We start from the raw sequence: 138,554 nt of genomic DNA, 5'->3' as shown, positions 1-138,554 counted from the left end.
AACAGACGGGGTTTGGAGCCTTGGCTCTTGCTGTCCATGTGAAGAGTGAGCCCCACGGGACAGCTCACTAACTTCCAGCACTCCGTTGCCTGCAGTAAGGACTGATCTCCGACTTCATTTTCTCCTCCCTGCAGATGGAAAACCTAGGGGTGACCCCTACAGTGCAGCCCACTCAGGGCACCATGCCCACCTTCACCTCTGCCTTCCAGCGCCGGGCGGGAGGTGTCCTCATCACTTCCCACCTGCAGAGATTCCTGGAGACAGCTCACTGTGCTCTGAACCACCTGGTCCAGCCCTGAGCCAAGTCCTTTCCAGCTATTTTATTTATCTCTATTTAATATTTATGCTTATTTAAACCTACTATTTAAAGATGGAGAAGAGAAAATGGAGCGCCAAGCTTCTAGGCCCTTCTCTCTACTCCTGAGTTTTGTTCTCCTGCTTGTAATAGAAAGGGGAAGCTCTTGAGTCCTCCTGCCCCCAGGGCTGGAGGGAGATAGGTAAATACCAAGTATTGATTCCTGAGGCTGCTCCAGGCACCCAGTTCTGTGGCTGTACAAAAGAGCCACAGTGAGCACCACCACCCTGAGGCACCTATCTCTGGGATTCTGGCAGCATCAGGTCTCCCTTTTGGGAGACAAGACAACCCTGTTTAATATTTAAACAGAAGTGTTCCCAAACTGGGTTTTTGTATCGCTTGCTCTGCTCAACCACACATGCTTGCATGTTTCCCTGTCCCCAAAGCGGCAGAGGCACCCAGGTACAGCCCTGGAATTTACTGGATTCTTTGTTAGGGCCTTCCTGGGCTGGGAGGGGGAGAGGGGGTGAGAGACCGCGGGGAGGGTATGGCATGGAGGGAAGCCTACCTGTCTAAACTCCCTCTAGGCCCCACTTGCTCACTGTAACCAAGCTTGAGGAATAAAGTGTCTGTATCCAGTAAAAGTCCTTCTTCCTTCTTGGGTTTGGCTGATGCCTGTCCAGAGGCTGGTGGATGGCAGGAGAGGATGGGGCTGGGAGGAAGGACGCATTGGCTCACCCTGACCGGTCTGGGTGCCACCCTGTACGTCCTAAGTGACAGGGACACAATAGTGAAAATGCACACTTGCCTTGAAAGTCACAGCTTCTTGAGGAAGATGGATCATAAGTCAGCAGGAGAGAGGGGGCACGGTGATGAGGGCAGATGGGCTGCAGCTTGGGCACACTGAACACGTGCACACAATGTCCCTTCACCGCTATGAAGAGCGCTCCACAAAGCATCCGCCCGCGAGAATGACACCATGCCTTTTACAGGCAGAAAGCTGGGTCAGAACTCCAGTTCTGCGCTGGCTTTCTCTCAGTGAGCTCTGTCCCCTTGCTATCACCCCTTGGAGCACTTCCCTACTTGGCTCAGCTCCTGAGCTGAAGAGGTCTGGAAGGGTGGGGTGTCTGGAAGAGCAAACTGGAGGCACACTTGCAGTTGAAGGCCAGCTGCAGACTCCCCTGTGCGTGGGGCTCCCCAGCCAGGCCGACCCAGGCACCTTCCTCTGCAGCCCTCCAGAGCCCTCCACACCACTGGCTTCTCAAAGTCCCAGCACCGTCCCCTCACACAGCCTCACAGGTCCATGTCCCTGGACTCGCATCCCTCCACCAATCTTCTGGAAGGAACACGTGGTGAACTCTGGGCCAGAGGGTGGAGTGTGTCTGTGGAGGAGACATCCTGCCCAGCACAGCACAGCACAGCGCAGGGCCCTTCAGCACAACTTCCCGCTTTCAGTGGGGAAGGCTGCGGACCCCTCATCATTCCAGTGGGGCCTGTGGACAATGCCTGGCCTTCCATGCCTTCTCCCTCCCACCACAGGACTGTGCCCCTCCCTGGCCACAGCACAGGAGACTGCAGAGAAAAGGACTGTCCCCACCCAGACAGTAAACCTGCCAATAGCACTCAATAGTCACAGCAGCCACAAGGATCTTTATTTACAAATGAACCAAGAGGGACTCCCCCTCATGAGTTATAAAAATAAATTTATATACACACTGTGGCCCTACAAAGTCCCTCCTTGGAGTTCAGCTACTGCTAGGATTGGTGCAACCGGCTGAGTGGTGGTGGCGGACGCCTTTAATCCCAGCACTCAGGAGGGAGGCAGGCGGATCTTTGTGAGTTCAAGGCCAGCCTGGTCTACAGAGGGAGTTCCAGCATAGAGAACCCCTGTCTCAAAAAAACAAAAAACAAAAACAAAAAACAAAACCAGGACTGCTCACAGTCTTTGAGCACTGGTCGAAAGGACAGAAAACTATGGAAGGAACTGGGAGATGTGGTAGGACACGGTGAGTAGAGGACAGGAATGGGGGAGGGTCCCAGACTGAGAAAGCATCCTTGCATCACTGGATGGGGCAGCCTGGGCTCATCCTCACTCTCCCTGCTGGGTTGCTGGGGCTGGGACCCCTCCAGGCCACTCCAAGCTCCTCAGAGTGCAGCAATGGCTTTGGCAGCCACTTGCCGACCCAGGGGCAGGCTGAGGTCTGTGATGGCCAGCACTACCTTGGGGCTGGACATGGCAGACACCTTTACCAGTTCTGATACCTGCCACAAAAGATGAACAGAGGTAGCTCCTGGGTGTGGCCTCCCTCCCCCCAGGCTCCCCCCCCTCTGCACAGGACACTCACAGTAGTGAAGGGCATGAACTGCAGAATGCTGCCCCTGCTGTCCTGTTCCAGGCAGTCCACACACTCCTCCATGAACCACTGCACAAACTGGGTGTGGGGGCCAGCCGTGCGTGAGCCCAGGATGGAGGAAATGAGCAGGAAGAGGTTGGCTGTGCAGAGGGAAACAAGATAGCTGAGTTCTAGAACAAGTCAGATAAGGAAGAAGGGGACCAAGGGGGGGGGGCGGGGAAGGAGCAGTAAGAGCTCACACAGGAAGGCCAAGGGCAGCAGGCACAGGGGAAGATGGAGCAAAGGGGGCAGTCAGCAGTGAGGGAGCAGGAGGCATGTGGAAATGGAGCAGGATATCAGGGGCCCAGAGGAACCCTCTGGTAGGCCTCCCTGCCTCTGACGAGAGGGTTCCTTTTAGCTCAGTCTGCAGATGGGTGCAGCTGGCAGGACTTACCCAGGACTCGGTTTAGAGGGTCCCTCATGTTGACTGTGTGGAGTTGGGAAGCCGAGAGGGAGCTGTTCATGGAGCGGTCAGCTGTGGAGTGGCAGAGAGGATGCTGCGTAAGGTCTGGCTCTAGGGGAGCCTTTCCTGTCCCCTACCATCAGGGAGTCTGGCACATGCGGGGCACAGAAGAGCCTGAATCTGGAGAATAGATGAAGGACTAGCCCTGCTGAGCACCATCAGAGGCCAATCCTGGTACTCTGTGTGGCTGAAGCTGCCCATCCCACTCAAAGTTCATTTTATAGATACACGATGTTTGCTAAGGGCCTGGTTAAGGTTGGAGGTAAACAATCAACATCTTTCCTTTGCACAAGCATGTGCCTGTCTCCCTGGTCCCTAAAATGCTACAGAGAAACTTCTAGGTTCAGGAGAAACTCTGAAAACAGGAAAACTTGGATTCCATACAAAGATCTGGCAGAAGGAAATCTGCCAGCAAGGAAAGGATGACATGGGCTGCCCTCTCGGTAGGAAGGTGGGGGGTGGCGTCGGGGAGGGGGGCAGCCCCAGATCACAGCCTGGCGGGGCCTGTTCTCAGCCGCAGGGCATGTCTCTGGGTGAGAAGGAAGGCAGAGTGAGTGAGTCAGTGGTACACTGTGCCAAGGTAGTGAACTCACTGTGTCTTGTCATCCTTTAGCTGGTGACAAGCGAGGGATAACTGTGGGACTGGGAGGGGCCTTGGAGGAGAGCTTCAGGTCCTATGGAGAGCGCAACCCTGTCCCCACCAGCAGGCACCAGAGCATCCACTTGGCGACAGAGGTGCTAGCTCCTGCCACGCCACACTGTCTGATAGCCAAACACTGCCGCCAGCTGGGAACCAAGGCAGGTCCCAAGGGATGAGTGGGTCCTAGCAAGCCCGTGACCTCCCAAGTGCTCACTGGGACTCGACAGAATATTGGCGTCATCCTCATTGGAGCTCAGGAGTCGCATAAGCTTCGAAGGTTGCATGTCTTCCACGGGGAAGAGGCTGATGTAGTCCTGGGGGTGGGGAATTACTATCACACACCCAACCTCCCAAGTCTCCAAGGACTGGAGAGGGCTGGAAGTCAGATCTGAGTGGAGAGGAGTGAGCTTCCTAGTCCTTGACTAGCAACCCCAGCGGTGACCATTCCTACACCCCAATCTCTGCCCTAGTGTGCAGAAAGGACCCTCATCAAGGATACTCAGAGGCCCACTCGAGCCACTCCCCCAGATCCTGACCAATCACATGACCAAACATGCTGACCTCAGCCCCACCCTCTGCCTGGGAAGGCAGCTCTCGGCTAGAAATAATCAGAAAATGTCTGCTGAATAAACACATGACCGAGGCAGCAGGCCTACCTCAATGTCTTCCCTGTGCCTCTTCTTCTGGCGGGAGGACGCCTGTCCCTTGTGGGTGGAGTAAGAACTCAGGGCACACCACACAGCTAGTCTGGTGAAGGGGTCCAGAAAAAAGGCATCATTAAAAGGGTCCTGAAAGAAGCTGTGTGTACTCATGCTGAACAACTCTTCCCACCACCACCACTAGGCAGGCCCCCAACCACAGCCTAGCTTCCTGAGGTGGCATCAGGGCTGGGGTGCCTAGATGCCTGGGTTTCAAGGGGGCACACCAGGAAGGCTCTGGAGAATCCTACTTGGCTAGTGCAGTGCCAGGAGGGTCCATAAGGCTGTGCCACTTGGAGGAGTCAGTAAGCAGGCCAGGCAGGATGTGGCCCAGCAGGACCAGGGTCACTTGTTGCATGTCCAGGCAGAAGATGGAGTACAGAAGCTGCACTGCCCTCAGTGTGTGCTCCTTGCGCGTCTCCTTCAGCAGCTCCTGGGCAGTGGGCAAGCAGTGGCTGAGGCACTGCACACCTGAACCCTAGGTTCCTCATACTCCGGCCATCTCTACAGCCAAAGGTGTTATCAACCCCAACTTGAAGGTGCTTCTCTGAGATGAGGTCCCTACCTCTGTCTCCCCAAGGGACCACCCAGCTTCCAGCAACCTCTCCAAGAAGCCTGGTCTCTCCCAGCCGCAGACACCCACGGCCCCAGTCTACACAGCTGTCCACATCCAAGTACCTTGATGAGGTTGTTGCAGAACCAGTAGACGCCGCCCATGTGCAGCAGGGTGTCGAGGATGTGGATGGAGCGGCTGTCCACCCAGCCCCTCTCCAATACCTTGGCAAAGATGTCCGTCAGTACCTCTTTGATAGGGCGCTTGGGAGGAAGCAGGTTCCAGTAGGGCATCGTGTCCACACCCGTGGATGGAAACTTGATCTGTGTGGCTGTCTGCTGAAGCACGTCCGCACACATGTGTTCCAAGATTGAGTTCATAATCACCACCCTGGGGGGCAAGGAGGATTCATGCAGGCATTACCCCCAGAATTAGGTTACGGAAACATGGCTGAGGAATTAGACCCACTAACACTAGGGGAAGACATGACAATATAACCTACTACTGACAGGGAGCTTACCTGCTGGGCATGAAGCCCAGAAGAGGCAAAGGGCAGGGATTTTCTTCTCTTACAGGTTCCATCCATCTATTCAGATTTTCTGTTCCTCCCTCTCCCCTTCCAACTTCTCCCAACCCCCAGGCCTGAGCTCTGCCAAATCAGAGTCATAAATAAATACAATCACTTCCCCCTGAGCTGAGTACTTGGGGGCAGGGGTCCCGCCCAGCCTTGGCCTCCTCCCAAAGTAAACTGTAACTTCCAGGAGGAGCCCTTGGGCTGTCCCCAGAACTCTTCCCGGCCCTGGGTAGTGGGGCAAAGTGTTCATAGCCAGGAAAACGCTGAGGAACATCTGGGGCTATGAGGGCAGCGGGGGTCTGGACTGTCTGGAGCACAGGGACACTGCTGCTACTAGAGCCCTCTGCCACCTGCACAAGGGAGCCTGGATTCCACTGCACGCACACGTGTGTGTGTGTGTCTGTGTGTGTGTGTGTGTATGTGTACACATGCATACGCACATACACGCTTGAGATGGATGATGTCAAAGCCAATGTTCCACAGGCAAGGGGAGATGTGACCTTACAGGCCCTCCCCCAACCTTGTTTCAGCTGTGTTTCCTCCCACGTGTTGCTCAGAAGCCATCCTAGCGGCTACCTGTGAGCGGTCTCAGCACCCACACTCAGAGCGGTGCTCCCTGATGCCCCTGAAGTGAGGAGGATGGCCAGGAGAGACACACATCCAATCTCACTCAGCCTCAGATCTCTGAGTTTAGGGTCAGCCTGGTCTACAGAGCAAGCTCCAGGACAGCCAGAGCTACATAGAGAAACCCTGTCTCAAAAAATTCGTCCCCACCCACCACCACCACCCCGCCAAAAAAGGGGAGGCAGAAAATCCTGCCCCATGGTAGAATATGAATGATTTTGAGGAAAGTACGCTGAGTAAAGTCATGAGAAGGCAGGTATCATGTAATTCTAGTATGATGAAGTATCTAGCATAGCCAAACTCAGAGAGACTGAGAGAAGGGGGCTGGACAGTGCTTACTGGGTAAAAGGCCCAGATATACAAAATGAAAAACGTCTGGAGGTCTATTTCACAATTTCAACAGATCCCATACACTGAACGACACACATAAACACAGCTGAAATGGTAAATTTTCTATTACGTGCTTCTTGCCACATTTAAAAACCAACAGCCAAACAACTTAACAGTGGAGTGAATGATCCAACTGAATTCGGAGAGGCGGAAGTCCCTCAAGAGCCAGTACTTGACATGGTCACCAGGACAGCTGGGGATGGGGGAGGGCAGCTATAAAAACTGCAGATGGCTCAGAGTTCCTCGACAGTGACACAGCCACCCAAGCCCTTTGCTCTTCCACCTCAGCTTAGTTTCCTGGAACTTGGGAGTCTCTGAGAACAGACGTCAAGCTGCCTGGGGTCTGTATTTCCCACACAGGGAGGTACAGGATTAAAACACTCCCGAAACAGAGACACACACCAAAAATCTGCTGAGCCAGGCCACGTGGGTAAGAATGGGAGGAAGTGGCAGGGAAAGGGAAAAGTGAGTGGCAGTCCAACTACCCTGAATGTGCACCAGCTCAGCTGCTAAGAAGGTGGGCTGGGCGGACGCAGACGGAAGTGGCTTGGTGAGCAGCTACCTTGGGAAGGAAAAAGGCTGACAGCACTGGAGTGGGACGCCCGACCCCGACCCTGGAGGCGCTGACTCCTCACCGCACACCTGCAGGGGCCGGGAAGGGTGGGGCAGGTACTGACCTCTCGTTGTAGAACTGCAGGGTGTTCTCACTGTACAGTGGCCCTGCCAACTGGCGGATCATCTGGAGCGACTTCTCACGCTCATCCAGCCCCAGCATCCGGACGTGGGCTACAAGCCAAGCCACAGCACACACCGCAAGACTGCATACCTTTCCCTTGATATTATCGGTGATTTTCTGTGGGGAGCAGGAGGATGACTGAGGGACGCTCTGCCTCCCCCTGGCCATCACTCCCATGGCCTCTAGGGGTGGCTGGGAATCACATGTAAAATCTCAAGGTACATTCCATACCTCTGCAACACAAATTTGATTTTCTAAAAGATAACTGGGAAGAAGGAAGTGGCTAAGACAAGGATTCTAAGACTAATACCAAAACACGATCTCCGGCTTGAGGATTGATTTGCATGCAAAATAACAAACTCTCAGTGACTGGCCCTGTGTCTCAGACAAGAAAGGCTCAAGTAAGGGTGAAGCTACCTGGATGGACTCGAAGGCCAGAACCCCATTCTCCCAGGCATTGAGGATCTCTAAAATGGCTGCGGAAATGCTCAGGCAGGCTTCATGCCACTTCATCTGTCTACAGAGAAGGTGGGGTAGGACGAACATCACTACAAGGGAGCTGGAGACAGGATAGGGGGAGAGGGTCTTGGAATGCCCCCCTACTACCCCGAGGTCAGCCCTAGGTCACTAACACTAGCTTCATCTCTGAGGAGTTGTTGAGCAAGGCCACCAAGGACTCTACTTTGGTGGAGTCCGGTCGGAAGCAAGGGTGATCAGGGTTCAAAATCTTGCCCTCCTCAGGCATGCAAGTCTGCATCCAGGTCTCAAAGAAGGGGACTTCTTCTCCTGAGCTGGCCTCGGAGAGAATCACCTGGATAAGACAGAGAGGCTTTAGCTGAGAGAGGAGGGCGTGGCTCCTGCCAGAGTTGAGCCCAGGGACTGGGCCTCAGTACCCTCCCCCATAGCCTTTCCCTTTCCAAGGACAAATCTGTCCAGGGAAGGCAAACAGGGAGTTGTGCTGCCACCTAGTGATCAGTATGAATGTGTCACTAGAGGGCTTGGGAAGCTGGGTACCCACTGATATAGGAGACCAACAGGACCTGCTGGCTTGGGAGATCATTGGAGGCAAGGGTAAGGTAAGGGAGTTACTGACCATTTCTCTCCTCTTTGTCCCACTCAGGTGGTGACTCTTAATGGCACCAGCTCTCATCTCACTCACCTCTGAGCCGTAGGTCTGAGCCACGTGGCATAGCATGAGGAAGGAGATGTCAAAGAGCAAGGCACGAACAGAAGCTGTTTTTGCTGTGGGAAAGGCAAGAATACCAACCTCTCAGCCCGGGGCAGGTGCCCCAAACCCTGTCCAGATGAGGAGGTGCTGGGGACAGAAGGCCTCGTGCATAGTAGGCAGGCATGGAGGCTACACCCCAGCTCAGGATTTCGCGGAGGAAGGTCAGAGACCAAGTGGGTCCTTCAAAGCTCTGAGGCTCAGAATCCTTTTCTTGGGTCTTACTTAGAACATCATCCCTTCCTTAGAGTTCCAGAACCCAAACCCATCTGAGATGGTACAGGTGGAGAAAGCTGGGGTGGCTTTGGCAGTGTTACCCCTCTCTCTGGAGAGTAGACCTTGCCTCCCCAGATGAGCAAAGGTGGCCCCTCCCTTCCTCCCCGCCTCAGTGCAGTGGGATCTGCAGATGCACGCAAACTTACTGCTCTCTCCACTGCCATGGGTAGTGAACTCATTCAGACTGCGGGAGAAACAGAAACAGGTGGCGTCACCCAGGACAAGAGCTGAGTGACAGGAATGGAAGTGAGGGATGCTACACACTCACAAGGGTGGTCACCAGAGTCTGAACTATAGGCTAAATACAAAAAGTGCTATAATTACAGAAAAATATGGTGACTCACATCTACGCTCCCAGCACAGAAGGGGCTAAAACACGGAGCGCTTGAGGGCAGTCTGGGCTACACAATGAGACCCCGCTGCAAAAGATTTGTAAGACTCCCAGAATGAAACCATGTTCCATATGTCAAACTCTAGGTAACCCCCTTCAAAGCAACAGAATTTAAGAACTCTGTATTAGCTGGGTAGTGGTAGCACACGCCTTTAATCCCAGCACTTGGGAGTCAGAGCAGGGGAGAGCTCTGTGAGTTCCAGGCCAGCCTGGTCTACAGAGTAAGTTCCAGGCAGCCAGGGCTACACAGAGAAACCCTGTCTTGGAAACAAAACAAAACAAAAAAGGATCCTGCTGAGGCTAAAAGAGGGTGTTGGATCCCAAAACTAGATTCAACAGGCAGTTGTGAACTGTCATGTGGGTTTTGAGAACTGAACTCAGGTCCCAGCCAGTGCTCTTAACCACTGAGCCATCTCTTCAATCCGATGCCTCATTATCTTATCAACCATCTTTATTTCATCTCCGGCTGAAGAGCTCTCTGAGTCAAATGGACCTTCTCTCATGGTTTCTAGTTAGGATGCTCTGCCCTGGCCTGTACACCCCAAGGGAGCCGGACCCCCAGGCACCCCTCCCTTCAAACCCCTGCCACTCCACAACAGGGCACAGCTCTCCTCACTTGATGAATTTTCGGGCAAAGGATTTAAGCTTCCCAGTGGCGGCAGCAGCAGCCAGCAGCAAGTCCAGGCTCTTCCCGGACAGCATGTGTCCCAGCACTCCCAGCAGCCCCTCTGGGGACTTGGAGTGGTCCGCATCCATTGTCTGGGGACAGGATAGAAAGTCAGTGAAGGACGCTGAAGACCCCCAGATACAGCCTAGCCACACTTTCTCTCTGTATGTGCCCCTGACAGGCACACTGCATCTTTAAACGTAACCTGTCACTTCCTGGCTCCAACAGGACAATCGCTCCAGAAATCTCTGCTTGCTGTGAGCTCTGTGCTCGGCTACACTGGGGTGGGGGAGGATCTGGCTGGGAGCTTCCCTTCTGTGTCTTCATGGGGTCTGTAGTCACCAACCCTAGCACTTAAGACACAGCGGAAGGGCAACTAACGCCAGCTTTCAGTGGCCTCCTCCTTTTTCCCAAAAGAGCCCAGCATAAAAGCCAGACAGCAGAGCGGTCTGTGGCCCAGTTTATTACCTGGAAGTAGAGAAAAGCTGAAAGAAGAGAGGGAGTCCACGGGCAGGTGCGCATACCTTGAGGATGTTCGTGACGGTGGGCTCTGCCCGGAGGATCAGCCCAGGGTTGGGCTGGATGTTGGCATTTTCTGACGATTTTAGCTGGGGGTCCCGATCTGCAGTGCTATGGCCACAACCAGAGAAGAAAACAGAAACAAAGTGGAGACAGATCTCACACTGTAGCCCAAGGTGACCTTGAACTCAAGGTAATCCTCCTGCTTCAGCCTCTCAAGAATAATCATAGGTGAGGGCTACCATACATGGCTAAGAAAAATATCTTGACAGTCTCTAATCCACGAGGTGTGATGACCTGCACCTTTAATTTCAAGCCACTCAAGTGGTTGAATCGGGTGGACCTCTGCATTTGAAGCCAGCCAGAGCTACATAATGAGACTCTGCCTTTTAAGAAAGAAATTCTCTCATCCAACTCCAGAAACGAAAGCAGAGGGGAGATGGAAGCACAGGAAACCTGGGGCTGGAGGTGTAACTCAGCCCCCCAGCATCTGCCTAACATGCACAATGCTCTGGGCTTAACCCTTAGCAAAAAAAACAAAGACTCTTTTGAGTTGGGATGAAGTTTATGACTGAAAGCGTACCCAATATCACGATCATTTCGATCTGTCGTTATCATTACACCATCCTTTAAGATGAAAGGGAGACTAAGGCTTTTTCTTTGTCTTTTGCTCATAAACGAGGGTGAGTCAGAGGGCAGCAGCTCCGAGTATGAAACTCTGCTCCATGGTCCTGCTCCCTGGCCCCAGGACGGTCTCAGTCACTGCTACTCAGACTTCAAAGAGGAAGGGAAAGGAACCAGAAACCAGTCTGGCAAGAGAGAGCGTGATCAAGGGGCCCCAGGCAGCCCCAGGGGCTCACACGTACCGCTTGCCCACAAGGACAGCATAGTTGACTTCGGACAGAAGCCCCTGCTTGCTACACTCCTGGAGCAGGAAGTTCGTGCAGTCACAGCTGTGAGGGAGGCCAGAGGAAGAAATGAACAGAGCAAAGACAAGGGGTACAAGGTCTGCAGTCTCCTTCCTCCTTCATGATGAGGAAAACTCAAACACCCAAAGGTAGAAAGGCTCTTGGTGTTAGCACCTAAGAGCTGCTGCCTCCCACCCCTGCCAAAAGGGTCCAGCAGGAAGACAGAGCTTCCTGCAGCTCATCTGACACAAAGAGCAGGGTAGGACCTGAAACACCTTCCAGCAAAGCGGGTGAACAGGGGCTCATACTTGCAGCGCTGGTCAGCTTTGTCCAACAAGGGCGTGAGCTTCAGCAGGAACTCAAAAGCAGAGTTGACATCCTCAGTGAAGTCCTACAATGATTCAGAAACTCCCTCCTGGGTTCTATGTCCTCCAGCACCCACCCCCAGCCCAGCCCGAGTGCAGGCTCACATCAACACCTTGCTCAGCAAGTGAGGAAGCAGGCTGAGACCCCCACCAGCCCCCAGGAACCTGGTGGAGAGAGGTTACCCTGGCCAAATCACTGCAGGTGATCTTGCCTGCTGGGGTGGAAGGCATGCAGCCTCGGCCACCACAGGGGTCTAGGGCATGTGCAAGGAAGAACACTGATGCTCACAAGAACACACAGCTTTCCTCTGGGCACAATACACTACCACTCAGCGGCAGCCTAAAAGACCCACCCTTAGCTGGGTGGTGGTGGCACACGCCTTTAATCCCAGAACAGAGACCCACCCACACATGTCCATCCTTATCTGCTCTTGTACCCTCATCTTATTCTCTCTTTTTTTAAAATATTTATTTATTATGGATACAATATTCTGTTTACATGTATGCCTGCAGGCTAGAAGAGGACACCAGACCTCATTACAGATGGTTGTGAGTCACCATGTGGTTGTTGGAAATCGAACTCGGGACCTTTGGAAGAGCAGGCAATGCTCTTAACCGCTGAGCCATCTCTCTACCCCCCCCCATCTTATTCTCTAACTCACCTTTTCCCCATGAAGATATTTCTTCACTTTCACCAAAACCTGTGGAATCTAGGACATGAAGGAGGAAAGAAGGAAGATCAATGTCCTTTCTCTGCCTGGCACCACAGGACACGCCCCATCCCCGCTGTGGGCACTGGAGCAGCAGTGCTACAGTTGACAGTGCCCATGGGTACTCAAGCACTTGCTGCCACCTGGCCTAGAGGACATGGGGTCTCCCATTTCTGTCACCTCAACAAGGGAAGAACCGTGGTTCGGAGGGGGTCAGGGCCGCTTCCCTGGCTCTCCTAGCTGCCCTGAACTAATCTGATAAGGATGAGCTGGACAAACAGCAGAGCCCCTGGGAGCTAAACCAGCCGAGACACAGAGAAACTGGTCAGGTGGGGCCTGCGCTAGAGACTCAGCAGGCTGGACTAAATGCCAGGAGGGGCCACGTGGGGCAAAGGTCCAGCATGCTGCTGTTTCTCTTTGCTGCTCCCATGTCACCCAGTACCTTGAGATAGGTGAAAGCTGTCCACTTCAGCTCCTGCGTACCCTCGGGGGACTCAATGAGTCCCACAAAGCAGGCTTTCCAGATTTCCAGGACAAAAAGAGGGGTGGGGATATGCTGTGGAGAGACCACGAAGGAGCTGAGGGTTGCCCAGACCCCGGCTCCCTTCCACAGGCGCTAGGGACTGGCTGGGTCTCTGACTACACAGCAGAGTCCCAGCGCCAGTGCTCAGAGCCGGGATCCTGAGGTCAGATGACAAAAATGCGTGACTAGCAGCTGTTCCACTCCTCTCAAGTACCAGGCTCCTCCCTCCGGCCCTACTGGCCACACCCACCTGCATGCGCTTCACCATCATCAGCTGCTCCACCAGGGGCTGCATCTCCCCGGTCAGGTTCATTGTGCCCTCAAGCAAGATCAGTGCGTGGATGGTGGGGAAGCCAGTCTTGTGCAGCTGCTCTGAGTGCACGGACAGCATGGTGGGGATACTGAGGAGACGGACACACAGGGGAGCTTAGGGACTGAAGAGACCACGTACCCTACCTTCCCATCTCCCCCAGAAACCTAACCTCCTGATAAGAGTGCCACATTGCTCAGCCTGGCTCCGGAGCTGGGGGTTGCTGAGATTGGCCAAGATCTCCCCGAGCTTCAAAAGGCAATGCTCAATGGCAGTCCAGGAGGCTGCAGGGAAGGAGCAAGGCAGAAAACATGATGGGAAGGGAGCAGGGCATGGCCCCAAACTCCTCGACCCTGGGCCCATGAAACCACACAGCAAGGCTTTCTCTGAGGAGGATGTGGAGGCAGGGTCCTGAGGGCAGCATGCACTGTTTCTACAAGGGGAACAGGCAACATGGGACAGAGCATCCTAGAAACCATAGCAAGGGCCTGACTTCCAGGGACTATCCACACTGACTGGAGACACACGGCAATGGGATGGGGTAAGAGTCCAGTGGCCAGGCAGGGACAGAGGCCACCCTGGAAGGCCAGTCTCACAGCAGCAATCAGGTCCACTCTAGGGAAGGTAGCTTGCCAACAGAGCTTGGGTATCTGCTCTCTTAATAGCGTGCCCAACGGGTCTAGCCCACTGGCTTCGCTCCTAAATGCCCACACTCATGGCCACAGCACACTCGGCGTTTAATTGCTAGTCACTTATCCTAGTTACAGCTCCAAAGGTCAGATGATGAATGATGGCACCAGCTAGCCAATTAACCTCCATGCAGCACAGAGGTAAGAAAAAGACAACCAAGACCTGAAGTCCATTAAGTATTCATCTACTTTTCTACCAATAAACATTTATCAAGTGCTCAAGAAGGCAAGGCACTGCCAACACTAACAAGAAACAGACGAAGAAAAAGTGTCAGTGCAGCCATTCTGACAGTGATCACTCTTCTGTGGACTTTTCCCAGGGGAAGAGATTGAGAGGTAAATAGAGACTAATCCCCTAAAACAAGCTCTCCAACTGAGCCCCGAAGACATGGGTGTCACCCACTGTAGCATCCATGTCAATGGAAAACAGGAGGCCCTTAGGTGGCCTTAGCCACTGGGGCTCAAGCAAGACTGTGGCCTCAGGCCTCAGTTGCTGAAATCCTTCCCTCGATCTGCCTGTTCTCAGGCTCTGGAACTAGAGTTAAGAGGTAACAGTCCTGACAGACAGGCACTGAGTTTACCCTGAGTTCCAGGTCACACCTGCATCATCTGCTTCTAGACGAGAAACATGGAGATAGATAAGAGCAGACAACATGCCTGTCTTGTCCTTGAATGTCCTCCAGGTGCATGGCATTCGAGTCTTACTCCCCACCAGTGTGTAAGCTTGCTGAGGGCAGGGACCCTGCCACATGCTCCTTTGGTAGCCCTCCCTCCCCCACCTCCAGCATCTGGCACAGTGCTGGGCACACAAGAATGCTCAGTAAATACCTGTTGGTTGATTGGCTCGGGTGCCACCCTGCCCAAGTCCCTGGGATGTATGCAATGCTTATGGGGAGAGAAAAAAGGAAGTGGGATGATTTCGGATCCTTCTAGAAAGAAGTGGGATGGCATCCTGCCTCTCCCCTCTCAATCAAAGGACCAGCCATAGAAGCAGCAGCAGGCACGGTGCAGGGGGGTCAGGGGACGTACAGGCCTCCTCTAGTCTGGCGATGTGTAGCAGAGCTCGGTTCTTGGTGCTGCTGAGGGTCTTTTCCAGGCACTGCAGGCACAAGGCTAGCTGCTTTTCCCCAGTGGCTGGAGTGGCAGCCTCCAGTCCTTCCTGGAGCCGCTCTGCAGAAGCGGCTGTACAACGCAGCAGCCAGTGGAGGGCGCTAAGAAGCGCTCGGCACAACCCGATGCATTCCTCTGCTTTGCCGTGGCAACTACCCAGAAAAGGATGAAAATTTGTATCTATTCCAAAAGCTGAAATCCAACCCACACCAATGTTCCCCCAGAGTCTCTGGCACTCCCCTACAAGGGGACAGAGTTGGAAAGTTGGCAGGATCATGCGTAAGCCACCTAGTCCAGCTAGCTTCCACTAGACAAGATTTTAAACCTGCTCTTCCTAAAAGAGAAGGGAGGAACGCATAGAGAAGCTGGGGTGGGCAGGTGGAGAGAAGAAACATGGGGACCCACAGCTGGTCTCAACCTGTCTCCTAGACTATGGGCTTTTCCCCAGTACTGAGCTTCCTCAGTTCTAAAGTTTCCCCAGTTCTAAGCTTCAGTTCTGAGCTTTCCCCAGTTCTAAGCTTCCTCACCCATCTCTTACCTGAGTCGGTCACAAAACATGTCCATGATATCCAGCAAAGCCTGGACACACAAGTCCCGGGAAAAGTCATCAAACTGAGGAAAGAACAAGGGAGAGGCTACAACATTGCCTAGTCAACCCCAAGTCTCACAAGCAACAGCTGTGTGCACAGGCCTACTTCTCCTCCCTCCAGCCACGGGCAGCAGACTAGCATCCTCTCCATGTGGAAGTGAGTTCCCAATCCCAGGACCTCCTCTCTCTAGGCAGAGGCATCAGGGGGACACATGAGCAGGTGGTGGGCCTTGTCTGTGGCTACAGGACCTCTGTTCCCTCCCGCACGACTCCTCAGTGGCCACGGTCATTACCTTACTGATAGCTGTGAGGACAGACGAGTAGGAGACCATCTGGAGGGAGAGACACGGCAGTCAGACAGGCGTCCACTGGAGGGGCCGACACTCATGCGTAAATGAAATGCCACAGCTCTGAATCGCCAGTCCCTTCTAGAGGCTTCCTCAGCTCATAGAGACATACAATCATGCTATCTGTTGTCTTTGCTCCTGTTTCTATCAAACTCACTGAAAATGGCATCCACAGAAGAGGACTTTCAAGGACTGAAAGGTACTCTGTTTTGCCTTCTGATGTTGTTTCTTGCCAAAAAGAAGCAAGGTTTAGTTAGCCACTAGTGGGCAGAAGAGCCACCGAGAGTGAAGGCAATGTTGTTTATTTCTATAACCTTTTTGTGTAGGGGGAGGGGCCCAAACTCAGCTTCACACCAGCTAGGCAGGGCTGACAAGTGAGAATCTGCCGAACTGAAGATGCACTTGGTGGCCAGTGCCGGCCTAGCGTGTGCCCTAAATTCAGTCAGAAGCACAGAGGTGGTGTGTGCACACGTGTACTAGTCCTGAGCCTCTGCACTTAATTACTACTTCTGTCAAGAAGACAGAGGTTGCAGCTGAGCAAGAAAGTGCCTGGAGTACTTGCCTAGGTGAGCGAGACCCAGGTTTCAAGCTCCTGCACCAGTGACCTTGAAGGACACAGTGATAGCCCCATAGTCCCAGTTACGTGGGAGGCTAAGACCAGAGAAGCACCGAGCCTCTAAACTTGAGGTCAGTCTGAACATCATAGCAAAACCCTGAGCCAACCTTAAAGGGGTATGTGTGATCTTATTTGGGCAAGGAGGAGTGGCAAACATGTCCTACACAGCCTTCACTCGATCAGGGGATCCTTTTATTCAACGACTGCCATAATCCTGATGTTTACAGAATGAATAAATCAAAACACACCCCTAAATTAGCCACTTCCTGAAGCTGCTGCCAAAGCTATACTAGCAAAAGGTAATTAAAATGGCAGACACCCGCAAAGCCAGCACTCAGGACTGCTGTAAAGGTCAAAGCCAGCCTGGGCTACATAGTAAATACTAAGTCAGCCTGGACTACATAGTAAGACCCAGGCTTAAAACCCAAAACCAAAATAATTTAAAATGCTGGTTCCTGGTGCTGGGTGCGTAGGTAAATGATGGAGTACTTGCCTAACATGTTCAAGGGCTTGGTTTCATCACAATACTGCAGAATAAACAATTTATTTTTTTAAACTTATTTTTAAATTTGTTTTGTATTTGATGTGTAAGGGTGTTTAGCCTGCATGTTCATTTGTGCCACACCCATGCACTGCCCTGTAAATCAAAAGGAGGATGGGATCCCCTAGAACTGGAAGAAGTGGCCAGCTTTCTTTCTTTTCTTTTTTTTTTTCTTTCTTTTTTTTTAAGACAGGGTTTTCTCTGTAGCCTTGGCTGTCCTAAAATTCACGATGTAGACCAGACCAGGCTAGTCTCAAACTCACAGAGATCTGCCTCTGCCTCCCAAGTACTGGGATTAAAAGAATGCATTGCCATGCCTGGCCTGTGGCCAGTGTTTTTTAACCTCTGAGCCGTCTTTCTGGCCCACTAATGAATTTCAACTCCTCAGGCATACTATTCTCAATTCAAGAACTGGTGGCCACAGCATCATTCAGCACAGAAAGAGCACTTTCTTTACTGGGGAAATCATATTGGGCCAGGTTGCTCCAAAGCTTCTGCTAGACACGAAGAAGCATCACAGAGTTTGGTGCTGCGCTCAGTGGTGAGAGCATGGACTCAGACTGAAGCTGAAGGTCCTAGCTGCCACCCCAGCACTGAAAAACACAAAAATAAATAAAAAGGCAGGGAATGATTTTTCACATGTACGCACACAGAGCTTACGTATGATATAAAATTTAGAAACCTGAATTAAAAACATATGGCTGAGGGGCTGGAGAGATGGCTCAGAGGTTAAGAGCATTGCCTGCTCTTCCAAAGGTCCTGAGTTCAATTCCCAGCAACCACATGGTGGCTCACAACCACCTGTAATGGGGTCTGGTGCCCTCTTCTAGCCTGCAGGCACACACACAGACAGAATATTGTATACATAATAAATAACTATTTAAAAACAACAACAACAACAACATATGGCTGGGTGTGGTAGTGCACACCTTTAGTCCCAGCACTTGGGAGGCAGAGGGAGGCAGAACTCTGTGAGTTCGAGGTCAGCCTGGTCTACAAGAGTGAGTTCCAGGACAGGCAGGGTTACACAGAGAAACCCTGTCTCAAGAAACAAACAAAATGCATAAATACATACATCCTCATTGTGAGACTTCTCAAAACCATAATGTATTTATAAACAATGAGAGACGACTCAGTGGGTAAAGACTCTTGCTGCCAAACTTAATGACTTGAGTTCAACCCCCAGGACCCAAAAGCTGGAAGAACTGATTCCTGCTGGTTTGTCCTCTGCCCTCCACACATGCATATGTATGCCCCTTCCCCGAAGTGCACAAGCAACAGCCTTCAAAGTTATTTCATCATGAGACTCATTTAACTGGTACTTCCAAGATACATTTTTATAAATTCTGCCTAGACAGTAAATTCGCTGCGGATAGATATAATATTAAATTCCTCTGTTTCCCTAGCAGCAGGCCTAGGGCCTTGTCCTCAGGAAGTTTTCACTGCTTCAGGTAACTGAATGATATCAAGGAGATGCAGTCTGAAAATTTTTTACCTTGCAACATATTTGTTAGTAAAATATATTCATCACCATAGACAATCAGTTTGAAAGAAATAATTTGTTCTGAGTGAATTTAAACTCTTAGCTCAGCAGGATGAGTTGTATGTAGCTCTGTGGTTGAGTGCTAGCCCAGAAAGCACAAGGCCCTGGGTTCAGTCCTCAGCAATGCAAGTAACAACAACCATGCGCTTGCAGAGTGCGGGTAAGTCACCTGGGCAGACTGGGTCAGACATTTTAAACCAGAACTCGTGGATGAACAGGAGCAAAATACAGACAATTAGCATTCTGAGCCATCAACAGCAGGACACACTGTGACGCTGAAGCCAGTGCCTGACGGTGATCAGACCGTTGGGAGCCTGCCTGGGCAGAATGACCGTGCCCTTCCAGGCTGGTGTTTGTTTATTTATAACCATGTCCCCATAGAGAAAGCTTGGAGAAGAACTGAGTCTTGCTGGATGCCAACCTGTAGGGGGAGCTGGATGGTGCAACTTAAAAATCTGGACCCCACACCAAGGAGAGAAACTCCCAACTGTGTATGTGTGCTCTTAGCAAGGCCCTTAGTCAAAATGAATTAATGGCCTTCAGATGGTGAATCCTGTGTATTTCTTTGAAGTATATCAGTGTAGGGCCGCTCTGGACACACCTGAAAGCACTTACCACATGGTGACCTGCTTCTCCCGGAGCACGTTCCAGACTTAACAATTCTACCAACTAGATGCTCGAAGCTGACACAAGACCTCGAGACTAGAGGCTGGCATCTGCACGTGTGGTTAGCCCAGGGTGACCTTGCAGCTATCTAATCCTCTTGCTCTTCTTTATATTCAGCACCCCCAACCACTCCTAAGTGGCCTCTCCCGGCTCAGCACAGGACCAAAGAGCCTCTTAACTCCGAAGGAAGAATACATTACTAATTTTGCACAGCACTTGACAGGCCACATACATTCTCTGCAGTCTTTCTCCTGCTTGCCATTCTCGTCAGTTATACGTTATTATGTTATTATATGTCCTAAGAGTCTTCTATTTTAGAGAGCTTCCCACAGACCCCACATTCCCATTTAGCCATCTTCTCTGTCCTCTCCAGACACAGAGTTGGCTACTGTCTCTACCTCCGCACCCTCCGCTTGCCCTTCACACGGTAATCACTTCTGTCCTGACCCCTGCACGAATCTTTGCATACACTGTCCTGACCCCTGCACGAATCTTTGCATACAGCCGTCAACAAACTCTTGCTGTTAAACCACGGGTTCACTCTTTTTTTTTTTTTTTTTTTTTTTTTTTTTTGGTTTTTCGAGACAGGGTTTCTCTGTAGCTTTGGAGCCTGTCCTGGAACTAGCTCTTGTAGACCAGGCTGGTCTCAAACTCACAGAGATCCGCCTGCCTCTGCCTCCCGAGTGCTGGGATTAAAGGCGTGCGCCACCGCCGCCCGGCACGGGTTCACTCTTGATGGAGCCCAGCTTCCTGGCAGCAGGTGACACCATCGAACACACACCTGACTTTCAACCTTTCCTAGCACATTAAATGTTCTTGATGGTTTCTTCTCTACTCTCTTCGGATTGTTTCTTACATGTGCTCTTGACATAGGATTAGGTGCTCAGGAATTTGTCATGGACCACTTCTCTTGCCCACATTCCCTGAGCAATGCCATCATGACCCATGACCGCATCCTCCATTACTATCCGAGTCTGACCACTGGCTAGGATTTGTCCCTAGAGATGACTATGCTGACGGGCTGGCTCCCAGCTAGCAGATTAATCGATACGTGGACTCGTAAACTAACGGCACGACTAGAAGGGAGTGGAAACTTCCAGAGGTGGAGCCTAGCTGGGGGAAGAGAGGCATATCTCTGAGAGGCTGTACTTGTCCCCAGCCTCCTCCTAGCTACCAAGATGTGAGCAATCCCTGGGCACCCTTCTAGCTGCTATTCGGCCTCATCACTGCCTAGAAATGACAAAGCTGGCCAGTCGTAGCCCCCCCAAAAAACCCTTCTTTCCTTTGGTGGCTTATCTCCAGAATCTGTCACAACAGAAAGTGACCACACATTTCTTTTTTTTTTTTTTTTTTTTTTTTTTTTTTTTTGTTTGTTTGTTTTTCGAGACAGGGTTTCCCTGTAGTTTCTAGAGCCTGTCCTGGAACTAGCTCTTGTAGATCAGGCTGGCCTCGAACTCAGAGATCCGCCTGCCTCTGCCTCCCGAGTGCTGGGATTAAAGGCGTGCGCCACCACCGCCCGGCTTGACCACACATTTCTAAACCAACAGCTCACATCTAGGCTCCTAAGTTCCAGGCATAAATCTACCTCCTTCTGAAGGTCTCCTCAGACAGTCCGCACAGGCTCCGTGAACGTAACAAGGCTGGAATCATCCGCTGCCCTCACTCACATCCCAACCCTAACAACCACACCACTCTGGTTCTTTCTCCTCATGAGGCTATAAGCTATCAAGCGTCCCTCACTCCCCTCAAGTCACCAGGTTTGGCAGCAGAAACTGAGCAAAGAGGCTCACGCCTGAAATCCTGGCACTTAGGTCAGGGATGACACGGTAGGTTCAAGGCCTGGGCAACATTAAACCAGTCTAAAAAAAAAAAAAAGAAGAGGGGAAAAAAAAGAACAACAAAACAAAAACAGAAAAAAGCTGGACAGTGGTGGCACACACCTTTAATCCCAGCACTCAGGAGGCACAGGCAGAGAGGTCTCTGTGAGTTTGAGACCAGTCTGGTCTATAGAATGAGTTCCAGGAAAGCCACAACTACACAGAGAAACCTTATCTAAAAAAAAAATTTTTTTAAAATTAAAAAAATCAAAAACCAAACAAACAAACAAAAAACAAAACCAACCAAACAAACAAAAGACAGCAGAACAAACCACAGTAATCACAACAGCAGGGTCAGGGACAGAGCCCTTTGCTAACGTGTACAAGGGTTTGATCCCTGGCACAACAAACAATGAACAGTAAAGGACTTGTGCAAGAAAGGACAAATATATCAGGCTTTGTGTATAAGTGAAGCCATGACAAAGGCTGCCCTATTCAATAAGGTGAATGAACACCTGCTCGTCTACTTGAGAAAATAAATAAACCTAAATGATTTATAAAAAGAAATACCGAAAATAAAGTCAAGTGTTGGCAGAAATGAGCTGGGTGTGGTGGTGGATGCTTTAACCCCAGGACTTGGGAGGCTAAAGAAGGCCCAGCTCCCTGAAAGTGTCCCCAAAAACAAAACCAAATAAACAAACACAAAAATAAATACTAAGCAAACAATGCAGAAGTCAGGTGTAGTAGCTCACACCTATAGTAACAATGCAGAAGTCAGGTGTAGTAGCTCACACCTATAGTAACAATGCAGAAGTCAGGTGTAGTAGCTCATACCTATAGTAACAATGCAGAAGTCAGGTGTATAGCTCACACCTATAGTAACAATGCAGAAGTCAGGTGTATAGCTCACACCTATAGTAACAATGCAGAAGTCAGGTGTAGTAGCTCACACCTATAGTAACAATGCAGAAGTCAGGTGTAGTAGCTCATACCTATAGTAACAATGCAGAAGTCAGGTGTATAGCTCACACCTATAATCCCAGCACTTGGAGGACAAGGCAAGAAGACCACTGCAAGTTCCAGGCAGCCTGGGTCACCACGTTGTGAGACCCTGCCCCCCAAAATAAAAACAATGCAAGTTCTAGAAAAATTTTCAATTTTCTGGGCAGCGGTGGTATACACCTTTAATCTCAGCACTTGGGAGGTAGAGGCAGGACCATCTCAATTGAGTTTGAGGTCACCTGGTCTGAAAAGCGAGTTCCAGGACAGCCAAAGTTGCTACAAAGAGAAGCCCTGTCTCAAAAATCAAAACAAAAGAAAAAATTAATGTATATAATAGAGAAGGCAAGACTGGGGCTGGAGAAAGGGCTCACCGGTTAAGAGCCCTAGCTGCTCCTCCAGACCATCTAGGTTTGACGCTCCTTACCCACATGACAGCTCACAGCTCTAGCTCCAACGGATTTAATGCCCTCTTCTGTCTCAATAGGCACCCACATATTGGTATATACATGCACAAATACACACCACACACACAAATATGCACACACACACAAATAAAAATAACCTCAGATCTGGCGATGGTTACTCATGCTTTTAATCTCAGAGTTCCATAACAGACAGCCAAGGCTTACACAGAAAAAAATCTGCCTCGAAAGACCAAAAAATAAAAGATTGTATCCAGCATTGGCGAAGGGCTAGGGGAACACTACCAGATATAATAATGGAGAGGGGTGGAGAAATAGCTTACTGGCAGAGTGCGTGCCTAATACGTGCAAGGTGAGGGTTCAATTCCCAGCCATGAACAACAACAAACACACTATGGGGGTAGGGTGTAAAGTGATAGAATCTTTTTTTTGTTTGTGGTTTTTTTTTTTTTTTTTTTTTTTTTTGGTTTTTCGAGACAGAGTTTCTCTGTAGCTTTGGAGCCTGTCCTGGAACTAGCTCTTGTAGACCAGGCTGGTCTCGAACTCACAGAGATCCGCCTGCTTCTGCCTCCCGAGTGCTGGGATTAAAGGCGTGTGCCACACCGCCCGGCCTGTTTGTGGTATTTTTGAGACAGGGTTTCTCTGTATAATAATATTAGCTGTCCTAGAACTCACCTTGTAAACTAGGCTGGCTTCAAACTCAAAGATACCCATCTCTATCTCCTGAGTGCCGGGATTAAAAGTACATGCCAACACTACCAAGCCAGAAATTACATTTTTAAGTATTTATCCTAGAGATATTTTCCCAGATATGCAGGTAAATGTGTAAAAGGGTGTTTCATGGTCCAACGATTACCGTGGTAAAAACAAATTATAAGCCGGGCGGTGGTGGCGCACGCCTTTAATCCCAGCACTCGGGAGGCAGAGGCAGGCGGATCTCTGAGTTCGAGGCCAACCTGGTCTACAAGAGCTAGTTCCAGGACAGGCTCTAGAAACTACAGGGAAACCCTGTCTCGAAAAACCAAAAAAAAAAAAAAAAAAAAAAAAAAAAAAAAAAAAAAAAAAAAAAACAAAACAAACAAATTATAAGCAACTTAAATTATAGTAATCAGGGAACATTATACAACACACATACAAAATTGTTTTCCTCGTGTGTGCATGGTGTGTGTGCATATGCATGTGTGTGTTCCTATGTGTGCTGCTGTCCATGCATGTATGTGTACATGCATGTGGAGGCCTGAGGCTAAGGTCCAGTGACAGCTCACCACCTGACTCATTGATGCAGGGTCTTCCAACTGAACCCGTACTCACTGATAAGGTTCAGCTAGCTGGCCTATTATTAGCTCAGGACATGGCAGTTCTGCCCTCCAAGCGCTGGGGTTACAGGCAGGCTGCCAGGCTCACCCAGCATTTCCCTGGGTTCTGGGGATCTGAACTCCAGCTCTCGTACTTCTTTATCCACTGGGCACTCTCTGCCAATAAAAACCTTACAACCCTAGTTCTCGTTCTAAAACTCCCTCAGTGATGACTCGCCACTGTGGGATAAAGTCCACACTCCTCACATGGTCATGGGGTCCGTATTATCTGACCTCTACTTCTCAAAATCACTTCCCTACAGGAGTCACGGTGATTTACAAATGTAATCCCCACATTTGAGAGGCTAAAGCAGAAGGATTGCCATGAGTATAATGCCAGGCTGAACTAAAGAGCGAGATCCTGTCTCAAAACAAACAAATTGAAATACACCACTTTCCTTGAAGTCCTAGCCAGCAGATCTCAAGGTATGATTCAAGGAACCCTTAGAGTTCCCAACACCATTTTAGAGGGACTGGAAGCCCCAGCTACGGTTAAAACAAGCCGAACAGATGATTCAGCAGATAAAGGCACCTGCTGCTGCCAAGCCTGACACTCGAGTTTGATACCTAAGACCACATGGTTGAAGGAGATAATCAACTCCCAAAAGCTGTCCTCTGACTTCCATGTGTATGTGATGGTGCAGGCGCACACGTGCGTGCACACACACACACACACACACAAAATAAAAGTAGAAGAATTTTTGGTTTTGTTTGTTTGTTTTTTTCTTTTTTCCAAGGCAGGGTTTCTCTGTGTATCTCTGGCTGTCTCGGAACTCACTCTGTAGACTAGGCTGGCCTTGAACTCTTAGAGATCCGGCCTGCCTCTGCCTCCTGAGAGCTGAGATTAAAGATTTACAACACCACCACTCGGCTGTCAAAGAAAAATATTCTAAGGTATAATTTACGTCCTCACTCACATTTTCTCATAGCTATGCAGAGGAGTGTCCCGGAGAGTTGACATGCATAATGATATAGTATAGTTAAATGTGGCAAGAACTAGATTATCTGTGTAACTCAGCTACAGTTCCAAAAGGACCATTTCATGATGCTGTGAACATTGTGTGCAATGCTCCAAAGCTGCAGCATAGCTGTAATCTAGCATCCGGAGGGCTGAGGCCAACTTGGACTACACAGGGAGAGTGTCTCAAAACAAACAATTATGCATTGGTAAAAAAATCCACTCAAAGTACAAGAGGGCCATTGAGGTGTATCCACATGGTAGAGCACTCACCTAGTACATCTGAGTTCCTAGACTGGATCCCCAGCACAAGGAATAAAAGTGTAAGAGAGAACAAAAGATTGAATGTAACTGTACAAAGTCATCAATAATGGTGCTCATAGTACCTGTTAAGTTTAGTATAGTAACAAAGAACAAACTAGGCGTGATGGTGCTCGCCTTTAGTCCCAGCACTTGGAAAGCAGAGATAGGTAGTTCTCTGATTTGAGGCCAGCCTGGTCTACAGAGTGAGTTTCAGGACAGCCAGAGCTTGACGGAGAGACCTTGTCTCAAGAAAAAAAAGTAACAAAGAACATCCACCTCTGAAAGCTTACTAAAATACCTCTTCTGCATGCTGGCAGAATGGTTTAGAGATTGTGTGTGTTTGTGGCACATGTATGATAACCCAACCTGAGCTCCATCCCCAGAATTCACAATGCAAGGGGGAAAAAGGTCAACCCGTGACTTCTGACTGCAACAGAGGCACGAAGGCGTGCACGCCCCCGTGCACACATCTACACACAAGCAAGGCATGCACGCCCCCATGCACACATCTACACACAAGCAAGGCGTGCAAAGAAAAGTTAAATCTATTTTTAAAATAATTCTTCCTTGCAGGGCATTGGTAGCACACGCCTTTAATCCCAGCACTCAAGAGTCAGAGGTAGAAGCTGGCAGATTTCTGAGTTCAAGGCCAGCCTGGTCAACAGAGTGAGTTCCTGCACAGCCAGGGTAAAATAGAGAAACCCTGTCTTGAAAAACCATTAAAAAATTTTTTATTCCTTTTCAAATTAAATGTTTGGTACATGAAATCAATTTTTTTTTGTTTTTTTTTTTTGTTTTTTTTTTTTGAGACAGGGTTTCTCTGTGGCTTTGGAGCCTGTCCTGGTACTAGCTCTTGTAGACCAGGCTGGTCTCGAACATGAAATCAAATTTTTGCTGTATGTCAAGACAGCCTTATTGCAGGCACTGAATGAAGAAGCTCGTGGGAGAATTTTGCAGTATTAAGTAAGACATTACACAGATTGGCAAAACTAAAATGATGTCAATTTCCTCACTAATACATTTAGTTTGGAAAATAAAGGGGTTTTTTTTTGTTTTGTTTTGTTTGTTTGTTTGTTTGTTTTTTCCGAGACAGGGTTTCTCTGCAGCTTTAGAGCCTGTCCTGGAGCTAGCTCTTGTAGACCAGGCTGGTCTCGAACTCACAGAGATCCACCTGCCTCTGTCTCCCGAGTGCTGGGATTAAAGGCGTGCGCCACCACCACCCGGCAGTTATTTTCATTGTTACTATTTTTTCATTTTGTTTTTGCTTTGAGGTTTTTTGTTTGTTGTTTGAGACAATTTCTCCATGTAGTCTTGGCTGTTCTAGAACTTACTATGTAGAGTAGGCTGGCCTCAGACTCACAGAGTTCACCTTTTCTGCTTCCTGGGTGCTGGGATTGAAAGTGTGTCTGGCCTTTTACTGTTACTTTAAATTTACACCTCTCAGCTGGGCGATGGTGGCGCACACCTTTAACCCTAACACTCAGGAGGCAGAGGCTGGCGGATCTCTGTGAATTCGAGGCCAGCCTGGTCTACAAAGTAAGTGCCAGGACAGGCTCCAAAGCCACAGAGAAACCCTGTCTCAAAAAACACAAAACGAATAAAAAATTTATACCTCTCTCTGAGGATGACCTCAAACTCATTAGGTATCCACAGATAATCTTGAATTTCTGACCTTCTTCCTGCTGGGATTACAGACACACTGTGCCAGGACCTTGGTTCCAACCTTTAATCTCAGAATTTGAGGCAGAGGCAGTTTCTATGCATTCAAGGTCAGCCTTGTTTACACAGCAAGTTTGAGGCCAGCCAGGGCGACGTGGAGAGACCCTGTCTCAAAAAACAAAACACCCAAGACCTTGTCCGTGCTGGCAAGCAGTCTTCTAACTCGGGTACATCCATCCTCTGGACAATACGCCCTACATTTCTGTTTCAATCCCTATGATACCAAGTATGTGTATGATACACCTAAACAGAACATCTGTGCCGAGCCCAGCTCTGGTGCAGCAAATGCCACATCATCTTCAGTTCTGTGGCACCGGGGAGAAAACCCAGGGCCTTGTACATGCTAGGCAAATGCTTTACCGGGGAACTCTATTTCCAGCCTTACTTTCAGTAACAAATGTCTTGTGATTTCTCTCTCCCAGCCTGTGTCTACTTCTCCCCTCTGCTTTTCAGCCTCACTAATATGTGTGGCTAACTCCAACTCACTACCAAGACCTCTGTTTAAACATCACTTCCTAGGGGCTGGAGGGACGGCTCAGAGGTTAAGAGCACTTGACTGCTCTCCCAGAGGACCTGGGTTTGATTCCCAGCACCTACATGGCGGCTCACAACTGTCTGTAACTCCAGTCCAAGGGACCCCAACACCCTTCTCTGCCTTTCACAGGCCACAGGCACTGCCTGAAGATGGTTACATGACATACTTGTAGGCATGAAATAATAAAATAATCTTTTTAAAAAAAAATGAATAATCTTTTTTTAAAAAAAAAAGTTTCCTCTAGGACACCTTCCCTGGTTGCTCAGACAGGAGCAGGGGTCGTGTCCAAGCCCTCCTTCCATCATTTCCATATTCTGTCCTAACCACACCACAAACCCATCCTATCAATGATTAGCGAGCCTGCATCACTTTCTACATTCCTTGTGTGCTAGGACCAAATCCCCAGGACCTGCTATTATCTGAAATACTGGGGTAGGGCTACAGCTCAAATATGGAACGCTTGCCTAGCACATTCAGATCCCAGGTTGGTTTATCAGCAACCACCCACTCCCAAACTATGGGAAGCAGTAGCAGAAAAATCAGGAATTATGTAGTCCAACCTGGGCTACATAAGATACTGTCTCAAAAATAGAAACAAGGGGCTGGTAAGAAGGTTCGGTGGGTAAAGGTGCTTGGCATACAACCCTGCTGACATGAGTTCAAATCCCCAGAGAATCTACATGAGGGTGGGAAGAACAGACTCGACGCCACAAAATTGTCTTCTTACTTCCACGTGCCCCTCCCCATAATTATATAAATTTGAAAAGTTTTAACTGTAAATGTATATGATAAGAGCAAAAGAATGCAATGTTCATCACAAAATGAAGGGTTAACTTTCTAAGAAAAGAAGCCTAAACTGAAAACTGTTCTCGCGGTGTTTTACCTCCAAAAGCCAGGGGATGGGAAGGTTTACCTGGGAACTGATGGCGTACTTCAGGTAGGACAGGATGAGAGGATTTGGAGAAGGTCCAATCATGGCCTGCTCCAGGAGCGCGTCTGCACGGGAAATTAAAGAAAGACTGAGTGGTAACATCTTTCCTGGGTCTACCCCTCCCACCCGTCCTTCCCCGTTGCACTGGAGACCTGCTAGGTTGAGAATGTCCCAGGTGGCTCCTCTCGGAAAGAATTTCTTCATGTTGATTGCCCATTGGTAGTCGCTCCATCGCTCTTTCCAGGCTTGCAAAATGGCTTGCTTCAGGTTCACCACCTTCATGATTTCACTCCAAGGAGGCGAGACCGGTGGCGAGGCGGGAGTTTAAAAATGGAGCCAGAAGCGAGATGGAGCTCTGAGGAAAAGAATAAGGGAGAGATAAACAGAAGGGAAATTCGGGAAGACTTAAGCAAGACAGAAAAACTAAGAGTAGAAATGGAGGTGGACAGGTGGAGATTCTGTCACCCTCTCCCCTTCGGAACAATCTTTCCTTGAACTGGGACAGAGGTGTGTCAAAGGGGCTCAAAGCCCTGAAGCGAGCTGGAAGGGGTTAAGCCCTCACCGGTTGCCTAACTATGCCCTTCGCCCTAGCTGTGTCCCCCACCACTACCACCCCAACTCCCATATGTACCCATTCCCCAATGACTCCACCTTCCTCAGCCCTGAAGCTGTAATTCTCCCTCTTCTTTCATTCACCATTTCCCCAAATTTAAGCCTACCGGAAAACCGAGTTCTACGTCGTAGGCAGCGCCATTTTGGCACCTTTTAAAGAACTCATTTACTATTGGCCCGGGGTAACAGGTACCGACCAATAGAAACGTAGTAAGAGGCAAGTTCTTCTGGGAATTGTAGTTCCTTAAGATTTATCTACACCCCACCCCACCCCCTCACCCCTATCCCCACCCTCGGCCAAGCAAGCAAAAGGATTAATTGGTTCTGTTGGTTTTTCTCTGAGATTATCAAAAAAGCTAAGGAGTTAGTACTAGGAGACTCAGTGCCTAGGGAAGAAACCCTCTGTCTCACGATGTTGTAGCCATCTATACCTTTAATTATTCTGATACTCTAGTTATTCCCCAGTAAGTAGGCCCATGGGTGTTATGTGTTCTAACCTAGCTTCTGTTTGGTTTTTGTTCTATTTATTTATTTATTGTGTATACAATATTCTGTTTGTGTGTATGTCTGCAGGCCAGAAGAAGGCACCAGACCCCATTGCAGATGGTTGTGAGCCACCATGTGGTTGCTGGGAATTGAACCCAGGACCTTTGGAAGAGCAGGCAATGCTCTTAACCTCTGAGCCATCTCTCCAGCCCAGTTTTTGTTCTCCAAAGCCCCTGTTGCCACCATAGTTCTCATTTCACATTTCGGTTCCAAAAGGGACGCTGAGGTGTGACAAGGTGCACACCTACCACCATTTCACCCCTAAATCTGACAGTGCCCCCAGAATCCCCTGATCCTGAATGTTGTTAATATATGAAGAAAAGTAAGGAAAAAAAACTGAAGCTAGGCAGTGGTGGCCCACACCTTTAATTCTAGCACTTGGGAGGCAGAGGCAGGCGGATCTCTTGAGTCTGAGGCCAGCCTGGTCTACAGAGTGAGTTCCAGGACAGCCAGGGCAACACAGAGAAACTCTGTCTCAGAGGGGAGAAAAAAAGGAAGGACAGAAAAGAGGTTAACATGATTGTATGACTCAAAAACTGTATGAAAGGCCTAGGAAAACAAAATGTGATGTGGTACTGTGGGTGAACCCAGTCTGTAAAGCATACTCGGAGGCCCCAGGCCAGTGTTATCACCCTCTTTTTCTTGGCTCCTAATTTCTGTTCCTGGGGAGACTGATATCTCAACTTGTTTCTTCAAATTCAATTTATAGTCCCCGACAATTCTCTTTAGTCCCACCCCTCCTTTTGGTCCAGCTATGCAAGCTCTCTACCACTGAACTACATTCCCTAGCCCAAGCTACCTTTTGAATGAAAATCAGAATAAATCTCGAGAAAGCGGCCCATGAAGGTTCTAGAATGGCCTTGTGGACCTTTAGAAGGAGACTGATAGGCGCCTGGGTACCTGGACCATGCTATAAACAGGGAGAGGATGGTTGGAGGAGTAGGGCCAGATCACATCCTTCTAAGACAGGTACTGCCTATGGCTTTCCTCCCTCTCTGCACCCCCCCGCCAGCCATTCTTATTCTGTTTCTTGTGCCTTCCCAAGGGATACTACTGGAGACTAGTATTTATACAAAATAGCTGCCAAGTATGTGTAGCCAAAGCTTCCAAAGCAGGAAGGAGGGAGAACTCAGACTCCTGATTCATAACCCTCAGGCTCCCCTTCCAAAGAGACCTGCACTCTTCGCTGCCACAGGCCTCCTTCTCTTCAGTCTCTCATCTACCTGCCGTCCCTCACTCCACGTTTGCCCGTTGTGACTCCTACTCTTTTCTGTTACACAGCCCGATGCCCTGCCACCACTGCTATAAATTGTTTCCAGATACTGCTGCTCTTTTCCTACCCTTCATAGCCCAAACTGCCCCTCTTGGAGAGAGGCTGTCAACTCTGGGAGTGTGCCTTATTGAATTAGTGGGTGTTGGGTTCAGCCCATATGGGAGGGGGTGGGGATACTCAGGCCTGATGATGGTTAGATTCTGAGCTCAAATCCTTCCCTCTGGCGCAAAGCCTGGCAGATTTCTGAGAGGGAGGTTGTTCCTCCTCCACACTTCATAATGATGAGAGGCAGCTTTTGGTATTGAGCCATCTGCCTTCCCTGGCCCCCTGCTCCTCACCAGCAGCCCATTCTTTAGGCTTGGCAGGGTTTCCCCAAGGACTCAACAGTGTGTACAAGGGCTTCCTCAGCTCTGGGCAAGGGACATCGACTTCTCCTTGTTTTCCCAATCCCACCGCCTTCCTCCTGGGAGCTCTCTTAAGCGCTCAGAATTACCTGCTACACAGGGACGACTCCATGATAATGCTCCCAAGAATGAGAGAAAAGATAATGCCTTCTCTTTGGTGTGTATGTCCCCAGCTCCTCTCAAGCTCCCTCACCCCCCCCTTTACTCACTTCACTGGGCTCCCACTTCCTAGCTCTGAGCCCCAGTATCTTTACCATTTAGTGATTTTTCTTCTTTGTGTGTGGTGTGTGTGCATGCACATGTGTATGTGTGTGTGCATACACATGTGTGTGTAGGTGCATATGTACATGTGGAAGCGAGAGGTTGACTTCAGTGTCATCCCTAATCATTTTCTTCACCCAATTTGTTTGAGACAGAGTCTGCCACTAAACCTGGCGCTCACTCCATTCCTTCAGCTAGAGAACTGGTCAGTGAGCTCCAGGGATCCGCCTATCTCCACTACCACCGCTCCCCCAGCGCTGGGATTCTAGACATGGTACCAAACCTAAGTCCTTATGTTTACAGGCCAAGCATGGGAAGACTGAGCCATCTTCCCATCCCTTTTTAATTTTTTTTTTTTTTGTGTTTTGAAACACTGTATGTCTCAGGCTAGCCTGAAACTCACAATGTAGCCAGGTTAGCTTCAACTCATGCTCTTGCTTCAACTTCCTGAATGCTAGAAGTATAAGCTTGAACTACGGCACTTAGCAACATTTCCACCACATTGGCCAGTCTGGCTGAGGGAGAGGTCTAGCTGGAGAATAGGGGTGGGTGGAACCAACAGGCTGAATGATGCAGAGACATCGGGAGCCCATGAAAAAGCATCATGGCCTTGGAGTAAGAGGTGGCAAGAAACAGAATTTGATGTGTTGCTTTCCTAGAGGATCTAAATTCAGTTCCCAGCAACCATACAATGGCTCACAGCCTGCTCCAGGGGCTATGATCCCTCTCTGACCTCCATAGGCAGCAGACACACATACATACATACATTAGGTAACACATGCATTTTTAAAAGAGAAGCCGGGCGGTGGTGGCACACGCCTTTAATCCCAGCACTCGGGAGGCAGAGGCAGGCGGATCTCTGTGAGTTCAAGGCCAGCCTGGTCTACAAGAGTTAGGTCCAAAAAAAAAAAATAAAAAATAAAAAAAAAAGAGTTAGGTCCAGGACAGGCCCCAAAGCTAGAGAAATCCTGTCTCAAAAAAAAAAAAAAAAAAACCAAGCAAACAAAAAAAAATTATTTAAGCAAGGCATGGTGGTACATACCTTTAATCTTAGCGCTGGGGAGCAGAGGCAGGTGGATCTCTGAATTCAAGGCCAACCTGCTCTACATAGTGAGTTCCAGGATAGCCAGGGATACATGGAGAAACTCTGTCAAACAACAACAACAAAAAGAAACCACCTGCTTTCTATTTATGTAGGGGAAGAGATAATGCAAAGAAGGCTATAGGTGATTACACTTCCCAGACAGTCTTGGGTCCCCAATACTCTGTCTCTATCTTCCTGCTAACCCTGAAGTGAAAAGCAGAATTTGCTTGGGTTTTTTTTTAAGGATTTATTTATTTTTACTTTACGTGTATTGTGTCATGCTTGTATGTATGTATGTCTGTTCTCTACATGTGTGCAGAGCCCATGGAGGCCAGAAGAGGGAGCCAGAGCCCTTGGAACTGGAGTTATAGACAGTTTTAAGATACCATGTGGGTGCTGGGACCTGAACCTGGGTCCTCTGAAAGAACAGCTAGAGCTCTTAACTACAAAACCATATCTTTACCCCTGGGTTTTGTTGTTTTTGAGATAGAAACTTGCTGTATGTCCCAGGCTGGGTTGGAATTTGTTAAGATATCTGACCTGGACTGGTCTTCAGCTCCTTGTCCTCTGGCCTTTTCTTCCTCAGCTGGGACTACAGGTGTACTCTTCCATGTACCCAAATAGAAGGATGGAGACTCTACGTTTCCCAACACTGTGGGGATGCCTCCCCACTCCGCACTCCTGACAACTGAAGAAAGGAAGGGAGGTGCTGTGATCCTGAAGCGCCAGCACTAGGGCACAGAGACCAGCCTGCCATTTCCTTTGTAGTGCCCTTCTCTTTAAGCCCCTAAAGCCACTGTGCCACTCTATTCTATACTGGTGTGTGTGTGTGTGTCCAGAGGACAAGCCTGGGTGTGTCCTTCCTCAGGTTCTGCTCCTTTATTTATGTATTTGAGCGAGGGTCTCTCACTAGCTTGGAATTCACCATATAGGTTAGGCTAAGAAACCCCAGGGATCTATCCATACCCATCTCTGTCTCCCAAGCACTAGGATTACAAGGTCTTGCCACCACGCCCACCTTTCGTGTTGTTTTATTTTGCTTGCTTGTTTGTTGTTTATTTGTTTGAAACAGGGTCTCTCTATGTAGACCTTGCTGACCTCAAATTTTTAGAAATCTGCTGGCCTCTGCTCCTTAGTACTGGGATTCAAGATGCGCGCCGTGACACCCAGCTGACGCACAGCTTTTTGTGTGGGCTTGAGGGATGGGATTGAGCGCCTCGTGATTACAAAGCTAGCAGTTTGCTGACTTAGCTCTTTCCTCAGCCCTCGCTGTGCCTTATATTCTTGACCTCCACAGACACTGTGCCGTCCTCTCCTCTAACTGGAGGGGGGGTTACAGGGTGGCAAGCCCTCCACTCTGATGGTAAAAACTGGTCTCCACCCCATTCTTTTCTCTCCTGTTGGCAAAAGTAGGATGAGGGGATTCTGGGAAAATGAAACCAGAAGGTGGGAACATTTGGAGAATCCAACGCTTGGCACACATTAAAAAAAAAAAATTTTTTTTTAAGTCAAATGAGAGGCTGGAGAGAAGGCTTGGTGGTTAAAAGCACTGGCTGCTTCTTGTTAAAACTCCTTCCCAGGGGGAGATGTAAGCAATGTCTATCCCTTCACCTAAGGTCTCAATGACAGACGGAGGGGCACAGCTCTACCAAGGTTCGCTCTGGGGAACCAATGAATTTCCTGGATTTCCTTAGGAAGCATAGTTGAGAGTTTACTTATGGAGTGTGGTAATCCTTCGCCACAGGCCACACCTGTAAGACTGAGGGCTTCTAGAAGGGCTGAGGGCTTCCACATAGCTGAATAGATGGAGCTAAACACACCAGTCGCGCACCTATACTCTAGCCCTTGCTGGAGACTACCTGCAATCAAGGCGGCACTCCATGCAGCAGATGGCAGGGAACAGCTGGATGCTCTGGGAAGGGTTCTGTGACCCTCCACAGCTCTCCAAGACGGGGTGTGAAATCACAAGCCCAACTGGGATGATCTTTTTGCAGTGGAAGATACTGAACACCCCAAAATGGCAGTTGTTTGGTTCACAGGATAGTCAGCTACAACACTGTTCATCCAGAGGATTTGAGTTTGATTCCCAGCACCCACATGGTGGCTAACAACTCCTGCCCAGGGGGTTTGGGACTCTTTTCTGGCCTCTTCATGCACCAGGCATGAATGTGGTGCACAGACATTAATGCAAGTAAAACACCCATATAAATATAATAGGTTTGTTTGTTTGTTTGTTTTTCGTTTTTTTGTTCAAGACAGGGTTTCTCTGTGTAACAAGACCTAACTGTCCTTGAGCTAGTTCCATAGACCAGGCTGGCCTCAAACTCTTTCAGACTTACAGAGATCCCCCTGCATCTGTCCCCCGAATGCTGGGATTAAAGGCATGTGCTACCACCGCCAGTTATAATAGGCCTTTTTTTTTTTTTTTTTATGAAGTCAACACTCAGGAGACAGAGGCAAGCAGATCTCTGAGTTTAAGGTCAGTCTGATCAACATGGTGAGTTTCAGGACAGCCAGGAGGGATTACAAACAAGACCCTGCCTCAAAAATAAAATTAAATAAAAAGGAAAGAAAGTCAAATGAATGAATAAAGGTAGGAGAAACCTTGAAGAACAACCTAGAGAAAGCATTGGTTTATTTGTTATTTTAGCTTTACTTCTGGTTTTTTAGAGACAGGGCTTCTCTATGTAGCCTTGGCTGTCTGGAACTCACTCTGTAGACCAGGTTGACCTTGAACTCGGAGATCTGCCAGCATCTGAGATTAAATGGTGAGATTAAGTCTGCACCACCACATCCTGGCTTGGTTTATTTTTTTCATATCTTCCTTGAGTGCCAACACCAAGGCTCACCATGGAACAATTAATAAAAACCCAGAGACAGATATTGGGGTTCAACGTGAAGGTCAGAAAAGCAAAACAGCCAGTCACTGGCTCTTACCTCTACCTCTGTCCAAAATGGCGATCCTGCCTCCAGGAATCCTCAGACTAAGACTGTGTTTTAGAGCTGTCTCCTCCCATCTTATATTCTTCTGTAGGGCTGGGATTAAAGGCGTGCACCACTACTGCCCAATTTCTTTGGCAAACTAGTGTGGCTACTTGGGTTAAAGGTGTGTATCACCACTGCCTGGTCTGTAAGACTGGCCAGTGGGACTGTTTTACTCTCTGATCTTCAGGTAAGCTTTATTTATTAAAATATAAATGAAATATCATTGCTGTGAGTTCGAGGCCAGCCTGGTCTATAGAGTGAGTTCCAGGACAGGTTCCAAAGCTACAGAGAAACTCTGTCTCGAAAAACCAAAAACCAACCAAACAAACAAAAAGCCACGTTTATGTCTATCCATGTTCACACTCATACCTAGGGAGGTCAGAGGACAACTGGCAGGAATCAATGATCAATGCTTTCCTTCTACCATGGGAGTCTCAGGGACTGAACGCAGGTCCTCAGGCTTGGCAGCAAGACCTATTAATCCATCCCACTGACCCTTTCTAGTTTTTGCTTTACTTGTTTGTTCAACTTTATTTTATTTGTTACGAGCATTTTGCCTACATGTATATATGCATGTGCACCTCGTGTGTCTGGTGCCCTCTGAGATTCAGAAGACTGGTTCTAAGCCACCATGTGGGTTGCTGGGAACCAAACCCAGGTCCCCTGCAAAAGTCACTTCCAACACTTCTAAATCCCGAGAGCATTGAGGGGGAGAAGCTTTGGGGTTTAGGTTCTCTTAACTGGGGGCACCGTGAATTCCCTCAGCTGTCTTTTCGCCACATCCCCAATAGGCGGGGTCTGCAGACCCAAGATCTGATGGAGACCTTGCCACTCCCTGACGTCACTCAGTGAGCTCCATCACTCTGTAAACTCCAGAGGAGCTGCCACAGAGGGAGGGCGGCCTGGTGGTAAAGTGTGTGCTCCTGCTTTGTAGGCTCTGAGTTTGACCTCCAAACAAGAAGTAACGAGGAAATACGGAGGGGGAGTACTGAGGTCCGGCCTAGCTAGCTGCATGGTTGGCTGGCAGAAGGGCCCGTTCTCTCCTTCCTCAGATCGCTAGGGATCTACAAGCTTCCTAGCAGAGGTGAAGGATGCTGAGTGGGTTTGGGCTGCTAAGCTTTTGGAGGAAGCTCTGCAGAAAGATAGCTCCTGGTTCATAGGGGGTGGAGCCCTCAAGAAATCTTGGGGTGCTTCCTAGCAACCGTCTTGGATTAAGGGAGGGAGAGGAGAAAAGGAGAGAGGGCGGGGCTTGGGCACGTCTGCTCCCACTGGAGCCCAGAGAACAGGCTGTTCCTCCTGCTTCCTTGGCAACCAAAATCCAAGCTGCAGAGGAGGGGGCTGGCAGAGAGAGCCCCTTGGAGGGTCCTTAACTGTCTCACTCAAGCCCTACCTTCTGGCTTTTCCCCATAGGTGAAGGAGTGCCTCGAAGCAGAGATGAGGGGATAGGAGGAAACAGTGTGATGGGGGTGTGGTTCATGGCAGAGAGACCGGGAGCTGGGGATAAACCGAAGCTCCAGGAAACAGGTGGGCAGGATGAGCAGGTGGCAGAGGGATGACGCAACACCAGGTCAGGGGCTATAAGCCGAGACCTGGACTGGATTCTGGCATCTGGTGAGAAGCCAGCTCTGGAGGCAGACTGTCCTTCACTTTGCCCTTGTCCAGGTCTGTTATCAGCCCACACTGGGGACTCAGGGGAAGGCGGGAATGGTGAACCTTGGTTGTTCAGTGTGCCCCACTCTGTCCGTGGCAGGGCTGGTTGAAGGTGGGCTTGTAGGTGTTTCATTTGCTAGATCTCACCTAGGATATCACCTGGGGTGGGATATTGAGAATTTAAGGAGCTATCCTCCATCTTTAAAGCCTTTATCAAGACAGCGGTAGAGGAGAATGACCCAGTTGCTAAGTATGGTGGAGCATGACTTTAATCCCAGGACTCAGCACATGAGGACAGAGACAGGAAGATTACAAGTTCCAAGCATTCTGGCAATTAGGGCTACATAGTACATTAGTACCAAGACCCTGTCTTTAAAACAGACAAGCAAGGAAAGAGACCAACAAGTAAAATAATACAAACAAAACCCCCCTCCAGAATCTGGAGAAAGACAAGAGTACCACCTTCCCATCTGGATTCTCTCAGTTCTCGTCCTGGTCCAGACTTCTGCTGAACCCCTCAGGCAGAATATAATTGTATTTCTCATACCCTGGGATTATCTCTCAGCTCCTCTGGTAACCCTGTTTTCCATATGGGCTTGAGCACGGACCCTGAGTCTGTGCGTTGCTTTGCTCTCCAGGGTTTCAGTCAGATCTGATTATTGTCGAGGTGGCTTCCTTTGGCAGAGAGCCATCCTCAGTGCACTGACTGCACACTGCAGCCTTCTGCTCTGAACTGCAGCTGTTGCATGTCCACTGGGAGCCCGGACTGAACAGGTTCATTTACTGCATGCTGACTCTGCACACTGCAGCTTCAGTTCACCACTGCAGCTGCCACTGCACAGTGCTGGCTTCCTTCAACCATTGTGTGTGTGTGTGTGTGTGTGTGTGTGTGTGGTGTGTTGTGTGTGTGTGTCCCATCACCAATAACTGTTGCCTTCCACTTTACTCTTCCCTCATCCCATCTTTCTTCCCTTTTGTATGAGGAGCCCCAAGAGAGGCATTCTTCCTTCCCCTCATGCATTGCAAACCCTTAAAATCCCTTGGAAGAGAAGAGGCTCCGTGGCTCAGGGTGTTGATGGCTGAGACTAAGATGAGCAAGGGCAGCCCAGCTTGGATAGACTATTGGTCAGCATCCCACTCAGCAAGCGATTCTATCCAGTATAAACTGACCGGTTAGAAGAGCAGCTCCCCTGACACACTCACTGGCTCCTCCCCAAGAGCAGGCTGTGGAGGCAGGGCTCCGCCCTGGGAGCCGTGGGAAGGCTATGGCCCCCGCTGGTAAAACTGGGCTAATGACAGCGGGGGAACCGGCGGGGCCAGAGGGGGGTGCTAGGGTAATTAGACTTCTGCCTGGCGGTAGAAGATCCCGAGATGAAAGGGGCTCTGGCGTCACTGACAGGGTTTTATGTCCATGAATGCAGAGGGGTGCGTGTGTGTGTGTGTGTGTGTGTGTGTGTGTGGCGCACGTGCGTGCGCGTGCGCGCGCAGGGGTCCAGAATTGGCATGGAGACCTCTCCTTTGAGAAAACGAGTCCATGTATTTGCAGTCACTCTGCTCCTTAGGTTGTTGGCCCTGGAACCATTTAGATTTTGATGGTGCAAACATGAGGGGAAATCCCACCTCAGTGAAGCTAGGGGGATGAGTGGCAGTGGCGAGTCTTGCCCGACCTCCCTCCCCAAGCTTAGCGCGGGTTGTATATTGTTGGGGAAATGGCTGGTGGGCAGAGAATAGAAAGAGCCTCTATAGATAACAGAAACGTTTGCAAGAGGAGACGGTAGATCCAGCATTAACGTCAGAAATGAGAGAGGAGGCATAACGTAGAATGAGCCTCCAAACGGCTTAGAAAATAGGATGGTGGAAGTTAGGAGGATTTCAGAAGTAACCTGTCCAACACCTGGGTTTTAAGCTCTAGCCCTGGCAGCTGTAATTTGTTCAAGGTCACACAGAGTTGCTTGGAGAGAAGGGACCCGAACTCTGAAACAAATTACCCCTAGCGTTTGGTATCTGGGCTTTCTCCAAGCTTTATAAGGTGCAGAGAGCTCCCCGAAACTTCCCCTCTACCCCAGGGTTCAAACCAGAAAACCCCCAATTCTCCCAGTGAGCGAAAGCTATTTTTTTTTTTTAAGCAAAATGACATCTTTCTCAAAATGTGTCACCGAGCATCGCTCCTCGACGGAGCCGCAGGGCGGGAGGTGGGCGAGTCTGAGCTTGGTAGGGGTCAAAGCGATCGAGAGTAGCAGCGGGGCGGCCAGCCGGGGTCCCGGGGCGCGGCGGGGGACGAGGGGCGGGGGCCGGCGGCTGCGAGGCGGCCTGCAGGGAGCAGCCGTGAGCCGGCCGGGCGCGCGGAGCCGAAGCCCCAGCCGGAGCGGGGCGGGGGAGGGAGGAGCCAGAGCGGCCGCCGCCTCTGCCGGAGGAGCCGCGGGGCCGCCACACTCGCCCCCCGCCCCCCCCCCGCGCTCACTCGCACTCACACCCCGGCGCTGGAGGCGGGCGGCCCGGGCCCCACCGGCCCCCCATGGACGCCCCCGGCACGGGGCGCTGAGACCCCCGCGTCGTTGCCCAACTCTTTTCAGCGCGCCAAGCCAAGGTAAGGAGGAGGGAGCGAGGGGGCATTAATATGCAAATGCATCGCGATTGATTATGCAAAGCCGCGGGTCTTCGGCCAGCTCGTAGGCAGGCTGGGGGCGCACAGGGGGTTCCCGCCGCCGACCTCTGCCTTTCCGGGCACCCGGGTGACCCTGTCACGGCTCGAGAGCTAGCCACTTACGCCCTGGGGAAGGGAGGTGCTGTTAAGTGGTCGGTGGGCCCCGGGGTTCGCCCGTGGAGATGGCGTCTGGGCCTCCCCTTCGAGGGCCCGCCCGGCCTCTGTCCGGTCGGTCTGCTGCGCATTCCCGGGCTGGGCCCCGCTGCCGGCCGAGGCTCCCCCGCCCGCCGCGCCGCGGTTTGTTTACGGTGTGCCAGAAGCCTGTCGTGCCCCCCCCCCAACCCCCAAGCCAAAGAGGCCGAACGGCTTTTGCAAAGCTGCCTCCAGCTACTGAGGGTAATGTGGGTGCGGCAGGGTTGGGGGGGCTTGCATGGGCTGGGGGAGAGAGAAGTCCCCCTCCCCGCTCTGCCTTCCCAGTTGAGCATGGCTTTCTGGTTGCAACACTCCTAATTGCAAAAACGCGGCGGGTGGGGTGGGGTGGGGGGAATGTGAGCCTGTAGTAGTGGGGGTGTACTCGATGGTCCCTGGATGATTAGGAGAATTGCTGGCCTATGGTGGGGAAGAGAGGAAGGAATGGACCCGTGTTGTGTGTGAGTGTGCGTGTGCATGTGTGTGTGTGTGTGTGTGCATGCTCTCCCTGTGTTTCCCTCCCTTTGCAACGTGTCTCTGGTGCCCCTTTTCTGCCTAGGGCCCTCCCTTGTCCAGTGTGAAAGGAAGGCCTGGGAAGATGTCAAAGGCAATGGAGAGAGCCACCCATTTCAGGGACCGGAGCGCGGGGCGGGGGTGGGGGGGCGACGCACAGAAGGAAAGCCAGAGAGATGGGAGCCAGCCCCTGAATGCTGGCTCTGGACCCAGGAGGAGGAGGGGATAAAGGGGGCCATTGTCCAAGATGAAGGGGGAGGCAAAGGTGACATGCAGACACAGATATGCCCACACAGACAACCACATGCACACCCAGGGACACCCAGGCAGATTCAAGGACAGGAGCTGCTGGACACACCCACATGGGGACAAGGGAAGAGGAGGCTGCCGCTGCATGGTGGAGCTCAGAGGGGTTGGACACACCCACGGGAGACCAAGAGCAGAGAGACAGCCTGTGCACATACCCACGCATAGGGTCACAGGGAGATGCTGTCACACACAGGGGCAAGGAGGAGTTGCTGTCACTATTGCTTGCATGCATGCGTGCATGCATACATAGCAATTGCACACTGCCACGCAGTTACAAAAGACCCTGTCACTCACGAACACACATGCGCTTACATGTGCCCAGTCATGCAGTCATCATTGCTTGCCATGACAGTCACTGTCACTCAGTCAGACAAAAAAAAACACAACTACACATCAATACATGTGTACACAACTTAGCAACAAGTATTTTCCTGGATTCATCTGTGGAGCTGAGGTTCTGTAGACAATAGAAACTCTGCTACCGAGAAAATAAAATTCATCTGCATAGAAAGACTTTTCTGCATAATGATGCAAGGCATGCATATATGGTCTCATTACTGTTGGTTGTCATACCACCCAGTTACTAGACGGCAAGCTCCTTGAGACATGGGAGAATCTCTAGAAGAGCCCTGGATCCCACCCAGAGCCTAGCACAGTGTGTGCTCTGTAAACACTTGTTAATTGATTGACTGTGGGAACTCCGGGCACAGGTGCACTCCTTTACACCTAGTTTCACAGGTGCAGGGGCCATGCACAGGGCTCCGGTCTGCAGTCACTGGTCCCACCTGGCAGTGTCCAGATAACCCCCGCAGACAGACACATTGTAGCGGGGCAGGAATGCACTTAAATGCACACAATCTCAGACTATTCCCTCTGACTCCTTTCTATCTTGTAGGCTCAGCCACTGTGTAGCAATGGGCTCCCCCCCAACCCGGCTTTTAGAGGGACAGAGAAACAAGAGCAAAGTGGGTACAAGGGGGGTTCCAGAGGGCCGAGTCATGGGCCTGCAGCAGTGTCCAGTGACTTCTAACAGCTGGGATTGTCCTGGTTGCTGGGGGAGGGGTGTCTGGGGAAGAGTTGGGAGTGGCTTTCTGGCTCTCTCTCATCCCTAGCCTTTAAACCAGTGGGGACCTGGCTGCCCCTGCTAGGGGTTATTTGGCTGGGCCTTTCCTGGGGACCCTTAGTTGTCCCCAGCTGAGTGCCTGCCTCCAACTGTGAATCTGCCCCTTTTCTCACCTCTGGCCCTCCTGTTTAAACTTGGAAGCTTTCCTCGGGAGGAGGAGGCCTTAACGCTGGCCAGTGTCTGTTTGAGTGAGGTGTATTTTTGACGTGGAATTTCTCTCTAACTCTGTCTGTCTTTCTGTTGCTGTCTTGGGGTGTCTGACTCTCTCCTTGTGTCTCTGCCAGTCTCTCTCTCTCTCTCTCTCTCTCTCTCTCTTTCTCTCTCTCTCTCTCTCTCTCTCTCTCTCTCTCTCTCTCTCTCTCTCTCTCTCTCTCTCTCTCTCTCTCTCTCTCGCCCTGTGCTTGTCTCCCTTTTTGCCACAGCCTCTTTCTCAGAGCTGGAAGCAACATTCTTCATATTTTTCCAGTTAATACTCAAATTCGGACTCTCTGGCCCGCCCAGCCTGCCTCTGGGGTCAGCAGGAGGTTGGTGGGGTGGGGGTGCTCAGCTGGCTGCTCAGGACATCCTGCGCTTCCTTAATGCTGCAGCTGTGGCTGGCCAGCAAGTTTTGGGGCTGGGAATGGGGAAAGGGAGAGGAGTAGACTACTGCCTGTGTTGACCCCTCAAGCTGGCAGGCCCAGCTAGGGAACACAACTTCAGAGGGGTCACCGTAGGTTCAGGCTGCAACTCTTTAAGGAGGCAAGGAGGAGACTCCTCCCCTAACTGACCCAGGCGGGAAAACCATGCCCCCCCCCCCCCCCGTGCAGTGACAGGAGTTGGCAGGATCCAGTTGGGTCCACATTAGGACTCATGATGGCCTTTCTTCACACTCCTGGCAGCTGAGACCCACCTCAGAGATGTCCCAACAGCTGTATCTTTCTTGCCCAGCTTCAGGCTTGGTTCTGAGGGTACAGCTGTTTAGACTGTGCCAGTTTGGGCGGCGGGCTATAACCCACATGTGGGGACAGAAAGGGTGACTCTTTCAAGGAGGGAATTTGAACAGGGACTACTGGCACCAGAGACCCAAAGCCTGGGGGCGGGGGCAAGCATGACTGGCTACGCTCCCTCTAGCCTTGGCCTGCTTGGATGAGAACATACTAGTAATGAGTCCGTCTTAAAGTACTCACAGACTTCAACAAAAAGATGAATTGAGGTTTGTCACAGGGGATACATAGCCAAATGAAAAAAATCTTGTTCTACCAGGTCATATTCCAGGTCCAACATTACTATGGTTAAAAGCAGGATTTTGTTGTTTGCTTTGGAGTTCAGCTGCTTGGGTTTGAATCCTAAATGTCTTTGTTAATTGTGTAACCTTGAGAAGACTTAAATTTCCTTTTTTCCTTATCTATAAACTAGAGATAATAATATCTATCTCATTTAGCTTTTGACATTGATAGTTGTTAAAATATATTAAATGTGAGCCGGGTAATAGTGGCACACGCCTTTAATCCCAGCACTTGGAGGCAGAAACAGGTGATCTCCATCAGTTCGAGACCAATGTGGTCTACAGAGCGAGTTCCAGGACAGGCTCCAAGCTACAGAGAAACCCTGTCTTGGGAAAAAAAAAAAAGGCCGGATGGTGATGGTGCATACCTTTACTCCTTGGAGGCAGAGGCAGAGGCAGATGGATCTCTGAGTTCAAGGCCAGCCTGATCTACAGAGTGAGTTCCAAGACAGCCAAGGCTACACAGAGAAACCCTATCTCAAAAGCATGCATATTTCAATATATGCATGCTTGGGAGACTGAGGCAGGAGGATCAAGGCCATTCACATCCACATCGAGAGAGGCCAGCCTGAGCTATGTGAGACATTATCTCAAACAGACAGACACATATGCAATGCTTTAAAGGTGCCCAGTTCATAGTGAGATATAGCAAATAGCACAAGTTTTGACTCCTAGAACTGGCTGGAAAGCCTGACAAAGGAAGAGCAGGAGTCTGAAACCAGCCTTGGACACATAGTGAGCTTGTGTCACTCCATCCCCGCAAATGCACCCAGTTCATGCCCGGAGACCCGGGGATTTCTGGTAGAACTGTAGTAGTGATTTGGGTCTCCCAGACATTACAGGAATGGGAATGGAAGTGAGTGGGGGAAGCAATGCATGTCCAGCCTCCTCACTGTTCATATAGCGCCTTTTGCCTGCAGGTGTTTGGTCTAACAAGAGTGAAGAGCCCACAGCAGGCCTCTCTCCTCTCTGCCTCACCTCTTCTGACCCTCGGTCTTTTCATTTAAAAGGAGCCTTTGGCATCTCAACCTGGGACACACCTCCTCAGCTAAAGGCACATGCATGAATGCCTGGGTGTCAATACATCTCTCTTGGGACAAGTCTGAGTGTTGACAATGGAGAGAGAGAGAGAGAGAGAGAGAGAGAGAGAGAGAGAGAGAGAGAGAGAGAGAGAGAGAGAGAGAGAGAGAGAGAGAGAAACACATGCATGAACAAAAGCAGTGTTATCGCTACAAGCCTAGGAACTCAGGAAGGGGACAGCGCCCTTCCTCCTCCTTCACCATCACCCCAGCTACCTACCAGGACAGTCCTGGCTCACGGATGCCAGATTCCCCTGGCACAGAGTGCCCATTAGTAAGAGGTGGTGGCAGGGAGGAAACTGAGATGCTAGGGAACGACCAACACATAGCACCTAGAGAGCCTGGGTCTGTATTGGTGTCCCTTACTTGGCTGTGACTCTAAGAATCAGGATCCTCTTTCCCTCAAGCCCCTGCTCTTCAAGGTGAAGTAAGGACAATGAATGGGCCCTGTCATAGTGGAGGGACTTGGAGCCTTTGGTGTGAGAGACAGTCTCAATTCCAGTTCTCATGGCTGCTGGCTGTGGTGGCGCTTAGGGAACTTTGGAGCCTCTTGAGGGGAGGCAGGTGTGGTGTGTGGAAAGAATACTGGCTGGGAGTTAGGGGCTGGGTTTTTGCCATTCACCAGTTGTATAACTTGGGGCCTGGCTTTTTATTATATATTACCCACTTAGGTTAAGGGTCAAGAACATAAATATTGGGCGTAGGGTTATAGCTCGGTAGCAGAACACTTTCTGGCATACGTGAGATTCTAAGTTTGATCCCTAATACTGCAGGGGAAAAAAAAAAGACAAGACACATAAGGCAAGATGGTAGCTTGTTCGGGTAGTGCCGCCTGGCATGGTAAGCTGTTCCTGTGGATTCTTCTCTCCTCCCCAGGCTGGCACATACCAGGCTGAGGATGCACGTGCCACCAGGAACCAGAGACAGTTCCGTCTCTCACTGAGACATCTGTGGCTCTCGTGCAGTGGGACACGTGTCATGCCCTTTCGCCTGACAGGCAAGAGAGGGATACCAATAGGGTCCTTCTTCCTGTTTGTTCAGAGGGGTCAGAAGTTCACAGGTAGACAGGGAGACAAATGGATATTATTGTACCCGGAAATACTCTCCTGCTCCTTTGTTTTGGTGGTGGGCTTTCGATCTGAAGAGAGGGATTCAGGATTTACAGGTTAGTGCCAGAGGCACAGCCACACCCACTCAGCAGTGGCAAAGAGTGGCGGTTTGGGCCAAGCAGCCACCCACCTTCTCTTCCTCCTCCTCCCCTTCCTCTTGTAAGGAAGAAATGGACTTCTGGCTCTGAAGCCCTGGTTGCCTGTTTTCATTTTCTCTTTTAGCAGGCATGGGGAGGAGGAGGGGACAAGCTTTGAGGACTCTCAGCATTTCCATACACATCAGTGAGTGGGTGTGTTGTGCATGCATCCATGTGAGAGTGTTTTGTGCATGTGTGGGCTGGGTAGGGCTCTGAATATCTCCTGGAACGGGTACTGGAGCCCTGTAGTTTTGCGCATGCGGGCTGAATGTGTGAGTCTGCACGTGTCCATGTGTGTGCCTGAGACTCAGCTGCATTCGCTCTGTTCTCGGTCTCTCTCTCCCCCCCCTCTTCCCTCCCTCCCTCCCTCCCTCCCTCTCTCTCTCTCTTCTTCCTCCCTCCCTCCGTCCCTTCCCTTCCATTCCCTCCTTCCTTCCTTTTCTATTCTTTCCCTCCGCCCTCCCCCTCTATCTGTGTCGCCCCTCCAGGCTCTCTGCCTCCCTCCCTCTGCCTGTGCCAGTTCTGACTGGGTGGGGGCTAACTCTTGCCTCCCTGGGGTGCCTAGGAGAACATCCTGTCTTTCTTTCCCCTCTACCATTCCTTCCCTTCCCAGGTGATGTAGCTGCCAAGCAACTTCTGCCTTCCAAGAGGGGAGTGTTGAGGGAGTACCCCCAAGCCTTGTGCCCATGATGCCATCTGCTGCAAGCGCCTTGGCCCCATGACATTCATGCCTCCAGCATTCAGCTGCCCCAGCTCCCAGCTCCAATTACCCCTCTACTGGGGGTGGGGTGGGGAGAATACACTATGCCCAGGGTTTTTTGTTTGTTTGTTTGTTTGTTTGTTTTTGCTTTTAGGGGGTGGTCCTAATTCTGCCCTTTTGGTGACAGATTTCTTGCTGGTTTTTCTGAAGGGACTTGGGAAATAGGACCTGAAATTCTGTGAGGACTGGGTGTATAGCCGTCCATCACTAAATGTGGAGGCTGGGCATAGCCAGAGAGGTGACCTCTCAACCTAGCACCCTGGATGCTTTATGGAATTAGCCTGGACTGGGGAAAGAGAGAGAAGCAGGTGGGCAAGGCTATGGGGAGTGGGTTGGGAGCACAGTCTTTGATGTTAATACTGGGCATCTGGCCCAAGACAGGGCTACTGTTTATGTCTTTCTGTCTTTGACCTGCAAGGGGGGGGATTTCCTCTTATAGTCTTTGTGGTGGTGGTGGTGGGGGACGGACAGGGAGGATCCTTTGTTTAAGCAACCTCTCCCCCTCCCCGTAGTGCACATCCCCCACTTAATCTCCCATCCCTAGTTTTAAGACCCACAGTAGCTAGGAAATCAGAAGGCCAGGTCACTGATCTTAAGTTCCGGAGTGCTCAAGATCCCACCCAGAGGTGCTGCCTCTCTTGGTCCCTACCCCCACACCTATAAACTGTGCCTAAGTCTGTGTGTGCTTCTCTGCCACAGCACACCTGCCAAATAGTCCCGGCCTTCCCGCCTTCATTCTTTCCTGGCACTGGGATAGAAGAGAATTGGGTGGGGCAATCCTGCCCAATCCATACCTGAGAACAGAATAGGGTAGGGGCTGGGGAAGGGGCAGGAGAGGCCCCAGTCCTAGGGAGACATCTGTCCCGAAACATAGGGTATATGTTACCACCACAGGTCCCCAATAGCCATAGATACCCTAAGCCAGTCTTAGGTCGGCGTTACTTGTGGGAACCCACGTTGGCACCGGGCACGTCTGCACACAGATACCTGTTTGCCTGTGCATGCCCGTGTGTGTTTGGGCTACAGTGGCCGCCCTGGCCTCTCCACATTACCCTGGATGATTCCATAATGTGGAATCAGGACAGCTATGCAGGATGACTGGGAGTTGGGGTAGGGGATTCTCCCCCACCCCATACTAGTAGCAAGCAGAGGGGAAGGGGAGAGGGAGGTGTGAACCTACCCACAGCACTATTAATAGACCACATGCCAGGCCACCAAGAACCAGCTGTCACCGTGGAAACCATTTCTGTTCCCCCCTCCCCCAGCCTCCATGGGGTGGGACTTAGGCAGGGCAGAAGCACCCCCCACCCATTTTTCTTTGTTACTTTCCTTTCTCCTTTTGTCTCTCTCTTTCATCTACCTCTCCTCCCTTTATCTGCCCTGCCCATCTCACCCCTTCCTCTCTCGTCCTCCTCATTGCTCCCTTCTTCCTTTCCCCCTACTTCCTTGAAAGCCCTAGCTCTCCCCACATCCCTGCCTCATCTCTTTGTTCTTCCCTCTATATTTTTCTTTCCCTTTTTTCCCATCATTCCCATTACCTGTCTCTTCCTCCTTTTTCTCCCCTTTACAGCTCCTCATTGCCTCTGTGTGTGTGTGTGCGCGTGTGCATGTGTGTGTATGTGTATGCGTGAGTGTGTGTGTTTGACAAGGATGGCTGAGCTTTCTTCAAAGCATTAAGGGCAAAGTTCAGGGGCCCCAGAAAGGAAGAGCCATAGCCCAGTACAGAGACTAAGAAGCTGCATGCATGCTACTTGGTGCTAGCCGGCCAGGGGCAGAGCCCCTGCTGGCAGTCTCAGGCCTCCTTTGGGTGGATCCCAGGGATCCACAGAACTGCAAGGTAGGAAAGGCGGCAGTGGGAACCTGGCATAGTGCCTATGGATGCCGCATTGGCTTGTCCCTGTCCCCCCATTGCAGAATCACTTAAGCTTAATGAAATGCTTCCCCCTCTATGGGCAACTTGCCCATGCTGCCACCCAACAGCACTTATCTGACAAAGAAGGAGTGGGTGGCCAGGCTAATGGACAGGTGGGTCTTCCTGTCCTGCTGTCCAAATGAATGCCTGAACCCCATTGCTTCACCCCCTCTGTCTTTGGGTCTGAACCCCTTCCCCCGATGCGAACGTGCTAGGCAGGAGCTGGAGAGTATTAAGCTGTACTCCAGGAAGGCGGAAGAGAGGCTGACCTTCAGGATGGTTATCCTTGACTTAATACCCCTTCCCCACTAACCTTTTCCTGCCTGCAGCTCACGTGATTGGTGCCTTCCTGTGTGCTGGGCCTCTGCCTGGGCTCTGTGTATGTTAGAGGCCCATAGGCATCCTTCGAGAGGTTTATCAGGTGTCCCCAGGGGTTCTAGACTCTTGATAGGTGCCAGGCAAAAATGCTCTAAGAAGTGAGGATGGCACCTTGACACCTTCTTTCACTGCCAGGGTGTAGCCATAACCTGGGCTACACCACCTGGCACCAGGGTACATTCAGCTCAGCACAGAGGTGAGACAGACAAGGACCCTGCCCCTCCCACTGTGGGCACGTGCAGTGCAAAGCCCTTGGCAGTGCCCAGACACATTTGGAGTTAAGGCTGGGCCAGGGAGGAGAGAGGGGAAATAAACAGGGTAGCTTAGGTTGGCACTGCCCCACGTCTGCCTTGTAGCAACTGGTAATGGTGGGATGCTGGGGGGAAGGGCACCTCCAGAGCTCTGGCCGGAGGCAGGAGCTTCCTATGCCACTGGCTCCTGCTGAGGTTCCCTGTCAGGCCCTGCCCACAGCTGCTAATACCCATTCCTACATACCCTGGCCGCCTTTGCCTGCCCTCAAGGCCTGTTCCCCAGGGCTGCCCCTCTCTCTGCTTGCCCACTCCTGGGTCTGCCTCCTCCCTTCCCTGGGGGCGCTTGGGCCTCCGGCTGGCGAGTGGATTTTTCCAGCTTCTGTAAACAAGTGGTGGCAGTGTGCCAGGCGGGCAGGAGACAGGCGGGGGCAACACCGCAGCCAGGGTGTGCCAAGCACCGAGGCACAGTCGGGGCGGGTTGGGGGGGCGGAGAGGGAGACACCCAGACCCAAAGAGAGAGAGAAAGAAAGAGAAGAAGAGATTCAGGAAGGCAGACAGACAAACTGAATGAAGCCTTGCTGGGCCCAGACAGCAACGGGAACAAACTAGCCTCTCTTGTCCAGCTCCTTGCTGTTGCCCCTCTGTTCTAGCTAAAAGCTGTAGGCTCCAGTGCCCAGCCATGGGCATCCCCACCCACTTCTCTTCCTCCCCCACCTCCACCCCTTAGGGCTGGCTACGCCATTATAAATTTATAACAGGAATTTCTCCACAAGCCAAGAAAAACTTGACCCACTTTCTTGATGGCTCCCTGGGCTAAGTCTCCCCACTCATCACCCCCCAGATTCCTGTCCAGCCCCCAGTGCCCAGTCCTGGCTGGGGGAGGTGTCAGAGACAGAATGGCCCCCTCTTCTGTGGTCCTATTTTCCCCATCCCAAGGGCTTGCCTGAGTGCAGAGAGCCTGTCCTGCTGCCCTGCCCCTGCCCAGTGCCCTGCTTTATCTCTGCCCCCTCCTCTCACCCCAACTCCTTATCAGCTCATGGGGGTGGGGCAGGGGCCTAAGGCAAGGTCTCTGGTGCAGCAGCCAGGTGGTGAAGTTGTAAGTGGGGAAGTCTACCCTCTGTCCCCCTCCCATATGCCCGCACCTGTCTGTGCAGATACAGACAGGATACCACAGGCCTTCAGCCAGAGTCACAGTGGGCAGCTCAGAGGAACTGGAGGTGGGCGCCTGCACTGGCACTATCCTGGCTCCAAGCAGCAGACTAAGGCTAACACCATCCCTGAGCTTCCTGCTTCCTTGCTGCATGAACTTGAGGGACTTGCCAAGCTTACTGAGACTCTGTTTCCCCACCTGGAAAGTTCATTTTACTTTATTTTTTAATGTTATGCTATTTTGTTTTTGATATAGAGTTCACTGTATAGCCCAGACTTGCCTTGGATTTGTGACTGTCTGCTCCATCTGGGGAAAAAAAATTTTTTTTTAAGGACAGGGTCTCTGGCACAGACTGATCTCAAACTTACTATGTGGCTAAAGATAACCTTGAAGTTCTCCTCACACTGTCCCGAGACATTTGGTTTTTCAATGTGTAGCCCTGGCTATCCTGAAACTTCTTGAAACGCCCTCTGTAGACCAGGCTGGCCTCCGACTCACAGAGATCCGCTTGCCTCTGCTTCCTGAGTGCTGGGATTAAAGGTGTGTGCCACCACTGCCCAGCTAACATTGAATTTCTAATCCTCCTGCCTCTGTAGCTCCCAAGTGCTGGGACGACATGCCTGCCTCTTCCGTTCTGCACAGTTCTCGAACCCCCTTCAGAAGGCAATCATATTTACTCAGTCAACACCGGCACATGTCACTTTCCTTCCTTCTCCCATCCTGGTGAATGGCAGTCGATCAGCTAAATCAGCTCGTTTTTATCCTTAAACTGGACACTGGGATTTGGAACTTGGTTTGAGAGATTTAAAAACCCTTAAAGGGGCCGGGCAGTGGTGGCGCACGCCTTTAATCCCAGCACTCGGGAGACAGAGGCAGGCAGATCTCTGAGTTCGAGGCCAACCTGGTCTACAAGAGCTAGATCCAGGACAGGCTCTAGAAACTACAGGGAAACCCTGTCTTGAAAAAAAAAACAAAACAAACAAACAAACAAAAAAAAACCCTTAAAGGGGTCAGGCATGGTGGGGCACACTCTTACTCCCAGCCGTCCAGAAGCAGAGGCAGATGAATTTCTGTAAGTTCTAGGACAACCTGGTGTACATAGTGAGTTCCAGGCTAGCTAGAGTTACACTGTGAGACGGGGTCTCAAAAAAATAATAATAGCCGGGCAGTGGTGGCGCACGCCTTTAATCCCAGCACTCAGAAGGCAGAGGCAAGCGGATCTCTGTGAGTTCTAGGCCAGCCTGGTCTACAAGAGCTAGTTCCAGGACAGGCTTTGAGACAGAGAAACCCTGTCTCAAAAACAAACAAAAAAATAATATCCTGGAGGGGCGAGAGTTGGGGTTTGGTTCATGTACTGGAAGCAGAGAGAGTCAGCTCTCTTTCGTTTTTGTTGTCTCTCTCCTTTAAGACACCAGCCTGGGGCTAGGGACATAAACCAGAGGCAGAGGACTGGCCTAGCATACAGAAGGCCCTGGGACCACCCAGAATTGCCCCGCCCTCCAAAAGACACTAGTTTGAACATTCATCATCCCTATATGCTGTGCCTCTGCCCCACCCTGCCTTTGTGGGGAACCCCACTCCCCATGCCTGTGCTGCAAGCTACTTGTCTCTGATCTCTCTTGCCCTATAACACTGACAGATCCTAAGAAATCTTGGGTAAAGGGAGGTAACAATAGCTGATATTTAATAGGCACTTGTAAAAGGCCAGGCATTTGTTTGAATGTGAGTATTGAGACTTGTTACCTGCTGCATAGATGACCTCATTCTTTCCCTTCATCCTTCCCTGTGTCTGGGGCCTGTGTTGTAGCTCTCCTGTCCCTGTGATATAAGGTTATTCTGGTCCTATTCCTGTACCTTCCCTCCATGCCCACTGCCATTTTGCTACAGGCCCCAGGAAGCTACTGAATATTTCCACTAACGGTTGCTTACTGACCCACTCCTATGGCAGCTTCTTACCCCTGCCTCTCCCTTCTCTCCACAGACATCTCCAGAAACAACAAGACTCTGAAGACTTCCCAGCTACCAACCCGGCTTGCCCCTAGCTCTCCCACCTGCCACTCCCTGGCCCCTCTCACCACCCCCCTCACCCCTTTGGGGCGCAGGGCATGGTGTGAAAGGCTGAGTACTGAGGCGGGTACCATGGGTGCTGTGCCCTAGGGCCTGGGAGGCGGGGGGTGGGTGGCCTGTGGGCGTGCAGGGGGGGGCAGTGTGCCCACCCCAGTCTCTTGGCGTGCTGGAGGGCATCCTGGATGGAATTGAAGTGAATGGAACAGAAGCCAAGCAAGGTGGAGTGTGGGTCGGACCCAGAGGAGAGCAGGTAATGGATGCCATCTTGGTAGTACCTACTCATAGCAACAGACTCGGAGAGCTCTCTGGGCTTAAGAGAGCTGGTCTCCTTTAAGTCTCCCTGAAGATGTACATGAGGCCAGTAGGCCTGCTGCCTGCCTTTGTCCGGGGACTGAGAGCATGTTCATGTGTCTCGGGGCATTAGGCACTTGGCTTGAGAGGTGCTTACTTTGCAGGAGGAAGTGATAAGAAACAGAATCATTACAGGCAACAGACATGTGGTCCCTTCTTTGGTAGTGCTGGGTAGTCTCAAATGCCACCATCCTTCCCTCTCCGTTATTGCCTTCACTCGCGCATGTGTGGTCCCCATGGCCTTGCCATTTTCCTCTTCCTTCCAGTCCATTCACCATCTGACCACAAGCAAGCATGCTCGTCCACAAGTCATGGTGCATGTAACATAACATTTCCGGGTACAGGCACCAATAACTGTTGGTCACAACCCACACTTATTTTTGGAATCTATTGGAAACCCTACACACTCTTCCCTGTTCATGGTCCAAGGCGGGTACTGCGATGGTGCTCCTCCCAGGAAGTGGAAGTGCGTCAACCATGAAGGTTTTACTTACACATGGAGGAGGCGTCACCTTGTACACACGACTCGGGAAGGGTTACCTCTCTACACTGCCCTAGATCAGTTCAGAGGGTCCCTGCCTTCCCGGTCCGCTCCAAGTGGCACAGGGCTCCGTCCCATTTGGCATGATATCCCCAGAGCTGGTACAGCCTGTGCGTATGGCCAGGGAAATAGTGGGGGTGGGGTGCTCTGGGGAGCAGTGTAGCTAGCCGTTGTCTAGGAGATCGGGTCCTGAGCCAGAAGGCCGGAAACTTGGCCAGGCAAAGCCCTTGTGTTCAAGACTGGTTCTCTGGAGGGGCAGAAATAGTGGATGGAGTTCGTGGTTGTGTAGGTGGGGTGAGCCCCTTTCCCCAAAGCCCTTGTTCCATGCTCAGACTATGAGACAGACTGTCACCATGTTGCTGTCACTTGCATCTGCTTTATTTCCCTGCCCAGGCTTCTGGGAGAGCCTGCTCTAAGATCTTGTTTTAAAAAAAAAAAAAAAGTAGAAATGAGAATCCTAGTCCCTCAGAACGGAGGCACCTCGGCTCCTAGCCCTCCCCTCCCCCATGGCTATGTGCCACCTTGTGGCAGTGTATGGAACTGCACCAGAGGCTCTGAGTCTGGTGACAGCCAAAGCCGCCAGTTCAACTGGGATCTAGGAGGCCTGAGTTCGCCTGCACTCACACACTCTCACACACAAGGCGGGAGGCAAGCCTGACCTTCCAGCCTCGTAGGAGCCAGAGAGGGGTAATCCCCACGGGGTGTGAAGCACAAGGCAGTCCGTGACCGTGACCCTGGCCAAGGTCACTGTGTCAGTGTGTTGGGAGCTGTGTCAGGCTGTAGGAGGTGGGGCCTTGCAACAAGTCACACACAGGGTGGGTGTGGAAGGTTATACAATCCTTGCATGCGTAGAGGCTTATGTAACCTGTCTGTGCTGAAGTTATGTAACACATATGTGGAAAACCTGGCAACATATATGTGCTGTGGCTGACAGTTGCTAATAATACCTTGCATGGAGCAGCCCAGGGTCCTGTTCCTGACTGGTTCCAGTGCTTCGTGTCACAGTGCACAAATGGCACCTCAGTTTTCTGATTTGTTACGTGGAGGCTGTGAACAGGGTGACCTAATATTTGCTGTCAGCATGGGTTATTTAGTGTGTGTACATGACCTAGAAATTAAGACCCATGTTCACATGGGAGAGAGAGCTGGCACTAACAGGTGCCTGTCCAGGGGGTTCTATAACACATGGGCACCTCCTATAAGTCATTTAATACATTAGAGGATGCCCTGAAAATTGCATGAATTTGTCGCTCCTAAAGCTTATTACCATACTTGGGTTTATCCTGAAGGCTGCATAGCTATTCACGTGCGTGGGTGTCATATTGCAGATATATACACTGTAAAGGTTACATAGATTTAAGAATATTCCAAAGAGCATTTCAGCATATTTGGCATATATTTAAGGCTTAACTATGCGAATGTCCTCCAGACTGTGGGTGAAATGTGTATGTGTGTGTTGGGGGTGGGCTTGAGAACGCTGCTTATATGTGAGGCGTGTGTGTATTTTGGAGTCTCATAGCAATACTTGTCTTGTCCTGGGGCCCTAAACATGGTTTGGGCCCCATTTAAGCCCCTTATCTCTCCCATGCAGCTACCAGATAGCTAGACCCTCCTAATGGAGGAGCTGATGTAGGGGTGGGAGGTGGACTAAAGGCCTGAGAGGGAGCCAGGCATGGGGGGTTGTGGAAGCCTCTTAAATGAGAAGGGATTGGCCCAAGGCTACTGTGTGATTCTTCCCACTTTGCCCCCATGCAGTGCCAGGTCACCAGATGGAAAGCGGAAAAGAAAGAACGGCCAATGTTCCCTGAAAACCAGCATGTCAGGTGAGCCTGGCTATACATGCCCCTCTTCCTACCCTCACCCCTGCAGAGCACACTTGCCTCCTCCAAGGCTGAGCCTGGACCCCCTCTGTCTAGAGGGAACAGCCTCCAGAACATGAGTTGGGTGTGTATGGGGGTGAGAATGGTGATTCAAAACATATCATGGCCTTTAAGGAGAAATTAGATCAGGAGGGGCCCTTTCACCTTCCCATAACCTCCTCCTTGAAGGTTCCACCAGCCTAAGAGTGTCTGTTCTCCTAAGGTGGGGTGTTTCTTCTCCCAACTCCCTATACTATTCTGTCACTTAGACGTAACAATCAATCAATCAATCAATCAATAAAGAGCCCTAGCCAGGCCAAGTGCAATGGCACCCTACCTGCAGTTACAGTTGTTTGGGAAACTGACATAACAGGATAACCTGAACCCAGGGGTTCAAAACCAGCCTGGGCAACATAGTAAGACCCAGGCTCAAGAATAAATGAATACATGGAAGGAGGGGGGAGGGGCACTGAATGAGCAGTCTGGAGAGTGAAGACTCCGTGTATTTGAAGGGGAGGAGATGGACAATCCCACCCCTCCGTCCCCCTCCATGTCTCCAGGACTTTTCCTTTCTGCTTTGAGATAAAGAACCCTTCAGTGAAGTTGGCCTAGGAGAAAAATGAGGAAGGCAAAGTTGGGTGGGTACAGAAGTTCCTCCACTGGGCTCCGCACCATGCCTACTGCCTCCACCCTTTCCCCCTTCCCAGGGTATATCCCTAGTTACCTGGACAAAGACGAGCAGTGTGTCGTGTGTGGGGACAAGGCGACCGGTTATCACTACCGCTGTATCACTTGTGAGGGCTGCAAGGTATGGACAAGCCATCTCCTGTCCCTTCCCCATTGCCCAACCCCTGTGAGTCTCCACACCTGGCATGACAGTTAGTCTCTGTAAACATGGACCCTAGAGTCTACCTGTCATACCATGACAGTCTCTGTAAACATGGACCCTAGAGCCTACCTGCCATATCATTTCTCTTCTCATGCATTCATTCATTCATTCATTCATAATCCTTTCATATGCTTAACCTCTCAAACCTCAGTTTCTTTATTTCTAAAATGGGGATACTTATGCTGCCTTTGTTATAGCGTTAATAAGCAAATTAAATCAGATAATTCACCTGGTACCACTAACTGTAGAGGGATGAAAAGGAGTATGGCAGAGATGCCAGGCGGTGGTGGCGCACGCCTTTAATCCCAGTACTCGGGAGGCAGAGGCAGGTGAATCTCAGTGAGTTCGAGGCCAGCCTGATCTACAGAGCAAGTCCCAGGACAGCCAGGAATGTTACACAGAGAAACCCTGTCTTGAAAAACTGAGAAAAAAAAGTATGGGAGAGGTAAGAGTTATGACTGTGAGAGTCTTCTAAAATAGTGTGGCACCTCCCACCCTGCAGTTAGTGTGACTCCTCCCACCCTGCAGTTAGTGTGACTCCTCCCACCCTGCAGTTAGTGTGACTCCTCCCACCCTGCAGAGTCAGTGTGGCTCCTCTCACCCTGCAGTTAGTGTGGTTCCTCCCACCCTGCAGTTAGTGTGACCCCTCCCACCCTGCAGAGTTAGTGTGGTTCCTCCCATCCTGTAGTCATTGTGGCTCCTCCCATCCTGCAGTTAGTGTGGCTCCTCCCATCCTGCAGTTAGTGTGGCTCCTCCCATCCTGCAGTTAGTGTGGCTCCTCCCACCCTGCAGAGTCAGTGTGGCTCCTCCCACCCTGCAGTTAGTGTGGCTCCTCCCATCCTGCAGTCAGTGTGGCTCCTCCCACCCTGCAGTCAGTGTGGCTCCTCCCATCCTGCAGTCAGTGTGGCTCCTCCCACCCTGCAGTTAGTGTGGCTCCTCCCATCCTGCAGTCAGTGTGGCTCCTCCCATCCTGCAGTTTGTGTGGCTCCTCCCATCCTGCAGTTAAGCAGCACCTTCCACCCTTGCAGAGTGCTAGGAATGAGGGGTGAGAATCCAAGAGTGGTATTGTGGTACTGCACACCTGTAATTCCAGCAGTTGGGAAACTAAGGCATGGAGATTATGAATTTACCTTGGGATGGATGGATATAGTGGTTCTGGGCTAGCCTCAGCTACATAATCAGACCCTGTCTTTTGTAGCACAGTAGCACATTCCTTTAACTCCCTAGAGGCAAAGGCTAGCTGATGCCCATGAGCTGAACCTGATCTACATAGTGAATTCTAGACCAGCCAGAACTACACAGTGAGACCTCATGTCAAAGAACAAAAAAGAAAGAAAGAAAAAGGCTAAGGGATACAGTATGTACCTTACCCTCAAGCTACTTGCAGTCTGAGATGGCCCTGTGGGGAAAGCGTTTGCTGCCTGAGCATGAGGATGTGAGTTCAGGTCCCCAGCTCCACATCAGAAACCAAGAGCGGCAACATGTCTGTCTGCAATCCAAAACTGTGAGGCAAACAGGAAGATCTTTGGAGCCTGCTGGTTAGCCAGTCTAGCTGGCCCGTAAGTTCTATAGGGAGAACACTTGCAAAATGAGATCAAAAGGGTGGAGAATGATTGAAGAGGACCCTAGGTGTTGACCTCTGGCCTCCGCATGTACATGCACATATACACGTATACACACACACATGTACACATACACACAGGGATGTGTGACTCCTGGGCCACCTACAGCACTAGCTATAATACAGATTCCCAAGCTGCATATGCCTCCTACTTAGTCCAAACGTTATTATGGCGGAGCCCAGGAATCTGCTGTTAACAAGTGTCCCAGGTGGTCCCAATGTACCTGAAAAGGTGAGAACCCGTGCTGAAGGGTCATGATAGGGACCTAGAGGAATAGATGACCAAAGGTTCTTTCTAGTAGAGGGTCAGAGGCCATAGACTTGGAAAAGCCTATGAGATTCAATCCGTTTCAACTTGTATGGCTTTTCCAGGACCTTCTGCAAATACAGGTCTTTCCAGAAAGAGATCATTTAAAAGTAAGCGAAACCAGGCATGGTGGTGCATGCCTATAGTCCCATATTCAGAAGATGGAAGCAAAATAATCAAAAGTTCAAGGCCATCCTTAGCTAAATAGTGGGTTTGAGGCTAGCCTGGGCTACATATCTCTCAAGGTGGCCAGTGGTGGTGGCACATACCTTTAATCCCAGTACTTGAGAGGCAGAGGCAGATGCATCTCTGAATTCAAGGCCAGCCTGGTCTACAGAGTGAGTTCCAGGATAGCCAGGGCTACACAGAGAAACCCTGTCTAGGAAAACAAAACAAGACCCTCTCTCAAACTAACACACAAAGGCATTCACACACAATGCAGAAACTTAAAGATTCTTTCTCCTACTGTCAACCAAACCAAAACCAGTTGATATTCTAAGTTTCAAAGCGGTGTTCCAGGAAATAATAGTAGCAACAAAGCTGAGAACAAGGATCCTGAGCTCCAAGGACAACTGGGTCCCAGGGGAACATCCCCCAAAGACAGAGCTGCCCTATCTCCATGTCTAGAGTTGGCTTTGTAGGTCTAGGCTGATGCCTAGGAGGGTGTATCTTGGTGCCATAATTTTAATTCACTCTAGGTCTGGACTCTCAGACCTTTTATTTTTTTAAAAAAATTAATTTATTGGGGGCTGGAGAGATGGCTCAGAGGTTAAGAGCACTGGCTGCTCTTCCAGAGGTCCTGAGTTCAATTCCCAGCAACCACATGGTGGCTCACAACCATCTATGATGAAATCTGGTGCCCTCTTCTGGTGTGCAGGCATACATGCAGGCAGAATGCTATATACATAATAAATAAGTAAATCTTAAAAGTAATAATAATTTATTTAACTTTATGTGCATTGGTGTGAGGGTGTCGGGTCCCCTGAAACTGTAGTTACAGACAGTTGTGAGCTGCCATGTGGGTGCTGGGAGTTGAATCTGGGGCCTCTGGAAGAGCAGCCAGTGCTCTTAACTGCTAAGCCATCTCTCCAGCCCCTGGACTCTCAGATCTTAATGTCTTCCACAGAAGGCCCAGTCCTGGCATCGAATTAAATGTAACATGCATGAAAGGCACATACATGCCAAGTGTACATCACATGGTAAGGGTCAACAGGAATCAGCACTTTATGTTGCCATCCTCCTGATTCTTCAGGTTTTTCATTTAAAACAAAGACTAAAGCAACGAATTGGGGAAAAAATGAAAAGCTATTAATGTTCTCAGTCGGTGCATTTTCTTGAATATTGATCTTCCTATTTCATAAATCCCATCTGCACAGACAACAGGCAAAATATTGTAGATGAGGATGCTTTTGGGGTCAGCATTGCTTTTAGAGTCATTGAACAAACCAGGCAAGCTATTAATTGGACTCCCTAGGGCTGGCAATGTAGCTCTTCGGGTTGAGTGCTTGCTCGGTAGGCACAAACCCTGGGTTCCAGCCGAACTCCACACACACCAGCTGTGGTGGCACAAGCCCGTAATCCTAGCACTTCAGAGCTCAGAAGTTCACAGTTATACTTGGCTCCGTAGTGAGTTTGAGACCAGCCTAGAATACAGGAGACTCTGTCTTGAAAATATATATGATATAAATTTTAAAATGATTTAAAGTAGCCTTCCAAGGTCTCATAACACCCACACCAGCCCAGGCCTACCGCTGCCTACCTTGCTCATTTTTCTGCCGCCACAGACCTTCCTCGTCCCTCTGCAGCCTGAGGGTAAGGGCCTGTATTTCTCAGATCCTTTGGCCTGGTAGGACCCAGCAATCCAAGCCCTAAAGTGGGTGCCAGGAGACACTTGCTTCCCTGGTCCCACCCCCTACTCAGTGAACTCTGTGGTTGGCTCAGGAGAGGAAGTCATAACGGTGAGACCCTTGCCCCATATGCCCCCCCCCACCCTAGGGCTTTTTTCGCCGCACAATCCAGAAGAACCTCCATCCCACCTACTCCTGCAAGTATGACAGCTGCTGCGTCATCGACAAGATCACCCGGAACCAGTGCCAGCTGTGCCGCTTTAAGAAGTGCATCGCCGTGGGCATGGCCATGGACCGTAAGGCACCCGTGGGGCAGTGGAGTCAGGCAGCTGTGGTGGGGCTGAGTACAAGGGTGGTGGGTGGATCCTGGGAACTTTCAGGGTGGAGTGATAGCCAGTCAGCAGGTGCCTCTTGAAGGCTATTGGCTGAAGGAGCTCCCACGACAAGTCCAGGTCAGGTTGAGTGTAAAGTCTTGATCTCAGATTTGGGATCTGGTGCCCTCATCCCAAAGGAAATGAAATGTAGACTTGATGCTTCTTGCCTTTTGAGGACCTTAGAGAAGGAGCTGTTGAATAAAAATTTCTAAGCACCCAACCTAGTAGGGTTCCTGCCGGCACAGCTAAATGAGGAGGAGCCTTTTTCTCAACTGTGGGTTGGGTTGCAGGGTCAGCTAGCGACTGCTCACTCCATAGACTCCTCACACCGTAGCTCAAACCAAGACATGCTATCCCTTGGGCCAGCCTACTTAGAGTTGACTTGGTCCCAGTGATCAAGCATGGCTTGTATTGTACCACCTTATTGCTAAGTGATTTGGGAAGTCACTTGACCTTTGTACTAGGACAAGCAATTTCTGAGCATCGTGGGGGGTTGGCATGCAAAGTGTCTTTTGTCTGTCAACAGTGGTTCTAGATGATTCGAAGCGGGTGGCCAAACGCAAGCTGATCGAGCAGAACCGGGAGCGGAGGCGAAAGGAGGAGATGATCCGATCGCTGCAGCAGCGACCAGAGCCCACTCCTGAAGAGTGGGATCTGATCCATGTTGCGACGGAGGCCCATCGCAGCACCAATGCCCAGGGTAGTCATTGGAAGCAGAGGCGAAAATTCCTGGTAAGAAAGCATGCACAGTGAGAGCGCAGAGGTTTGCCTCTCCTGGCGGCTGGCGCTCCATGGCGCTCCGTACCCTTCGGCAATTCACGTTTTCTGCACCTGTGACGTGCCTTTGCTCTCTGGAGCCTGTCTGTTCCATCCAGTGGGGTGCTCCGTGACAATCAGACATTCTCTTCTTCTGAATCTCAAGGCAGAGCTAACTCACGGACTTAGTCAACACAGCAGTATTTGGGGGCACCTGCAGGGCTCTAGGTATTGTGTTGAACCCTCACAGAACTTACTGCCAAGTGGATGGTTAGATTGGAAGGAGATGTACTACTGGGGCCTGGTTCCCCGGTACGGTATGCTAAGGGATGGAAAATACACGAAGATAATTTCCCCAAAACCACGCAGATGTATTTGTAAAGGACCGGTTGTGTGACTCTGTTCATACTACTTAGCTCTGCTGGGCTTTTGTCTGCGAAGTGCTGGTGACTCTGCCTTCCACATAAATTTTTGGTGAGGATTAAAAGGAACTATTCAGAATAGGTAGCCAGCCTACAGCATGGTGTCATGTTGTCAGCCATTATGGCTGTGTTTTTATTGCAATTTATTAACTAATATTCTCACTATTATTAGTATTAGCAAATCTGAAATGCTCGCTCTGGGCTGTCCTCTTCCCCAAAGTTGAAACCTTGAGGCTGGAACACAGTCATGGCTGGGACTTTTCCCCCAAGCTGCCTTGGAGCTCCCCCTGGTGGACAGGGCGTCTCAGTGAGCGGTTGCAAGGGGTCTGCAGCCCCAGCTGACCCTCCTCTCTCCCTCTAGCCGGATGACATTGGCCAGTCACCCATTGTCTCCATGCCGGACGGAGACAAGGTAGACCTAGAGGCCTTCAGCGAGTTTACCAAGATCATCACCCCGGCCATCACCCGTGTGGTGGACTTTGCCAAAAAACTGCCCATGTTCTCCGAGGTGAGTAGCAAAGGGAAGGGGAGACTTGCTAGAGGGAACCAGAGTCATTCTCAGGTCACACAGTCTCACTGGGGAGTCCTCTGATGGTCTCTGGACTGAGGGTGTGATTCCTGTAGACCAACAGCGATTTAGCACGTGAGTGTGCTTGCGTACACATCACACACACACACACACACACACACACACACACACACACGCTCCTAGAGTGACCATTTTACCTCCAGGCAGCATGACTTATTGCTTCATTCCGCGTAGCACTGACTGGAAATAGGCTCCTGTACTAGCTGTGGGACCTTGACCAAGTCACCTAGGTGCCCTGTTCTTCAGTGTTTTGAAGAGGACTGGGAGAATGATGGGACCTCACTCTTAGGAATAGCTGTGAGGCTTAAGTGCAGTAGTGCAGGTGGGCGTGGCCCAGCAAAGAGGTGTGGGGGGGGGTTGTGGGGCATGGGGGAGCTGTACTGAGCCGTCTGTGGTCCTGCTGTTCCACAGCTGCCTTGCGAAGACCAGATCATCCTCCTGAAGGGGTGCTGCATGGAGATCATGTCCCTGCGGGCAGCTGTCCGCTATGACCCTGAGAGCGACACCCTGACTCTGAGTGGGGAGATGGCGGTTAAGCGGGAGCAGCTCAAGAATGGCGGCCTGGGTGTAGTCTCTGACGCCATCTTTGAACTGGGCAAGTCACTTTCTGCCTTTAACCTGGATGACACGGAAGTGGCTCTGCTGCAGGCTGTGCTGCTGATGTCAACAGGTATCTGGCCACGGCTGGGAGGTCCCAGAAATTCTCAGGGGCACTAGAGTTTATCTCCACCCTAGGCTTCTTGCTTGCCCCCTTCATTAATCTTGTGTTGGCGCTCTTATCGCTACACTCCTGCTTCTTCTCTGTAACCCAATCCATCCTCTGACCCCGAGTCCATGCTCTGTTATTTTATTTTTTAATTAATTTTTTACTCCTGTGTTTGGTCTCCAGACTATTTATTGCCTTTGCCCTCCAACCTACTCTCTGCACCTGTTCCTCCTCTGTCTCCAGTTTTCCTCTCTTCCCATGCCATCTCTCTGTTTCTCTGTCCTTATGGATCGCTTCATACCCAGGCTCCTAGTGCCCCTCCTTGAGCCCCAGTCACCTCTTTCTGCTAGATGGCTGCTCATGGACCCATGTCCCTCAGTGCTATTTTCTTTTATAATTTATTTATTTTTATTTTATATGCACTGGTGTTTTTGCACACATGTGTATGTCTGTGTGAGGCTGTCAGATCTTGGAGTTACAGACAGTGGTGAGCTGCCATATGGGTGCTGGGAATTGAACCCAGGTCCTTTGGAAGAACAGCCAGGGCTCTTAACCACTGAGCCATCTCTCTGGCCCCTTATTTTATTTATTTATTATTTATTTATTTTCTTTCTGAGACAGGGTTTTGTAGTTCTGGCTGTCCTGGAACTCCTTCTGTAGACCAGGCTGGCCTTGAACTCAGAGATCCACCTGCCTCCGCCTCCCAAGTGCTGGGATAAAAGCGTGCGCCACTCCTGCCCAGTGCTATTTTCTTCCCCCATCTCTCCCAGCCTCCCTGCCTCAGTGTTCCTCCATGCCCTCCCGAATGCTCTCGCCTGCGTCCCCCCCCCCCCCCAGCACTCATGCCTTCCCTCCCTGCAGACCGCTCCGGCCTGCTGTGTGTGGACAAGATTGAGAAGAGTCAGGAAGCGTACCTGCTGGCCTTTGAGCACTACGTCAACCACCGCAAACACAACATTCCACACTTCTGGCCCAAGCTGCTGATGAAGGTGACTGACCTCCGCATGATCGGGGCCTGCCACGCCAGCCGCTTCCTCCACATGAAAGTCGAGTGCCCCACCGAACTCTTTCCCCCACTCTTCCTCGAGGTCTTTGAGGATCAGGAAGTCTAAAGCCTCAGGCGGCCAGAGGGTGTGCGGAGCTGGTGGGGAGGAGCCTGGAGAGAAGGGCCAGAGCTGGGGGTTGAGGGAGAACCCCCCCACCTCTTCTCTCCTTCCTCCCATCCTTGGATAGCTGCAGCTCCCATACACCCCTGCACTGCCCAGTCCCCCTCAGAACCTCCAGCCCTCTGACAGGGCAACAAATGAACTTGCTATGAAAGACAGTGTGGGAGACTGGGACCTAAGTCCTAGAATTTCTGGGACACTCCCCCCCCCCAGCCTCTAAGGAACTAGGGGAAGGGAGGAAGAACTGAGAGGGACGAGCCATCCTGATTGTAGGGTCAGGAGGAATGAGGAATAGGGGCAGATGCCCTCACTCACCCCTATACACACAGGAGAGCCCTGCCAAGTTCCTTGGCCTAGATTTCCCGTCAGGCCACAGGTCTCTACTTCCCCAAATACCTGGGTCCTAGGTGCAAAGGACAGCTTGGCTTGGTTTGGCTCCTCCCCTGGAGGCTAAAAATGGTAGTCACCCTAACTGCACTTTGGAAAACCAAGCGAGGGGAGAATATAAATGAAGAAAAACTAGACAGAAAAAAAAAAAGACAAAAAAGAGAACGTTAGAGAGAGAGAGAGATAGAGAGAGAGAGATGATATTAAGTTATTAGCTGAGGCTGGCCCAAGGGGAAGGACCCCCCTCCCCACCCCCATGCACTTTGAGAGCTGCCCTTCCGACCCCCAGAGAGAAATGCCCCCAGCAGACCTCCAAGGCTGCTGGTTCGAGCTGTGGAGCTATGAGGTGACACAACAGGGTCCTGGCACCCCCCTTGCCTTGCCCCCACCCCTGTGCCCCTTTGGCACTGCACCCCAGTACTTCCTCTGCTCTCTGCCACTCGTGCCCGCTGAGTTCCATCTACCTCTCACGCTGGATGCCAGCTGGCCCCTCACCAGCCTGCCCTGTTGCCCACACAGCTCCCCTTTCAAGTGCCCAGCCCCAGGGGCCTCCTGTCCCCCTCCTGCTATACCTTGGCACCCACACACAGGAAAAACTGTGGCCCAGGCTCCTTCCCTCCTCATATCCTGCAGTATTAGCTACAATCCAGATGCTGCTGCATGGGGGGTGGGGTGGACATGTGTGTCTCCCAGAACCTCCGCCCCTGTGGGACTCTGTTTCCTGTCTGTTTTCTGGGCTCCCTTGGCCCTCTGTACTGACTCCCACTTGACGCACTAACCCAGACGTAGGGCAGGTTGGCGTGCAGTGGGAGTGTTTCTATCAGTGGCACTTAGGGGCCCAGGGGAGGAGGCAGTTGGCGCTCCTCTGGTTTTCTTTGAAGCTCTTTAGGCCAGCCACCCCTCTGCCCCTGGGAACCCTCTCCCCTCTTCTTTTCTAATTCAGGGACTTTGGCTTGAGCCATCTCCCACCCTCTGGTGAGGAGTGCTCTGTTGGTCTGCCCTTGGGTGAGCTGCCCTCCTCCTCCTTCTCCTCCCTTTGACTACAGCCCACTCCTCTGCAGAGAGAGAGGGCGGGAGGAAGTGGCCCTCCCATGAGTGGGAGGGAAGGGAGGAGAGGGAGAAACAGAGCAGACCAGTGGCCCTGGGCTCAGGGCTGCATGTCGGCAGGGATGGATGGGTGGACATAGATGCCCCCGGAAGCCATTGGGGAATGACTGGGGCAGGGGGCGGGGGAGGGGGTGCCAGGGCTTCCTGCGCTTTGCACTATTGGGGCAAAAATGTCTTAAGCAGTGGGGAACCTGCCACCCCACTCTGACCCTCAGCCTGCCACAGCCCCTACACACACACACACACACACACAGAGGAAGGCAATGCTTTGCTGTCCCCAGGGCAGTGTCCTCTGCCACTGTTCAGGTGTTCCAACTGGGCAGAGGGCCTGGAGGAGCACCTCCTGTCACCTGTGCATGTGCCTGCCCCACCCCTCGGGGCCCCTGGGCCACCTGTGCTATCTTTATCTCTATCCTCTTTCTCTCTCCTGGGGTACTGATTTCCATATTCCTCCAGTCCCATGGGTAAACCCTCTCATACCCTCCCCCCCCATACCTGGGGGCCCAGTGGAGTTCCTGACCTGCCTGCTGTCTCCCTTCCCCTGGCTCCACTCCTCCCTTTCCATTCCCATTCTCAGCCATGGGCATGGCCTCTTACAGGCACTTGGGAATCCCCCCTTCCCCAAATCATATGAGCTGTGAGCCCCTTCCCCTCAGCCCTTCCCCTTCCCCTCAGTGATGTGGAATGTGTGTGTGTGTTCCTGTGTGTGAATGTATGAGTGACTACACGTTGTGGGGAGGAGCCAGAGAGACTCAGGAGTGCCACGCACCTGTTCTAGAGAGGCAGCTGTCCCAGTCCCTGCTGTGGAAGTGAGGGACAGGGCCCTCTCCTGGGGGCCATTGGTGCTAATGGGGGGTTGGCCTTGGCATGGGTGCTTAGCATGCCTTCCCCCAGTGTTGGCCCGGGGCACTAGGGCAGGCCAGGTGGGGCAGCAGGTGCAGTATTGATGGGAGGATGGGTTGCTGGGAGAAGGTTGGGGGGGCCAGGCCAGAACAAGGGGGTGCCAGAGCCATGACCACTACCCTGCCCCTACCACTGCCTCTCCATCTCAGTATTCCCCCTCCCATCACTTAGAACACACATACCTCATCCAGCCTCCTCCCTGCTCAGACTTGGGGAGGGTGGGGGAGGAGGAGCCCCTACCCCTTCCCTGGGTGGTGGGTCTACAGGGCTGGGAGAGGGCAGGGCAGGGCGTGTGACATAGACACCGTCCACTAGGGGGAACGTACTTCCTGCCCTAGGAACTCCTGGGTGGAGGAGGGGAACACTACCCAGAGGCGCTACTGAATGTATGAGAAGCTGGTGCTGGGGTGGGGGGAGGGGGTTTATGCCTAGAAAACAGGGAAGGAGATAGGTCCCTTCCCCAGAGAGGGGTGGGACCGGTAGGGGTGACTTGAGGGGCTCCTACTCCTGCCCCACAGTTGACAATCAGTATGTCTGTTATGTGCGATTTTTCACCCCATTGTGTTTTGGGTCAGGATTTTAAAGAAAGATATTTTTATGGTAATTGTTGCTCGTCTATTTTACTATATATTTATGTAATAAATATATGATGAAAATAACCCCCTTGGGCACCCCCCCTTAGACTTGCGTGCTGTTTCCCCATATTCTCCCATCTGCTGGCAGAGTACCCACCCCACAAGCTGACCAGATGGAGAGGTGCCCCCCCCAGCCTTGGCAGTAGTCCCCTCCACCCCCACCCCCCAAAACGAGCACACATCACAGAAGCCAACTCAGCTGTGAACTATTGGATTTGAGACAGGAACAGAACAGATCAGGGGGCCAGAGGAGGGTGGGGGAGCAAGAGTGGTTTAAATAGGGGAGGATGGGAAGCATGGTGTGGGGGTGGGGGAAGGGTTATTTACAAGAAGGCTCAGGGGGCCAGAGGCTCATCTTGGAATATTTTATAACAATATAAATAAGATTCTGGTTTGCTTTTCCTTTTCGTCTCGTAAAGGAGAGAGAAGTGCAGAGTTCGATTCTGTACAAGGGGGCAGCGGCAGAAGGCCGGCCGGGCGGGTCACTGGGCGTCCACCCGGAAGGACAGCAGCTTCTCGGAATGCATGTTGTTCAGGGTCCGCAGGTCCGGCAGCTTGAGCAGCAGCTTGGTGAAGCGGGAAGTCTCCAAGGGCCGGTTCTTCAGCACCAGAGCCCGAAGAGCCCGCAGCAGCGTCTCCTGGAGCTGCTCCACCGAAGCGGAATTCTCCATTCCCGAGCGGTCTGTGGGGAAGACGACAGCAGTGAGACAGGCTCCCTGAGCTCCTCCTCCTCTGACGAGGACCCGGAGGTCTGCGAGGACCCTGTGGCAGGCAAGGCAGCCTCTCCCTAAGGCCCCTTGGAGGGTGATGGGGGAGGAAAAGGAGGGCGCTACTCCTCCTCCCAGGCCTCTGCCCTAGAGCAGGGCATGCCCAAATGCTGGGAGCAAGGCCACAGGCTGGCCAGCTCCAACCCCTCAAGACCACCCTCCTACCCTGAGCAAGCCACACAATGGCCAAGCTCCCTTGCTATTTGCTCTGTAGTTCCCCCTGCCTGGGGTGCCCTTCCCCCCTATGCCTTGCAATATCTTGTCCCTGAGGCCCTTCTCAAGTGTCACCTCCTTCCCCAGCTCTCCCAGGCAGAAATAGTTGTCTGTGCTTCCTTGGTTCATACTTCTACTGTGACACTTATCTCACTGTTTTATAATTAGTCGGGCATGAGTCTGTTTCCCAAGCTAGACTGTGTCTGAATCATGTCTGTACCCCAGTGCCCAGTGCAGGGCCTGGCATAGAGTAGGTACTCCATAAAAGGTATGTTGAATTGAACTGCGTGTGCCTCCTCCGGGGTCAGGCGAGAGCTTGGCCTACCTGCAGAGACAAGCACCACAGCGGTGAAAAGGCCCAGCTCCTCCTCAGTAAGCGCCAGGGAGTTGAGCTTCTCACTGAAGTCAAACATGGCATTGAGCAGGTCGCCCATGCCCATGGCACCGAGCTCTTGCAGACTGTAGGTTGTGCGGCTCAGGAACATCACTGTCTGGTCCTTCACGTTGAACAATGATGCAAATCGCACCATCAACACCTAAAGTGAGGCGGGAGGAGCATTTGCCAAATGACCACTATGGTTTGCCCCTAAAACGTCAAGTGTGTTGCCTTAGATTGCCAGTAATGGGGAGGCCTATGAACGGTCAATGGTGGGGGGTGGGGGAACCCAGGTGGAAGTGCCCACCAGTTCTGGAATGTACATTTAATCTAAGACCATCCATCTACTGTTGAGAAGTGGGGAACAATGTGTTCCAGGGGTTACTCAGATGCCGTGAGTTTTGAGTAGACACCAGCTTAGAGGATAGAAGTTCCACGTAGCTGGTTGTGGGAGGAGTTAGTTCCACCTCCTCCGTCAGAGGGATAACACAGTTCCAAAGTCTCTGTGAACCCCTTTACACCCTAGTCACCAAGCTATTCTAACTGGGTCCTTCCCATAGTCAAGAACAGGGAACAGCAACTACCGCTCACCTCAAAGGTGCCAGCCTTTAGTAGGGTCACCTGGTCATGCTGAGAAAGGTCACGGAACCCGGGGATGTGCTTGGCAAACTCTACCACCTCCCGCACAGCAGGCGTGAAGCTCATTGAGAAGTCTTCCCAAATCTCTTGCACGGTCCGGCCACTGCGTCCGTGGGGATACATGTTCATGGGACATGCCTAAGGGGAAAATGGAGTAAGGAGAGGCATATCAGCCAGACGGGCTCACCTGGGCTCCCCCAGCCCAACTGCTTTCCAGGTTCTGCCTGGGCTAAGGGCTATGGCCCCTGAGGATGGGTCTCTCACCTAAGATAGCATTCAGTTGCCAACTGGTGGTTAAAGGTTCCCAGGCAGAACCCAGGCTTCAGGGTAGAATAGCATTTCCTGGGCAGAGGGTATCCCCACTGTCGGGCTCCGGGAACGCTAGCTGCCTTATGCTGGGTCCAACCTTCCAGGCCCCCTCCCTCTCTCCACACTGGCTCCGTGCCCTCACCAGCAGAACGTTCTTGGTGTTGCCTTGCCGTAGACTGTTGGCAGGTGCCTCGCCTTCTGAGGCCGAGTATACATGGGTGGGGCAGAGACGATGCCCGTTGCTGTTGGGCTGGTGGCAACTGTGGTGGGCAGAGCCGGAGGGCCAGGTAGGAGGGTAGGAGGAGGGGCTCTGGCACAGACCATTCAGCGCTTCGTTATGACGCTGAGCCGCCAAAATGTTGTTGTCGTTAGGGGTAGGCGGGCATCCCTGACTCTCCCAGCGGTGTGGGGTAGTAGCTGAAGGGCTACTTGACGCGTGATTGGCATTGAAATTGCCAGGTGAGGTGCCTAACTTGTCATGGGCGTAGGTGAAGATTTCTCGATGGGCCCGAGCCACCTGGGATATCACATCCTCTACGGTGGGCTCAGGGCTGGGGGATCTGGGTGGTGTCAGCTGCTGTGGGAACTGAGAGAAGCCCACCAAAGGTGTCGGGGCTGGCGCAGGAGGTGGCGAGGGGCCTACGGAGCCTGAGATGGGGTGCGGGGTAGGCGAGGTCTCCAGAGGGCACAGGCTGCTCAGTTGGTTGTTGGCCAAGTTCATGGCGCTCTGCATCTCAGCGAGCATCCGTTGCTTCTCTCTCTTGGGGATGCGCCCGAAACGTACAGCTGCAACAGGATGAGAGTAGTGTCAGGAAGTTCTCACAGACTCACATGCCTCCCTCCCTCCCTTCCTTCCTTCCTCCTAAAAGGGCAAGACCCCGAATGCTGGGGTTCCACTTCAGAACTGAAACCAGCAAGGCCACGCCCACCCAAAGGATATGATAGTAGATGACAGGGCACTGGGGGGGATGAATGGGAGACAAGTGTGTCTGCCCAAGATGTTAACACATGGGCAGCCTCCATGCAAATGACATATATCGGGTGGAAGGAAATGGGGCAAGGAGGAGACATGGGCATGCTGCCTTACCATCTCTAGACATGCCAACGGAGAGACACTTCTTGAAGCGACACTGCTGGCAGCGGTTGCGGTTGATGCGAACAATGGAGCAGTTCTCGTTTTTCAGACACCGTTTGTACTGGATATTCTGTTGGATGCTCCGGCGGAAAAAGCCCTGGGAAGCAGGGACGACTAGTGAACATCTTCATCTAAACTGAGCCTTGCCTCACAGGGGGAGGGCATCACCTGCCGGGGTCCTCAAGCCCAGCACGCCTCACCTTGCAGCCCTCACAGGCATGCACGCCATAGTGGAAGCCCGAAGCCACGTCTCCACACACTTTACACAGCAGCACCATGCCATTCAGCTCTGTGGGAAGAGACAGGCAGAGCATAAGCAGAGAGGCTTCAGGGGCCTGAGATGTGGAGGCTTTCCAGGCTGAAAATTCTAGGACGGGAGGGCAAAAGAGGGAGGGGCTCCCAAGACTAGGAGCACTCAGATGACCAGACCAGACCAGACTGGAGGGCACAGAAGCTCAGACAACTCTTAATAGCATCTCAAAGGTCAGGACGTAGATCCTGAGGGTAACGGATGGAAACCAACTATCAACTGAATCCTGGGTCACTTCCGTTCCCTTAAGTCGGCTGGGTGTTCACTCACTGGTAATGTTGCTGGTGCCCTTGCTGGGAGACACTCGGTTGCTGTCTTCCATGGCCACTTGTAGACTCCCTGGGGGGCTCCCATTATAGAAGGAGGAGGAAGAGGCTGAAGAAGGAGGACTATCATCACTGAGGCTGGGTGGTACACTTCCAAAAGAGCGGGTGGGGTCCTGGGTGAGGGAGCCAGTGGGTGACGGTGGGAAGTATGTGGGACAACCTTGAGTCAGGGACTGGAAGCTGCCATTGGAGCTGTCACTATAGAGGGATTCCGGGCTGGTCCGGCTGGGAGAGGAGCCGCTGGAGCCAATGTAGGTGATGACACCACCTAGTACGAGAATCCAAGAGGAGGGTATCAGCCATCATGTCTGGGGTTCGAGGCACCACCTGATCACCAAAATACTGCTCCTCTTAGGAATTATGCGTGTAGAACACCTAACCTTTAAGTAATAAGCAACTCTCTCACACACACTAGCCATGACACAGTCAACATAAAACTCTAAGAAACTCTCCATCACATACTACATATGATAGCCGACCTTGTCACAAGGAACACCCCGGGGCCATTTGTTTGCACAACACATTCAACTTCTGCTGAGGGTGTGAGGCATAACCCCACTGGGCATCTCAGACATGGGAACCCCTGCCCTAGATATTTTCCTGGGGGAAGAGCAACTGCAGCTAGTAACTTAGTTATAAGGGGCAGATTTGGGGATGGGAAGGGCAGCTGACAGCCATTCACAAACCAGCTGCCGATTCTACACCAAGACTTATCCAGTGATGGACCATGAAGGGTAACCAGCTAAGAGTTAGGAGAAAGAGATCATACAAAGGTAAGGCAGTCATTTATCCCTTTAAGCCCAAAGACTCAGTCTCACAGAGAAGGACTCTGTTCAGCCTGGCTCCCCTGGCCTCCAAGGGATGAGTCACAATGACTCTGAGTCCAAGAAAGACCTAGAGATAAGAGCTGCAGGAGATAGAAGGAAAGTATAAATTGTCCATCCTGGGGATGTAGGCATTCCCCCTTTCGGGGCACAGCCAGATGATGACTTTGGCTCTACAGTCATTCGGGGACTCTGTCCCTCTGGTTATATCGCCAATGACGTGGTTCTGCCCCTGTGGTATTTGCCGAAGAGGAGGATGACTTGCCTGCCACACCTCTGCCAAGCACTTTGCTTGGCCTGCCATGGGTGGAGTGGGAAAAGGGAGGATTCCCAGACACGTGTGTGTGCTGACACATGCCATGCCACCGTGTCTACAGAAGCACATGTCTTGCTCACCCACTGACACACACTAAACTAGGCAGGGCAGCCTTAAAATAGCTCAAGGTTGGTCCAGGGTGAACCCAGCTGCCCGTAAAATAGTTGCAGAGTGGCTAAGCGGGTACGGTTTCACGGCTGGGGTGGGGGATGGGATGTTTATGTGGACCTAGATGAACTTGACCTAGTTTGTCTATTCTGAAAGAGGGCATGAGAAAGTCACTCAAAAAGTCTTCCAACTTTGAACGGAGGGGCACTGCTCAAAAGACCCTAGTTCTAAATCTAGATGCGTATCGCTCCCAGTCTGCTTTCCCACCTAGAGGAAATCAACGCTTCCTCTTGTAGTGTTTTCCTTTCTGTGGGGGAAAATACAGCGCAATGAAAAAAAGTACCGTTTCTGCTTTGACTCTAAGATGGTCACGTTTTGGCCGAGAAGACATTCATGGCAGGCAAAGAGATGCTTGAGGAACAGTATGACTTTGGGAACAAACATGGAAAAACTGGGTCTAAGAGCAGTTTAGTGTTTTTAGATGATGTTGATGCGATCGGAATAGAGGGGAGTAAGAATGACCTAGTGTGAGGTATCCCTGGGATGCACAAACTTGAGGCCAGAACAAGACACAGGGGTGGCCCCATCTTACTCAAGTCTCGGTCATGGGGTAAAAAGGGCCAGGCACAGGAAAAGAAGGCAGGCGGGGGCGGTGAGTCAGCCCAGCTTCACCCAGATCTAGGTGGAGAAGGGCGGGGCAGGAGCCTGGCCCTCAGCTGGCCTCACGTCCCTGCTCCACGTGTGCCCGTCGCACGTGGCTCCCCAACGAGGAACCCCGGAACTCGAAGCACCGCCTTCTCCTCTACCCTTCTGTAGCAAGCAGAAACCCGCCCTCGCCCCGCCCCTCCGGCGGTGTCCTGGGTCGAAGGCTGGGCCGTAAAACCAAGCTGGGCCGGGACAACTGAAAGAAGGAGGGAAGGGAACACGCATTGCTCAGGCAACTTGAGGGGCGGAGCTCATTATGTAACGAGGCCGGGAAGCAATGACCAATGGGATGGTGGCCACGGCTTCTACTGAATGAAAACAAATGCAGCACGTGGGTCGGGCTCTGCAGCCATGTGAGCCCTCCCCGGGCTCAGGCGCTGTGGGTGCCCTGCCTGGAGATGAGCCCCAAGCACCCAACTCCTTAAGTGGATCTCCCTACTGCCACGGAGGATTCCCCTGCAAGATCTGACCATTCCTTCGGACCCTCTAGTCCCACAGCTTCCCAGACTCCCTGGAAGTAGGCTAGAACTGGAAGAAAGAGAAAAGCGACAGGCATACTACAACTCAAAGGGGTGGCCAGATGGGGACGTTTCCAGACACTGCTTCAAAGTGCTCGGTCTCCCTAAACTCTTCCACTCGCCACTAGTATCCACCCTCCATCTCATCTGCCCAATATTCAAGTTCCTGGGGCTCAGGGGAATTTAGAGGGGTAGCGGTGAGGATATGCTTTAGGTGCATTCCCAGCCAGAGTAACCCGCTCTGGAAACCCTACGTAGTGGCTCTCAGCACAGTAGCAAACGCCGGTCAGAGGGAATCCCCCAGTCCCTTACAAAGTTCCTCTCATAAGCAGTGGATGGAAATGGAGACAGCGACAGAGCAAGGATGAGGATAAGAATCTCAGTACCTGTGTTGTTGTTGGAGTCCAGAGTCGTCATGTCTTCACCGGCTGAGAGCGGTCATTCAAACTGGACCTTGACACAAATCGGAGGTTACGGTAGTTTCCCTCGCCCCCTGGGCAATGACTGAGGGAGGCAAGTGGACCCCGCGGCTCGAAATCAGGATTCCAGGCACCGAGCAGTAAGGTTTGGGGGTGGCCGGACTGCAGCCCTGCAGAAGGGTAGGACGCTGAGGCAACCGAGGTCTAATTTGCATGGGAAGAGCAGAGAGAATGTGTGTGAGCAATCAGTCTGCAGCAGATCTGGCTATAAGGTAGCAAGAAGGGTCGCGTCTCTGCAGTGCACCGGATGCCACTCCTGAAGGCTCTGCAACGCTGCAGGGTAGCGAATCTGGAGCTCCGGGTGCAAAAGTCCCAAAGGGAGAGAAGCTGCAACCAGGAAGTAAGTAGGTGATGGAGAAACGAGGCACCCAGACGCAAAGAGAGACGTGTGCCCCGCTACGTTCCCTCAGCAGTAATATTTCACTCTGCCAATCTCAACCGCCTTTTGCCCGAGCCTTTCCCTGGGACAGAGGGCTCTGCGCAGGCGCCAGCAGCCCAGGGTTCCCGGGCCGCACGCGGCACTGGAGCAGGTACCATGTGATTCCAGGGAGCGCCTCGTGCCCCAGTGACACACTTTTCCAGCAGCCGGCACGTTGAGCTCTATGCGTCTGCGCACCGCCAAGATTGTCGGGATTTGTAGTCTACTGACAAAGTAGGCGGAGTGCGTAAAGTCCCCCTTTTCTGCTAAGCAAAAGTGCTGGCTGGCAGCGGGGAGGAGCTGAAAGTGGACTGGGGTGGAGTTTTCTAAAGAGTCAGGGTGGCGTGTTTGGAAAGCCTTGTATGGCAAGGGCATGTGAATTCCTGGGGAGGGCCTGGCAAGCCTTACTGCTCCATGGGAGATCAAAGCTAAAAGGCCCTTTTTGCAAACCTAAGCAAACGTGAGAACTTCACGTGATTGCAGAATTGGCCTCGCCCTGAGGTTACTGGTGACAGGGATTGTGGGGGGATGGGGGTGACGAGACACGGTAAACAAGCTGGAGAAGATTTCCCTGGAGTCAAGAATTTAAACTGCTTTTTGCTATGGTGACAAGGCAAGATAGACAATGTGTTCCCCTTTCCCTTACACCGCCTCCCCTCCCTGTCCAAGGAAGAACACCCGCGGGAAAGGAATGACAGAGTCGGGCTATCCCTAGGGACTCCCTGTTTGCTTATATGACACCACACTGCCCACTCAACTGACTCTGGTGTGAGTCATTTCCCTTTATCTGGGAAATACAAAGGACACAGAGGGAAACTGCATAGTGAAAGAGCTTTAACATGGAGGGGTCTGCTCCCTGTAGTGCTTCTTGGGAGCAGAAGGAGTTCCCAGTTACCAGACAGGACATGCGGATCATTTTACACACACACACACACACACACACACACACACACACACACACACACACGCCCTATTGGCAGGGTGTGGTGGCTCATGCCTGTCATCACCATACCTGAGAGACTGAGGCAGGAGAACTACTGTGATTTTGAGGCTGGTTAGTGCTACATGGCAGGATCCTATTTAGGGAGGGAAAAAAAAAATTCTTCCCTCCCTTACTGAAGAAGAAAAGAAGCTACTGACCTAAGGTCAAGCATCCACTGTTTGTTTTTGTTTGGTTTTCTGAGACCTGAGTTTCTCTGTGTAACTGCCCTGGCTGGCTTGGAACTCACTCTGTAGACCAGGCTGGCCTCACACTCACAGAGATCCACCTGTCTCTTCCTCTGGAGTGCTGGGATTAAAGGCGTGCGCCACCACCCGACCACTGCTTGTTTCTTATGAATACCACGGAGATCATGGATACGTGAGCAGAAGAGACACTGAACGGGCTTAGGAGCAATTAGCATCTCTCTTTGAGAGCAGCAGTTGTGTCAGGGATAAAACTCGGGTCTGCAGAAGAGGTATGTTCTAGGGTTTGGGCTGTACAGAGATGGAAGCACCCACAAGCAGCCAAGTGCGATGAGCCACCTGCTCCTCTCTCCGAGTTCTCCTTAATCGCAGTGCTTCTGGGGACGGCTTTCTTTTTTAGCCGAAGCCTTTCTTCACTTGCTTTTAGGCACCTCCGGAGAAAGAAAGAATGGAATCCTAGGAAGCAGAGAAAACCACATAAGCAGGCACCGCGGTTTGCCCTGGGCTGCTTGGGAAACAGAAACCAGGAGGACCACTTGAGTCTAGGGGTTTGAGACTTAAACAATATGAGACATCCCACCACCACTACCACCACCACCTCAAAGCTGGAGTGAGGGCACCAAGGAAAAAGTAAGCCGGGAGTTAAGGGCAATGGTGTTGACTGGGCAGCAGGCTTCAACTCTGTCCCCGCCCACACACCTAACAAGAGTGGGACATATGGGAAGCAGGCTTTTCTCGGGGCCGCCCTGCCCCTTGGGCCCAGAGCTAGGAAGCTGCTGCAGAGCACCATGGGAGGAACTGGGAGGAGTTAGGACAAACAAGGAAAGAGGCTTTCCAGGAAAACTTGGTTTTGAACTCAGCCTCCACTCCCTTTCTCCTCCCACTGTGTTTGGAAGGAGAGTTGGGAGGTGAGCTGATCTGTCCCCGGCTGCCTATTCTTTGTGACCTTCCTGACTGGTCAGTGCCAGGGGACCCCACCTAGGTATCTGTCAGGGCTGCTCAAAATCCAAAATCGCATTCCTTCCTACACAGCGCGCTCCCCTTAGCTGCTCTGGGGGCCCCCAAGGCCCTCTGCTTTGTTGATAGCAGTGGTGGCCAGGCCCACATCCTCTAGCTGAGCATGTTTCCAGAAGAAGGAAGGGCCAGAGGTCAAGACTCTCTCCCAGAGTTTGCAGCCAGTGGGAAGTCAGAGGGAGCCAGAGCTGAAATGCGGTCAGCAAGAAGCGAGGTTGTTTTGCTGTCTGCGTGCGGTATGAAGGCAGAGGCTGGGAGGAAAGGAAGGAGGGGCGTAACTCTGACCCCTGTTTCCTCTGCACCTCACATAGGGCTCTGCCTTTTTTTTTTTTTTTTTTTTTTTTTTTTTTTTTTTTTTTTTTTTTTTTTTTTTTTTTTTAGACGGGGTCTAATTCTAAAGGATGGTCTTGCAGCTTTAATCTTCCTGCTTCTGCCACCCACGGGCCGGGTTTGCAGATGTTACTAATACACCCAAGTCAAGGAAGTGACTGAATGTCCTTGCAGTGGGTATGAAGGTATGCGTCCAGTTCCCACTCTCTAGCTCTTTTCTTGGATTTAAGGGAATAAAGTGAAAAGTAGGGCTTTTTCTTGGTTCTAAAAGAATTCTGATATGTAAACTGTGCTCCTTTATCAGGGGCTTCTGGAAGAAGGGCAGAGGAACCAAGGAACCAGGGCCACCAAAGGGATGTGTTATCTCATCTAGGGGGAACTAGAGTAGATGGATGGCCTCTCTTTGACCTAAACCTTGGTGTAAGACAACAGGTGTAGGGGCTAGAGAAATGGTTTAGGGGCTAAGAATGATTGCTGCTCTTGCCAAGGACAAGGGTTCAATTCCCAACACCCAACATGGCAGCTCGCAACATCTGTAATTCTAGCAACAGAGAACCTGGCACACTCATCTGGCCTCCACGGGTACCAGGCACACACATACATGCAGGCAAAATGCCCATACACATAAAATAAAAATTAAGCTTAAAAAAAAAAAGACAACAGGTATCGTTCAGTACAATCTACTTATAGCCAATATGGTGACTGACCATACCTTTAATCCAAGTAGTCTAGAAGCTAAGGCAGGAGGATTACTGTGAGTTCAAAGTGAGCCTGGGCTACTTAGAGGTCCAGACCACTGATCCTTGATTACAGTAGAAGACCTGTACCAATCGATCAATCAAAAACCAACAAAAACAGCCATAACATCCTTCACCCTCCCACCAGCCAGACATTTTAGCTTACTACACGCATAGACACACAGCACACGGACACATGCACAAATACATACAGGGCCAATTTTGGCTCCCTGGAGGCCAGGTTCAGCAAACAGCACTCAATAAAGTCCAGCCCTGGATCCATTATTGTACACATTTCCACTTGGCTTCTTTGAAGTCTGGGAGTCCGAGGAGAGACCCCATGCTTTGGAGGCTCTGTGTTTGTGTTTTCAGCTATGTCTTTCGTTGTTCTAGGATTCTTTGAACTGGGGAGGTCATCAGAAATAGGAAAATGGGGGCTGGAGAGATGACTCAGCAGTTAAGAGCACCAGCTGCTCTTGCAGAGGACCTGGGTTCAGTTCCTAGCACATACATGATGGTTCTGGTCAGAACTCCTTGGCATGTTTTTTTTTGGGGGGGGGGCGGGACTGTGAGTAGTGAGTCCACGAGTGGGTGGGTGTTTGATCCGAGATCTATTCTCCTTGAGAGTAGGCTGTTCTGGGTAACAGGGCAACACCCTGTGCAAACCTTGAGACTGACTGACTGACTGAGGGTGGGTCCCTACTGAAAATAGGTCAGGCTTCAGTTAGGTGCCTTCCCATCCCCCTCCTTTCTCACCAGAGAACCATTGTCCAGGGTAGAAACCTGTTGGCCCGGGTAATGCAAACCCGGGATAGAAACCTGGGGATGCCCCTGAATCAGAGAACCAGACGTTTACCTAAAAGAGATTCATTCCTTACCTTCCTGGATCATTTTCCTGGTTCCTAAAAGGGCAACTAGTTTTCCCTAACCCATCCAAAATCCCACCGTTTGGAGAGGATCTCAAGACCTGAGGAACAAAGTCTGAGTTAATTTGTTATGAAAACTTGAGAAAAGCAAGGTAGGAACCAGGGCTGACGGGGTTCAATGGATGTGTTTTTCCACCTTTTCCCCACTACAATTCTTTTTTTTTGTTTATTTGTTTTTTTTTTTTTTTTTTTTTGTTTTTCGAGACAGGGTTTCTTCTGTAGCTTTTGGAGACTGTCCCAGAACTAGCTCTTGTAGCCCAGGTTGGCCTCGAACTCACAGAGATCTGCCTGCCTCTGACTCCCGAGTGCTGGGATTAAAGGCGTGCGCCACCACCGCCCGGCCCCACTACAATTCTTTTTTTTTTAAAAAAAATATTTATTTATTTATTATGTATACAATATTCTCTCTGCATGTATGCCTGCATGCCAGAAGAGGGCACCAGACCTCATTACAGATGGTTGTGAGCCACCATGTGGTTGCTGGGAATTGAACTCAGGACCTTTGGAGGAGCAGGCAATGCTCTTAACCGCTGAGCCATCTCTCCAGCCCCCCCACTACAATTCTTTTGACAAAAATCAGATAGCAGATTTTGTATTAAGTACCAACTGTATGCCAGGCACTGTGCTAAGGACCTTATAAACATTTTTTCCTTTGGATTTCATAGCAATTCAGAGCTGTAAATCACATTCGGGTTTTTTTGTTTTGTTTTGGAGATGGGGCATCTCTTGCTGTCCTGGAACTCCACCACCACCGAGCTGTAGATCACATTTTATATTTTGGAGATCAGGAAACTGAGGCTCAAAGATGTTTATTAACCTGGCCAGGACTGCAGAGGAGACTAGGAGATTTGTCTTGAAGCTGTGTTTACAGAACACTATCAAAGAATGACAGGCAGAATTAATAGAGATTATTGGAAACATAAAGTTCCCTACCCCGGCTTGGAACAGCAATTATATGTCACTATCAATAATCATGGCAGTGCTGGGAGTTCAGTGCCAGGCCTGAAGAAGAAATTCAACTAGCGCAAGACTTTCCCTCCCAGAGAGAATGGTAACGCAGGGGATGCATCTGAGCCGCATATCAAGCCCTGTTTCCCAAGCCATGGTGGTGCTGGGAAGGGAGGTGAAGCATCAAGAAGAGAAACTTCTGTTCCCTCCCACAGAAGAACCTTAGTTTCCCATAACCTCTCTGTAACTCCAGCATTTTCTCTCCCCTAAACTCTTTCTCCAGCCTGCATTCTCATGATCTGGTCATACAAGGTAGGATGCAAAAACCAAACCAAACCAATCAGCCAACAAACAAACAAAGCAAAGCAAAAAAAAAAAAAACAAAAAAAAAAACCCAAAAAACAAAACAACCTTCCACATGGGCTGCTCCAGAGGAGAAGGACTCAGGCAGACATCTGGGCTCTGCTCTCAGCTCAAGTCCCCTAATTATAGAGTCCACAGCTGGTGATGGGTAGGGGAAGGGCCATAGGCCAGGGCCCCCAGAACCCCTTGGTGCTTCCGTCGAGGGATATATTAAAACTGAGTTGACCCAGGTATGGTGGCTTACACCTTTGATCCTAGCTTGGAAGGTAGAGGTAGGCAGAGTTCTGTGAGTTCCAGGTCGTCCTGGTCTACATAGTGAGTTCTAGGTCAGCCAGGGAGACCCTGTCTCAATGAATGAATGAATGAATGAATGAGCTGGGTTTGCTGAAAGTCTGGAAGGCCATCAAGGACAGATAGAAGTTGTGATATGACCCAAAGGAAAAACAATCTGGCTTTCCCATTTATCTGCCTGAGAAATGCGCACCTTTAAAACCACCATCCAGGATCAAGGATACTTCAGGGCTTTGGGAACTCATAGGGGAGTTCTCTGAGCTCAGGATCTTTGTCACTTCAAGGATCCTGGCGGTGGCCTAGACTGTCCTTAGTAGTGCAAGACAAGCCCTAGGTGACCCTGTATCTGGTAAAGAGCCCACCTTCCCAGCTAGGGGGACAGTAGTATCCGGCATATCATGTTGATGTCTTCTGTCCATTCTTTGCTATACCATTGCTGTGAGACCATCTTCCATGTTCCTGGACCTGTGTACTGGCTGTCCTTGAGTTCTTGAGTTGAGCCTCTGAGGACAGAGATGCAGAGAAGTGGTGTGTGTGTGTGTGTGTGTGTGTGTGTGTGTGAGAGAGAGAGAGAGAGAGAGAGAGAGAGAGAGGGAGGGAGGGAGGGAGGGAGGGCAGGGTGCCTCTGTGCCTGCCTTATCTCCATTCTAAGCGGCGTGTCAAACCCTCTCCTGATCCAGCATCTCCTATTCTTTGGGCTTTTGGAGCTCCCGGTGCAGCTGTCTAGGGAAGCCAGAAGCTCATGACAGTCCTCGTGAGGATGGACTTCGGAGGAGCTGGAGCCTGGGCAGGCATTGGGGGCCCTGTGTAGCTTCTGGGAGGCTTACATAAACACTGGCTGGGATGAGGAGGGAGGGGAAGGTACAGTGGGTTGCCCAGAAAAAGAAGAAAAAAAAAGCAACCCCCGCCCGCCAGCTCAGCCTGTGTGGAAAGAAGGAATAAGGCTCACGTTCCGGTCCCTCCTCCCGCCCCTCTCCACTGGTTGCAGCTGTTGGTTGGAAGGTCTGCAGTATGTTGGGGGAGGGAGGCAGAGGAAGGAGGGAGAAGATGCTACTTCACAAATTTAGGATCCTTCCCCCTCTTCTAAATCGGGGAGGGGGGCGCTGGCAATTTGATGAGATTTTCAATGCTGCAGGAAGAAGCTTTGGCTCATTAGGATGCGCAGTTTGCACCCTTGAAAAAAAAGATCTGTGCTAGTTGCAAAAATGCAGACGTGTGTAGGGGCCCAGAGGAGAGATTAAAAAAAAAAAAAAAAATGAAAAGCGCCAGCTCTGCAATGCAGGATCTGCAAAGTTTTTGGTGTGCGAGGAAATGTGGGTCGTTCTCATTTCGTTCGCTTGTTCCTGCTAACCTACTGTCCGCCTGACTCCAGCACAGCCTCACCTCGCAGCGAGAGGCACTGCGGTGCAGAAACAGGGTCACCAGTGGGCTGGGGCAGGAGCCGCCGCGGTCTGGAAGTAGGGGCTCTGGGGTTACAGTGCCTGTGGGCGGGTGGAGGGGATGCTTCAGTGAGGATGAAAGCTAAGCCTGTCTTTTGCCCCGCCGCTTGTTCTGGACAGGAGTCAGTGTGACAACCTTTTTAGGTCTCCAGTCCTAACCACGGACAACCAGAGGGACTTCCCTTTCCAACTCACCGTCTCCCACAGATGGCTGCAGCCATATTTTTAGCTTCCTGTCCCGGACTCAGATCCCTGATTCTGCTTGTTCTACTCATGGAGTGGACGCTAGCTACACGAATGTGTGCCATTGGACCTCCTTCCTAGAAAGAGGGGACAGGGAAACCTGGTTTGGGGAGCCCAGGCTGCAGGAAAAGCAGGTCTCAACTTGGAGGCCAGAACCCCACATATAAGGAGGCTGGGGAGAGAGATGCTGTGCACTTGACCTGGAGAGGCCCTTTGTTATTTGGGGGGGGGACGACTCTGGGCCGTGGGAGCTGTCGATGCCGAGGGTCTCTTTGGGAGGTGAACATGCTGCCTGGCTGATTGATGACTGCGCGCCCGGTGGCTCCGGAAAGAGACAGAAAAGACACAAGCAGAACACAGGACAGGAGACAACAGGGCGGCCCAGTGGCCTTTCGCTTCTTTTCCCCTTCTTTCCCTCCTGCTTCCCCGGCCACTGGAGGACAGGCCCGAGTGTGTTTGTACCGTCTTGGAGCTCACGCGGGCTGCCCGGGTCACATGGCCCGGGCATGTGCAGCCTGCTCCATTTCTACCACAACAACCCGCTCATAAACAGCCCGGCTGCTGCGGCGGCGGAGACATGTGCGAGCGAGGGGGTGGGGCACGTGGCCCTGCCCGAGCCAAGGGAAGGACTGGATTGCTCCGCGTTGCCTCCACCCAAGCAGGCACTGGGCTGCAGAGCCACAGGAAATTCCTGGTGCTGCCTCGCTGGAGCAAAACATGTTTTTGGGGAAGTGACTTTCAATATGGACTAAATAAAAAAGAGCACAGATAATCAGTCCTAAATTGACATGCCTGCCCTTACCTCGTGTGGTGGAGGGTTTGCACAAAAGGGAGGTGCTCATGACGCCCCCTCCTCCTGTATAAGATTGCGATCAGCCAGGTCTTCGTGGTGAGGGGCTGGGATTCACTGAGGCAACAGTTCTCAGGGCAGTAATGGAGAGTATCAGCATTACCTGGAACCCCGTGAGAAATGCAGATTCTCAGGCCCACCGGAGGCTCGCTGATTCTCAAACGTTGGGACGTGTGCTTAGGGAATCTGCTTTAGGATGCCTTCCAGGGGATTTGTTGTGTGAGGGAAACGCAGCTCTAGGTCTGAGTTCTCTTCAGGACATACAGCCATAATCTGGGGATATTTTTACCTTTCTCCAATGTGGGGCAATATCTCAGAGTTCAGTCAGAAAGCTTAGTCCGATTTAGTTTGACTCTGTGCAAAACCCATTTATCGGGTGCCTCCTGTGTACCAGGCTTCTGGTAATGAGGGCAAATGGCACATCAGGCGCAGGATAGTGAGTTGCTCTGTTCTCAAAGGGGAGTAGAATGTACTCGGAGGAAGAATGAAGCAAAGAGAAGACTATCCTCCATTTTCCCTCCCCTTCCTGCGCCCACCCCCTTGTTCTGAGTTTCCTGTTAAAGCAACGGATTAGGGGGCTGAAGATTCAGGTCTGGTTTCAGGGCCCAGCACTAAGTCCAGATGAGGTGGCAGACACCACAGGACCTGTTCCCACAGTAGCACACCTTGATATCCCTACACCCAGAGGCAAAGGCAGGTGTATCCTTTGAATTTGAGGCCAGCCTACTCTACACAGTGGGACCCTGTCTCAAAAGCAAACAAAAAACAAAGCAATGTCCCCTCCCACAAAAAGAAAAGCCCACCATGATTGTGATTCTATTTTATTGTTTTTGAGTCTAGAGGTAGAATTTTTCCCCCTTATTTATCTTTTGTTTGGTTTTGCGGTGGGGGTGTGTATGTGTTTGTTTGTCTGTTTTGAAACAGGGTTTCTCCGTGTGGCTCTGGCTGTCCTGGAACTCACTCCATTGTAGACCAGGTTGCGTTTGAGGGATCCGCCTGCCTCTGCCTCCCAAGTGCTGGGATTAAAGGTGTGTGCTTCCCTTATTTGTTTTTATTATTTTATTATTTTATGTGTGTGAGTGCTTTGCCTGTGTGCTGCATACATGGCTGGTGTCTGCAGAGGTCAGGAGGGCACTGGGTCTCCTAAAACTGGAGTAACAGCTGATCGTGGATAATGGGAACTGAACCCAGGTCCTCTAGAATAGCAGCCGGTGCTCCTAACTGCCGAGCCGTCCCTCTGGCCTTCCACTCTTATTTTGTCTTGAGCTAGGTCTGGCCATAGACCCTTGATTCCTCTGTGTGAAACTAAATGAACACATTTGCCCAAACTCATATTGCTTAGGTCTCTCCAGGGTCAGGGTAGGAAGAGTCAAGAAAAGGGATGAGAGGGTTGGACGTTCCCTGGGTAAAATTAGTTTAGCAGATAAGGAGCAGGAAAGGTTTGTCAACGAGAGAGTGGGGATAGCACCAGCCTACTACTCCAAGACCCAAACAAAAACTGTGGCCAGAGGGTCTCGAAGGTAAATCACAATCACAAAGGTTCCTAAATGAAAGCTGAGCCTGGCATGTGACCAGAGAGTGGAGGCTAGACACCAGAACCAGAACCTCCTTATGTAGGCAAAGAAAGCAAGAAGAAGGGGGATGCCGGGAATGAGAGCATGCCTTCCCTCCCACACGGGTAACTCTAACTCGGCCCAGGCTCAAGCTCCTCTTCCAGACTCGGCTCTGACCCCTTGCCTTCTTCGTTCTCCCTGCTTTCTTTTCTGAGATATATATATATATATTTATCTGAATCTCATGGTGCTCTTCCTTTTGCGTCCCTGCAAGACTTCCCCTAGCCCTGAAAGGCTCTGGGCCCAAGGAGCAGACAGCCCTGCAGGCTCAGCTGCAGTGACCTACATTGGCTCTCCCCTAGGCCTGGGGTGTGGGGGCTGAAGTTTCCAGATAGGAACTTGGGAATCTGGCACAGGTCTACAGATGATGACATCAGGCGGACTGGCTGCCAGAGTGGCACTAGGGATCCGTGAGGCAGGGGGCGCCACCAGAATTCTTCATCTCAGGGCCTTGGTGGACGTATCAGAGGCTTCTCCTCCCACAAACACAAAAGTACTTTTAAGCAGCGAGCCCCTTTGGTAGGACAGAGAGGTCCCTGTCAGGCTTGGCCTCCAGCCAGGAGATCTGAAAGTGGGTTTTGCAGGCTCTTCAGATTCTTGCCAAACGCATCCCAGTTAGCTGCACCGGGCTGCAAAGATTTCCCTGGTCTTGATCTGGATGAGTGAGCTCAGGTTTCAGCTGATGTATTTCAGGGAAAATGGAGGCTGAGTCAAGGTCGGGTACTCAGAAATCGGCTTACTCCTAGCTTTAACTATATAGACTTCAGACCCAAGGTTCTGTGAAGGAACCTGAGGGGATGAATTGGCATAAATAACTTATGGATTGAGGCCCTGACAACTGAACCCCTCCTTCCAGGCAGGGAAGGCAGGTCCTGAAATGGTTGCCTCCCTCCCTTACCTATTGTGAGCCATAGAGCTCAGGATGGCCGCCTGCCCCCAGACTGTAGATGTTTTTACCCAGGCTAGGAAATCCTATTGGGGTGGGGGGAGGAAATTAGACTGCGGTCACAAAGAGTGACTTCAGAGCTTTTCACTTAGCAGAGAGAGAGAGAGAGAGAGAGAGAGAGAGAGAGAGAGAGAGAGAGAGAGAGAGAGAGAGAGAGAGAGAGAGAGAGAGAGGTGGGGGGGAGGGGAGACAGGCTGTGCAAGACTGGGTGGCTCTGTGTCCAAAGGGCTTCCCCTTGCCAAGCCCCACCCCAAAACCCAGGAAGTCCACAGCTTGGCACCTGGCCAAAGCAGAGCATTCCTCAACCTTCTGACCGGCTGTTGGATGGTTCCCACAGGAGGAGGGGGAGGGGAAGAAACTAGTCAGTGAAGAAGTGACCGTAGCGTGAAAGGTGAGGGTGAAAGGTGGAGAGTTAGCCTGCAGTGTCACGAGCGCCTTTTAGCGGAGACGAGATCGAATGCTTTCCAGAGGCTACGCAAGGGGTCTGCAGCTTCAGAGGAGAGGGCCCTTGCTTCAGCTCTCCGTTCGGGGTCGTCCCTGACGTCCTAAATTGTCCTCTAACGGCTACTTCAGTTTGCTTTCTCTCTCCGGTACTCTGGTTGAGCTTGGGCGCCCCCGAGTGGCTAAAAGCGAGAACTGCAGATGAGTCGGGAGAGGCGTTTATTGGGTCTCCCTTTGCCTAGACGTCTCTGCCCCTCCCTTTTCCTCAGTTTAGCTAAACCCTGGACTCTGGAAATAGCACCTGGTAATGGGAGCGTTGACAGATGTTGAGTTATAGGAAAGCAAGTGGCCCAGCCAGAGTTTTCAGTCTTCTGACTTGATCGCTTTGGAACTCTTTCCCTTAAAAGTAGGTGATCCAAGCCAAGCGTGACAGTACATACTACAATCCCCAGCACTTGAATGGTCAGGGCAGGAAGACTGGGAGTTTAAGGCTGGTCTGAGCTAATAGTGACACCCTGAGGTAAAGGAAGGGAGGGTTGTGGTCAGGAGTGGTGGGGTCTCAGGACTCTCCCCATTTTTCCCACATTTCCACACTTCATTCCTTATGTGTTTCTTGGCTTCAATAAGATCTCTTTTCTTGGGCTCCCAGACTTGTAGCTCTTGGACTCTGACTTCTGTGACCTTGGAACCACAAATAGTCCCACCATCATTCCACTTTTATTTCTTCCTCCTCGATTTTTTTTTTTTGAACCGGGCCTGGAAAGACAGCTTGCTGATACCTTCTGAGACCAGAAGTGGGCATTGGATCTCCTGGAACTGGAGTTGAACGGCTGGTCACTAGGCTCCATGTGTGCTGGGATTCCTCTTCTGGAAGAATAAGCAGTGCTCTTAGCTACTGAGCCATCTCTCCGTTTCCTCTGATCCCAGTCTTCCTACCTTAACATCTCTAGTACTGGGACTTACAGGCTCGAATGCCAGCCTACTAAATTGACCCTTTCTTCCCCACACCACTTAGTCCTATCTTTCCACAATCACCCCTCCCCAACCCTTTTATTTATTTATTTATTTTGGTTTATAGAGACAGGGTTTCTCCGTGTAACAACCCTGGCTGTACTGAAACTCCCTTTGTGTACCAGGCTGGCCTCCCGAGTGCCAGGATGAAAGGTGTGCGCTACCACCACAAGGCTCTCATTCCAACTCTTTTATTTCTAAACAGGAAATGGAAGATTTTTTTTTGTAGCATGAATTCTAATTGGTCTTAATAATAAAAACCCTAGAAGCAGCTATCGGGTAAAACCTGATCAGCCAGGAAATGGTGGTGCACATTTTTACAGCTGGAACTTGGGAGGCAGAGGCAGGCAGATCTCTGTGAGTTCGAGGCAAGCCTGGTCTAAAGAGCGAGTTCCAGCACAGACCTCAAAGCTATAAAGAAATGCTGTCTCGAAAAAAATAAAATAAAATAAAGCAAACCGAAGGATCTGAGAAGCAGAGCAGCCAGCCACTGGTTTGTACCTCCACCTCAGGCCAAAAGGGCGGTCCTGTCTCTACCAAACTTCAGACTGCATCTGAGCTCCTGTATCCTGCGGTCTTATATACCTCTTTATATTATATATATATATTATTATTATATATATATTATATATATAATTTTATTTATTTATTTTGTATACAATATTCTGTCTGTCTGTATGTATGCCTGCAGGCCAGAAGAGGGCACCAGACCCCATTACAGATGGTTGTGAGCTACCATGTGGTTGCTGGGAATTGAACTCAGGATCTTTGGAAGAGCAGGCAATGCTCTTAACCTCTGAGCCATCTCTCCAGCCCCTTATATACCTCTCTTATATAGTCTTCTCCTCCCTCAGAGATCCGAGGAGATAACATTAACTGAGTAAGCAGGAAGTGCAAGCAAGCGATCTCCAACAAATGTGAGAAATGGCAGAAACATCTGGCTGCCTGGACAGTCACCCAAGGTTCCTCTGCAATGCTGGGGCATCCATCTTCAACCGAGAGGCCTAGAATATCCAATAGACATTTCTGTGAAGCAGGATTTTTGAAGGACTGTCCCACTGACAAGTTTGACAGTGACTCTCTTTTGTGACCTGCTTGTCCAATTAGGACAGCAGCACACTGTCAGACGGCAAGGCAAGGTCATGTGCTTGCCAAGTGGCTTATTTTTTTCCACAAGGAAAGTAAATCCCACGTGGGGTTTCCTTGATGCCCATCATCTCCTCTGAAGTAGATTGGTGCTGCCAGGAGCAGACTGGTCTCAGTGCAATGAGCCTATGTTAGTAAGTCATCCTAAATGCCATATTCTGTAGACCTCTGAAGTGTTTGAAGATGACCTATCTACCTAAAATATATCTATTTGACCTTCAAAACACACCTAATATGACTACAAGTTCGGTAATAATAGGTGACTAATTACTAACCTGCATTTCCTTATTATCCTAAATAGTTGGTAATAATAACTTTCAAGACTAGAAATTTGTGTTATATTGTAAAATTGGAAATGTGTGTACAGTATGCTTTAACAAAATTAATTTCAAATTGGAATAGACAAAATTTGTAAAACCCAAATACAAAAATCCCATCCAATGTAAAATATTGAAAACTAGTGCTTGGTTTTTTTTTTTTTTTTTTTTTTTTTTTTTTTTTTTTTTCCTGTGTATCTCTGGCTGTCCTGGAACTCACTGTGTAGACCAGGCTGGCCTTGAACTCACAGAGATCCACCTGCCTCTGCCTCCCGAGTGTTTAAATGTCTTAAAGGTATGCGCCACCCCTGCCCAGCTGTAGTTGCTTTTTGAAAGTAGTTTTGATAATCTACCTTTTTATTTTATCATATCTATATCCTCTTTTTTTTCTCTTCAGAGTAGACTCAATAATCTACCATTTTATCCTATCATCTCTGTATCCCCGTTTTTTCTTTTTAAATCAAGAACCCTAAATCTAATCTCTTTTGTTTAGCTTTTTCTCCTGACCATTACCAATAACAACATGGAACCAAGAACCAATCCCCCTAAACAATGACAAATACCCATAATCCATTGAGTGACCAAAAAACATGCACTACATTGTGTTTCTTTTTAAATATTTATTTATTAATTATATATACAGCGTTGCAGGCCAGAAGAGGGCACCATATCTCATTGTAGATGGTTGTGAGCCACCATGTAGTTGCTGGGAATTGAACTCAGGACCTCTGGAAGAGCAGCCAGGGCTCTTAACCACTCAGCTACTTCTCCAGCCCCAGGCACTGTGTTCTTAAATTTACTTCTCGCTGTCTGGGAGCAATGGCATTTTTAGGGGATCCTGAAAAGAAAAATTTGGGTTAATTGTTAAGTCCTGGGAGAGGTGGCTGTATCATCGGTTGTCCAATCCCTACATAAAGGAAAGTCCAGGGCTTGTCTAAAGTCCCGGCTAGAGTAGTCTGTGAGGCTGGATCATCTCAGTTAGCCACCTTGAGATTGTCCGGAGCAGTTTGGTGGTCCAAAGCCGATCTTTGGGTGGTGTTTTTCTGCTGAGTGGTGTTATCTCAGTCCTAGTGGGATCGTCCTTGTTGGTGTATTCTTCAGATGCTCTCGCAGTTCATGTATTAAACCTCTGAGACCTATGGAAGTGAAGAAGTTGATGGCAAACAGGGTATTCTGTGGGTTGTGTCGGGGTAATAGACCTTCAAAGAATGGCTGTAGAGTCTCATATTTTAACCTCACATCCAGCTGAGGAAGACCCATGTGTTCACGCAGTTCCTGGAAAAGTTATTTTGATGAAAATTCTACTAGATGATGGAGTGGTTTCTTCACTAAGCTTGATACATTCAACAACACTCCATGGAAGTGAATCTGTGTACAAAAGGTGAGAAACACCTCAGCGACACTCCTCAACGGTGTGTTTCTAAGCAATGGATGCTATCATAGTGTTCTTTGAATAGACTCTCAAATGATTCCACATATTCTTTTTTTTTAGCGTGCAAAACCGCCCAGCTAGCAAGCCAAAAAAATTTTCATACGTCCTTTGTTGGGCACAGCAATCAAGTACCATGTTGCAGAGTTCTTCTGCTTAGCGCTCAGCAAACTCCATCTTCAGCAACCTGTGTGCACAGCCTTCAAAAGCTAAACCTGACTGAATAGCGAGATATGGCGAAATGAGACCAGGTTGATTTCTGTTTTGTCATGAATAGTTATTTTTTTGTCCTCCTTCCTCTTCTTCCTCCTCCTCCTCATCTTCACGACTTCCAGCTTCTTGGTCTGTGTTTGAATCACTGTCTCCTTTATCGAGAATTTCCTTTTCAATAGCTTCGTACTTCTCTTCATTCTCCATAAAATTAGCATCCATCTTGAAAACATTAAGAACATCTTCTGGATCGTAGTCATCCTCCAAGGGGAGCATATGGGTGAACTGATCATCCTCCTCCACTAAATCAAGTCCTTCCCGAATAACAGGGTGCTCCTTGAATCCGTCCCTCCGTAGGGCAAACATTACTTCAATCGCGTAATGAACTCTTTTGCCGATTTCAGACTCCTGGAGAATGTCTCGCAGGCGTTCAAAGATAGCACTGGTTCCTCCTAGTGACAGCTGGGTGAATTAGAGGCCACACTCCCTGAGGAAGCAGATAGCTATCTCGAGGCTGTCCTCTGCTGGTCTCTCCGGCAGCAAAGTGAGCATCTCCAGGCACAGAACCTCATGTGCCACATTTTGGTTGGTAAGATCTGCCACAAATTTTGAAGCAGTCGGGCAAAGTTGCTTGTCATTCCTTTGATATCTTTTCCGGAAATTAAGACTTAGTCTCTTGAGGATTAATTCTCCAGTCTGTGGGAGTTTTGAGTTGAGTATCGCCACCAAAGCTGCATAAACAGGAGTGAAGATTGGAGAAGCACTCTGCGCCTGTGTGACAGACCTGGCCAGCAGGCCTCTTCCTCTGACTAGGTTTCCTTGAAGGAGTTCTTGGATAATGATGCTTAGGTTGGAGGTGTTGACCTTGTTACTGAGACTGTTGGTTGATTCAGGGCCTCCCAGATCTTCCTCTGGTAGGCTACGCTGTTTTCATCTGTGATCTGCTCCTGTATCACCCTGAGTTTTTCGGGAGGAATAGACGCTCCCCCAGTTCGGGTGAGCAGCAGATCCTGCTCATCCTTCTTCTTCTTCGTGGAAGGTTCTTCCTGAGTAGAACTCTGAGTTAGTGCATGCTCTGGGCTCCTTCTTCCAGGAGATGGGCATCTCTTTCTCTGTGTTTGTCTCAGTCCCCACTTGGTGGCCCCATGCTGTCATTGTGAGAACACCTTCTTCTTGAATGCTCACAGTCTGACAGGCTGTGATCAGAGTAATCTCTATTCCGGGGGGGGGGGGGGGGGACCTTTATTGTTCTGCAGATCTGTCTTCTAGGGAGGAGGTCTGGTGGTGTGAACTGTGACTCTCCCTTCTGTCGTGACCAGAAGAGTGTTTCTTGTGACCCATAGTCCTCTTCATTTTCTAGTGCTAGTTGACCAAATAGACTAGATTCCTCAAGTCGGTTCAAGAAGCAAGTACTCTGCCCAGCAAAATTCTTCAAAGGCCTTGAAACAATGGTACTCAACTTCATTTGGAAAAAGCAAAAAACCCAGGATAGCCAAAACAATCCTGGGAAATAAAAGAGTTTCTGGAGGCATCACAATCCCTGACTTCAAAGTCTGCTACAGAGCTACAGTACTGAAAACAGCCTAGTACTGGCATAAGAACAGACAGGAGGACCAATGGATCCAAATAGAAGACCCGGATATCAATACACACATCTTTGAACACCTGATATGTGATAAAGAAGCAAAAAAAAAATCAAATGGAAAAAAGAAAGCATATTTAACAAGTGGTGCTGGCATAATTGGATATCAGTTATGTAGAAAAATGAAAATAGACCCATATCTATCACCATGCACAAAACTCAAGTCCAAATGGATCAAAGACCTCAACATAAAGCCAGCCACACTGAACCTTATAGAAGAGAAAGTGGGAAGTACACTTGAACACATTGGCACAGAGAACCACTTCCTAAATAGAATCCCAGCAGCACAGACACTGAGAGAAACAATTAATAAATGGGACCTCCTAAAGCTGAAAAGCTTCTGTAAAGCAAAGGACACAGTCAACAAGACAAAGCGACAGCCTACTGAATGGGAAAAGATCTTCACTAACCCCACATCAGACAGAGGTCTGATCTCCAATATATACAAAGAACTCAAGAAATTGGACACCAAAAGATCACATAATCCAGTTTAAAAAAATGGAGTACAGACCTAAACAGAGAACTCTCAACAGAGGAATCTAAAATGGCTGAAAGACACTTAAGAAAATGTTCAACATCCTAAGTCATCAGAGAAATGCAAATCAAAACAACTCTGAGATTCCATCTTACACCTGTAAGAATGGTCAAGATCAAAAACACTGACGACAACTTATGCTGGAGATGTGGTGGGGAAAAGGGAACACTTCTGCATTGCTGGTGGGAATGCAAGCTGGTACAGCCCCTTTGGATGCCAGTGTGGCGATTTCTCAGAAAATTAGGAAACATCCTTCCTCAAGACCCAGTAATACCACTTTTGGGTATATATCCAAAGGATGCTCAATCGTGCCACAAGGACATGTGCTCAACTATGTTCATAGCAGCTTTGTCATAGCCAGAACCTGGAAACAACCTAAATGCTCCTTGACTGAAGAATGGATAAGGAAAATGTGGTACATTTACATAATGAAGTATTACACAGCAGAAAAAAATAACGACAACTTGAATTTTGCAGGAAAATGGATGGAACTAGAAAACATTATTTTGAGTGAGGTAACCCAGACCCAGAAAGACAGTTATCACATGTACTCACTCATAGGTGGTTTTTAAACATAAAGCAAAGATAGCCAGCCTACAAACCACAATCCCAGAGAATTTAGACAATGCGGACACGAAGAGAGACTTACATAGACCTAATCTACATGGGAAGTAGAAAGTATAAAAAGATAAGATCTCCTGATTAAAGATAAGATCTCCTGATTAAATTGGGAGCATGGGGACCTTGGGGGAGGGTTGAAGGGGTAGGTAGGGGAGAGGCAGAGAGTGGAGCAGAGAAAAATGTAGAGCTCAATAAATATCAATTAAAAAAAAAGAAGCAAGTACTCGATGTTCTGAGTTCCTTGACAGTTTTCTTTTTCTGTTTTTCTCCACATACCACCTGTACGAATCCACAGGGCAAAGGGACGGTCACAGGATTTCTGTGCGTACTCAGACTGAAGGCTGTCACTACCAAACAAACCTCAGACTGTATCTGAGCTTCTGTCTCCTCCAGTCTTATATAACTCTCTCTGCCCAGCCATCTGACTCCTGGCTCAGCCTCCCTAGGGCTGGGTTTAAAGGTGTGTCATCCCAAGTGCTGGGATCACCTTTGTGTGAGCTCTGTTTCTCCTTTAGACGGATTCAATTCTACTGCCCAGGGTGGCCTTGAACTCACAGAGATCCCTCTGCTCCTGTCTGTCCTTGAGTGCTGGGATTAAAAAAGTGTGCCACCACTCTCTGAGCTCTTTGGCTCACTAGTGGTCTAACACTGCACTCTGATCTTCAGGCAAGCTTTATGTGTTCGTTACAAACAAAATATCACTACAAACCAAAGTGTTGATAAGAGAGAGACCTCAAAACAGGTTGAGCAAGCTCAAGAATCTCATCCAACTCCTTATTATGTGTTTATTGGACACAGGTTTTCTCTATGTAGCTCCAGCTATGCTGAAACTTGGTAAAAGCATTTGCCACCAGTCTGGGCCTTGGGCTAATTTTCAGTGTCTGACTACCCTTCCTTCTCCAACACCATCTCCTGGGGCTTTTTCATTCAAAGCAAGTGCTCTTAATGCTGAAAGGCAGATACTGTTTTAGAAACCTGTTGACTGAGCTCACAGGGAGAACTACTTAGACTGTTCTTGGGGAAGGTCATTTAGGAACGGCCCACCCAATGCAGAGAGGCACGGTACCATAACCCAGGTCATAATTAGGGAAGGCTCTCAGCTCTTTGTCAACACTATGAAGCCTAAGGGAGGCAGAGCCGGTGTAAAGATAACCAACCTTTACTAACTCCACACCAAGACAATTGTCACTGATAACTCCCTCTTGGACTTGTCTCTTTTCTTAAGGAGGGCACTGGGGATTGACTTCAGGGGCTCCCGCTACCATTCCTTCAGGTATGCTACTAAACTACATGCTCAGTCCTTTCACTGTTTTGAAACAGGGTGTGGCTAAATAGAAATAGCCCAGACTCGCTGTATGTGGCTATCCTCTTCAGCCTCCCCATGAGCCCAGCCTTCTTGTTTCTGTTTTGTTGACATAGGGTCTCACTATGAAGATTTGGCTGGCCTGTAACTCCCTGTGTAGACCATGCTGACCTCTAACTCAAAGGTCCCCCACCTGCTCCACCACACCGGACCCGGCCACTAAGAGTCTTTAACCAGAAAACTCAGGAACTGAATGGATATAAACCCATCTTCAGCTGAAGCAGCCACATTACTATATAGTACACGAGCTCTCAGTAACTCCCCTAGCCCAGGCTGCTGCCCCAAAGTCACCCTGAAGAGGGCACTTTTGTTCAGTGGCTAGCGGATGCCAGCTACAAGGGAGCCTGAAGAAGGAAACATAACAATTGACCACGTGTTAGGGGTGGTTCTCGCAGGGGTTGCTGGGACAAGGAAGGGAGGTCCACGTGGAGTGGGAGGGACACGCTTAAAGTTTTGGTGGGGCTGGCATATAGAGGGGAAACAAACGACAAACGTAATACCCAAATGTGAGTTGTGATATTATTGTGGAGGAAACTGTAAAAAGCGGGTGGGTGTTACCCGGGGACAGGGACTCCGCAGCCCGCCGGAACGCAGGGCAGGGTCGCTGGCAGAAAGCGCCCTGTGCCCTGCAGACCTTCAGCGGAAGCTTCTGGCTCCGGGCTGGTTGGTTTCCTAACCTCCGTCGGCAAGGGAGACTTTTCTTTTTCCTCGAGAAGGAAAAGGTGGCGAAGCCGGCCGTGGTCTCCCTCCGGAGCCGGTGTGGGACTGAGTTAATGTCAGCCAGGCAACTCCAATTCTAATTTACCTTTGTGAGCGCCTCGGAAAGCCTCCCAGTAGAATCCTCTCCCGGGAGAGAAGCCAAGACAAACGTTCGCTTTCTTACTACCAAGTTCTGCCCCCTGTTAAAAAGCAGCCTCATTGTCAAAAAATGGAAGAGAGCCGCAAGATGAGTTACTCCAGTTTTCCTTCTTTAGGGGGTGTGGTGGTGGTCGGTGGGGTGTCTGGGAAAAAACCAAGACCCTGGTAGGTAACGTGGCTTGTTGAATGCCTTTTACACCACAGGGATGCCTTCAAGGAGTGGAGATAATAGGAATGGAATCCTGCAATTCCATAAACCTGCGTAGGAGGGTGAAAGACTGTTAACTCTCTCCAGACGTGCAGCCACCCTATAGGGAAAGTGGCTATCATCCCAGTAGAGATAAAATAGCTAGGCACTTGATTTATGGGTATTAAACACTGCTTCTCTTTAGGTTCCCTCACAACTGACTCCGCTTTTAGTTTCTTGTTGTTAGGACGGTCTCTCTTACATGGTAGCCCAGGCTGGCCTGGAATTCTACAAACTGAACTCAAAATCCTCTAGCCTCACCCTCCTTCCAGCTGGGATTAGAGGCGTGCCCCACCACACCTCTACTGGCCTTTACACTTTGAAACCTCTCTTCCTTATGTGTTTAAGTTCAGGGGTCACGGAAGCTTAAAACCTAATGGTTTAGAAGCAAGATTTTTTTTTTTTTAAATATGGAACGCTTCACGAATTTGTGTGTAATCCTTGCGCAGGGGCCATGCTAATCTTCTCTGTTGTTCCAATTTTAGTAGATGTGCTGCTGAAGCGAGCTCTAGAAGCAAGAATTCTAATGAAAGTAATTCTTTGGCTGGCCTGGAGGCTCACACCTGTAGTAACTTCAGCCTTCTGGGAGGCGGTGGAAGGCCATAAAGAGCTGGACATCAGTGGGGGCTACAGAATGACAGCCTGCCTCAAAAAAAAGTCCCCAAATCAAAACCCAGAACGACCTTTCTAGGTTTCCTGTGGGTTATCCCTTGAAGTCGAGCTATAGTCAGACTGCCGATCCAAAGATTCCAGTCTTGTCTTTGGGGAAAAGGTATGTTTACTATCTGATGCAGTGAAATTGTAGACTTTTTGGATTTTAGAAATGAAGTTTCCAGGAAAACTATAGGTGTAGACTGATGTAGGATGGCCAGCTGGTAATTTATCTGCCGGTGAGGACATTTAAAAGGTGCTACCGTCCATTACTGGCACCGTTCGTTTCACAGAAGAAAGTATACGTTAGGGTCGTGGATTGAAAGTCACAGCTCCAGGTCAGCCTGGACAGTTTGGTGAGACCGTCTCAATGAGTCAAAATCAGGCTGGGCAGACAGCTCGGCAGTAGAACACTTGTTCAGCATTCATGACGTTCTGGATTCAATGTCTAGTACTTTTTTTGTTTTTTGAGACAGGGTCCTGGAACTGGCTCTTGTAGACCAAGCTGGCCTTGAGCTCACAAAGATCTGCCTGCCTCTGCTGGGCTGAGATTAAAGGTGTGCGCCGCCGCCGCCACCACCACCCAGCATTTTTTCATTTGGTTTTTCTATGTCTAGAACTTTTTAGCAAATACAGAAGAACGTACCTTCATTAGAAAGTGCTCCCATTTCGAGGCCAGCCTGGTCTATAGAGCGAGTTCCAGGACAGGCTCCAAACTAGAGAAACTCTGTCTTGAAAAAAAGAAAAAGAAAAAAAAGCAAGTGCTCCTATGCACCTTGCACCTACGGCTGGTGTGGACAGCACTCCCACTCACTTTTTATCCTAGGCTGACTCTAGTTCAGTCTGTGCCCCAGATCAGGGGTGGGCAGCCAGAAGAGGAGAGCCAACTCAGCGTTTTTAAGTGGTTTTTTTTGTTGTTGTTGTTTTGTTTTAATAAAATCAGGCTCTTGCTATGTACCCTAGCTGGCTTCTAACATTAAATCCTTCTGCTTCCATCTTTTTTGTGTAGGGTTACTTTGAGGCCTGGTGACCCAACACCTTTTTGTGTGCCTCACAAACTAAGAATTGTTTCCAGTGCTCAGAGGCAGAGGCAGGCCGATCACAGTGAGTTCCAGGCCAGCCTGGGCTACAGCGTGAGGCCCTGCCACAAACAAACCAAGAATTTGTAACAGTTGCCCATTTTAAAATGAGATTGTAAATTAAGATGGCTAGAAACAGGGTTAGCAATGTAGCTCAGTTGGTGGAGCAGTTGCCGCCAATTGTGAAGGCCTGGGTATGAGCTCCAGCACTGAATATACTTGGCCTGTGGTGAATGCAGATAATGGTAAATACCTATGATCCAGCATCAGGAGGTAGAGGCAGGAAAATAAAGTCAAGGTTCTTGTCAGTTATAGAGGCTACATGGGAAATATATATATGTATATATATATATACATATATATATACACATATATATTCATATACATATATGAGAGACCTCATCTTAAAACTTCAAACAAAATTGTCAGGAGGAATACAAGAAACATATAATAAAGTTATATTAGAAAACAGCCACATTCGTATCATACATTGGGGCTGAAGCGGGGGTGGGGGAAAAAGGCCTCACAGCCAGCCAAGCCTAAAATAGTCACTGTCTCTGGCCCTTTAAGAGTAGGTAAGTAGGCTTAGCCTAGTATCATAGTTTGTGCCTATAATCCCACAATCCCAGCACTCAGGAGGTGGTAGCAGGAAGATCAGGAGTTCAAGGCCAGTTTGGTCTACTCAAGACCCTATCTCACAAAAAAATAAAACCAAAACTCCAGAAAAACCCCCAAACCAAACCAGAGCTTCTGGTAATTTGTACATGCAAGTTATGAAGTGATGTTAACAATGCTGGCTTGGGTTTATTATGTGTGTGCATGTGGAGGAAGGGGCTTGTCACTCGTTCTGTGGAAGGAACGATAATTCTGTGGCGTTGCTTCTCTCCTTCCTCCTTACCCGTCCTGGAATTTAACTCAGGTGGCCAGGCTTGCAGGGCAAGCACCTGTGCCTGCTGAACCAGCTCACCAGCTTTGTGATTGCTTCTTGCAGTTTCATGCTCCAGCCTTGGCTTCTTCTTTTCATGAATTTGTATTACATTTACTCATGTTTGGCATGTGTGCCCTCGCTGTGAAGGTGGAGGTCAGAGGACAACTTGTGTCTCTCCTTCCATTGAGTTCCAGGAATCCAACCCAGGTTCTCAGGCTTGGTGGCAATTTCCCTTACCCTTTGAGCTATCTCACCAGTCCTTCTGAAGTGATACCGAGGACTGAACCTAGGACTTTGTGGCTGCTACGTAAGCCAAAAGCACTCTACCCCTGAACCACAGCACAGACCTGATACTCTGTGACCTGGAGAGCCATGCACTTGGGATGGTACTACCTAAGTCTCCCCGAATAGCTGGGATCACTGGTCTTTGCCACAAGCCTGGCACTCTGTTCACTCTCCTACCAGTGGTTTCTCTACCTGTCTCTATACCGCTGGGATCCTAGATTAACTACTCATTGCTTCCCACCCAGGTTAACAGTCTTCAAGATGGCTTACATAAAGAGCCTACTTTGTAACCAGTATGGGTCTAGAGACGTGCAGTGAATGATCTATGAGATTCACATGTTAGTCGTTGAGGATACTGCAGGACAGACTATGTGTTAAATGGTGATAAATCCTGCAGAAAAAAAAATAAAGGTCAGGAAAGAAAGTATTTAAAAGATGACATTTAGTAAAAAGCCAAAGGACAGGAGGAAGTCATGTGGGGATCCAATGAGGTCCATGCAGAGGGAACAGCATGGAACCTGTGCAGACACACACAGGTGAATCTGGCAGGAGAGGAGTGAAGGGGAGCACTGAGAGCTCTCAAGCCCGCAGCAGGGTGCAGGCCAGATTCTTCAGGCTGGTCAGCGACTGCTTTACCAATTGAGAGAGGAAGCCATGAGGGTTCAGACTAGAGAACGACTGTTGTTTTATATCTTATCAGGATGACTGTCGGTGCCCAGGGCAGGCTTAGGCAAAGGCTGAAACTGAGACTACTTCCAATAAATCATAAATAAAAAGTAGAGACCATAGCTTAAATCACAGTGGAAGTTATGGAGATGATGCTGAAGTATATTATTTTTGATTTGTATTTTGAAAGTGAGATGGACTGACTTACCGGGTATGGGGAAGCAGGACGTAGGTGGCAGTCAAAAGCTTGACTTTGAAATGCACCCAGTTGGACATATTCTAGACACTTGGAGATATGATTTTGGAGTAAGAGCCCAACAGGCTACAAATCTGGGAGGGTTTCAGTGTATGTGAATTAAGAATGAGATGGTGTGGAGTCTTCGTGCTGAAAAAGACCACATTCTACAAACTTTCCAGGACATCCTGGGAGACCTGCGGCCAGTCTGAAGGAAAGAGGGCTGGGACTCTGGACTTTCACACCTATTCCCAAGCTTTTCAGTGTGGCATGCTTCAGAGCCCACAAAGCAGAGGAGTCTCTAACTGGACACTTTCACACTGGGCCAGATATCCTATGTCCTCTCCATCCCTGCACGATTTATTTAGTTTTAGAGATAAGGTCTCTCTCCCTGTAGCACTGCCTGTCCTGGGCATAGAGCAGGCTGGCCTCAAACTCACAGAAATTCTCCTGCTTCTGCCTCCCGAGGTGCTGGGATTAACGGCGTACATCACTACACCCGGCTACCTTCATAAAATTTTTTCAGTAGTGCCCTTCAGACAGAAAAACAACCAATTAATTTACAAGTTTTCCATAGGGAAATGCGAGGAGTTGGTGGCCAAAGTTGCTTGGAAAATGAAGGCACAAAGCCGGGCGTGGTGGCGCACGCCTTTAATCCCAGCACTCGGGAGGCAGAGGCAGGTGGATCTCTGAGAGTTCGAGGCCAGCCTGGTCTACAAGAGCTAGTTCCAGGACAGGCTCTAGAAACGAAACTACAGGGAAACCCTGTCTCGAAAAATCAAAAAAAAAAAAAAAAAATGAAGGCACACACATAGACACTATGAACCTGAGAAATGGGAAGAAGTGCTCAAACAGAAGGCCCTAAAGAACGCTTAGTCCCAAAACAAGCAATCTTCATAGATTTCCTGCGCCTTCTTCCAGAAGATTCTAGCAATAGCTTAAGTCTGAGGACACGGCTGTTGAGAAAGAACTGTTGGTAGCTGGCAGAACTTCACCCCAAATCCCAAGAAGGTTGTGGTAAAAACTCCCCGCGCAGCAGACATCATCTATTTTGCTGCTTCTAGAACCAGAGGTCCCTCCATGTGTGTGCTGGACCCCTTAGAGAGACAAAGAACTTCATTTTTTTCCCAACCTGCGTGGGACCGCCATGGAGCCTACAGGGTGGAAGCTTTACCTTCCACTGCTCCAAGGGGAGCCGGGGTCGGGGCTGGTCCGGAAGGTGCATGGGGCTCCGGCGTGGGCCAGGCGTGTTGCCAGGCGGCTCGGGAAGGCCACCCAACGCAGGCAGGCTCAGCAGAGCGGTCGGTAGGCGACCGCGAGGGGCGGGCGCACGTCCCTCCTTCCTTCCTCCCAACCCCTTTCTCTCGCGCTTGGCTTTTCCGGGGATCCTCCGCATTCCCCAGCCACCAGCGGCCGCCCTCGCCCTTCTTTCCCGCCCCGGCCCACCTTCGCCCGCTCCAGCGTGCTCGCCCTCGTCCCCGGCCTCCCCTCGTGGGACCCCGCGCCCCGGTCCCCTCCCCCTCGTGGCCCCGGCCCCTTTCACAATAGCGCTACCCGCCTCCCCTCCTCTCGGCTCCCGGTTCGCTCCCGCCCGCTGCCCTCTCGGCGCATGCGCGCTCCGGTCAGCGGCGGCTGCGGCGGCGGCTCCGTTTTTTTTTAAAGGGAAACGCTGAGGCGCTGGGGGTGACTGTGGGGGAGGGGGAGCCGGAGCCGCGGAGACCCCCGGGGGAGGCGGCAGACCCCCCTCCCGGAGTAGGAGGGTTCTGGGCGGACCCGTCCCTCCCACCCCCCTCCTGAGGAGGAGCGGAGGGGGGGAAAATGGAGGCTCGGGGCGGCTGAGGCGAGCTCCGGGGCGGGGGGCCGGGGCGGGGAAGGGGGGGTGCGGGGTGGGGAGACGAGGCGGGCCCGGCCGGGCCAGGGGGGGCCGAAGCGAGCTCCGGGGATGAGCTCGGGGGCGGCTGGGTGCGAGCTCCTGCCTCTGCGGCGAAGGCGACGGTGGCGGCTGCAGAGGCAGCGGCGAGGCCCCCATGGGTCGGCGGCGGGCCTCAGCCGCGGCCTCCACTTCTCCGCTCGCCGGCGGGATGGCGCCCGGGCCTCGGAGAAGCCGCGTTAGCGGAGGCCTGCGGCCGCTCTGCTGAGACGAGCCCGCCAAACTCCCCTCCCCCTCCTCCGTCCTCGACCCCCCGCACCTCGCCCCTTCCCCACCCCCTCCTCCGTCTCGGTCCCCCGCGCCGCTCCGGACCACTATGACCATGAGATCCGCAGTGTTCAAGGCAGCCGCGGCTCCTGCCGGCGGCAACCCCGAGCAGCGACTGGACTACGAGCGGGCTGCGGCGCTGGGCGGGCCCGAGGACGAGTCCGGGGCGGCCGAAGCCCACTTCCTCCCCCGGCATCGCAAGCTCAAGGAGCCGGGGCCCCCGCTGGCCTCCTCCCAGGGCGGGAGTCCCGCGCCCTCTCCAGCCGGCTGCGGCGGCAAGGGCCGGGGTTTGTTACTCCCGGCCGGGGCGGCCCCCGGGCAGCAGGAAGAGAGCTGGGGCGGTTCGGTGCCCTTGCCCTGTCCGCCCCCAGCTACCAAACAAGCCGGCATCGGCGGGGAGCCAGTCGCAGCCGGCGCCGGCTGCAGCCCCCGGCCCAAGTATCAGGCGGTGCTGCCCATTCAGACGGGCTCTCTCGTGGCGGCGGCCAAAGAGCCTACGCCCTGGGCTGGGGACAAGGGTGGGGCGGCTCCCCCAGCTGCCACTGCCTCGGACCCGGCGGGACCCCCACCACTACCTCTGCCCGGGCCGCCACCCCTCGCGCCCACCGCCACTGCCGGGACCCTGGCGGCCAGCGAGGGCAGATGGAAGAGTATGAGGAAGAGCCCTCTCGGGGGTGGCGGCGGCTCGGGAGCCTCCAGTCAGGCCGCCTGCCTCAAACAGATCCTTCTGCTGCAATTGGACCTCATCGAGCAGCAGCAGCAGCAGCTGCAGGCCAAGGAAAAAGAGATCGAGGAGCTGAAGTCCGAGAGAGACACGGTACGGAATGGGTTAATCTGCATCAGGGATGGGGAGTGCGTTGTGCGCATGCTCGAGAGAAGGGGGGCTGTAGGAGGCAGAGGTCCCCGCTTGGTTAGGGTTAGAGGAAGTTGGCCACCAGCGAAGGAGTGCTTTAGATGCTGGGTGGTTAGGAGCCTGGCTCACTGACACGTTGGGTCGGAGGGAAGGGTTAAAGGGCAGCCTTCAGTGTGTGTGTGTGTGTGTGTGTGTGTGTGTGTGTGTGTGTGTGTGTGGTGGGGGAGGCTTCGGTTGCCAAAGGGTTAATTTAAAATGACAGTCCCAGACTTGTGGGAAAGACGTTTAGAGCGGGCAAAGACTGATTTATGAGAGGTTAAAATGATAGGGTGGGGTGCAGATGTGGCGGCTGCATAGAAGGGGTTAAAAAGCTGTTGCGCTGGAAATGCACTGTAGAGGACGGGGACATAACAGCTGTTGCATCGGCCAGTGCTGCAGCATCTTTAGACACGAGGGTCGTCGTAGGTCTGTTAGCCGGTAGAGGGTAAAAGATGGGTTACATGGAGTCCTATTTTAGCTTTCCTAAATGGTGTTTTCTAAACGAGAATCACTGCCTTTGATTTCAGGTAGTTTTTTTTTTTTTTTTGTTTTTTGTTTTTTTTTTTTTTTTGTAGATAACCTGAGTTATAAAACATGACCCACTGACCAAGTCTCTTGAATAAGCTTGAAGATTTTGAGACATGAGCTTATTCAATGTATTCAGTAAATCCTTCACCTCCCAGACCCGTTTTAGAATCTTTAGGTAGTGGAGAAGTCGTTTGTTATTTTTTAGTACTTCTAAGAACATGACTACATAGGCTTGTTCTCACTGCTCAGCAGTCTTGGGCACCTCCATGTTAAGCACACTCCCTCACACACAGGGAAACTGGTGTGGTGGGTACGGCTGTGCAACATACCTTTCAGCCACCTAAAAATAAACATGGTTTCTATAGTTGTGTTCAGGCTGCAGCTCTCTTTCTCACTCTCCTCTTTCCTCTCTTCTCACCCTGGTGCTGTGTGCACCAAAGGCTGAGCATGGGAGCAGAGTGGCTCTTCATTTTGTTTGTTTTCTAAATGAATCAGTCCCCGGTTGGAGATTGCCTTCTGCAAGGTGGAGTGGGAGATGGGGCAGGTCTCGTGGAAACACCTCAGTGTTGATTGTGGAAGTTCCTCAACATGGAGGTGGCATTGCTCAGCTAGGACACTGCAGTCTAGGGGTGTGATGGTCCTGTAGTTATAGCACATCACACCCTTCCTTCCATGGGAGTGTGGGGGGAGAAAGACTAGTAAAGAAGAAACCAAGACTATGTCACCCACAAACAAGGTTAAATAATGCTAAGGCTGTGAATCAGAACAGAAGATGACATGAGAGAATGGCTAACTAGGGGGACACTGCTGATGGTGGAGATTTTTGCTGAGTTCCTGAAGTAATGTCCCCTTCATAAGCTTTTCAATAGGTAGGAGAAAGTGGGGTGAGTTAAGGATAAAGTACTTAGCTTTCACTGCTTCTCTTATGTGCTGCAGTGGTCTTAGCATTGCTTAAGTCTGTTTCTCTTATTCCAGTTATTGTTTGGCCTCTTCTGAAATCTATGCAATGGATGTAATAAAGGCAGCATTAATATCACTGTCAAACCCAGGCAAAATTCTTATAGTATGGTGTAAGTAGCACCTTTTTGTCAAAACTGAGTTAATAGGAAGTTTCTCATGACAATAGACTTCCATTTTGTTTGATATTTGTGGTTCTCTTTAATTAGAATGAAAGTAATTTTAATAAATATTTAGATAAGTTACTTTTGCTGTCTCAAATGCAACATATAATATGTATGTCATATTTGTTGGTATTATATTACTGGTATCTATTATAATTCTTTCCAATGTAGTGTGTTTTAGAAGTACTTCCTCAGATATGCACACAGAACATTTTGGTGTAATACTGCTATCCCTAGTAATACCCTGTGCTCCTGACTCCTTTTTACTGTACTATTTGAACATTCCATCATGTCTGGAGTTCTGGAGTGAACATAGAACAGATAGAATTTGGATAACTTTGTGACACTTTAAAAGAACACAGGGCTGAGAATGTAGCTCAGTGGTGCTCAGAGTGCTTGACAAGCACTCTCACGAGGCCCTGGCTCTATCCCCAGCATCACATACAACAGTGAAGAACATATATGAGGTTAACTTGAGGACTCTCAAAATGACTTGGAGCCACATGGCTAGCTGTAGCAGAGGCCTTGTTATTAAAAGGCACACTGGCCCCGCCCAGTGAAGAGGATCTTCTTTCAGAAGAATGAGCTTAGAATTGCCCCATGTCGCTTACCATCCAGACTAACTCCTACAATTAAGTTTCTTTTGCCTTATTAGTTTTAAGAAAAGCTATTCAGATTCATGTCTGCCAATTCAAAGTAAAGTTGAATCGGTAGGGTCCATGGCAACATGCAGAAGACTGCTGAGTCCTAAATGAGGCTAAGTACTTACGTTTAACTTTGGTGTGTAAGTCTGCATCTTGTCGCTTTCTTTTAGCTCCTTGCTCGGATTGAACGTATGGAAAGGCGGATGCAGTTGGTAAAGAGGGATAACGAGAAAGAAAGGCACAAGCTGTTTCAGGGCTATGAAACTGAAGAGAGAGAGGAAATAGAGTTGTCTGAGAAAATTAAACTGGAGCGCCAGCCGGAGCTTTGCGAGACATCCCAGGCTCTGCCTTCCAAGCCTTTCTCATGTGGACGGAGTGGGAAGGGACACAAAAGGTGTGTTGATGACTTTATTTCAACTATCTGAACAAGACAAGGAGCTCTTGCCTGAGAGGGTGGGAATGGCTTTATAGTAACTATATCCTGAATCGAGAAGTCTCTTATGCTAAGGGCATGGTGGCTCACACCTGTAATCACAGTACTTAGGATGCTGAGGCATGAGGCAAGCAGATTGTTTTGAGTTCAAGGCCTGCCTGGGCAACAAACACCGCTCCCCCTACCCCCCAGGTTTCTGTGATGTTGAGAAATTGTGTTGAAACATTTCTTTTGTCACAGTACTAAATACACATGCATCTACATCTTAAAGAGAATGGGTAAAGAGTGTCACCCTGTTGACTTTCGTGGGGAGTAGAGAGTTACATACCTCTGTAGACCAAGCTGACCTCAAACTCAGAGATCTGCCTGCCTCTGCCTCTTGAGTGCTGGGATTAAGGCGTGCGCTGCCACCACCTGACTCATATTCTTAAGCATAGATGCTTGCTCATTTACCAAAGGCCTGTTGTGTATACTTTCAAGCATGACACTTACAGCCCTTGTCTTCCAAACGAACAGTAGATGTTTAGGTACCTGGATACTGCTCTTGCCTTCACATATATTCTAATATCAAATTTTATTCAAAAGTCAATTAATTTTATAATGTTTTCTTTCCTACCTAATAGGAAAACCCCATTTGGAAATACAGAAAGAAAGACTCCTGTTAAAAAGCTGGCTCCTGAATTTTCAAAAGTCAAAACAAAAACTCCTAAGCACTCTCCCATTAAAGAGGAACCCTGTGGTTCCTTAACAGAAACTGTTTGTAAACGTGAATTGAGGAGCCAAGAAACCCCAGAAAAGCCCCGGTCTTCAGTGGATACCCCACCAAGACTCTCCACTCCCCAAAAGGGACCCAGCGCCCACCCCAAGGAGAAAACCTTCTCAAGTGAGATGGAAGATTTGCCGTACCTTTCCACCACAGAAATGTATTTGTGTCGTTGGCACCAGCCTCCCCCGTCACCGTTACCATTACGGGAATCCTCTCCAAAGAAGGAGGAGACTGTAGCAAGTAAGGCATAGAGAGCACTTGCTCTTATACCCTAGTGGTGGCGGTCAAGCTAACAAGTCTGAAATGCCTTTGGCATTTTTTAAAAAGTGCAATCAAAAAAGCAGAGTTCTGTCAAGAATGAGTAAGTTAACAGCCAGAGACAGACACTGTGCAGGCATTGCAAATAGATGGAATTACAGCAAAATGTGCTCAATGTATGTGTCTGCTTACAACACTGGGAGATGTGTTTGCCAGTAAGTTGCTCATCACAAGAGCACCAGACTTGGGGGTGTAATCTCCGGCAACTTGCATGCCCTCTGAAAGAAGGGTTTTCTGTGCTGTGAAATGCATAGAACTTACACTTTGCCGTGCACGACTGTTCCTGCGTTGATGTTGTGTGAAACCTGGGAGGGTGGTCTTTGGGTGTTCTCAGGGGCCAATGGTAATTTTTGATTGGGGAGCCAGCTTGGGGTGGGGAATTTCACCTGGGCCTCCGCTCTCTAACTACACAAACATTTATCTGTATCTCTATGTCCCGGTCTGTGGGCAGGAGGGATCTGCCAAAGACCAACAAGTCTTATTTACCTTACTACACTTCACAAGGTTCTGAGATGCAAAGAGTTGACTTGGATTGCAGTAGCCCATTGGTTGTTCATATATTTAAATAAAATGGTCTACAAACTATTTTTCAAACAATAAGGACTATCTTGGGATATCTGAGCTGCTTGGGGCGGGGGTGGGGTTTGGGAACTTGGTCTTTATTCCTGTTTATTTTCTTAATGGCTTCCACCAGAGATGATCCCCACCTTTTATATGAACCAGTAACTGTGATGTGTCTTCAATTGTGTCGTATTAGTCTATGATAGTTATTGTGGGTGCTTTTGGGTAATGGTGGGGAAACCTTTCTTAGGTAGAGCCTCAGGCCTAAGTTTCTACCCTGTGCCTTACTATAGCAGGAATGGGGATGGGAATCCATTCCAAACAAGATGTGAGCAGTCTCCAGGTTTTGTTTGGCTGTTGTGGGGAAGACAGATCAATGACCTAACCTTCATTAGGCCTCACACTTGAGTACACGAGACAGACCAGGGTTCTGCTCTAGATTCAGATACTTTTGTTGTTTCAGTCAGTTGAACAGGTTCATCTTAATAGTTAAATTTTGCTGCTACAGCAATGCTGTGTAACACTTTAGGAGAAACCGTGAAGCAACTTCCCATCCGGAATTAGGAAATGGCTTGGTCTGGAGTTCTTCTGTGTGACTGGCTGTTTTTGAAAACCCTGTCTACTCTAGTCGAGCAAGTCCCAAACACATCTGAGATTGTGGGCATAACAACACGAGGGCAAGTGTGATTGGGAGATCCCAGTCTCTTGAGGAGCCTGAGTTACGCATCAATGTGTGAACCCTTATCTTATGACGCCACTTGAGACGCCCCTTTCTCAAGTGAAAGGCTCAATGACTTATCCTAAGAAAGCCAAAGTCTTTGTGCGTGTTGTTCAGGCTGGACCAGCAAGGTAGTTTGTGTGGAGGGAGGAGGAAACTGTTTAAGAAGACTACATATGTAAGTTCTGAGAACACTGATCTATTTATTTGAAAAATAGGGTCAACTTTTACTCACCTGCCATGTTCTGAGTTTAAGGTTTGATATCCTTGGCCATCAACTGTTGCAGGGAAACCACCCTAAATAATGAAGAAAAGAAGTCGTCTCAGTGTAAAAAAAAAAAGTGGTGGGCTTATTTTCTTTTCTTTTGTCTGTTGTTCCCTCTTCCCCTTCCCCAGAGAGAAATTCTCAAAAGAACAGCTCAAAAACCAAAATGGCCTGCTAGTGAGAACACGAGTGGCGCTCCTCTCCTCCGCTCTGGGTATGGGCTCTTTTTCTTTTTACACTGAGATGATTCTTCTTTCCTGCATTATTTAGGGTGTCTGATGCCATCAAGTGTTGCAGGAGAAACTTCAGTCTTGGCTGGTGAGTAGCTTAGGAATTGCCGGCTGGGCCTGGGTGGGAATTGGAGGGATGGTGGCTGGTTGGGAGCTCCGTTCTCTGTCTGTTGGATGTGGAAGAGCGAGAGTCCTTGGTGTTTGCTGACACTGTTGTAGGCGTCCGGATGACAACACATTTCAGTTGTTTTTCAGGAACTTGAATAGCATCCATTATATGAATTGTCAGGTATTGGCTTAGGTCCTGAGTTTGACAGACTGCAATGGCATTTTAGGTTCTTTAATACCATAATGAGGACACTGACTATGGCTTTGGGTGAGGCCATAGAATGGATTCCTATCACTTGGTAACTGTCTTATCTGGGGAGAGACTGCTTGTCCTAGTGAAATAGTTGTATAGTTGCATGACTTTGGATTTAAGGGTGGTTCCACCCCTCCTCTTTTTCTTTTTCTTTTTCTTTATTTTTTTCAGTTCCTTCTTGGAGGGACCACGCAGTAGAACCTCTAAGGGACCCAAATCCTTCAGACATTTTGGAGGTAAGTACCAAGAACTGTTAATGAAGAGAATTGGAAACAGTAGAATATAGGGGTGTACAACTGGTCTTGTGGCTGGCACCTATAGTCCCAGCTACTTAGCTGCACTTATTTATTTATTTATTTACTATGTATACAATATCCTGTCTGCATGTATGCCTGCAGGCCAGAAGAAGGCACCAGACCTCATTACAGATGGTTGTGAGCCACCATGTGGTTGCTGAGAATTGAAGTCAGGATCTTTGGAAGAGCAGGCAATGCTCTTAACCTCTGAGCCATCTTTCCAGCCTTACTTAGCTACTCTTAAGATCAGAAAGGAACTTGAGGGGGCTGGAGAGGTGGCTCAGCGGTTAAGAGCGTTGCTTGCTCTTCCAAAGGTCCTGAGTTCAATTCCCAGCAACCACATGGTTGCTTACAACCATCTGTAACGAGGTCTGGTGCCCTCTTCTGGCCTACAGGCGTATACACAGACAGAATATTGTATACAGAATAAATAAATATTAAAAAAAAAAAAGGAACTTGAGGTTATTTAGTCTATGCTTTTCATCTTATGGATGAGAAAAGTTGGTTCCTGAGTAATTAAGTCATTTTTCAAAATCATTATTGAGATGGTGTTCCAAACTAAGGTAGATTTCATACTGAGTACAGAACAGGCTGTGCCACTCAGCAACACAATCCTATGTTCCAAACTTACTTAATTATTGAAAAAAAGGTTATTTTGATTTCAGACTCTTAAAAGGTATAGAGGTAAGGAGAGTTTATGGCCCTCACACAGGCAATTGACATGACTTATCCTGGAAAGTTATGGGGATTAAATTTGAAATTTGGAATTTCGGAAAGAATCCGGGTAAGGACAGGAGTTTCTTTTATTGATTCTTTAGCCAGAAGGTTTATAATGTATCTATGGAACACAGATATTTTTAGAACCTGGAGGTAAAAAATGCTATTCTCCTGAAAACTGAGTTATTCCAACATGGTCATAAGGAGCTTACCCCTGCTGTTCCTCTTCCAGAACCTAGACGACAGTGTGTTTTCAAAGAGGCATGCAAAACTGGAGCTAGATGAGAAGAGAAGAAAAAGGTAAGGACGAGACCCCCATCCTGGGAACATCTGAGCCCCAGAACTGAGACTTCCATATTGGGGAGAGCCTTAGGGCACGTAACATTGATGTGGTACTAGTATCCTAGTTAGTGGAGTTTCTTAGCTTGCAGCAGTTGTCCTTACAGGCAAACACACATGTTGGCCTTTCCTCAGATGCCCTCCCTCAGTGCTATTTTGTGTGGAACACCAGCACATAATCTGTAGTCAGTTCACTTTACCCCGGGAGAGGAGTTAAGTAAGGGTCTTCTGGCATCGGAGAGTGAATTGCTTTTGTAGGACAATTTTTAGCTACGTAGTAATGCTGGGTTTGTTTCTTTTTGTCTGGTTTTCCCCAGATGGGATATTCAGAGGATCAGGGAACAAAGAATTTTACAGCGACTACAGCTCAGAATGTATAAAAAGAAAGGAATTCAGGAATCTGAGCCTGAGGTTACCTCATTTTTCCCTGAGCCAGATGACGGTAAGTTGTATCTAAAAATGTAGACTTTGGGGCTAGAAAGATGCCTTAGTGGTTAAGAGTGCTTTTGTTCTTGGAGAGACCAGAGTTTGGTTTCCGGCACTCACATTGGGTGGCTCAGAACTGCTTGTAACTTCAGTTGCAGGGGACCTGATGCCCTCTTCTGACCTCAGAGGGCACTGCACTCGCATATACAAAGCCCTACCCATAAACACATAAAATAAAGTGAACAAATTTACAAATGTAGGCTTTTCAAGGGAAAAAGGGTACAAATCTCAGCACAGCTTGTTCCGATGAGTGAGCTGTGTTTTGGAAGTGGTATAGTAGTTGTTACACATTTCTGATCTCTTGCTAACAAGGTCCCATATGATTTTCTTCCATAGTTGAAAGTTTGATGATTACCCCCTTCTTGCCTGTTGTAGCATTTGGACGACCATTACCAAAATTAACTCCACAGTAAGTATAAAGGTTTTTTTTTCCTTTCTCCTTTTTCAAATAGTTTATACCTCCTTTTAAAACTCCATGGAAGGCCGGGCGGTGGTGGCGCACGCCTTTAATCCCAGCACTCGGGAGGCAGAGGCAGGCGGATCTCTGAGTTCGAGGCCAGCCTGGTCTACAAGAGCTAGCTCCAGGACAGGCTCTAGAAACTACAGGAAAACCCTGTCTCGAAAAACCAAAAAAAAAAAAAAAAAAAACTCCATGGAAGCCTAGATAAAATGGGGACCTGACAAACTAGGAAGTAGAATGCTTTTTAAGTCAGAAGTAGATGATTTGCCACTGTAGTGGTCAACTGACCATTGCTAGGCTTTGATGCCACCTTCTCACTCTGCTGTCCTCTTTTTTTTTTTTTTTTTTTTGCCAGGAACTTTGAGCTACCCTGGTTGGATGAACGAAGCCGTTGCAGGTTGGAGATCCAGAAGAAGCAAACACCTCACCGGACGTGTAGGAAGTAGCTGTGCTGGCAAGAACCCTGTCTTCAGATAGTTGTAGCATGCCATTCCGAGAGAATGGCTGAGACCTGTATATGTGGCCTATGTCCTCATGTGTGTTACTCACTGGTAATGCCTTTCCATACTCCCTTCTTAGTTTTGGTTCTTCACCCTGACTTCACAGAACAAACTAAAGAAACCTCTTGCATTAGGCTTATTTTGAATTATGGAGAGTTATTGGGACTTCTTTTCCCTTTTGGGGGAAATGAGCTCATGCACTTATCATATAGGACGGTAGATTTGGGAGTTTTAGGAGCCACTTCTGCTCACTTGCCTGTGTTAAAGGGGTACTAGGGCTCTTCATTAGCCACGTTGAAGATGGAGCAACCCCGGTCTTGTAGGAGCCGTGCCTGCCCTGACCTGTGCTTCCCTTGTGCGCCTTTTGAACAGTTTGGGTGTAGTAGATTTTACACTAAAATAAACAGAGAGACCTTACCATAAGCTTTAGGACCCAAGGAGGAATAACAGATGAAGCAAGTCACCCTCATAGAGGAAGAAATAAGAGCATTGTGTGAAAGTTGGTTCTCTCAAAACTAGGCTGTCATAAAGGAGGTAGAAAGAGGTGTGTGGCTGAGCACTTTCTTAATTAATGGGTAACTGAAGTTTTTTCCCCACCCCTCAAAAAAGAAAATGTTTAGAAAAAGAGGGATGTAAGTTTCCAACTAGTTCCAGTGCTAAACAGAAACGTTGTCATTTGGGGATGGCATGCCAGAGTTTGTACAGATGTCCTTACGTCACATCACTTCTCGATATTCCTTAGTAGGGTTTCATCCTATTAGCCAAACGTTTGGGGGTGATGTAGAAAATTTGGGGTGGGTGGGGGGAGGGTATGGAAAGATATGCTTCCTTTGACTGGCAAATGTCTACATCTTGAAACAAAGAGTTGTACCTAATGAACCTCTGTTCGTTTTGTAAAAAATTTATACATGTACCATCTTGGTTACTATCTCCTGCCCTTGTTTTGTTACCAAAAGAAAAAAAAATCAGGACAGCACTCCTAGGCTACTTTGGTCTCAGTGTAAGATCCCTGTTAACTATCTGGAAGGAAAATAGAGCCGAGACCTCTGGTCTTATATATATATAGGAATTGCCTTTCATTAGTCTTCAGGACTATTGTATAAAAACAAGTAGGGGTCTAATCTCCTAGGAGGTAGGGGCTTTTATCCTTGAAGAGAGTATGTCCCCAGATTATTAGCACTTTTAGAAAGGAGAAGCCAAGGTATATGGAGGGTGTGTGGCTGGCCCATCAGCTGAGCAGGAGAGAATGGGATTGCCATTGTGGGAAGAGAAGAGAAGTTCCTCAGGGGCCTCCCACTGCTAAAGCTTTTTTTTTTTTGAGATGTTATCTGTGCTCCCTGGGTTTGGTTTTGAAAGGAATTATTCCAGCAGTACATGTAGTATTCTTGGATGATCTTGCTGCTCTCAATTCTCTTTTGTGTGTGTTTGTGTGTGGCTGTGGGTTTTCACCTGTAACCCCGTCTGCTTAGGAGTGTGGTCTCTCTGTAATGGAAGCTGCTGTAAACTATTGCGGCACGGATGTGGAGAGAAAGAGGACTTGTTCCACAGAGGCTTTCATCTCACACCTTAAGGATGAGGATATATCTAAAAAAATTGGGCCAGATTTTTGTGTTTCTGTTTTTTGTGTTTTTAATGAGGCAAACTGGTTAGTGCTCCTACCCTGACCTATGTTATGTTTCCTTACAATGTGCTCCCCCCCCAAAGGAATAACCTCAATCAGTTGCCTCTTTTCTTTGTTTCTGATCCCTCTCAGTTTCCTCTTGCTACCGTGATTTGTCAGATTCCTACTTTAGGTGTGGGTTAGCAGACCTCACCTCTCACAGAGGAGTCCTCAGATCCTGTTTTGGCTAGACTGAGAGGAATCCATGAGGTGCTATCTGGCAGGACATAAGTGGATTCTATTGCTTTGGTTCTCCTTTCCCTGAGGGCCTACTATTTTTTGATGTCCTCTCCTAGATTTCCTTTGGTTTGGGTATGTTGAGGTTTGTTGAGAAGGAGGTTGAAGCAAAGTTCCAGGAAGTGAAATTACAGTGTGTTATAAATGTGGGGAAAATTAGTCTTATTTTTCCCTGCATGGGATCCAGCACTGTGGAATTCATCTTCAGCAGAAAGAAAGCCCTGCGTTCTCCTAAAACATGGTTCCTTATTTCTTCCTTTAACAAAGTTTAAGCTAGTGTTAATAAATTAAAGAGAAATGCTTGTGTCTCCACCTCAGCGTTGTTTTACGCCCATTTCATATCGTTGTCTGTGCTGTAATTCATACTTTTGATACCATTTCTGATGTGTAAAGTCGGCTGTCTTGTAAATATCTTATAAAGAGTTCAATTGTAAATAAACTATTGTGGCCGTTAATTTTTGAACTTTTGCCTCAATTTATTAGATTTGTTGGGAAACAAACATTAAATAATTCTACATATATATGAAAGGTTAGAAAAGAATCTTATTCTTAAATAAAATAGAATGACATATTACTTCTCCCTCTTAATAAGGGACTCAATCCATTTGTGTCAGAGGACAGTTACATGTTTCGCTCCTTTGTCCTGAGCCCTTCTCTGTACATAAATGACAAATTACAAAGCTCACATCTCCTCAACGTCTGACACATCATTTCTCCTGGATGACAATCCAGACAAATGAGGTCCAGATCTGTTTAACTATGTCTTCCACACACATTTTTTTCTGGGTGTTTGAAAACCCTCATTGTAGCATGAACCCCTTGGTCCTTGTGTGACTGGAGTGACGAGAAGAGATGTCCCTTCCCTCACAGTTCCTCTCGTAAGATGTCTACTGTCCCATACATCTGTTCATGCTGAACACCCAGTTCTTACTGCTGTTTCTCACAGCCAGGACACCTTAGCTTACATGAGACGCTGTCTCAAAAGAAAGTTGACCCAAGCAGGGTATGGTGGTGCACACCTGTAATCCAAGCACCTGGGGAGGAGTGCGAAAAGACTAGCCTGAGGTCAGGCTGGGGGATAAAGTGGACTAAAGGACAAAGTGGCAGACTATCCTTTTCCTTATTCAGACAGTAAACCTGGCGTCCTACTCATCAGTTTAGCTTGTGATGGATATTATTATTAATCATGCGTCCTCCATTTTGAATCCAGGCAGTTGGTTTTGGAGCTGAACTGTTTTATACATTTGGTCACCTTTCTCCAGTTGAGAGAACCAGACCCTGCAAACATGAGTCCTTCTGGTCTCTTATGAGTCTGGTAAGCCATGGGGTCCTTATTTAGAAAAACAGCTCAGAATCCTGTTACCACATGGCGATTTGATGTATATTATCAACGTGCACCACTAATTTAGTTTACAAACTTTCGAGGTAGCAGTATTGAGGTTTTTTTCATTGCTGACAAATGCCCAAAACATTTTCTGTCAGGTAACAACACATCAGGATTTTAAACACTAGATTTCTAATATCCCTAAACATTTTTTTTTCTTTTTTTGGAGACATGATTCCAAAACTGGTCTCTATGTATCAAAGGATGATCCAGCCCCTAAGTGTCCTACCAACCTGAACTACTAAAAATGTGATAACTGGGTTGGGTAGACACAGAGTAAGAAAAATTTGAATACACACAGAAAACGCCACAGTATTTAGTTCTGTGTCTCCACTGCAATTTCTCCTTTTCCCTAAATTTAGGCTGAGGTGAAGAGCTGGCAAATCTGACATAGAACTAAGGCTTTTTCACCTGGATTTGTAGTTTTATCATGCGAAGGAATACAGCATGCTGCTCCGTCTAAAATTCAGGGGAAAACAAGAAATGGAAAACCACAATCATGCAACAGCTCCAGCTCCGCATTGGAGCTGTAACAGGTCGAAGCCCTCTCCAAGGAAAACTCAAGATGGCCGAGCTAAGCACCCAGAGAAGCCGCAGGGGACCAATCCCCAGGCCCTGTGCCCGCACAGGGGAAATGCAGGGCCGAGCCACGCCCCCTTACATCACCGACAGACGTAATCTCGCACTCCCGCAAACGTGCCGCAGGGCGCAGGCCCCGCCCCGCGGGAAGAGAGGCGGCCCGCGCCGGACGTGAAGCACGCCGGGACTGCTCTCGAGCCTCCCGGCAGCCTCCGCGACGGGCGTGGTGCGTAAGGAGCTAACCAGCGGTGGCCGTTCTCCGTAAGATGGCGGACCGGCGTCGGCAGCGCGCTTCCCAGGACACCGAGGACGAAGAGTCTGGTGCTTCGGGTTCCGACAGCGGCTCTCCGGCGCGGGGCGGCGGCAGCTGCAGCGGGAGCGCCGGAGGCGGCGGTAGTGGCTCGCTACCTTCTCAGCGCGGCGGCCGCGGCGGGGGCCTGCATCTGCGGCGGGTGGAGAGCGGGGGCGCCAAGAGCGCAGAGGAGTCGGAGTGTGTGAGTGAGCGCTTGCCGGGCGGCGACCCGGCAGGGGGCGGGGTGGAGGTGCTGCGAAACGCCGGGCCTCCCGGTAGAGAGGAAGGTTGTCCCGCTGCGAGTCTGCAGCCACCCCTAGCCCCAGGGATGGGTGGCTTCCGAGCCCCGGCCGTGCCGTGTGGGTGTTGACACACGACTGGGGCTGGAGGTGTAGGGGATCGGCCTTCTTGATGGTAACTTAGAACGGTTTACCTTTCTCCATATCCCTAGTCGACCGTTTGTGTTGAGTCTTCAGTTCTCCCTTCACATTTATTTGCGGGTGGGCTCTCCACATCTGGAAATGACTCCTCTAACCCGTGTCATCTTCTTCCTCTCAGGAGAGTGAAGATGGCATGGAAGGCGACGGTGAGTGGTTTTTAATTCATCATGATGAGGTGTTTGGACAGAAACCTAGGCCACGCATTTCTAACACTGGGTTTCTCTCAGATTGTTAAGGGTTTTTTGTTGGTTTGTTTGTTTTTGATTCTGGTTTTGGTTTTTTCGGGAGGTGTGCCCAGGAGTGGCTTTTTGTACCACAGTGATTCCAAGCATGGTTGTTTTGGTTCCTTTTTGGATGGTGACAGGTTGAGTACACTGCAGTTACTCAGAGAACCACCTGCCAATAGCGGAGCTTTTTGTCAGCAGTGCCACATACTTCTCCATCAGTAAATAAATAGAAGCCATCGTTTTATGTGCCTCAAAAGACGCTGCCCAAGTTAAGTGAGGATTTTAGCCTGATGCAAAGCGAGCCGTCAGGAATGTAGCTATAATTACTGTTTGTTGTTTACGCCTCCCCTTCACGTATTTGTGTTTTCCTTTCAGCTGTCCTTTCCGATTATGAAAGTGCAGAAGATTCAGAAGTGAGTGTGATAGATTCTTTTTCCTTATGGTGTAAGTCAGAAAATGTCTTTTAAGAATCTACGTTTGTGTGGTACCAAAATTCCCTGACATGTGTGTTCTTCATTTATGCTTTTAAAAATCTGTTAGAAGCGGGGGGGGGGGGGGGGGGGGGGGGGGGGGGGGGGGGTGGAGGGGTGGAGGGTGAGCGGGGGTAGAGGGTGAGCAGTAGTGGCACAAGTCTTTAATCCCAGCTGGGCAGGCAAAGGTAGGCAGGTCTTGGTGAGTTCAAGGCCAGCCTGATCTGTGGAGCAAGTTCAGGACAGCAGGGCTATACAGAGAAACCCTGTCTCAAAAAACAAAGACAAAAAAAAAAAAGAGAGAGAAGATCTTGTTAAGCTAATGACAGCAACTTGAAGCCACACCTCTTCAGGCTATGGATCACAGTGTTAGTTGGTTTATTCTCATTTGAACAAGTGCATTTCTGAGGCAGAGAATGAGAAGATGCTGAAGTCCTTTACGGGATGTTTGCCTGTTCACTTTATACTGTCTAGGTTGAAAACACAGCCACTTGGACACACTCACACACACCCCCATTCTGTGTAGTTTATGGGGGGGGGGAATCCATCCCTTATTTTATGGATAGGGCTTTTTGGTGTCTATGGGAGTGTTTCCCAAGGCAGACAGCATGTTTGGTTTTGATTGGATAAATAACTGTAGATACTTTCAGAATAACTTTGTCCTAGAATTCCCTGTCCCAGAATTGTTTTATATTTTAGCGATGGGGTTATATTTGGGGAGAATTGGATTGTTGTGGGTCAAGGATTTGTTCTATAAATATTTTTGTTTCATTAGTTAGCTTTCTTGATTTGTTTGTTTTGTGATTCTGGAACTTGAGCCTACATGGAGGTGCATGCAGAAAAGGGTTCTACCATTGAGGCTACTACCTCAGCTCTTAACCTATAAATCTACTAGAATTTTGACTGTCTTAACGTCGTGGGAGATGTAACAGTAAACATCATGTCAATTCCTACTGTAGAAGAAAGCAGTGTCTAGAAAAACTGAGAAAACAAAAGCTTGTGGCACAGAAATCAACTCAGCAAAACATAAATTCAAATAAGGGCTGGAGAGATGGCTCAGTTGGTAAAGAGGGCCTGAATTCAATCCCTAGAACCACTGTAAAAAGTTGGGTGTGTTGGCATGTGTAATACAGGCAGAAACAGATCTCTGGAGCTTGCAGGCAAGCCACAGTCTAGCCTTCTTGGTGAGCTCTAAACCATGGAGACCCTGTGTCAGAAACTAAGATGGACATCTTTCCTGATCCTCTGAGCTCCACATGCATGTTTACATATGTGCACATCTCTGTACAGACATACTATTCAAATTCTAGTACTTAGGCAGGGACAAGAAGATTGTTTTAAGTTCAGGGCCATCCTGGGCTATAAGCAAGACCACCCTGTCTGGGGAAGAAAAAAAAAAACAGAAAATGAAACTTTTTTTTAAGATTGTTTATTTTATGTATATGTGTGGTTTGCCTGAATTTATATGTATGTACCATGATTGTGAGCTTCCGTGTGGGTAGTGGGAACTGAACCCAGGTCGTTCGCAAGAACAGTGAATGCTTTTAACTGCTGAGCCTCCAGCTGCTGACTGTAAGTTCATAGTGGCTCACCGTCCTGTTTATAAAGGAGTTTGGGTGTAATTCTGAGAGCACAGAAAGAAATTGCACAGAAGGTTTAAATGAACAGCATCAACTGAAGGTGAGGCAAGACTACAAACTAGACATTTAAGAAAAAAAAGCTGGCCAGCCTTTAGTCCCAGCACTGGGGAGGCAGAGGCAGGCGGATCTCTGATTTCGAGGCCAGCCTGGTCTACAAGAGCTAGTTCCAGGACAGACTCTAGAAACTACAGGGAAACCCTGTCTCGAAAAAAAACCAAAAAAAAAAAAAAAAAAAGGTGTAAAAAATGTTTTCTAAGGTAGTCTAAGAATTGAGATTATGGTTCCCTAGACAGCTGGTGACATAGCAAGAGGTGGACCTGTGTGAGGGTTATAGTGGTTGGACTAATAGGCCCCCTGCCCCCATTAAATAAGAAGGAGTCAGTGTCTAGATTGATTAATGGTGTTAATAACTAAAAAGGAGACAATACTCAGGAATTGAGTGGTGGGTTAAGTTTTCGATGGCTTTTAAAGTTTATTTTTGCATGCTCCCTTCAGCAGCACATAAATTAATTTGTCATGATCCAATTCGGGGCTTGCCTCTATGAGGCTGATGTTCTGACATTAAGCAACACTCAACCAGGTTTGGAATGTTTTAAGAACAAACAAATCCATTTCTTTTTAAGTTTATAAGACGCTGTTTCTCCATATCGTTGGCTGTCCTTGAACTCACTTTGTAGACCAGGCTGGCCTCGAATTCATAGAGATCTACTTACTTCTGCCTCTCAAGTGCTGGAGTCAAAGGCATGCACCACTGCCACCCACCATAAGGAGGCAATATATTTTCTTTTTTTTTTTTCTTTTGGTTTTTTAGGACAGAGTTTCTCTGTGTAGCCTTGGCTGTCCTGGAACTTGCTCTATAAACCAGGGTGGTCGGGAACTCACAGACCCACCTGCCTCTGCCTCCCGAGTGCTGGGATTAAAGGTGTGTGAAATTGTACTTTTGATAGGATATATCCATGGCATGCCTTTATTGTGTAGGAATGCTGCTGCTGTTGTTGTTGTTTTAATCCCCTTATATGTGACTCAGCTGCAGCAGAAAAGGCAGTTCAGTGTTGCTGGCAGTTCAGCCTGTGGAACCCTTCTAAAAACTTTGAGGGGTTTCTTGGTGGATGCCACAGCAAAGGATTTCAGGACAAGTCGGAATGAGGCAGTTAGTTGAGGTTGTTGATGAAAAGAAGGAAACCTGGGCATGGCGGTGCACACTTTTAATCCTAGTAGTGGGAGGCAAAGACAGGTGGGTCTCTGAGTCTGAGGCCAGCCTGGTCTACTCAGCAAGTTCCAGGCTAGCCAGAGCTACATAGTGACACCCTTCCAGAAAAAGGAAAGAAGGAAAAAAGTTAACAAAACCAAAAATTACTCAAGGATAATCTAAAGAGAATCTAATGGAGGTGTTAAGAGGAAAGCATGCCCAGTTATTTTTATTTATTTATTCTTTTATTTTTGAGACAGGGTCTCTCTGTCTACAGCCCTAGCTGGCCTAAACCTTCTTTTTCTTAACCACAAGCTTCTGCCCTTGAATGGAAACCTTTTTTTCTTTGGGTACGTTGTGCCATCGGGCAGGTGGGGGGAGGGGTTATTAAAAGGCCCCCATTTATACAATGGTCATAAGGAGGGTAGACGTAAGGCATAATTGTTTTTAAGATTTATTTTATATGTGTGAGTGTATGAGTGCTTAGCCTTACGTGTGTGTAGCACATGTCTTTGTAGTGCCCTCTAGGTCAGACCCCGAATTTGAGAATTGATGACTGTGAGCCACTGTGTGAGCCCTGGGGTTTAACCCTGCGTCCTCTGCAAGAGCAACAATGTCTCTCCAGCCGTTACCTATTCATTTTCGTGTAAACTTGCTTTTCCTAAGCCTTTAGAAGAAAGCATGGTTTAGGGTACTGTACCTTTTCTAACTTCATAGAGCTCCCTCTTCCCATTTTCCTGTGATGTTAAAAAATAAAGGAAGCTTTCTGAGGTTTCTTGTTTTCGTTCTTCTTCCCAGCTTGTTCTAGAACTTCCCTGTGCTGATTGATTCGATTCTCTTCTCAGTAAGTCTCTTCTTGCTGTTCATGTTCTAGAAGGAGCTTTGGCAGCTGGGTTAATGTAACCTTTAGAGTGTACCATAACTTTTCCTTTACATGGTAACTGCTTCTGGGCTCATTTCAGAGTTTCCCTATCCTTTGGTCCATTTACATCTCTGCTTCCTCCTAAACTGGTGTTATGCACATGCTATCTGTGGCTGTCAGTGCTTTGGTTTATACAGTTAGAGTTGAAAGTTTAAGACATAGCTGGTTAACATAGTTTTGTTGTAAATATTGTCTAAAACTTTGGGGTTTGCTGTCTAGAAGCTGTCATTCCATGTTGAAATTTAAAGAGAAATAAACTGTGTTGCTGAACCTGGGCGAGGTGGTATTCATCTGTAATCTCAGATACTTGAGAAGGTGAGGCAGGAGGATCATAAAGGCCAGCCTGGCAACAGAGATTTTTTTTTTCTTCTTTTAATTTGAGGCAGGATCTATATGTACTGGCTAGTCTGGAATTTGCTTTGTTGGTCAAGCCTGCCCTGAACTCACAGACATCCACCTGCCTCTCTGCCTTAGCATATCCTTCATACCAGGCTTCAGAATAAAAATTTGTAAAGGGCCGGGTGGCAGTGGCTCATCCATCACTCAGGAAGCACAGGCAGGCAGATCTTTGTGAGCTTGAGGCCAGCCTGCTCTACAGAGCAAGTTCCAGGACAACCAGGGTTACACAGATAAACCCTTTCTCAAAAAACAAAAATTGAAAGGGGGTTGGGGCTGTAGCTCAGTGGTAGACTGTTAAGGATTTTCAAGGCCCTGGATTCACTCTCCAGTATTACAAAACAATCAAAAAGATGTGTCGTAGCACAAATTCTAATTGTTCGTAATAATAAGAATTAGGAGTCAGATATTAGGGGTGAAAGCTGAAGGATCAGAGAAGCAGAGCAGCCAGCCACTAGAGAGTTCTACCAATGCTCAGATAAAAAGGGGCAATCCTGTCTACTAATCCTCAGATGCATCTGAGCTCCTATCTTCTTATATTCCTCTCTCTGTCCAGCCATATCACTCCTGTGCTGGGATTAAAGGTGTGTGATTTTTGTGTGAGCTGTTTCTCTTTTAGACAGATTAAATCTCGTGTAGCCCAGGGTAGTCTTGAAGTCAGAGATCCCTCTGCCTCAGTCTCCTAAGTGCTGGGATTAAAAGTGTGTGCCACCACTACCTGGCCTCTGTGGCTAACTAGTGACATAGCTGTGCATTCTGATCTTCAGGCAAGCTTTATTCATTAGATTACAAACAGCATGTATGTCTGTGTGAAGGTGTCAGATCTTGAGTTACAAACAGTTATGAGCTGCCATGTGGGTGCTGGGAATCAAACCCTGGTCCTCTAGAAAAGCAGTCTGTTCTTAACCACTGAGCATCTCTCCATTCCCCCAATAAACAAAATCTTTAAAATTTATTTAAAATTAGATAAGGGGCTGGAGAAGATAGCTCAGCAGTTAAGAGCACTTGCTGTTCTTTCAGAGGACCTGAATTCAGTTCCCAGTTCCCAGGCCCACTTTGGGGTGTCTCACAGCACCTGTGACTTTGGCTCCGTGGGAACTGACGTCTTTTTCTAGCCTTTGCAGACACTGTGTCATTGGTTGTTTTATTCCTCTTTACTCTGGTGTCCCACCACCCATCTCCCAAATAATCACACACAGAGACTCTAGCTTGACTTTAGCTTGGCTTATTTCTAGCCCGCTTTTCTTAAATTACTCATCTACCTTTTGACTCTGGGCTTTTTCCTTTTCTTTATATCTTTCACTCTTACTCTGTGGCTGCCTGGGTGGCTGGCCCCTTCTTTTCGCACTCCTTGATTTTCTTGCTTTTAGATCTTTTTTTCCACAGATTTCACCTTCTGTTTATTCTCTCTGCCTGCCAGCCCTACCTATTTCTCTCTCTTGTCTTGCTGTTGGCCATTCAGCTCTTTATTAGACCAATCAGGCGTTTTAGACAGGCAAAGTAACACAGCTTAAAATAATATTCCACAGCACACTTGAACACGCATCTTTGATATTTATTAGTGTGGGGGTGGAGCATACAAGGACTATAGGCTTTGAGTCTGATTTGAAGTCTCCTCAGCACTCCTCAGTTTTTTTGCCCCGTTAACAAAATTAGTTTTTTTTCTTTGTGTTTGTGTATTGGCTCTCACTTTGTAGCCCTGGTTGGTCTGGAACTCACTATGTATAGACCAGTCTAGCCTCAAATTCACATATCTGCCTGCTTCTGCCTCCCTAAACTGGGATCAAAGGTGTGTATCATTACTCCCACCAAAATTACTTTCTCAATAGGAATGTATAAATTTCCTCATTGACATTCTATTACAGCCTAAAGAGTTGTATAAAAGTTTCCTCGAGTAGTGCTAATACTATTTTATTTATTTATTATGTATACAATGTTCTGCCTGCATGTATGCTGCAGGCCAGAAGAGGGCACCAGACCTCATTACAGATGGTTGTGAGCCACCATGTGGTTGCTGGGAATTGAACTCAGGACCTCTGGAAGAGCAGCCACTGCTCTTAACCTCTGAGCCACCTCTCCAGCCCCCTGCTGATACTGTTTTTAAATCTTTAAAATTAATTAACTGGACATGGTAGCATACCTATAAATCTTGCTCTTGAGATAGTGATAACACACTAGGTCAAAGCCAGCCTACAGCTGCCTCAAGAAGGAGAAAGAAAAGGCAGAGGTGAAGGTAGGAAACCAGTGGCTATGTGTTTGCAGAGGACCCTGATTCTGTTCCCAGCACCCACGTGTCAGCTCACAACTACCTGTAACTCCAGTTCCAGGGAATCTTATGCCTCCTGACAACCACAGGTTTCTGCATGCATGTAGTACACTTAATAAACATCCATGTGCACATATGTGCATAGAACAAAAATAAATTTCTGGGTCTGGAGAGATGACTCAGGGGTTAAGAACACTGGCTGCTCTTCCAGAAGTCCTGAGTTCAATTCCCAGCAACCACATGGTGGCTCACAACCATTTTTAGTGCCCTGTTCTGGCATGCAGGCATACATGCAGGTACAACACTATACATAATAAATGCAATTTAATAAATAACTAAATAAGTTTCTTTTAAGGTTGAAATCCAGAGAGCATATGAGTAGAGGAACATAGTGAAGAAGTGTGTACCTACATCAGAAATTCTTGTTTGTCTGCTGCATAACCTAGAATTAAGGAAAGTACTGAATGATTACCATCCTCTCATCCGCAAATAGAAGGAAAACAATATAATTGCAGGGCATGAAAAGAAGGAAGATTGCTTGTTAAACTGTATATAAAGACTGGATTGTCACAGTGCAGGTGTAGTGAAGCTCCTTTAGTTCTCCATCTCTTTTCTGAGAATTGTTACGCAAAACACCTTGAAGACAAAATATCCAGATGAGGAGTGGCTTAGAGTGTCAACAAGAAATAGAAAGAATGGAAGAGGAATTAATTGGTTTGTTTGTCTAGGTCAACTAGGCAAGCTTAGCTTTATTTGATAAAAAGAGTAGAACACTGAAAGCTTCTAGCCTAGCCAGGACTGTCACATGGTGTCTTTGGCCAGGTCCTGGTAGGCTAGCCTGAAGTGAGAAGGCATCTGATTTAGGTGAGGTGCCAGGTACAGTAGGAGAATGAGAGACCAGTGTGCACACATCCAACAGGTGGTAGAGGTTTAGCACGTTATTAATGGCCTAAACCACCTTCCCTTCAGCCCATTTCTTTAAACTTGCCTCTGTAATCCACATAGGTCTCCAAAGCATCAGATTTGGAGAGAATGGGAAAAGAGTATGACCATATTTTAAAGCCACTGCTTTTCCCTCTGTGGAGCTGGCTGTTCCTTCATTTCTTGACCCACTTTAGTGTCGAATGATATCCCTGCTCCCGCCACAGCTTTGGCTGTCTTCAAACTCACAGAGATCCTGCCTGCCTCTCCCTCCCCAGTGCTAGGATTAAAGGCGTGCACCATCACCAACCGGGAAGACCTAACATTGTCAGGATCTGTATTATTCAAACTTGTGTGTTAAGAGAGAGAGAGAAAAAAAGTGTGGTGGCTCACATATTTAATCCCAGCACCAGGAGGGAGAGACAGGTTTGAGGCCAACCCCAACCACATGGCAAGTTCCAGGCCAGTCAAGACTACATGGCAAGATCTTGTCTTAGAAAAAAAAAGGGAGTGGTAATGAGGGAATAATTGTTCAGAGAGTGCACTCATGCATTGTTCATTTTCATTTCTATGCAGCTGGTTCTCTAAGATTTTCCAGATAAAAATCTTAATTTTAGGATGTTATTATGGATAGTGTTTGTTTTCTCTTGGAATCTCATGCTGTAGGAGATTCAGTACTCCTATCATAGACATAAAAAAATACAATCCTAGGGGCACTAGCTGCTCTTCCAGAGGTCCTGAGTTCAATTCCCAGCAATCACGGGTGGCTCAGAACCATCTGTAATGGGATCTGATTCCCCCTTTTCGTGTGCTTGAAGAAGGTCAATCATACACAAGAATGAATGAATATTTTTAAAAATGTAATTTTAGAAGCTGGGCATGGGAGTACATGCCTTTAATTCTAGCACTTAGGAGGCAGAGGCAGGCAGATCTCTGTGTTCTAAGCAACCATTGATCTACAGAACAAGTTCAAACCAGCCAGGGCTATGTAGTAGTGAGACTCTTGTCTCTAAACAACAACAAACTTGTATGACTTGGGCCTGTAGTGCACATAACTTAGTAGTTAGTGCTCGTCTTGCCTGTTTGAGGACCTGAGGTTTGATTCATAGTAAGGAGGGGAAAAGTTAGGTCATTGGACTGTAAACAAGCTGGAACTATAGTTCAGTGGTAGAGTAAATCTATAAATACTCAGGCCCTGGATTCCATCCCTATCTCCACAAGAGGGGGCATGGAGACCGAGATTACTCAGTGAGTAAGCGTACTTGCCATAAAGCCTGCCAACCTGAGTTTAGTTTCTGGAACCCACTTGTAGAAGGAGAGAACTGACTCTCAAATTGTCCTCTGACCACAGGAGCCATGGAAAACTTTTGTTTTCATGTTTTCTTAGTTTGGTTATAGAAATCCTGTGAGAGTTGGAGATCCTAGATTCAAAAGAATTCTGTTTTGTTTTTTAAGATAGGATATTAAGGTGATGGCTAGCGTTGAACTCTCAATCTTCTTACCTCCACTTCCTGAGTTGCTGGGATTATAGGTGTGTGCCCCCTCAATGAAGCTACATAATCAGAAAGATTGGTAATTTCTAAATTTCTACTCTTAATCTTTTTTTTTTTTTTTTTTTTTTTTTTTTTTTTTTTTTTTTTTGGTTTTTCAAGATAGGGTTTCTCTGTAGCTTTAGAGCCTGTCCTGGAACTAGCTCTTGTAGACCAGGCTGGCCTTGAACTCACAGAGATCCACCTGCTTCTGCCTCCAAAGTGCTGGGATTAAAGGCATGCGCCACCACTGCCCAGCTCTTAATCCATTTTTCAAAAATTTTTTTTTTATTTATTATGTATACAAGACACCTCTATGCCAGAAGAGGGCACCAGACCTCATTACAGATGGTTATGAGCCATTATGTGGTTGCTGGGAATTGGACTCAGGACCTCTGAAGAACAGCCAGTGTTCTTAACCTCTGAGCCATCTCTCCAGCCCTCTCAATCCATTTTTTAAAAGCAATTAGTTCTGTTGTGTGTGCACATGTATGTGTGAACACATGCCATGGCATTCGTATGGAAGCTAGAGGAGTGGGAGTAGGTTTTCCCTTTGTACTGTGGGGTTTCTGTAGCTCAAACTCCAGTCCTTAGACTTGGCAGCAAGTGCAGTTACCCATTCACTGAGCCATCCTGCCAGTCTCCTAAAGCATTTTGAGATGATAAAATTCTCAATTTAAGACAGAGTTCTATTATTAAACACTGTATGTTTAAGACTTGGAAAGGAGCCAGTGGTGGCATATGCCTTCAGTCTCAGTGCTTGGGACACAGAGGCAGGTAATCCTCTGAGTTTGAGGCCAGCTTGGTCTACAGAGCTAGTTCTAGGATAGCCAGAGCTACACAAAAAGACTGGAAAAGGAGAGCAAGGCACTATCAAGTTAGTCTTCCATCTATAACCCCCAGCTCCTTTCCTTAGACTACCATTGTTAAAATTCCTTACCTGTGTGCTACAGAACTATTTATGAGGACATATGTGCATATTGCACTTGTCTATTTTAAAGAACCCTGTTCTCTAGACGTTTGCTTAAGATATTGGCTTAGACCAGATGGTGGTGTTGCACACCTTTAACCCCCGGCACTCAAGAGGCAGAGGCAGGAGGATCTCTGTGAGTTCAAGGCCAGATTGGTCTACAGAGTGAGTTACAGGATGGTCAAGGCTACACAGAGAAATCCTGTCTCGAAAAAGCAAGGAGGAAAAAAAAAAGAATATTGGCACAGTGTATGTATGCTAGAAATTGATCTCAGGTCCTTGCCATGCTAGGCAAATACTCTACCATGGAGTTAATAACCCCATTCCTTGTAATGTTTGTTTTATTTTTTATTTAGTGTGTGTGCATGTGTGTATGGAGGACAGAAGACAGCCTCAGATGTCATTCCTTAGAGCTATCTTTTTTTATTTTTTCAGACAGGGTTTCTTATGAGGACCAGAGACTCATCATTTAAGTCAGGTCAGCTGGCCAACAAGCCCCAAGAATCTCCTGTGTCTCTTGAGCTCTGGGATTGCAGGTGTATACCACCATGTCTGGCTTTGTACATGGGTGCTAGACTTAGGTCCTTATGCTTTTGTGGCAAGCATTTTGTCAACTGAGCTCTCTCCTAGTCCATGTTTTTTGTTTTTTGTTTTTTTGAGGCAGGATCTCATGTAGCACAAGATGGCCTCTAACTTAATAGGAGCTGAAAGTGATCTTGAACACGTGGTCTTCGTGTCTCTTCCTCCCCACTGCTGGGATTGTGAACATGTGCCATCGTACTGGTAGTGCTCGCTTCTTATTCTACACTGTGGTGAACGTTTGCTCTTCAGATCTCATCTCCATAGTTAACAAAATACTTTTTCAGGGTGAAGAAGGAGAATACAGTGAAGAGGAGAACTCCAAGGTAGAGCTGAAATCAGAAGCAAATGATGCTGCTGAGTCCTCAGTAAAAGAGAAGGGAGAAGAAAAGCCTGATACTAAAGGCACTGTGACTGGAGAGAGGCAAAGTGGGGATGGACAGGTCAGTACACAGCATAGTCCTCCATTTGGGGTTGGCATAGGGCCTCTCAGCTCCATGGAAAAGTAAGGAGTCCTTTATCTTCCAGGAGAGCACAGAGCCTGTAGAGAACAAAGTGGGTAAAAAAGGCCCTAAGCATTTGGATGATGATGAAGATCGGAAAAATCCAGCCTATATACCCAGGAAAGGGCTCTTCTTTGAGCATGATCTTCGAGGACAGACTCAAGAAGAGGAAGTCCGGTAACAGCCTTCTTAACACTATTCTTGCTGCTGGCTAACTTGTGCTTAGTGTGTGTCAGGTGCTTTGATGACTTCTTTACCTATATCGTTTCCTTTACTACTCAGAACATTTTAAGACAAGTGTTATTATTCTTGTAGTCCCAGTACCCAGGAGTCTGAAGTAGTTTGGCTATAAGCTTGGGGCCAGCTTGGCCTACCTAGTGAGACCCTGTCAAGCAGAAAGAGGTGGATGTGGTAGTGTGACTCCTGATCCCAGCTCTTGGGAGGCTGAGGCAGGATCTCAGAGAGGTGGGGTCACGGCCAGCCTTGTCTACTTAGAGCAGTTTCCAGGCCAGTCAGATTTAACGTGGTGAGGTCCTGTCTTTTAAAAAAAGAAAGAATGCCGGGCGGTAGTGGCGCACGCCTTTAATCCCAGCACTCGGGAGGCAGAGGCAGGCAGATCTCTGTGAGTTTGAAGCCAGCCTGGTCTACAAGCGATAGTTCCAGGACAGGCTCCAAAAACCACAGTGAAACCGTGTCTCGAAAAACAACAACAACAACAAAAAAACAAAAAAAAAAAGAAAGAAAGAAAGAAAGAAAATGTTTTGGGAACTGTTGGTAGTAAAGGAGATGGGATCCAGATTCAGAGTGATCTGTCTCCAGATCCTAAACTATTACACCTCTGCTGCCTTTAATCTGTGACTCCTGAGATAGAAAGTATTTATAGGCTACTATTTTAGTAGAGAGATAATTTCAAAGTATTAATTATCTCAAGACACCTCTGCTTGGTTTGGTCCAGACCCAAGGGACGTCAGCGAAAGCTATGGAAGGATGAGGGTCGCTGGGAGCATGATAAGTTCCGTGAAGATGAACAGGCCCCAAAGTCCCGACAGGAGCTTATTGCTCTTTATGGCTATGATATTCGATCTGCTCACAATCCTGATGACATCAAACCCCGACGAGTCCGAAAACCTCGGTAAGGAAATCAGGAGCCTAAATTACTGATCTTTCAAACTCTTTCACTTTTCTAAATGCATTTCTTTCTTTGAAGTGACTAAGTAAGTATGGGAATGGCAAAACTTCCTGACTCTCTGTGTAGATATGTGGAGGTCTCTTTTCTTACATTTTTCTTTACAATTTTACTGTTTCAGATTTGGAAGTCCCCCACAAAGAGATCCAAACTGGATTGGTGATCGATCAAACAAGTCCCATCGCCACCAGGGTCCTGGGGGCACCCTACCACCAAGAACATTTATTAACAGGAATGCAGCAGGTACTGGCCGCATGTCTGCATCCAGGAATTATTCTCGATCTGGGGGCTTCAAGGAAGGTCGTACTAGTTTTAGGCCTGTGGAGGTTGGTGGGCAGCATGGTGGCCGGTCTGGTGAGACTCATAAGCATGAAGCTAATTACCGGTCGCGGCGTCTGGAGCAGACTCCTATGAGGGATCCATCTCCAGAACCAGATGCTCCATTGCTTGGCAGTCCTGAGAAAGAAGAGGCGGCCTCGGAGACACCAGCTGCTGTTCCTGACACTGTACCACCAGCTCCTGACAGGCCCATTGAGAAGAAATCCTATTCCCGGGCAAGAAGGACCCGGACCAAAGTTGGGGATGCAGTCAAAACTTCTGAGGAGGTTCCTCCTCCATCTGAAGGGCTCACTTCAGCAGCCACAATCCCAGAAACAACTCCTCCTCCAGCTGCTAAGACTGGGAACTGGGAGAGTCCAGTAGATTCTACCACAGGTGGACTGGAGCAAGATGTGGCACAGCTAAATATAGCAGAACAGAACTGGAGCCCAGGACAGCCTTCATTCCTGCAACCACGGGAGCTTCGAGGTAGGCCTTGCAGCCTGGGACTAGATTTATTGTGTCACTGGGACTTCCCTCTGAGCGATGTAGTATCTGACAGAAAGCTCCCTTTACTTCATAGAGCCAGTCTTGTAGATTCCCGGTTAGCCTGTCCCACTGTGTACACACACTGTTTGCCATCAGTCTTTAGCGCCTCGGTCAAGATTCATTTTCTCCTCTTGCACAAAGAAGGACAGAAGATAGTTTGAACCAGTGGTTACATGTTTCCTAGAGACATTAGAACTATATATAAAATGCTGTGCTTTGGGGTATTTGAGATGTGGCTAGAAGGAAGAATTGAACGTTTAGTTAATTTTAAAAACACATACAGCACTGAGAGGTGGTGGCGCACACCTTTAATCACAACACTCAGGGGAGCAAAAGCAGGTGGATCTCTTCTTGACTTTGATGCTAGCCTGGTCTACAGAGTGAGCTCCAAGATAAGCCAGGGTTACACAGAGAAACCCTGTCTCAGAAAATAAAATAAAAGCCATGCCGCTAGCAGGTATCATTGAGTTTTTGAAATTTAACCCAAACTTCTATTTTGGGAGGGGAGATTTTATTTATTTTTGTGTGTAGGTGTTCTGCCTACATACGTCTGTGCACCATGTGTGTAAGTGCCCACAGAGGCTAGAAGAAGGCATCAAATCCCTTGGGAATAGAATTATAGGTGGTTGTGAGTTGCCATATGGATGCTGGGGATTTAACCCGAGTCAGGAGCAGCCATTGCTCTTAACCACTGAGCCATCTCTCTAGCCCTCTAGACCAAAGTTAAAGATTGAAAATCTTCATGAGCACTGGGAATTTTGGCACTCTGCTTTGATACAGGTGATTTTATTTTAGTTTTTGAGATTATAATTACATCATTTTCCCCTTCCCTACTCAGTCTGTGTGTTACTTGTATGTGTGCTTTTAGGGCTGATAGTAAGGTATTGGCTCACCAGTTGGTGTGTTCTTCCCTGGGAGAAAAAAGACTCTCCTGCTCTCAGCATTCCTTAGTTGCTTATAGGTCCTTAGAGATAGTGTTAAAGCCTAGTAGGCTTTTCCACTGTCCACTTAGGCATGTCTGTTGTTGTCCTTGTTCAGCTTATGTCTGTGAGAATTTATGGATGTAGCTTCTGAGGATACTAGGAAATACAATCTCTCAGGAAACTCTCTGATCCTTTGGCTCTTAAAATTTTTCTGCCCCCCTCTTCCTCAGCAATCCCTTATTCTTAGGTGTGGAAGTTGTTATATAGATGTATCTGTTGGGACTGAGCTCCAAAACTGCATTTTGGCTGGTTGTGGTTTTCTGTAATAGTCTTCATCTGTTGCAAAGGAAAGTTTCCTCAATGGGTGGTCATTTATCTGTGGGTCTATGGACAAATATTTAGAATGAAGTTAGGGATTATGCTGACTTAGTAAAATGGTGGTTGTAGGTTCTCCTCCAAGATCCTTAACCCCTCTACCTTGGCTAAGCTTCCAGTAGCAGGCATGGTTTCCTTCTTGTTGAGTGATCTTAAGTCCAGTCAGAGAGCTGTTGGTTACCACCAAGCTTTGTGTGCCACCACTGCACTCTTGGGCTATCATGCCACCCCGGTCATCATTGTGCATCGCAGATGTCTTATCTGGGTATTGTTGATTGCGTCCTTCCTTTGGAAACTTGCATGGTGTCTTTTGTTACCATAAAAGCTAGTTATCAGGGAAGGTTTTAGGTCAGTTCTAGGCCATAAGTCTCTGGGCTTTTACATGTGATTTTTGAGCATCAAAAATTAGTATAAGCGGTATGATCCTAGAGTTAGTTGATCTCTGGACAGAGAAGTGTAACTTTTTGTACTGATACTTTACTATCTTTGGGAGACTATATAAAGCATTTCTTTTAACTAAAAAAAATTTTTTTTTTAATTTTTTAAGGTTTTTTTGAGACTAGGTTTCTGTGTTGCTCTGGCTGTTCTGGAACTAGCTTTGTAGACCAGCTGGCCTGAAACTCAAGAGATCCACCTGCCTCTGCCTCCCAAGTGCTTGGATTAAAGGAATGCGCCATCCCTCCACCCCAATTTATTTACTTATCACCAAGTGAGTGCTAGGAATCAAACCTGGGTCCTCTGCAAGAAGGACTCACTAGTGTTCTTAACCATTGAGCCATGTCTGTATTCTAAGTAATTTTTATACAGCGAGAATGTAATGTCTTCCTCATAGCTAGTGTTGTTAGAAAACATTTGGCCCGGCACTTTATAGTATATCTACTAATGTGCTTATTTTATCCTCCCAAAGTTTCTATATAAAACCTTATTTAGTAGGAAAAATTTGAGCTTGAGTTTATTTTCCAGTCTTTTTTCAAGGACTTTGTTGCTATAATAAAGATGTTGGGCAACAGGGGCACATTTTCAAATGCTAGCTAGCATTGACAGTAAGCTTATTTTATGTGTATGTGTGTGCACTTGAGTTGATGTGTGTGCACTACAGGCAAGGACATTGAATTCCCCTAGAACTAGTGCTACAGTGTTACAGATGGTTGTAAGCTTCCATGTGGTCACTGGGTACTGAGCTCAAGTCCTCCTCTGCAAGAGTGACCAGCAGACATTTTTAAACGGAATTGTGCTAGTTTAAAAGAAAAGAATGCCTTTGTTATTTTCTTTTCTTTTGGTTTTTCAAGACAGAGTTCTGTCTGCCTCCCAAGTGCTGGGATTAATGGCATGCACCACCACTGCCCAGCTGCGCTTATTATTTTCTTGATGGTACCTTTGACTCCTATTCACATACATCTGCATTCAACCAGTGACTTTTTTGGTATATTACAGGTATGCCCAACCACATCCATATGGGAGCAGGACCTCCACCTCCATTTAACCGGATGGAAGAAATGGTACAAAAATGGGAAGAAGGAGGATTGGGACTGTATATACTCTGTGGTAGAGAATGCATGACACCCTTGATTCAGCTTCCAAAACTGTCAAAAAGAAGTGCTGAGATAGAATCTCACTGTTTCGCTCTGGCAGGCTTGCAGCTCCCTATATAAAATAGGCCGGCCTTGGACTCAGAGAGATCTGTCTGTCTCAGCCTCCCAGCTGAAAGGTGTATACTACCATGCCTGGATCTTAGTTACTGTGACAGACCAACATGACCGCGGCAACTTATAAAAGAATGCATTTCATTGGGCTTCCAGTTCCGGAATGCTAGAGACCATGATAGCAAATCAAAGACATGGCAGCAGGAACATCTGAGAGCTTACATTTGATCCTAAAGTAGGAGGCAGAGAGAGTACACCTGGAATGGCCCAGTCTTTTGAAACCATAAAGTCCATCCTAGTGACACACCTCCTAATCTTTCCCAAACAGTTCCACTAACTGGGGACAAAGTTCTCACTCATTGAAACCATCACACTTGTTCACTGTTAAAAACCACAGTAAGCTCTTTTTATTGTTTGAGATGGTCTCTTATTCTTTAACATAGACTGGCCCATAATATCATATATAGTTCAGGTGGGCTTCAAACTCAGTCCTACTGCTTTGATTTCTGAGTTCTTAGGCTTAGACTGTCATGCCAGGCAATATAAGTTTGGTTTTCCGAGACAGGGTTTCTCTATGTCACAACCCTGGCTGTCCTGGAACTAACTTGCTTTGTAGACCAGGCTGGCCTTGAACTCACGGATATCCGCCTGCCCCTGCCTCCCAAGTGCTGGGATTAAAGGCGTGCATCACCACTGCCCTGCTTTTTCTGGAGTCTTAACCAAATCTCTTTATCTCAGGGAGTCCAGGGTGGTCGAGCTAAACGTTATTCGTCCCAGCGGCAGAGACCTGTGCCAGAACCCCCTGCTCCTCCTGTGCATATCAGCATCATGGAGGGCCATTACTATGATCCATGTGAGTTCTTTCTTATTGTTGGGTCCTTTCTTGTCACTGTAAAGGGAATGAAGTGCTCAGCCTTCTACTTCACAGTGGTTATCCCACGTTGTCTAGTTGCCATTTTCTTTATATGGAAGATTTAGAACATCAAAGGTCTGCAGGACAGAAAGAGTTGCTGATATGGTATGAAGGTTTGTGGTTTATATGACTCTCAATATATCTTACAGTGCAGTTCCAGGGACCAATTTATACCCATGGTGATAGCCCCGCCCCACTGCCTCCACAGGGCATGATTGTACAGCCAGAAATGCACCTTCCTCACCCAGGTAAGCTTGCATCCCTCTTGTATGCTTATAGTGTGCAAGAATCTGTGTTAGGGACTCTACAAACCCTACCTTTCCAGCACTGTCACGCTATCCAGTGATGCTGACCACCCTGGCTACTTATGTAACAAACTCAATTTTAAGTCCATCTTAAGGATTGCAGTCTAACCTGTTGTGCTTGGTGGTCCAATTTAAGGCATTCTGTGATAAAAGGTGGTATCCTCTTTTACAGTTTTTGTCTGTCTTTCTTTGCTCAGGTTTACATCCCCATCAGTCACCAGCACCTCTGCCCAATCCGGGTCTTTACCCGCCACCAGTGTCCATGTCTCCAGGACAACCTCCACCCCAGCAGTTGCTTGCTCCTACTTACTTCTCTGCTCCAGGTGTCATGAATTTTGGTAACCCCAGTTACCCTTATGCTCCAGGAGCATTACCTCCTCCTCCTCCACCTCATCTGTATCCTAACACACAGGTAAGATGCCTAATGTTCTAGCTGTACATCCTTTATGTCACACAGGATTGGGGTGGGGGAAAATGTTAAAAGAGTTTTACAAGCTGGGCAGTGGTGGCACATGCCTTTAATCCCAACACTCGGGAAGGAGGAAGAGACAGGTGGATCTCTGAATTCTTTGAGTTTGAGGCCAGCCCTGTCTATAGCGGGAGTTCCAGGTCAGGCTCCAAAGCTACAGAGAAACCCTGTCTTGAACAATTCAATGCCACTCATTCTCCTGTGTGGCACTAGGATGCCCCTTGGTGGTCAGGAACTGGAAGTGCAGGTTATGTAATGTCTATCTTTGCTTCTTATTTTTTTGTTGGTGTTATTTTTTTTTATATGGGTTATCTCACTATGTTAGGCCTTATTGGCCTAGCAACTTGCCACATAGACCAGGCTGATCTCAAATTCACAGAGACTCACCTCCTCAGTGCTGTGGTTAAGGGTTTGTACTACCAAGTGTGACCTTGTTTTTTGTCTCGGTTTTTCATTTTATTTATTTATCTGTCTGTCTATTTGAGGCAGGGTCGGTTTTTCTTTTTGATTTTTTTCGAGACAGGGTTTCTCTGTAGCTTTGGAGCTTGTCCTAGAACTAGTTCTTGTAGACCAGGCTGGCCTTGAAGAACTCACAGATAACTACCTGCCTCTGCCTTCCAAGTGCTGGGATTAAAGGCGTGTGCCACCACCGCCCGGTAGTTTTTCTTTTATTTATTTATTTATCATTATTTTTAATATTTATTTGTTTGTTTGTTTGTTTGTTTATTATGTATGCAATATTCTGTCTGTGTGTCTGCAGGCCAGAAGAGGGCACCTCATTACAGATGGTTGTGAGCCACCATGTGGTTGCTGAGAATTGAACTCAGGATCTTTGGAAGAGCAGGCAATGCTCTTAACCACTGAGCCATCTCTCCAGCCCCTCTTTTATTTGTTTGTTTGTTTGTTTGTTTGAGGCAGGGTCTCGCTAATGGGAAATATATATGATCCTCAATCTCTGACTCCTGAGTGCTTAGGAAAACCATACCTGCCGTGTCTCCCCCCTCCCCCCCCCCTCAATTGGTTGATTATGCATACAGTATGTTGCTAGCGCTAGCGTTTATGCCTACACACCAGAAGAGGGCACCAGATCTCATTACAGATGGTTGTGAGGCACTATGTGGTTGCTGGAAATTGAACTCAGGACCTCTGGAAGATCAAGTGCTCTTAACCTCTGAGCCATCTCTCCAGCCCTGTCTTCAGTTTCTTCAAGAATTAGTATCTTTTCTTTTCTTTTTTTTTTTTTTTTTTTGGTTTTTCAAGACAGGGTTTCTCTGCAGCTTTTTTAGAGCCTGTCCTAGAACTAGCTCTTGTAGACAAGGCTGGCCTCGAACTCACAGAGATCCGCCTGCCTCTGCCTCCCGAGTGCTGGGATTAAAGGCATGCGCCACCACCGCCCGGCAAGGATTAGTATCTTATAGTAGACCATGGGTGTCCCCATTTGTTATTTATTCAGCTGTACCAAGGAGTGTGTTTTTCTCTCGGACATCGTATTCTGTCCCTGTCCTGAGGGCACTTGATACCATCTGACATCTAGAATGCCATCACTGACCTCAGCCTTTCTATTTACCAACTAATGGAAGGACTGGAAAGAGTGGAACACTACTTTAAAGAATTGGAAAGATGGCTCAGTGGTTAAAGGCACTTGCTCTTGCATAGGATCCAGCTTTCGTCCCAGCTCAAAACTGCCAGTTTCTCTAGTTACAAGGGGATCTTCCTGGTGTCTGAAGACACCAGCTACATTCACATAGAAACTGTTCTGGCCAGGGTCACTGTTGCTATGAAACAAGAGCAGTCGTGTGATCAGTGCAACCTGGGGAGGAAAGGGTCCTTTGACTTCTGCATCACTGCCCATCCTTGAAGGAAGTTAGGGCAGGAACCTAGAGGCAGAACAAAGGCCATGGAGAAGTGCCACTTTTTTTTTTTTTTTTTTTTTTTTTTTTTTGAGACAGGGTCTCACTATGTAAAGTGCTCCACCACATCTGTCCTCCCCCCCCCCCCCCAAAAAAAAATCAAAGTGCTTTTTGTTTTTGTGATTAGCAAATGTTTTCTGTTTCTCCTAATTTGGGTTAATTCTTTTTTTTTTTTCTCCTGGCTTATGGGGTCCTGGCATATGGGGTCCTAGGCTCCATCACAGGTGTATGGAGGAGTGACTTACTATAACCCTGCCCAGCAGCAGGTGCAGCCCAAACCCTCCCCACCCCGGAGGACGCCCCAGCCAGTCACCATCAAGCCCCCTCCACCTGAGGTGAGTCTCACTCCCACACTTTAAGCATGTGGGCTTTCTCTGATTCTCTAAGGGGTTTCTCTTCCTTTTAAGATATGTTTATATGGAAGTCTTTTTATTTTTCCTTGTTTATTTTGAGACAGAGTTTCTCTTTGTATCCCTGGCTGTCCTGGAACTTGATCTGTAGACCAGACTGGCCTACTCAGAGATCCACCTGCCTCTGCCTCCTGGATGCTGGAAGACGTTTGCCACCATGCCTGGCTAATGGAAGTCTTTTTGTATGACATGATAACAAATTACATTTTTTTTTATTTCAGGTTGTAAGCAGGGGTTCCAGTTAATGCCGAGTGTGTGACTAATTAAGTGTGACATCATGAGAAAGTAAGTGCCCAGTGTACTGTGACGCTCATACTAGTTCTCAGCACCATACATTACAGTCATGAGATAGCTCAGGAAAATTGTTTTATGAATGCATTGGGCAGAATTGAAGAGAAACCATCCCTACCTTCAGAGTTTTGTTTTGGAAATTGAATAATAAAAATACAGGAGCCCAATCTAAATTAATGAAAGGCAGAAAAAATTCTGAATTTAAGTTGTTATAGCCAAAGAAGCCAATTCTAGGGATTCTAGAAGAGTGGGTATGGGGCTGTTTCAGAGCTTTGGAGGAGTATGGTCCTTGTTCAGGAAAAAAGATCTTACTATATAGCCCTAGCCAGCTTCAAACTTTCCATCTTCCTGCTTCTACCCCTGACTGCTCAGATTACAGGTGTGGGCTGCCGCACCTGACTCCAGGATATTTTTATTGTTGTTGTTTTGTTTTGTGGTCATTAAAACACATTATTTAGAAGCTGAGGATGTAGCATGTTCAAGATCTCAGACTTGATCCTTGGTGCCAAATAAACCACATTATTTAGAAATGTGGCCTTCTGAGAAGACTTATATAAATGCCCAAAGGTGCACTGACATGCATTTCTTTTTAACTCTCAATAGAACAGGAGAGGTGAAAACTCGGGGGAGAAGAAAAATGTGGGGTGACCCTGCCAGCCCACAGTTGGAGGACAAGAGGCCCTCTTCCTCTGAGGACAGGCCTGCTAGAGAGAGAAGAAACCTCCACTCTTCGATTGAGCTGCCTGGACTCGGGAGTAGAGACTGGACAGCGAAGGCTTCCGAGTCTGAATTCAGAGGCCTGCGTCTCACTGTTGTTTACTTTCTCCCCAGAACTTCAAGTGTCTTCTGCTCCCAGAGAAGTTCCTTCCTGCTTGTTTGTTTAAATGTTCATTTTTAAAGCCTGACTTACCCTTTTTAAATTAATATTCTTGTTTATTTCTCCTTTTCCCTACTCTGCTCCCTGACTTTACATGAAACAAGTTCATTCTGGTTTACTACCCTTTCTGGAGTCCCTTTTGACTCCTCCCTGACTCCCACAAATTGAGACTGTATCAACCAAGTATAAAAGTAGCTGGCCTTTTTCTTGTGATTGGTCTTCATTAGTCTCTTAACTCCTCTAACCCTGTGGAAGCTCTCTGCACACAGTATTCCACTGTAGAGGGGAACTCAGAGTGGGTGAGCGGGAGCCCTTGTTTGGGATGTAGGTCTTATAAATCTGAGCCTCCTTCAGTACCTCTATACTGATGGGCTTCAGTCCTCCACAGAGGCAATCTCTGTTGTGGAGAAAGAACAAACTGTATGCTTTTGTGAAAAGGGAGGATGGAGTGAGATCCTCTGCACGATTAGGGGAATGCATGGCGAGTCCTCAGGGCTGTCTTTGAGGTAAGTGGAATTAGTGAGCCCTGCTTCTTTTCTTTACATCCCTTCTACTACATCCCCTTCCCAGTTGCTGTGGACCAGTGCATCTCTAGAGACAAATATGATCCAGCAGTCTGTCTGCCTTGTCTTTGCAGTTCTTATCCATGCCTTCCCTGCTACAAGTGTGTTTAGATGTTACTACTTACTTTCCCCAGATTCTGCTCCCCTACTTGCAAACAGAGGGTTTAAAATCCTGTACTTCAATCCTAAGGAAGCAAGTTACCTTCTGGGCAAAGGCTCTCCCTCCTGTCATTCCTCTCCGTGGCACTGAACCACATCCCCGTGCCTGTGTGGAAGTCTGTTACTGCAGCGCTATGCCTGCCGGGGTTCCTCCAGAACCTGAGGGAAAAGTGGTGCTGCCCCTCCCTAGTGATGCATCTGTTTTCGTTCTTCCTCCTACAGCTGGCCTAACCACTCTTGAGTCAGGGTGGGGGTAACCCCCAAGGAGGAAATAACTAAGGGGTTCTTCCAGGGGTAGCTGGTGGTTGTGCCTTTTATAGGCTTCCCTTTGCCTTAAACCTGAAGATGTTTCCTCAAGCCTGTGGGCGCATGCCCAGATTCCCAGACTTAAGACACTGTGACAGTGTCTACTGGTCCACTGTTTACTGCAAAGACTTCGCCATGTGCGTGTGTCACTGTTTTCAAGGGTGCACATTTGTGATCAGCAGTGTGACTTGGAGATAATAAAATTTAGACTATAGATTTGACTCTGTTGTAGTTATTATATGCATCTTGATTTGGAGGGAAGAAAGATACTGATTTCACTACAGAATTCAGTCATAATTTCAGCAGCTCAGCCCGGTAAAATGCAAGGTCAGAGGTGAGGAGCCCTGTGAGGCCCCAACTTTGAATGTGCTTGCCAATAGTTTCTGATTCTATCCCTCTTTTTTTTATTGGCTTTGTTTTTTTGTTTTTCAGACCAGGAGCTCATGTTGTCCAGGCTAGCCTCTTCTCACCTTGTACTGGAGATAGCCCTTCAGTTTCAGTTTCTGATCCTGTGTCTCCACTTCCCAGGTGCTAGGATTTCAGATGTTCACTGCCACACAAAATTTCTAACAGTTTTATATGTATATATCTAGATATATAGATATATATAATATATATAGATATAGATATATATTGAGACCCCGTCTCATTATGTAATCCTGACTGGCTTAGAACTCACAGAGATCCACCAGCCTCTGCCTCCTGAGTGCTTGGATTCAAGGTCTGGGGCACTATGACTGGTTTTTAGTGCTATCTTTACTTTCCA

At 48.9% G+C, this 138,554-nt stretch overlaps 6 protein-coding genes, 1 long non-coding RNA gene, 2 other non-coding genes and 1 pseudogene across 16 annotated transcripts in view; 5 read left to right on the top strand and 5 right to left on the bottom strand.

The window, feature by feature from the left end:
• Positions 1-351, top strand: part of Csf3 (colony stimulating factor 3) — a 2,296-nt gene extending 1,945 nt beyond the window's left edge. The window contains exon 5 of the mRNA XM_042054867.1: positions 135-351. Within this exon, the coding sequence (XP_041910801.1) occupies positions 135-299 (165 nt within the window). The 3' untranslated portion in view covers positions 300-351. The remainder of the gene's footprint in view (positions 1-134) is intronic.
• Positions 352-1,925: 1,574 nt separating this feature from the next.
• Positions 1,926-29,172, bottom strand: Med24 (mediator complex subunit 24). Of its 4 annotated transcripts, XM_038328380.2 has the most exons (27): positions 29,055-29,172; positions 28,556-28,758; positions 28,386-28,468; positions 15,942-15,980; positions 15,598-15,671; positions 14,979-15,211; positions 14,778-14,834; positions 13,433-13,544; positions 13,201-13,351; positions 12,870-12,983; positions 12,380-12,427; positions 11,661-11,743; positions 11,311-11,397; positions 10,450-10,555; positions 9,875-10,017; positions 9,014-9,051; positions 8,526-8,608; positions 7,999-8,177; positions 7,784-7,883; positions 7,308-7,483; positions 5,168-5,432; positions 4,741-4,922; positions 4,448-4,538; positions 4,006-4,105; positions 3,083-3,163; positions 2,641-2,789; positions 1,926-2,557 (listed from the first exon to the last, which is right to left on the bottom strand). In XM_038328380.2, the coding sequence occupies exons 2-27, from the start codon at positions 28,683-28,685 to the stop codon at positions 2,441-2,443; spliced, it is 3,021 nt and encodes a 1,006-aa protein (XP_038184308.1). In that variant the 5' UTR covers positions 28,686-28,758; positions 29,055-29,172; the 3' UTR covers positions 1,926-2,440. The 4 variants fall into 4 exon arrangements, with proteins under 4 accessions (XP_038184308.1, XP_038184305.1, XP_038184307.1 ...); XM_038328377.2 differs by lacking the exon at positions 14,778-14,834; XM_038328379.2 differs by lacking the exon at positions 14,778-14,834 and having other exon boundaries at positions 5,291-5,432.
• LOC119813873 lies at positions 8,741-8,844 on the bottom strand. Its single transcript, XR_005285316.1, has one exon. It is a non-coding gene; the product is annotated as a small nucleolar RNA SNORD124 (small nucleolar RNA).
• A 10,449-nt stretch (positions 29,173-39,621) lies between the features above and the next one.
• On the top strand, positions 39,622-66,587 carry Thra (thyroid hormone receptor alpha). Its single transcript, XM_038325581.1, has 9 exons — positions 39,622-39,805; positions 52,018-52,353; positions 54,751-54,818; positions 55,562-55,662; positions 59,667-59,814; positions 60,419-60,624; positions 61,432-61,578; positions 62,071-62,329; positions 63,227-66,587. The coding sequence occupies exons 2-9, from the start codon at positions 52,301-52,303 to the stop codon at positions 63,475-63,477; spliced, it is 1,233 nt and encodes a 410-aa protein (XP_038181509.1). The 5' UTR covers positions 39,622-39,805; positions 52,018-52,300; the 3' UTR covers positions 63,478-66,587.
• A 171-nt stretch (positions 66,588-66,758) lies between these two features.
• On the bottom strand, positions 66,759-74,124 carry Nr1d1 (nuclear receptor subfamily 1 group D member 1). 3 transcript variants are annotated; one of them, XM_038325578.1, is made up of 9 exons: positions 73,496-74,124; positions 70,799-70,906; positions 70,583-70,687; positions 70,203-70,291; positions 69,955-70,099; positions 69,010-69,653; positions 68,511-68,696; positions 67,869-68,079; positions 66,759-67,245 (listed from the first exon to the last, which is right to left on the bottom strand). In XM_038325578.1, the coding sequence occupies exons 1-9, from the start codon at positions 73,524-73,526 to the stop codon at positions 67,046-67,048; spliced, it is 1,719 nt and encodes a 572-aa protein (XP_038181506.1). In that variant the 5' UTR covers positions 73,527-74,124; the 3' UTR covers positions 66,759-67,045. The 3 variants fall into 3 exon arrangements, with proteins under 3 accessions (XP_038181506.1, XP_038181507.1, XP_038181505.1); XM_038325579.1 differs by lacking the exon at positions 70,583-70,687; XM_038325577.1 differs by having other exon boundaries at positions 70,583-70,906; positions 73,496-74,123.
• Positions 74,125-75,351: 1,227 nt separating this feature from the next.
• LOC119811163 lies at positions 75,352-80,739 on the top strand. The gene is made up of 3 exons (XR_005284943.1): positions 75,352-75,463; positions 75,619-75,821; positions 80,508-80,739. It is a non-coding gene; the product is annotated as an uncharacterized LOC119811163 (long non-coding RNA).
• Positions 80,740-88,582: 7,843 nt separating this feature from the next.
• Positions 88,583-90,976, bottom strand: LOC119812962 (annotated as a pseudogene).
• A 4,139-nt stretch (positions 90,977-95,115) lies between these two features.
• LOC119813773 lies at positions 95,116-95,220 on the bottom strand. The gene has a single exon (XR_005285233.1). It is a non-coding gene; the product is annotated as a U6 spliceosomal RNA (small nuclear RNA).
• A 5,261-nt stretch (positions 95,221-100,481) lies between these two features.
• Msl1 (MSL complex subunit 1) lies at positions 100,482-112,739 on the top strand. 3 transcript variants are annotated; one of them, XM_038327485.2, is made up of 10 exons: positions 101,447-101,569; positions 103,148-103,242; positions 104,108-104,331; positions 104,994-105,376; positions 107,269-107,316; positions 107,761-107,825; positions 108,835-108,902; positions 109,259-109,383; positions 109,764-109,836; positions 110,243-112,739. In XM_038327485.2, the coding sequence occupies exons 3-10, from the start codon at positions 104,129-104,131 to the stop codon at positions 110,331-110,333; spliced, it is 1,056 nt and encodes a 351-aa protein (XP_038183413.1). In that variant the 5' UTR covers positions 101,447-101,569; positions 103,148-103,242; positions 104,108-104,128; the 3' UTR covers positions 110,334-112,739. The 3 variants fall into 3 exon arrangements, with proteins under 3 accessions (XP_038183412.1, XP_038183411.1, XP_038183413.1); XM_038327483.2 differs by lacking the exon at positions 103,148-103,242 and having other exon boundaries at positions 100,483-101,569; XM_038327484.2 differs by lacking the exons at positions 103,148-103,242; positions 107,269-107,316 and having other exon boundaries at positions 100,482-101,569.
• A 1,701-nt stretch (positions 112,740-114,440) lies between these two features.
• On the top strand, positions 114,441-138,009 carry Casc3 (CASC3 exon junction complex subunit). The gene is made up of 14 exons (XM_038328359.1): positions 114,441-114,741; positions 115,098-115,125; positions 115,582-115,619; positions 126,376-126,531; positions 126,617-126,768; positions 127,547-127,723; positions 127,899-128,584; positions 131,377-131,441; positions 132,324-132,438; positions 132,648-132,746; positions 133,001-133,215; positions 135,395-135,517; positions 135,814-135,877; positions 136,487-138,009. The coding sequence occupies exons 1-13, from the start codon at positions 114,514-114,516 to the stop codon at positions 135,835-135,837; spliced, it is 2,106 nt and encodes a 701-aa protein (XP_038184287.1). The 5' UTR covers positions 114,441-114,513; the 3' UTR covers positions 135,838-135,877; positions 136,487-138,009.
• The last annotated feature ends 545 nt before the right edge of the window (positions 138,010-138,554 follow it).

The sequence above is a fragment of the Arvicola amphibius genome, chromosome 4 (genome assembly GCF_903992535.2).
Source record: "Arvicola amphibius chromosome 4, mArvAmp1.2, whole genome shotgun sequence".
Lineage (NCBI taxonomy): Eukaryota > Metazoa > Chordata > Mammalia > Rodentia > Cricetidae > Arvicola > Arvicola amphibius.
Note: the sequence above shows the minus strand (reverse complement) of the source record. Positions and strands in the feature narration are given on the sequence as shown.

Coding starts and splice junctions, on each gene's coding strand:
- Med24 (XM_038328380.2), bottom strand. CDS start 28,685: ATGAAGGTGGTGAACCTGAAGCAAGCCATTTTGCAAGCCTGGAAAGAG. Junction 13,545..14,777: donor CCGAGCCAATCAACCAACAG/GTATTTACTGAG, acceptor CCTTCCCTGCAG/CCTCCTGGACTGCCATTGAG. Junction 13,352..13,432: donor TGTGGCACTCTTATCAGGAG/GTTAGGTTTCTG, acceptor CCGTCTCCTCAG/TATCCCCACCATGCTGTCCG.
- Thra (XM_038325581.1), top strand. CDS start 52,301: ATGGAACAGAAGCCAAGCAAGGTGGAGTGTGGGTCGGACCCAGAGGAG. Junction 60,625..61,431: donor AGCAGAGGCGAAAATTCCTG/GTAAGAAAGCAT, acceptor CTCTCCCTCTAG/CCGGATGACATTGGCCAGTC. Junction 62,330..63,226: donor TGTGCTGCTGATGTCAACAG/GTATCTGGCCAC, acceptor CCCTCCCTGCAG/ACCGCTCCGGCCTGCTGTGT.
- Nr1d1 (XM_038325577.1), bottom strand. CDS start 73,526: ATGACGACTCTGGACTCCAACAACAACACAG. Junction 70,100..70,202: donor ATGCCTGTGAGGGCTGCAAG/GTGAGGCGTGCT, acceptor CCTGCTTCCCAG/GGCTTTTTCCGCCGGAGCAT. Junction 68,697..69,009: donor ACACCAAGAACGTTCTGCTG/GTGAGGGCACGG, acceptor TTTTCCCCTTAG/GCATGTCCCATGAACATGTA.
- Msl1 (XM_038327483.2), top strand. CDS start 100,802: ATGACCATGAGATCCGCAGTGTTCAAGGCAGCCGCGGCTCCTGCCGGC. Junction 107,317..107,760: donor AGAAACTTCAGTCTTGGCTG/GTGAGTAGCTTA, acceptor TATTTTTTTCAG/TTCCTTCTTGGAGGGACCAC. Junction 109,837..110,242: donor TTACCAAAATTAACTCCACA/GTAAGTATAAAG, acceptor TTTTTTTGCCAG/GAACTTTGAGCTACCCTGGT.
- Casc3 (XM_038328359.1), top strand. CDS start 114,514: ATGGCGGACCGGCGTCGGCAGCGCGCTTCCCAGGACACCGAGGACGAA. Junction 114,742..115,097: donor GCGCAGAGGAGTCGGAGTGT/GTGAGTGAGCGC, acceptor TCTTCCTCTCAG/GAGAGTGAAGATGGCATGGA. Junction 132,747..133,000: donor AATGCACCTTCCTCACCCAG/GTAAGCTTGCAT, acceptor TTCTTTGCTCAG/GTTTACATCCCCATCAGTCA.